The following is a 144,179-nucleotide window of genomic DNA, read 5'->3' on the forward strand; positions in this document are numbered from 1 at the left end:
TGTGTAGTGGACACGCAGCCTGATACAGACACACTTACATGTCCATTTATTCTGTTTTTTTAAAAAGTCTTTCTGCAGGCAAATTCAGACGGATGCTGCGTTTGATAGTGAGAAAAATTTAACATCAGAGCTCTTATTTTGAACATGGGGTGTGTTTTCTTGAGACTTGAAGTGTCCGCTAACAACCACCACACAAGAAACCGTAGCTTCCCTTACTTTTCATTTTGAAAACACCTTAAGGGTTTTTTTATTTACTCATTTAAAAATAGACTGAAAAGAAAATTCTGAATAATGTGGGACCTCTTAAAGGACGTCTGTCTTAAACCAATAGTCAGGTGCCCACATGAACACTGCTCATCCAGACATCCCCTCCAAGTGTCTTCTGCTGTAAGTGATGGAGCAGAAAAGCCCCCGAGTCCTCGTTCCGTGTGAAACTGTGTCCCAGCGTCTAAGCTGATGTGAGGCTTGGCCAGTCTTGAGTTGACGACAGCGAGGCGAGCTCCGTTTCATGGTTCACATGCGAATGTTGGGGACTTGAAAATCTATGAACCTGTCCTTTTTTAAGTTTAGTGAATCAGTTTCAATGGAAACACTGGTATACGTTGGTTTTCATGGTTTGTTTGTTTGTTTTTTTTGTTAAAATTTATTAAAACAAGTTTCACCGTAATAAATGTTTCATACTCTTGCAAAAGAAAAAGTGAAAATTAGGGCGACTGTATAGTTTTTTTTGTTTTTTTTAACTAAACTCCCATGAAGAGAGTTGAGAAAATAAAACCCTTAAGTTAAGCTTTAAATGTATCAATTGAATAATTATTGAATTTGCTTTTATTTAATTTCCAAACCTGGGTTCTGATGTTAGTTCCAGTTATCAGTTCAATGCTTTTTTTTTTTTTTTTAAAGGACTATTCTATTTTTTTTTTTAAATAATCACTCACTTTGCACACGGCAGTGCATTAAATTTCTAATCGCTGTAATGTCGGTGGATGATGCTGTGGTCTCCTACTGGGCCCCCCGGCGCCCTCGAAGCCACCCACGCAGATGTTTTCACTCTGCCGGATTGGACCTTTTTTTTTGTCTGTGTGGGTGTACAGATTGTTTGATTGACAGCTCCCTCACCCTTCTGTTAGGGCGGGACAACTTCACCCCCCCCCCCAACATTTCTTTGGGTGAGCAGGGACTCAGAATGGAGGTAAAAAGTTTTATTTTTAATTTTTTAATGTTTTCTCTTTATTTCTCAAGTGGTTTCGGGCTTTTTTTTTCCTGCCAAGTTTTAGTTCTTCCGTAAATTTAGGGAACGTAAAATGATTGGTCGCATTTCATTTATCACTGTTATCGTCATTTAATTAATGGATCCATGTTTATTGGACCCGGGGCCGAGTCACAAGACCGTCGCATTAAATTCCGAGATTGGACACGAGAACTTGTGAAAGTGGGTTTTCACACAGCATGTAAATCCTGTGGACCTCTGAAAACATTGTCCCGCCAAACCAAAAAGCGGGTTTGAGTCGTGTTTTAGGGACATAACAGTCTGCAGGCGAGGCTTCACCCGACCACACCCAGAACGGCCACCCAACTCCTCCCGTCGGCCCCTGAACAATGTCATCATTCCGCCCGCGACTGGCGCCGCGCTTCGGAGCCCCCCCCCGAGGTCTCGCCCCGAACCGGCAGCTGCGACCCGCACGGCGGTTTGAATGTTGGTGTATTGATACGGAGTTATGTGTGAAAGGGAAGGTGAGAGGTGCTCGGCTCCTAATCCTCTTAGCGGCATTACGCTGAGCCTCGTTCAAGCCCTGACATGCGGTGCGCCCTTGTAGCTCCCCAAAAAAACCGGAGTCAGCATCTCTGCGTGCGTTACGCGCGGCTCGAGGGACGGTGCGCGGCGGCGAAGGGGCCGAGCGGCCGGCGGTACAGGTAAGACCCGCACCCGCACTCGCTGCGCACGGCTGCTTTCGGGATTTTAGCGTCGCTTCGACTCGATTTTGTGGCCGGTGGAGGGACACAGATTAACAGTTTGCGCCGACCTTGGGTGATAATCTGGCCTCAGCCCCGCCACGGTTAAACCCAACACGTCGTTTTTGGGGGTTTTTAGGTTTTTTTGCAGTCACAGATTTAACGGTTTTGCTCAACGTGGACATCTCGATGCACCTGCCGCCGGGGTTGTTCAGTGTTTCGTTGGTAACCGCTGAGAGCGCGCGCATTTCATCACGCTCTCTCCCAGCGCGCGCCCACGCCTGTAACGCTAAATGGGATCGGAGGCAGTTCCGGAAGGAGTTGCTTCGTTTTGACTCGGGTCCGGCTTTTTCTCGCCGTCTCAACGTGTCTGATATGTCTCCAGTGGACTCCTGCTTTGTGAAAAGCCAAAAGCCCGTGTGATTATGTAGCCATAGTAACAGGTGGCTGTCTGCATCCCCCCAACACAGACACACACACACACACACACACACACCACACACCACACACACACTGGAGTAGATCTGCCTCTGCAACTATGCAAGCAGAAGCAGAGAGGACAGTGGAAAAAATACAGACACGTCCGTGATGATGTGATTTTTCAGCTGCGTGTATTTTCTGTTTCCAGTCCTTCAACAGGTCGAAGCTGCCAGCTGTAAAAGATGAAACACACTGTGTGCACATGTGTGTGTCTCCTCTCTGTCGGCGGTGTCCTCTCGCCACGCAACGGCGCTGGAGCCGTCAAGGAATAGCAATGCATCTGACATAGCTTCCCGTTGGGAGTCGAGACCACGAGGGCAATGAACGTGCGCTCGCCTCCGAGGAGGAGACTCAGGAGCAGTCGCGTCCTCCTCTTCATCTCAGGTGTGCTGCTGTGTTTCGTCTACACCCTGACTCTGAAAGCCAGGCTGTCGGAGCCGCGAGCCTCCGCGCAGACGGACGTCGTGGAGGTCGGCGTTCGGGAGGTGATGGCGTCCAATGAGACGGAGGAGGAGGAGGAGGAGGTCTCACCCGAGGGCAGCAAGCCCCCTCTGGTGATGATCGTCAACAGGACAGATATTGAACAGTGTGTCTACGTAGATCCCCAACCCCCCAAACCTCCTCCAACTCCACCGCCACCAACCACCACGGTTCCCACGCGTCCCCCGCTCCAGCCCCCTCACAGGAAGGGCGAGTACCCGGAGGACATTTTCTCAGTGGAGCAGCGACGACAAGGCTGGGTGGTCCTGCACATCATAGGCATGACCTACATGTTTGTCGCCCTGGCCATCGTCTGCGATGAGTTCTTCGTTCCTGCGCTGGAGGTCATCACCGTCAAGCTGGAGATTTCGGATGACGTGGCCGGGGCCACCTTCATGGCGGCTGGGGGCTCTGCCCCCGAGCTCTTCACCTCCCTGATCGGCGTCTTCATCTCCCACAGCAACGTGGGCATCGGCACCATCGTGGGCTCGGCCGTCTTCAACATCCTGTTCGTGATCGGCATGTGTGCCATTTTCTCCCACGAGATGCTGCACCTGACCTGGTGGCCCCTGTTCCGAGACGTGACCTTCTACATCCTGGACCTCATCATGCTCATCATCTTCTTCCTGGACAGCACGATCCTGTGGTGGGAGAGCATCTTGCTGCTGCTGGGCTACGTCAGCTACGTGAGCTTCATGAAGTTCAACAGTCAGATCGAGCAGGCGGTCAAGACCCAGATCAACAAGCACATGAGTATCGTCAAGGTGTGGACAGCCGAGGAGCCGGAGAAGGTCAGTCGCTGTCACATCCGGGGCCGTATCAGTGGTTCTAGCTTTTAAATGTGAATATTTGCTGGTTTTCTTATGAATATATCTGAATATCTTTGGGTTTCGGACTGGCGGTTGCACAAAACAAGCAATTTGACTGTGTAAATTTGTGCTCCGGGAAATTGTGACGGGCACTTTTTCTCCCTACATTTTATAGACCAAAAAATTTAATCAGTTAATCGGCAAATGAATTGATGAAAATATCATTGTGACTAATTTTCCAGCAGTACGCCAGGAAAGAAAGGACTCCTTACATGTTGAAAAATAAAAGTTAAATAACCAATCATCTTAGTTTATAAATGCGATTTGCAACAGAATTTTGTGGATTGATATCTGAATATGAACATCACAACACAAGTCTAGTCGATAAAGGGTCGGTTTCTAATTACTGAACGGCCCAAGGTTTAACTGTAAGTCTGGCGATATTGTATATTTCTGTTATCGTCACCAAATCCCATGAAACGCCCAAAACCAGCAGTGAATGTATCCTATTAACAACCATTGCCTGTGTGTCTGACACCTGACGTATCTTATTCCTCTTTGCGGCTGGGCTCCGTATTTGTCCAAAAAAAACCACTGCTGAAAACACATCAGTGAGCAACCCTGTTACACTGGGTGACATGGTTCCTTCATCACCGTGAACACACACGGTGGAGTTTATTTTTGACTCGTTCCCACACGCGCCGTCCTGCTGCCACAGATAATCGTTAGAGCCCTGGATGTGGATTAATCCTCCGCTGAAAATAGTCCCCAACGAATGCACTATCCGCCCCTGTTTGAACGACGTTACCTAAAAACCACACTGCCCAGCTGTTTCCGGGCAATTGTTTAAACTTTCTCAATGAACGACACCATAGATCCGTGAGCTGATTTTGAGGATTAACGCCGTCAGTAACGCGCGGTTGTCCTGGGGCTGGAGTCTCACAGACGGGGCAGGGAAGCCAGAAATGATTTGGAGACGCGTTAAGGCATCAGTGGTTCGAGTCTTTCTATGAGATTTATCATGGACAGTGGAAAAAGAGACAGAATAACACAAGCCTTATCCTGGGAAACTACCCGAAGTATGAATTAACTCCAGCAGGTGTCGATTTTAAACCTGTTTTGCATTCGTGCAACCCCCAGAAAAACAGAGAGGGGGGGCAAAAAACAAAACAAAAAAAAACACGGTAATCCGACATAAGAAACAATGGATACAGACAAAACAGATGTCTCTGCGGAGCGGTTGTTACCGGACCGACTTCCATTTGTACACAGCGTATTTTCTATCCTTTTATTTCCTCTGTTGCCTGCTCAGATACGGTGAAAGAAGGGGAGGGGGGCAATGATTTGTGGGTCTGAGCGGGTGACAAGCCCGTATTTGTGTAAAATCCTTTGATGGTGCTGAACAGAGAGGACGCCAGGTGTCACAGCGAGTGTGTCGCACCGATGGAGTGATGGAAATGTCACTCCGTGTCTGCGTCACGGGCCCTGAATTGTCAGTATCTGGACACCATTTCATTTAGAATAATCAAACCTCTAAACAAAGGAGTGTAATGTATTTTTTAAAAGGCTTATTTTTTTCAGACTGCCTGCAGACAAAACCGCTTTCTGCAGCTGTCGGAGCAGTAAATGTCTGAGCCTGTGATTAACATGCAGGGCTGTGTTTCAGTATTTCAAGTATCGGCAACACATTCTCCAATTAGCCTGAAGCACATCTGCAGTCGCTATGCGCCCCTCCGGTCACCACGCTGAGTGTAATGAGGCATGCTGCCACACGAATTGGTCAGAATTACTGGAATTCAAAATATGCCTTTTGTTAATACGTTCCGATGTACGCATTTTCGTTCATATTAATACACCCAGGATCGACGTTCCACCAGCGAACTCTTCTGTTTCTTGAGAATGTGTAGTGCTGTCTCTCCAACAGTGTGTTCAGAGACGATAACCCGCGGACACCCGCTGAATATGCGGTATCGCACTGGGGACACAAGGCACTGAGATATTCGCGTTGCAGAGACAAAGGGCTCATGCGGGAAGTCGCTCTGATGAACAGATTCGTTCTCACGCACCAGAGAGTGTAAGAGAACTCGTTGCATCGACCGGTTTTCTCGTACTTAGAATTTTCTCTCGGGCGGGAATGAAATTCGCGAATGGTCCAGACTTGTCACACCAGTCGTGTACAGATAGTCTGCCTCAGGGCTGCAGCTAATGATTATTTTGATCATCGATTAATCTGACAATCAATTAATCGTTTAGTCTTTAAAATGTCAGATAATGGTGGAAAATGCACAAGCGCAAGGTTTTGTTTTTTGTTTTTTCCGACCAGCAGTCCGAAAATCAAAGATACTCAGTTTACGATGATATAAAACAGAGAAAAGCATAAAAATCCTCACAAATTATAAACTGGAACCAGGGAACGTTGGGCGATATTTAAATTTCTTTTAATTAATTTATTTTTTTACGCTTGAAAAATGCCTTAAAATGATTAATAAGTTGTCAAAATGTTTGCCGATTATTTTTCTGTCGATCAACCGATTGATTAAACGACCAACTCTTGCAGCTCTAGTCTGCCTCTCTCCGCAGGGGAAGAAGCACGTGTTTGACATAAGAATTATAATGCCTGTAGCTGAAAGAGCAATGGAATAAACAAAAACAAAAATCCTAAATAAGGATTTCATTGATTATAATTATGCTAATGATCAGATCTCACGAACGTGCACCTACTCGTGAACGGGTGGTGTTCATCAGGTCTCGTGCAGAGCTTGGCGAACCTGACTTGGAGCCCTCGTACCAACAAGCGTCGCAGAAAAATAAGTAAGAGAGTTTCAGGATAAGAACAGGAGAACGTTTGTGCCAGTGTTGCTCGTAAGCACACACAAGTGCCACCTGTGAGTCTGTCTGTGTCTTGGCCACCAGTCTTACAACAGATGACCTGATCGGTTCATTTCAACAAGCGATTTCAACCCAAGTGGCAAAATTAACAACACAGTCTGAAGGTAAGTGACTGAGTGACGCCTGGATCTTCGTACAGCCACGGCCGGATTAACCCGCTGCGTGGGGCAAAAAAAAAAAAATTGAGTTGATGGACCCCGATTAACCCTGTGTTTACTACCCCTCTTTGTGCGGTGTGTGTCGTTTATATTGCGGAGCAATATTCTTATTCTCAATAAGAAGACACGAAACAACTGCAGCCACGCACAGCAGCCACAGAGACACATACAATGATTTCAAAGAGACAAAAAACGTTTACAAAGGGACGCTGAATGAGGGTTAGGACACGAAAACAAAAGGGGGCAAAACACCTGCAGAGAGATTTAAAACCACTACAAAGAACCAAAAAAAAAAAAAACTACAAACCATTTTGCATCTCTTTCACTGTGGGGGTCTTACCCTTATGTAGGGGTGGGGGGCCTTTTACATGTCCGTGCCCAGGGGCATTTTGTCTCATAATCCGTCCACCTACCCACCCGTCACCAACCCAGCAATTATGCCTTTGACAGTCAGGATCTGATCTTGGCTCAGACCGAGCTTCAGACAAATCTAACACATCTGGATTAAATCAAACGTTTTTGGTTTTTGGTGATGGAAATCTGAACACTCACTGAGCACTGACTTTACAGGAGAGTGAAGCTCCACCACCTCCACCTGCTGCTCCCTCTGCTGCTCCCGCTGCTCCTCCGTCTGCACCGAAAGCAGAGGAAAAATCCAAACCAGAGCCTGAACCGCCTCCGGGCAGCCCTCAACGCAACAAACCGCCGTCAGATCCACAAGAGGACAAAGCCAGACTCAGGGTACGGAAAATTATTTTATGGTTGGTGTTAACTGCAGGTAGACGGCTATATGAGCTTCCTCTCACCTGCAACCACAGCCAGTTTTCTATGTTCGTTCTGTTTATTCAGGTAATTGCCTAGTCATGTTGTTTGGAAATGAATTCCTCATGTAAAGGCAGAAATGAATCCCAGGGGTTCTTTCACCTTCGCACTTCCACCACAGTGGAGGGTTTTAATCAGCTTGTCTGCAAGTCGTGAAAAGGTTATTTTAAGCTTAAGGCTGTAAAATGTCCTGTATACGGGTAAGTGTAGCATTTTAGGTGTTAAATTCACTTTTCGAAATCTTGAAAAACATATGGCTTCTTGGTGTGTCTAACTAAGAGAGTCATAATGAAACCAATGTTTCTGGTTTCTGTTTCAGAAGGAAGAAAATCTCTTTCAAAATCCCACTGACATTTGTAACTACGCTAATAACAGAAAATCCAGCCTTGGAACAGACACTTTATCATAAGTAGGAAGGTAGCCATTGAAAAATCTGACCTAATCGTTTATTCAGTATTAATGTCTTTTAGCCGCCTTTAACAAACACCATCTCCCATAAGCCCCAGACGTTTCCGGGTTAATGCCGCGTTCACGTCATATCGTCTAAACTCGGACTTGTAAATCCGAGTCTGAGACATTTGGGAATTTCTGTCAGCCACGACATCTGGCTGTCGGACGGGGATGATGGGGATGTCACGATCCCACGGATAATGTTTTCTTCCCCGACATCTTAATTCTGCAGCTGTGCAGCTCTCAAAGCTGTCCCTCTCCTTTCCGTTCCTTCACGCCCCGCTTCTCCGCCAGTCGTGCTTTCTTGGAGAAGCTTGCTATTGCTGCAGTGTTACCAAAAAAAGGGAAATAAGAAAAATCTAGTTTATTTTTTAGCATTTAATTGTCAAGTTGTCAGGTTTTGATGGTGAGCTGAAAATGTTTTGCGATCACCAACTGAAAATATCGGTGTCACTGCTGGCCCCCCCCGAAAGGTCCGAATGATGCCTTGGAGTTGATGATGATACGTGCCCGCTGTCTTGCAGGTGCGTCCCGTCCTGCAGCGAGGCGGCAGCTCGGCCTCCCTCCACAACACGTCGCTGCGGAGCACCATCTTCCAGCTGATGATCCACACGCTGGACCCTCTGGGAGAAGGTAACGGCCAGAACCAGTAACGGCCTCTGCGGTCACAAGATAGAATCTGCAGCCTGGTGGTAGAGGTGTTTGGAGTAAAGCGATGTTGGAATTTATAAAATCCGTATGAAATTTAAGCTGTGGTGAAATGTGTTTCCCTGAAATGTTGTTTTGCATCACAGGACCACGTTACAGAACGACCAAATACTGCGTGTCTCTTTATACCATTTAATAATACAATAAAATGCCCTTAAAATGGAGAATAAGGAAGCAAACAAACAAAAAAATCCCTTTTTAAAGGAAAAAAACTTCTAATTCCTTCTGTATTTGTCTTCAGATTAATGTCCCTTTTCACTTTTGGAGAACATTTTGAGACTTTGGATATTATTTAATCACAACAATGGGTAAATGACTTTAAATTCGTAACATTAGACTTTTCTGTCTTTGCTATCTACTTGATACAGGAAACTTTCAGACCAGTTAGACCAGTCCTGTAATAGTACAATGTACTGGCATACACTGAGTCGTCTTGGAAAAAGGTTTTGACACTCTCGTCTTTTGGTTTTGCAGCGAGCGATCCGTTAGATCTCTGCAACAGCGGGCAGCTGAAATCTGGGTTGTGTTCAGGGCCCAGATGAAGTTAGAATCGGAAGGATAAGAATATACGAGCTGCATCTCGCGCCTCTTGATTTTTGTTTTTTTGTTTTTGAAAAGTTCAATCATTTGAAACGTAGCCAGAAACATTAACTGTATTGATCTTTCAGATGCAAACATTAGAAACTGTTGCCTTGTAACGAGCTTCACTTTTAAACACGTTTCCAGCTGCACCGTTAGTTAGTAACCAACAACATATCAGTAATGTTACTTTGGTTAGCTAACATGCGTTTGGTTAGGACGATATGTTTGCTAGCTTGTTTTGCCTGCATTTGTGTCACGTTTGTGTGTGTGTGTGTGCGTGCTAGCTGGAGCTTATTGAATAGGTGCCGTGTGTGTACAAGTCTGTGTGTTTGCGTGTGCTGCAAGTACGAGCATCTCCTCCTCATTTTTAGATTGGTGTAGTTTTTATAGTATTTATAGTGGCTTAAACGCCGAACCCACGATGTGTGAAGATGAACAGCATTCCCAGTGTAGCGTATGCATTGTTAGGCACTGCTATCTGCATCTCGCCACGTCCATCTCGGTTTGTCCGTCGATGCTGAAGTTTCACTCCGATTCACAGCTTCCCATTCGGCTGTTGAGGGGAAGCTGAAATGACGACACCCAGCGACCGATTCTCTGGTTTTTTTTTTTGAGAAAGGGTGTTAGACAACCTAGTTAAAGCTTCAATGCTGCTGAAACCCACTTTCAGATTGGTTAAACTTTTATTAATGAAAGCAAGTGCGATTTCATTGCATTTTCTCAATCTAGACAACAGTAGACCAGGTCTAGATCGAAGACCTGGTCATAAGTAGAACCGGAAGGGCACTCAGTGGAACGCAGACGTCTGCCAAGGCCAGTGTCAAACAATCCATACACCAGACCACCAGACGTTGTTTTAAACCGCCTTTAAACTCTCCCTGTTAATCTAGTCCAGATCTGAAAAGTCTAAGTATAGTGGTTTTTGATTCAGACACGGATGAAGGAAAAAAGTGGTGAAATCGCCCTTTTTCAGTGTTTTCACAAATAGAATAAAGCTTCACAAACCTGAGGCTGTTAGTGGAGTCTCCTTGTTAATCGAGTCCCGGTTTGAAAAGTTTCAATGCAGAGTTGTTTTTTTAACAGGACCTGGTCCATTTTGACCTGGATGCAGGAAACAAATTGAAATCGACATTTTTCACTTTCAATTAACATAATAAAAGTTTCTGGAATCTGAAATTGGGTTTTAAGCAGCTTCAAGGCTTTGACCTAAAAAGGGTCATAAAACCCTTTCACAGCATTAGGTACATTTTTTTTTAAAAAGGAGAATCGTTGCTGCAGTAATAGACTGGTCAATGTGATTCAAAAGAAAAAGGGGTTGACAGATGGTGACAAGGAACTTTTCTAATTTCTTGAAGAGAGTAGGACCCTTTTCTTATTCATATACGAGCACTGGTGCTGAGTATTTTCATTCTCAGCCGTTCTGCTTAATGTCAGTGAACCGGTAACACTTTATAACGGGTAATGTAGCCGTCAGCAGCTACGAGGACATTTCAAGTGTTCACTAATGCACTGCACTCGTCAGCGATTACAACTTCTCCCATGAAGACCATTACTTAATGTTACATTATTAGAACTGTGTTTTACTATTTTTATCATTACAGTACATTGATAAACACTTGCATCTGCATCCAACTACACTATAGTGCGTTATAAACATTTATTAGATGTTTAAACTGCTAATAAATCCTAAATACGATGACTTAAAGTGATATTAATCTATTTAATGTCATATATGACAAAAGAGTGGCTAATTTTCAGATCTGAGAAACCGGAGATTGTGAATTTTTGGTATTATTTTTGCTTGAAAAATTACTAATCAATCAACTTTCCAGCTCTAGGACGCAGTGAAGCTGTCAGCGGCCCAGCTCTGTGCCGCTTTGTCCGTCCCGTCCCCCTCCTGTATGTCAGGGTAGCGTGATGAACCGCGGCGACCTTCAGCACGTCCTCGGACTCGCAGGGGCCGATTGTTCCTCGCTCTCGCAGCGCTCGGCCACCGCTGATCCCTAATCAGCTTTTCAATACCGGCTAATAAAAGCTGGATAAGAGCCAGTGTGCCAGCAGACCAAGCTCTTTATCTCCACGGAAGTGGTGTAGCGGTGGGCCCGGGGCCCGAGACCGGCTCCATGCGGCTGGATTGAATGTCATGTCCGTGGCTTTAACTGTCCGAGTCTTAAGTGAAGCTTCCAGACACCTACACCTCTGCTTTTTTTTTTTCTTTCATAAATTCAGATGTGGAGCAACAGATTAGAGAGTAGTCAGTGTGCTGCAGTAGATATCTGAACTGTGACCCAGTGTTTAGACTGACAGGAAAGGAGAAGGCTCAGGCGCACCCAGATATCACTTCTTAACATCTATAATTACGAAAGACTTACTAGCAGATGACGTCCTGTTGGCTTATTAGAAAGTTAATTCGTGTTATAATGAATGATTCAACAGCCAGTGTGGGACTTTTCACAAGTAAAGGCTAAAAACTAAACTTTAAAGCATCAGTACTTGATTTATCAAACATTAAAAATTATTAACCAGTAGTAGGTTTAACTTATAAACCATATAAAAGGGGGCCTTATTAACAATTGCCTGACATTGTTTAGAAACAGAAGTGGAATGTAACTAAGTACATTTACCTAAGTACTTTTAGTGAAGTACAAATTTACAACAATTCAGAGAGAACCATTGTACTTTTTACTCCACCACATTTATTTGAAAGCTGTAGTCACTTGACACTTTTTTATATGATTATTCATACGAGACGAGAATACTATGCACTGTTAATAGAGAAGGGCTGCGACTATTGATTATTTTCATTATAGATTAATCTGCCAGTTGCTTTCTCAAGTAATCACTTAGTTGTTTAGTCTTGTTTAGTTGTTTTAGAAATGTAAAAAAAAGAAAATAATAATGAAAGAAATGATCTTTACACGTCTTCAAGCCCACTGCGATGTCTTTAACGTGCGTATTTTTTCTGACCAAATGTCCAAAACCTCAAGATATTCAGTTCACTCTGATATACTACAACTACAACTACTGCTACTACTACAACTACAACAACAACAAAATGCATTGAATCTATACATTTTGAGAAACTGAAACCGGAGAACTTGGGGCACTTTTGCTTTACAAATGACTGCGACGATTAATCGATTATCAAAACAGTTGCCCACTGATTTTCTGGCGGCCCACTAATCGTTGCAGCTAAACTACAGATTAAAATACGCAACAGCGTACGAAGCAGTTAAAGTTAGAAGTAACATCTAATTTAGTAGCTTTATGGGAATCCCCTTGAAATATCTATGTAATTCACTACAAATCATAGGGAAAGTACTGAAAACGTTCTGAGGAAGTCATTAGTGTTTGTTTAGTTGTGTTGGGTTCATAAAGACTCGTTGATCTGCGGAGAAATTTCCACGAGGGAACAAATAACAATTCACTGGAACTGCTTACTTGGAAGTGTTAGTATCGCTAGTTTTTCTTAAGAATTTGAATACTTCCTCCTCCACCGTATAGAACTATGATGGCAGTGTGACAGCTAAGCTACGACAGTTTAGTTATAGAGACCTGCAGGAGCCATTTTATACGTTTCTTTAAGCTCCTCTGTCACTGTGGGCTTTAAACTACTTTAACATTGTTAGAGAACATTTATTAGTGATGCCTCTGGTCTGGTGATGCATTTCTGGGTTTTCCTAGTTCTTTTTAATTTTTTTTTTTTTATTCCTGTATATAACCAGTCAGAGTCGCATCACGTCCAGATATTTTTACGACAGCTCCACTTTTCATCTGTATTTTAAAAGAAACAAAACAAAACGCATCTTTGTGAGTGCTAAACTCAGTCCGGGTGCATTCTCTAGTTTTGTTAAAAGGTGTTATGGGAAATGTAGGAAATCTCTAACTGAAGTTGAAGGTGGACAAGACCGGTTGAAGCAAAATGGGTACATCAGTGATCTTAATTCAACAATCTATCACACAAAATACTGGCAAACAGTTTTTTGAAGGTGCTAAACAGCACAGACTGATGATTTCCCTCAGTTTGACAGGACACGAGTCGATCTGACCCTCAAAACGTTAAACTCTGAAGGCTGGTTGCAGCACTAGCAAAACTAAAATGTAGTTGATGCAATGACATACATATTAAAGAAAACTCAGGTGGCCCAGAAGTTAAAATCATTGCTGTCGGTTTCCATCCTAGAGGCAGCCCTTAGAGGGGCCCTCAAAACCTCGGGCCTAAGGAAAGCCAGACGAGGTAAGAGCGGCAACAAGATGTTGCCTCGCTGTTGTTCCCTGTCGTGTCTTGGTTTCATTGTACATTCTTATGTTCATCTGATGCCAAACTGCGCTACATTCACGTGCAACCCTGTCAGTAACTCGAAGCAAACGAGAACAGAGAACGAACATTCCCACTGGTCAGTCTGGCAAATAACAAACCTAATTTTTTCTGTGGAATCTTCAGAAATTATTTTCAAATTTGTATTTTCAAACTAATTTCCTAGAAACTTTCCTCTGGTGTCCTAAAAATTAGCTGGTATGTAGCTGTTAATTACAAGGATATTTCCAAGAAATTTCCTTGTAATTTGGTTCTAATTATCAGAGAAATGGAGAAAGTTTTATTTTGTTTTTTTTTGGTTTTTTTAAATAGGAAATTATGTAGTAGATAACTGAAAAATAGTTCATAAACAAACTTCACTATCCATCAGAGTTTCCTAGAAAGACAAATAGAAAGTCTTAATTATGACTTTGAGCTGCCCCAGGTTATAGATCTGTTTGGTAAATGTTGATATAACTGATATTTAAGTTCGATTTATTGGTTGAGTTGTCTGCTCACCTGTAGTTTTCAGCTGCAATGGTAATTCCTTAGTTTTGATGATGATCAACAAATGAAACACACGCCGTGCTATGAAGTTTCACCGACTCAACAGTGTCACTTAGGAACAAATTTCTACTTAATTTCCACAGACCAGACCTGTAAAACGAATTGACTCAGTGGGGCACATTTTCTGTCTATGAACCTCCGATGGACACTAACATCTGTTTATGAACTTTTTAAAAAACTTACCTATGTAATTTCTTAATTTTTTTTATTTTTTGATTGGTACTTACAAAAGGTACTTAATAACTGTAGCAATTACAACACTTAAAACACTGTCTCCATTGCCCTTTTAAAATTAGTGCCAAGTTGTGTGGGCCTTTACAAGTAAAGTCAGGCTAATTTTTAGGAGGTTACAATAAAACTTTGCAGGAAAACTAGCTGGAAAACACGAGACCCTAAATCAAAGTGAGACTCTGACTTTCCAGCTTCATCGTCTAACCTTGAATACTGTTCAAAAATAGATTTCTGAATGAAAATTCTCGTTTCATACATACATATGTGTGTGTGTGTTTGTGTTTGTGTTTGTGTTTGTTTATTTATTTATTTATTATATGTCTAGTTGCCTGTAACTGCAGTGTCACATAACTGGAGGAGACCAGTAATGGTCGGTATTGACTCTGATGTGTATATCCATCAGAGACGTCCTTTAATGGTGATGTCAGAGGGGAGGGGTCAGTGCAGAGGAACGGTAGGACATTTCTGTGTCGTGTCTGTGCTTGTTGTGGTGCTCGGTCCGGTTTGCTTCTGTCCCTGATGTGTTTCTGAACTGATGTTGGACGGTTGGATGTTTTTATTTTGGACGGTGGTTTGTCTATATTGGATGGTTGCATGTTGGTGTGCTTGCATCCAGTTGCCGGTGACCTTTTCCACACACACCGGCTGTTTGGAAAAATTTTGGGCAGTAACCACAGGATTCTCACCGAATCTGTTTGCTCGTCTCTTTGGTTCTGATAAAACGTTTCCATGTGGTTGTTAATTAGGCTTCAAAATGAGTCTCAAGAAGGATTCTCAAGTGCGTCCTTTGCGTCCCTCCTTATGAATGTTTCCTTTGTTGTATTTATTAGCACAATCTAAAATACAGGGAAACTAGAGGGGAAATATGAACATTACCTTACATTTTCTTTCCATATTTATTAGTACAGACGAGCATTTTTAGAAAAGTCTTTTTACTAAAGTAAAACACAAGTTATGCTGTTGTCACATACCTATTTAAAGATAATAGTTTGTTTGTAAAGGCCAAGATAATTTTATTCTGTTGCTAATTTGACAGTCCAGACACGGAAATGTAAAAGTCAAGATAGTAAGGAGACACACCCTGGCACATAAAGGTCCACTGCTACAGCACAAAACAACTGGCATTTTGTAGATTCTCCTCCGAGGAGAAAATAGGAACACTGATCACAACAATGAGGAGGGATGTAGGTGCACATTTTAGCACGGGTGTGGGTAATTAGCTGACTTTTGCTCTCAATTCAAACAGTCCTCGGTGGGGTTTCACTATGTGCAGGCTGATTATTTTTGTGCCAGTCTCCTACGAAACGGCCGCTGTGTGGGTCTAAGGTCAAAGGCATGTCGACCTTATGTTGAAGGAAGTGTACCTGGCATGGTCTGGCATGTGATTTTTGTATGAGCCGTCCTTCTCTCAATTGCAGCAAAGAACAAAGTAAAGCCTCTGAACATCCCGGTCACGGGCAAATTACAGAGCAAGTCGCAGCAACGCCACTCAGAAGGTGAGTCATGTGTGAAACCTTCACACCTTTTACTGGAAGGTGCAATCTGACATTTCATTGAAAGCCCACACTCACAAAAGATCATTAACAACCCCATAAGTGTGTTAGTCTCTAACAGCCTTTAAAATCACAATGTCTACTTTAAATTTCTTTTTCTTCATTAAACAAGGTTAAAGTTTATTATAGACACAGCGGGAGTTGTTGAAAAGGTTTTTTTTTTTTCTTCTTTTTCATTTTTGACAGAAGTAAAAAATTAAAATCAAAAGAAGTCGTGTCGCCTCCAGTCTTTGTGCTAAGCTAGGCTATAAAGACATCTGTCCATACAAAAATTAAACTTATATTGATCTCTTTCATCTAAAAAAAAAAGTAAATAAGCATGTTTCTAATTGTGTTTAAAAAAGGACTGCTGGCCACTTTAGGAATGTGGTAACACTTTATTTTAAGTATGTGTGTGTGTGTATTTGGCTGCTGTATAAGCCTTTCGTTAAATGTTAGTATGCAGCTTATAAATATGAAATAGTGGACTTGAAGCAAAGTGTTACCATGAAACAAACAGGCCTGTTCTGTAGTTCTGTACCTTCATAACACTGTAGTGAGTTTTGTGTTCTCGAACTGATTGGCAGCATTTTTGGCTAATATCGTAGGATATTTTATTTTGAAATTTCTGTGCTGGAGGTGTAGCGCCCATAAGAGGCTGGGTGTGTATCTGCCGATGGCCAGAGGTGGTTTGGGGCTGAAGGAGGTTGTCCTCCGCAATCAGCGGAGCCTCTCGTTCCGCGTGTTTGTGCGTCACAGTGCGGAGTAATGAGGTGCTTCAGGGTCCGCAGCGCAGAGCAAAGTGGGGCCGCAGGGAGTCTGGAGAGGCTTCAATGAGCCCGAATCAATCAGCCCGAGGAGCAACATGCAGATGGGACTCTCTGTGTGTGTGTGTGTGTGTGTGTGTGTGTTTGAATCACTTTCCCTCGATGACTGGAGCGCGTGTTTATCTCCAAACACTCCAATCACTCCCACTGGCACTTCATACCGACCCACGCAGCATAAATATTTTGTCATCTCATCGTTTGAAATTTTTATTGATTTATTTTATTTTTTAAGTCTCAAAGTGTGAAATAAACAGCAGTTCTGCTAAAATGAATAAATTCGGCCAGTGTTAACACCTTCAGAGGATTGTGTGAGCAGAATTTTTCCAGGATCGTTTTACTAGAGGATCCTATTGTGTGGATATGTAAATTCACCATTTCTAATTGTCCCCGCTGCAAAGTAGATTTTCAGGTCGCTTTCGGGCGTCTAGCTGAGCCTCCGAAGCGCCATACAGTTTCTCAAAACTGGCCCAGCAGCACAATAAGCCTCGACTCTCAGGTCATCACAAACCGCCACATGGCAGAAGGTTAAAGTCCAAACGCGGAGAACCGAACCCGTTTTGTTAATAACAAGTTATCATGACCTACTGATAAACTAATGAAGAAGAAGAGAGAATAAGAAGAAAATCGAATCATTTGTTTTCATCTTTGACTTTTAACTCAGCAGCGTTTTATTAATGATAACTAAGAAAAATAACATCAGAGACAGAACGAGGAGGTTAAATGGCAGCCAACACAACGAAGAGGAGAGAGATTGTTAAAGTAAACGAGAGAAAGCATTAAAAGAAAATTGACAAATCATACAAATCAATAAAACCTTCAAATCAGTAAACGGTCGAATGGAGACAATGTCGTTCCTTCTGTTAGTTTAAGTCAGAAGCTGCTGTTCGAACTATGTTTGGTTAGTGAGTAGACAAAGTCTGCAGGTCTTTTTTTTCCCTCTGTACGCTGACATGAAACCAGATGACTTGAACAAGTTTAACTGGGTGCTGCTCAAGCTCCAACAGTCTCTCATCACTCCGTGTCTTTCTCCAGATGTTGAGCACAAGCCAAAGTCCGAGCCCGCCGCCGCCGCAGGTCCGCCAGGGGACGCCGCAGCCGAGCCGTCCACCTCACAGCCTCCGAAGGCAGAGGAGACGACTGAGAAGACGTCCGAGCAGCCGGACGGGTCGAAGGTACGCCGAGACGATTTCAGCTCACTCTGCCCCCTCGCCTGATTATGGACGTGTTGGAAACAGGGGGAGCGGCACAGAAATCTGGGCCCCAGACATATTGGGGCCCCGGTCGACCCTTTTGTCCTCTTACTACATCCATTGCCACAACTGTTCGAAATACCAGATCAACAAGTGCGATCGATAACGAAGCATTTTAAGAAATTCTGTGCAATCTTAAAGGTTTTGCACACGCTCCGTTTTTGCCGTGAGGTTTCACATTATCTCCATCGGTTTTTCAGGTCTTCGTTGAAACCAGAGGTGGAAAAGCCACCTCAGTCTGGCCCTTACATTGTATTAGTCTGCTTCATAATACGAAGAGCAGAAGTTACCGACCTAGAAATTAAGTCATAAAGATCTGTTTCATTTCAGAGGATCACAGAGTCAGACCGTATCTGACGTCATCCACGTGGTCACGGTCTGTACATCCAGAGCTACAGCAAACAGAAACCACCAGCAGCTAAATCAGCAGGACTCTCTGTGGTACAGATTCTCCAGGATCTAAAAAAACAGAACAGGCTACAAACCGGTTTAAGATCGATTTTTGAGGGAAAGAGAGGATTCTTCAGAAACTTTAACTAAGATCAGTAGGTTTCACCAGATTGTTTGTTTTTTTTTAACCTCATGATCGGACATTAAAGCCTGGCGCGTTGGCGACTTGACAGCAGGTGTAAAAATGACAAGCTGAAGTCGGGGAACGTCTAAGTGCTGCATGCAAAATGGCCAAGAGAGCTTTTTTTTTAAATATATTTTTCTCAAAATGTTTCAAATTTTTCTGTAATAGATATAACACATCAACTTTATTTTCACCGGGGCGTCCCCCCTTTACATGCGCAGCTGCCAGCTTTTAAAGAAAAACAAGGAAGCGTGGCTCAGTGCGATATTCTAGACCGACCAGGCTGGAGCGCTGCAGCCCTGGCGTCCGGGCAACGCTGTCAGTTACGCTGGTGTGTCCTCTCTCCCGCAGGCGGCGGCAGCGTCAGCGGGGGCAACAGAGGGCTCAGAGGGCAGGGCTGACGACGAGAGCGGGGACGACGAGAGCGGGGACGACGAGAGCGGTGACTCCAGTGAGAGTGAAGATGGCAACGACGACGACGGAAACGGGGAGGAGGAGGAAAAGGGGGAAGCGGAGGAGGAGAATGAGCCGTTGTCTTTAGAGTGGCCCGAGACCAGACGCAAGCAGGCCACCTATCTGTTCCTGCTGCCCATCGTGTTCCCGCTGTGGCTCACGGTGCCTGACGTCCGCAACCTGGTGAGCACAAACAACCCTTCAGAAACGCTCGTCAAACCTTCACTCCGATGTCATGGAAACAGCAACAGGTCATGTGACCGCCGCAGATTTTCACCCGGATCCGGTTGGTTCCAGTGGGTAAAACTTCAGCTGGGGTTCACTGGTCTCATGGCAAGCAGCCCTAAGCCTTGGGCAGTTGGTGGTTTCACCCGGTCCAGTGTAATCGGCTATTAAAGGCTCATTTTACCCAAATCAAAGGGACAATCTCAACTACGGCTGCAACTATTTGGTGATTTTCATTATCGATTGAATCCGCTGATTATTCTTCTCCATTAATCGTTTGGTCTAGAAAAGACTAATGAACGGTGAAAAGCGCCCATCACAGTTTCCTACACCCGAAGGTGTCGGTATTAATCATGTCTTTTCTTCTGTCTGACCAACAGTCTAAAACTAAGAGAGGTTCAATTTACTGTAACGTAAGACGGGTAAAGGCAGCAAACTGTCACATCTGAGAAGCTGAAACTATCAGACATTTGCCATTTTTTTTCTTTGAAACTGACAAATCATTATTCGATTATCAAAACGGATGCAGCTTAATTTTCTTAGTCAATTCATCTATTAACAAAATTAACCTGCAGCTCTTTTGACACTCAAATAATAATTTGAGTCCTTTTAACAAAAATGTCAACCATTTGTCAAATGTAAAACACTCAAATACGAGGCTGAAATTGTAACGGGCATTTTATAGACGAAACAATGAATAAAAACCAGGATGGCACTCGGCAGAGTGGATTCCTCCGCCGAGGCCAAACAATCCTACACGTCTGTGTGGCTCCTGTAATAGAAAATTAAAAGGATAAAGGAAATGGTCTGATAATATAAATGACTCATTTGTCGTAAAACGTAGTCAGTACAACTCTGTGTGTCCAGATTATTATCTGGATCTGCACCAAATTGAACAAACTCATGGATCTCAAGACCATAAATGTGTCCTTTTTTCAAAGGTTATTTCCTGAGAAACTGAAAAAAAATGTCAAAGGCTGCCGTCTCTCTCAATGTTAAGGAAAGTGGTACAAAATTCCTGGATCGAACCCTTTAACCGGATCCGCACCAGAATTTAACGGGACCAATTCCCAATCCCACCACCGCGTTTGGTGCAAATGGGTCCGGTAGTTTTCGCGTAATCCTGCTGACAAACCCAAACAAAGACGATACGCAGTCATGGCAGGACCTCCACAGGTGGATATCGCATAATGTCAGACCTCTTTTCCTCTTGACCAGACAGATAATAATAATGTAACTTAGGAGATATTTTCCTCCCTAAAAATGTAATCGCCTTTTAAAAACAACATCATGTTATTCGTCTTCTGAGGTAACTCGATTTGATTGCTCGTCCCAGTGACACCTGCAGTCCGAACAGGCACCTGGGCGCCGCGGCAGGTCGACGAAACGCATCACACCCGTAGGGGCCCGCTTACTCCCAGATACAGGTCGCGCGTGGGTGCGGGGACGGACGCGTGGTTTCGCTGTGATCGGCTGAGGTTTTGAGGCGTCCCGCCTCGGAGGCTTCTGCGGATTCGATGAGCCCCGCTGAATTTATTTTGAGGTGCAGCGTTGAGGACTGTAAAAAACGTCCTTTACAGCAGGATAATCGACAGACCTCACTGAGCAGTTTTCATCCGGATTGAATAGATAATTAGAGCCACACGTTGAAACTAACTTATCGTCTACAATAATCACTATTCCTATTTCGTGACACCAAACAAACTCACGGTGAACCTCTTCATTTAGACGCCCGCACACCGATGCATTGGTGGACGTGTTTTGGCCTCTGCTGAATGGCGTCGGGTTGCCAAAGGTCCAAACAATGTCCAAACATGAAAATCTGAAACGATACGACGCCTCTTGGTTAAGAGCATAACTGTCCACAGTGTGAATGAATGTCTCCAGCTTCGCCGCTCACTGCACAAGACCAGTTTAACGGGGTGCGCTAACCAAGCACTCGTTACGCATCTGGATCCAGATCTCTGTTTCCAGACGCTTACACGACAAGTCATGATGTTCTGTAGCAGTGTTTCTGAGCTGAATCTTCCTTTTTTGTATCTTCCAGGCGTCCAGGAGATATTTTGTCATGACGTTTATCGGCTCCATCCTGTGGATCGGAGTTTTCTCCTACATGATGGTGTGGTGGGCTCATCAGGTCGGTTGACGCTTCACACGTCACGTCTGCAGGCATTCACATTCGGCTTTAAAATCTCATTTTCATCCAGATTGATGCGTTTGATGGGGTTTTTTTGTTTTTTTTTAACTGATTTCACTCATTTATGAATAATCAGAATAAGCACCAATAAATTCACGACCTGTTTTTGTTTTTTTTTGTTTTTTTAAAGAAAGAAAATGCAGACACACTGTATATATAGGCTAAGAGTTAACATGCGGTTGGCAGCCAGACTCAGGGTATGGGGGCATGTGTTGCTGATATTAATATTTCTTAATTTCTGACACCGGTTCTCGTCCCCTTCCTGCGCGCAGGTGGGCGAGACCGTGGGCATCTCGGAGGAGATCATGGGCCTGACCATCCTGGCGGCCGGGACGTCCATCCCCGACCTGATCACCAGCGTGATCGTGGCCCGGAAAGGTCTGGGGGACATGGCCGTGTCCAGCTCAGTGGGCAGTAACATCTTTGACATCACTGTGGGGTGAGTGACCGCAGGCACCCCGTCTGCGCCGCCTGAAATGATTCTGGAAAAATATTCAGACGATGGCCGGGTAAATCGCCCGTGGCCTTCTACAACAGCCCACGTGGTAAATTCAGTGTAATGTCCATTAAGCTCTAACTCATCGGTACAACAGTCCCGTTATACTCTGCCCTCCCCCGCTCCGGGTTTCTCTCTTAACAATAACAATGTTTTCACACTTTTTTTTTTCTTTCTACCGGGCTCCTGATTGATATTATGCTACCTTCAGCAGAACTCAGCACTTGCTGATGTTTTCGGGGTTTCCGTTTCACATTAAAAGCCCTACCTATGGAGGAAAGGCCACGGGACTTTTAATGTAGAAATTCCTGAGGAAGTGTTGAGTTTTAATATCGTTTCAGGGAAAAAGGCCAAGTGGAGTCCCCCGGCGCGACTCTTGGTGTGCTGATGGAATTAGCGCTGCGGGAAATGGGCGTTGTACTGAATTTACCGGGACACCAGGAAAAGATGGAGGAAGTTTTCAACGACCGTCTAGTTGTATTCAAGGTTTTAAGCAAAATACTAGGAAACTATGCAGTAGGTAAGAGAAAAATAGTTCATAAACAGACGTCAAGGTCCATCGGAGTTTCTCAGAAAGACTAACGATTCTTAATGATCTGCCTTGATCAGTAAATATTTATTCAATTGCCGCTGATGCTACAAATTGGTTGAATTTTTTGCTCACCTGTAGTTTTCAGCTGCATTGGAAATTCCTTAGTTTTGTGTTTAAAACTGACACGAAACTCCAGTGGATGCTGACGTCAATTTTTGAACTATTTTTCACTTGCCTGCCACATAACTTACAATTTTTTCTTTTAAAAAATTCAAATATAACAAGCAGGTAATGACTAACTGTAGCAATTAACACTTCCTCCATTTCCCCTTAACATTTGTACCAATTTGCAAAGGAATTTCAAGGAAATATCCTGGTAGTTTTTAGTAAATTACTAGGAAAGTTTCTCAAAAAACTAGCTGGAACATGTAAAATCTTAATATGAAAATAAAACTACAATCTTTAGCCGTCAAATAAATGCAGTACAATATTCTCCTCTGAAATGTGGTGGAGGAGAAGTATAGAGGAAGCATGAAATAGACTGAAGTGAAGCAGAGGTGCCTCAGCATTGTATTTACAGTAAGTGCAACGTACAGCACTTGAGGCAGTGATTCCAGATTCACTATCCTAGGACGCACTTGTCACATAAAGTGTAAATGACCTGTAAACCAGACAGCAACACATCTGTCCTCTCTGGTTCTAGTCTGCCGGTCCCGTGGCTCATGTACACTCTGTTCCACGACGGCAAGCCGGTAACCGTCAGCTCCAACGGCCTGTTCTGCGCCATCGTGCTGCTCTTCCTCATGCTCCTCTTCGTCATCATCTCCATCGCCGCCTGTCGCTGGAAGATGAGCCGAATGTTGGGCCTCACCATGTTCGTACTGTACTTTGTGTTCCTCGTCCTCAGCGTCCTGCTGGAGGATCGCGTCCTCGTCTGCCCGATTTCGATCTGAGGCGGGGGGGTGGGGCGCGAACGGCGTCCGCTGCGCACGACGTGGTGCATCTGGACAGGATGGACGCTGTGCGTAGGGTGTGTTAGATGTTACCGGGCCTAAGGTCGGAAGGCCGACTGGCACGCAGTAGACACATAGTAGAAACACGTAACGAAACCAGCAGTGATGTTAAAGGAAAAATCCACCCTCAGCAACGCTTCACATAATGAGTCTGTGATCTTTTGCTGCAGCCACGTCGTGATAACGTTGTCCAGAATCACCCACCCATTTGCTATATAGCGTACCTTTTAGTTGACCTCCGCAATCCTGCAACGTGTCGCGTTTTACAGCTACGGGCATCACAGCTGTGCAACGTGACACCTGGGAACCGTTGTCTGGTGATTTTGGACACAGTCCCGGCGCGTGAAATTTTCCTCTACTCGCGTCCACTGCATTTCCAGAATGCATTTATGCAGGAGAGGGGGGGGCCTGAACTTTGCCCTGTGCACAGAGACCACCGGTCTGGATGAGAGAGCAAACTGCGCTGATTCTCGGTCACTTTATCAAGAAATTCCAAATATCCAGATGTTGGTGTCGTGGGTTTTCTTACTCTGGCCCAAATTCTAGTCACTTACAGGAGTTTAAAAAAAAAAAAAAAAAAAAAAAATTTTTTTAAAAAGGCAACCGTCAGTGTCTGACACGCATAGAAACACTCGTACCTACTGTTTCCCGTGTGAGCTGACGAGTATCGGCGCTCCAGAAAAGCGGCGGTTTCATCGTGTCCCGGCTGCCGTGCACCGACGGTTTCACCTCGTCAGCTTGCCGGATGCGACGCACCTGGCGCGTACCGCACTTTATGTTTTAGTGGTATGGACACTTCTAAAGAGCAACGTAGCAGCTAAAGCATCTGGTTCCTACCGACCTTCGGTGGTTCAGCTTCTCTTTCATAACGCTTTTCTGCAGTCACACAGAGGTTTGCTCGGGGGGGGGGAAATCAGGCCGTGACCTCACATTCATCTGTGACTGGTCAGTTATTTATGGCGAAAAACACAAATACACCAAACCATGGAACAGTATCACAAATGCAACACACAGTAGATCTCCGCTGACTGTTCACAGTGTGCAACCGCTGAGGTGGATTTTTCCTTCTAATGTTGTGAGCTAGACGCTTATGGAACATTCCTGAGGTGACTTTAATAGGTTGATTTAAATACATTACGTCCATTTCAGCAGTGACGGTAGAGAATGACTGCGCAGCTACTCAAAATCAGTGGATGCAACTTCAGTTTTGTATGTTCAGCGTTTTCTGAACCGTATCCCTAAAACTCTGTTCTGTATTCAACCATTCAAACTAGTGTTTGTTCATGTTCAGTGTGTAAAATAGAGTTTTTCTGTGAAACGATATTTCATCAAACCGTGGTGGAGAGAAAAACAGTGACTATATGTGTGTCAGGTAGATGTGTATCAGACGGGTGTCACATTGTCAGATGTTACTGTCTTGTTAAACGCTGTTGTTGGATTGAAGTGGATGCAAACGTGTATTATTGATGGGAAAACTGTCAATATTTCAAATTCCAATTCCATGCTGCAATAAATTATTTTTTTAACAGGAGCTGTAGCTGTGTGCAGTTTGACTGAAAAGCAAGACTGAAAGTGACTAATCGGTCATTTACATCAGAAACACACAACTGGATGGATGAAAAATGGAAACACACTTGCCGTTAGATCCAAAACATGTAGTTTGGCCTGATGGTGGCGCCAAAAACACAGGGCACACGTCTTTAATCTAAAGGGTTCATTAGTGGAGTCACATTGCTGTTTAAGAGGGTCCGTTTGAATGACCTACTGATTTGGTTTTCAACATCACGCGCATGGATGGAACAAGCCTACAGGGCACGGGCCCAGGGGCCCGAGAGGTTAGGGGGCCCCTGGGCCAAAGCCTCCATTTGTGACTGCAAATATCTGTTGTTTGAAAGTCACAAAGCTCGTTTCAAGCTAACAAAAAAAATCTACCAAAAAAGAGAAACTACCAAAGAGACAAAAAAAAAAAAAAGATTTAAAATGACTACACAGAAAACGCAAAACTACCACAAAGTCTCAAAAGAACCAAAAAGAAAAGAAAAAAAAAATCTTAAGGAAAAACAAAACTACAAACAATGATATACAGGAGGGCTGGGGGGCCTTTTACCTCTCCCTGCCCAGGGGCCCCTCTTTGTTGTCTATGACATCTGATTTCTAAACCGGTAAAATGCAAAAACAAAACTAGAAACCATCTCGCGATGGGATCACACCCGCCGCAACGCCGCAGCTTTGCGGCTGGTGTGATCCCGTCGACATGTTGGCGTTCCGAGCCACGACTTCTCAGTGGTCATTACTACATCATTACATGAGTACTCAGTACTCACGGGTCGGGCCACCCCGCCCATCTTCGAACTCGGCCTTCATTTTGATCTCAACTACACACCTGTTAAGTTTCGTGACTGTCTCTTGCACGGTTTTCACGCTATCGCGGCGGAGAGACAGACATCTGCCTTTGAAAAGCGATCGACGCGACGTCCATTCCTCTTGTCAGACAGTCGGCATTTTGAACTTATTCTGCACGTGTGCGCAGTACGAACACAAAACATTGCTCCATAGTGCTACTAGTTGTCACAAACTGACATGAATATTTATTTTCATCATGGCCATCCTTTCAATAGCTGGACCAACCAATCTTCATTGACTCTAGCTTTGCAAAGCAAACAAACCAAAGAAAATAAAAAAGCCAAAAATGAGATTGTAAGTGATTTTATTTACAGTTAAACAGTCCTGTAGATCTGGTCCCTGTACAGAACCTTCACCACATCCAACAGGACCTTAGCACGTGTGAATAAATTGTTATAAAATGTGACCTCTACAAAGGGCAAGTCAAAATTTACATGGCCCAGATTCTGCAAAATCATTCATTTGTACAACTTTTTTATTTTTCTTATTTTTTTAAAACAAAAATCCACCGGTGGATGGCAGCTTTTCCGAGCTGCTGACATCGTAGTCGATGTGACCTCTTCCTGGACCTGCCGGATCGACCAGCTCTTCGGGCTGAAAGCAAACGGTTCACTCTCTAGGGAGCAAAGTGCGGATTGCTGACTTTTCCGGCACCGGTTTCCTCACACGCAAGGTTGACATTCATGGGACCTTTATGAGTTTTTACATGAGGTCCTCCTTCAACCACTGTGTCAGTCTGTCAGTCATGTCTGATCAATATACACATGAAAACAAGAAGTAATGTTTGGTGACACTGACCTGTTTATATCCTGCCAAAATCCAGTTCCATCCAGAATCTATTCAGTCACATTAAAGTCCTGATTTACTTTCTGTACTTTTACAGATACTTTGCAAAGTGCATGTTAATAAAAACTGTTTATTCATTACATGGTTCCTATCAATGTCCATCCCCCTTAAGGCGCTTTTTAGACTTTTCAACAAGGATCACGTAAGACCCCTTTAAACTCTGTGATTTTCTGCTGCCTGTGACAAAAGATGACAATCGCGAGGGGAATGCGGTAAAATCTTTGGTTGTCGAACCAAAACGACGGTCCGAGAGACACATCCACACGTCTGAAGGCCGGTTTGCATCTTTGGCAACCAAAGACAGCCTGCAGCCGAATTCTGACAGTATCAGACATTGATTAATAAATTCTCCAATGACTAACATTTACAAACCATCCAATCAGAGTCTGATATGGAAGTACACAGAACACACTGACCGGTGCGCCTTTTAAAAAAACAAAAAACTTTCGTCTCAGACAGCTCAAACTCCAACGGCGTAAAGGGGCCTCAGAAGACATTTTAAGACATCATCCGACCTCTCCTAGTTTTCCGTGGCCCAACAAAAAAAAAAAAAATCTCAACACCAATGTGGTTTCAGTTCTTCCATTTCTGCATTTGTTACGCATGAGAGTAGAAGGTTATCTGTGTGGGAACAGCATCATGTGTTGAAACAGTTTTTAGAGGGATCCAGAAGTTCTGTTCAATGTGGCTCTAACACGTGTTGATATGTGCTGAAACAGCAAACGCTAACGGGAACAAATGCTATCCTACCATCTGTTGCTGCATTATTAGTATTTCCTGTGGCCACTGAAATGAAAATCCCTTTTTGGCTTTCTCTCGACCGTATCAAATTAGAGCTGCTGTATGACTGAGTTTTACCTCGGGCGATATTTAAAACATTTTACTAAAGCTGTGGCTTCTCTGCTGCACTGTGAGCTTCTTACAAAACTTCTAAATGTGTATGTGCAGATATTTTATATTTAAAAAAAGGAAAAGAAAAAAAAAATCAGCTCTAAAAATAATTAAATCTCAATAATGTGACTTAGAGCAGCCACATTCAGGTGCAAGACCTAACAAATGACTGCATAAACATTCAGGTACGTGGTTGTAGAACTACAGGCTGGTTTAACAATTTGTACCGCAAAAGCATAAACAGATATGTACATGTGTAACTTAACAACTAGTGACGGCCTGGGTAAAGCTATTTTGTCAGATATTCAAGGTTAAAAACACTTCCCTGTGCAACGATGGATTACTATCAACCAATCAGGTGTGCTCACTTCCAGTTTTACCTCCAAATAAAGTGGTTTAGCTATTCTGGATAAACTTGTTTGTTGTCCGACTGACTGTTCGGGTCTATGGCTCCGTCGCTTAGCTTCTGACAAGCTCAGCTGCAGCTTACAACGGGTCCAGCTAAGAGCTCAAGACGCGGCTGCACATAGACTGGACCTCATTGCTGTGTCAAAACAGGCACGGGTTCGGCTAAACTGCTGCTAAAGCGGCGGTCCGAACCGCCAACGCAGGCGTGTCCGAACCTGATCATCCTGTAGCACACTGGCGTAGGCTGTCTGACGGCCTACTATCCTGCACTGGTTGTAATGGAACGATTGTTGTTGTTGTTTTTTTATTGCTTTACCTGTGTTGTTACAGCTGTGGCTGGTGTTACGTGGATCTGCTCTGTGTTCTGAAAGGTTCCCACTGCCGTTTGACATTTCCACACTGCTGTGGATTCGTTGTGGCGTGCTGTGAACTTAGTCTGACCAAGGAATCAGGCTAAGAGAGAGGCCGTCTTCGCTGCAAAGTTTTTCCTCTCTGAAAACTTCATTTGGACAGGCCAAGTCTATTTGCACTTGTGATACCTGACTATCGCCACCACCTAGTTCTAAATATTTTTACCCCTTGTGTTTGCTGTCAGTCTGCTGCATGGTCAGTCTGTCAAATATAAAGTATTAAAGCTTACAGTGAATTCACTGCGAATGGTCTGACAGCACATACAGTATATGATTATTTGTTTCCATTACTTCTGCATTACTGGCAAACTGACCACTTGTCTTCCTTTCAGCCACTGTGGCCGTACATGAATTAATAACTAATTAACTGACAGAAAATTGTGGCCAAAACTTCGTAAAATAAAATCCAAGTTGCAGGGTGGCAGAATTTTCCTTTAGGAAATGCAACCGGCTTTGTGAAGAAGTGTAAACCTCCAATATGGCAGCCAGAAATCACCTGAACGTGTTGTCCGTCGGCGTTGACAGAGCACGTACAGAGGAGTGCCTGTGCTGTGCGGCAGCTGTGCACTCTGGACAAACTGTTCTACTGTAGCGGGCTCTCTCCCGCCTTCAAATTCATCTCTCAACTTAGGTAAAACCACAGAAATGAATGAAAAACTACATCTTATGATCACAGGTGTGTGTTTCTCTGCAAGCCCCCCTTCATCCTTACGGTCGGCACGTTTAGCACAAAGACGGTGAACGGTAATACTGACAAAAAAAAATTGTAAACAAACCAAAAATATACCGTTTTGGAACAAACTTTCCATTAAAATGACATTAAAGGTAGAGCACTATTGTACTGGTGGAGCAGCTCGGCGACATTTAACTTCAGACACGGGGCTAACATTAAAGGCAGCTTAAAAAGTGGTTTTACATATTTTAAATTAGGGCTGCCGCTGCTGATTACTTTCATTATTTGTAAAGCCGCTGATTATTTTTTCGATTAAACAATCATTCCATCTTTTTGTCTATGAAATGTTAATAGTGAAAAACTAAACTGAATTTTTTCATAGCTCACTGTGATGCGTTAAATTTGGCTGTTGTGTCCGACCAACAGTCCAAAACCCAAAGATGTTCAAATCCCAGAAAGCCGATTCATTTTCTGTGGATTCACTAACCTTTGCAGCTCTAATTTAAATGTTTTTGTTTTTTTAATGCCTGGACTCATAAATCAGACACTTAATTATTATTTACAACAGACACTAAATCCATACTGCAACGTCTTTTCCACGTGCTGGTGGAAATGAGCAGTGGATGTTCAGGTCGTCCTGGTCTAAACAACAACGCCCAGCAACTACAGGACACAATAAAACGCTACGCCCGACAAAAAGAAGACACTACAATAAATAAAGCTGACTTTGTATAAATAGACTTCAAGTTAAAATATTGCTAATATTAGTCTTAATATACTGTATGACTATACAATATAAATGCTGCATTTAAAAAAAGCCTCTACTGTTGTGTATTGACAGTTTGTATAACTTTTCACAGGATTTCCAAAGAAACCAGGCGAGTCTCGCTCAACAACACTGGATGAAGTGGTGTTTATGAACGGTGTGAGTGGTGTTTCCATCATCAGTTCATTGAGATAAAGTCTTTTAAGTTTTTTTTTCTTCTTTTTTTTTTTTTCTTCAGGCTACATAACGCTGTACATAACTGTACCTTTTTGATCACTTGCTGAGTTTTTCCTCAAAAACGTTACGGTAGTGCACATTCACAGTCTTCCAACAGGTTTCCTGAGCTCGTCTTAAAGCAATGACCTGGGTGGTGAGAGTCGGTCCCGGCGTGTGAAGGTGAGTGTTTACAGGTAAGGCTCTCCGAAGGTCCTGCGACACTCCATCACCCCCGTGCCGGGAGGACGGTCACAGTTGTGGGTCAGCTTCACCAGGCTCGGCACGAGGCGGTCGTACGCCAATTTGTACTCACGATCAAAGGCGTCTGAGGGAAGAAGGAAAGGACGTCGACATGATTACAATTTTTACACCTTATATCCTTTAAACCTGCCCCAATCAATATTTTTCCATTGTAAACAGATCAAATGACTGCACACACTAGTAGTGACAAACCCACAGAGATATCAACCGAGCTCCCTGGGGCGTTTTAATGTCTTTTAGCTCACTGTTTTGGTTTCGCTCTCGTTGGCGTCGTTTCCAGCTGCAACAGGAAGCTGTTTTTGAGAACCACTACTTGCCCGGCAGCAAGCAGCAGTCACACACAGTCACAGAGACCGGCTGGCGAACATAGTGGAGCAGTTAGCAGCTAATGAGCCAGATGTTTCCCTCAGGAGACCAAAAACAGAGCTAGAAGAAAGTGAATATTGGGCTTACACTAGCCGGGTGGCCAGAAACACGACTGTAAATTGGGTAACTATTTGCCAACATGTTCCCAATATCAACCTTTAAAAGGTAATAATATGTCAATATTTTGTTTAGAGCTTGTTTCTGCTGCCCCCAAATGGCCAAAAATCACTTGAGGCCGGTTTAAAGTTAAAATAATGCTACGTAGGGTATGTGCGAAAACTCCTCCCACACAGGAATACGTAACAAAATGTAATCCCTAAAACATAAAAGTAGCACTCACCAATATCGATGTTATCTTTTCCCAGAGCCACCAGGGAGAGGAAGAGGATGTCTCTGTACAAACTCCTGAAGAGAAAGGAGCAGAGGTCAACGAACGAGCCGACACAGAGCAGTTTTCAGACTTTTCTCTTGGTTAATGACAGTAACTGGGTGACTGAACGGAGTAGGGTTTGAAAATTAAATCACTTTCCTATCATTCCTTTAGTTATGTCTTTACTCTTACAATACCTACTCATATTGAAATTTGATAAACCTGTTAGCAAGAAAAATTAATTTAGGTTAATAACGTACACTTCTGTGTTCTGTCACTGGAGCGAGATGCAGTGTATTTGGTGAAGCGCATTAACATCATGATCACATACTGACAAACAATCAAGTTTGTTTACAAGACAAACTTAATTGGAAAACGCCGCCTTCATGCCAGCTACTCAAACAACACATTCGTGTTTTTAAAGAGTGGAGCTTTCTCCTTTATGCCTCGAGAGCCCCGTGTTATTGTGCTGTAAGTGAATGTTGTAAACTAATTGTGTGTCAGAAATGTGGCCAGAAAAACCGTGGTTTGACAAGTGCGAACTGATGTCTCGAAGCTTTTTTCCCCCCACACTTTTGGAAACATTTGTAATCGGCATTGATCATTTCCTGCGGAGAAGTAAACAAACGTTTTACAGCTTCCTTTCAAGCCTTTGAGCGTTTGATACTCCCCTGCTCTGCTCGACGCTCGATTCGCGTTGGTTTACACGCAGAAGAATCTCTATAACTGTTTCCAGTGGTGACGACTCTGGAGTTAAATTCCTAGGTAAATAAATTAAATAAATGAGCCTCATCCGACACGTCGCCGCCGACCTTTGCCTTTTGACCCCGAGCGTCTGGCCCAGCAGCTGCAGCAGCTGAGCCATCGGCCGGCTGACGTCGTTCCTCTGGATGCTCTTCACCACGCTCTGCAGTAACTCCTCGCTGAACGGCTTCTCCTCCTCCGGGACGGGCCGGGACAGAGGGTAACCCACGTCTAACAAAAACACACACACACACACACACACTCAGTTCAGCAGTGGACTCGTCACATTAGTGCTTAGTCATACAGTATAACAGTTATACAAAATGAGGATGGTTTGATTATTAACTGAGTGAGAACATGTTTGCACTTTACTGTACAGTACTTTGGGCTGGGTATCTGTACCAGTATAAAGCAGTACCTCTAGTACTATTTTACTAATCTAGTAAAAGAGTATTTGCAATGGTAAAAAAAAAACCAAACAGTAATTAATTCGATGTACAGCATGTGGAGAATAAAAGCTTGGTATATGTTTATTAACAATTATGATTTTTTTTTTTTAAATGATGAAATAAATGTTTTTTGTATTTTCATCCACTGAACAAAATCTTTATTTGGCAAGATTGAACTTTTATCATAAAAGAAAATGGTAACACTTTGAGCCCTAATGTTTAGCATTTATAATCAGAATATAAACATTTAGTAAGTTATTTATCAAACACTATAATGTTGTTGTAAGCAGATATATGTGTCTATTAATGTATTTCTTCAACAACTATAAGTAACTACGGTTCAACAGATAAAATTCTAGGTTAGTTCAAATTCAGATTAAGCTTAGATTTACAGCCAAATCAACATTTATCAGACTGAAATTAAAATGTTTATTGTCATGTTAAAACTTTTAAACCCAATCTAGTGTCATGAAAAATAATTAATTAGAGAGCATGATTTATTTATTTGTGAATTTCTTTTTCTCCATCAATGTTGTCGATCTTATTCTTCTCTTGGTTCAAGGTAACACTGTGTATATTTTGTGCTTCGTTGGGTTTGATGTTTTGCCGGTGTCAGTCAGTGGTTGCCAGACTTTGCGCAGATGAAGGACTCGTAACGCCTGGACGAGCTCGTCTCTCTGTGGTTGGTTAACAAGCCGCTCAGGTAGCCATCGGGTACCAGCTGCACCAGCCGTGTCAAACTTAACCTCGCCACAACATTAAAAGAGGTCATATGCTCAGTACATCTGACCCGACACAGTTTAATTATCATGTGAACTAAGAAGTTTTTACCTTCGGTTTCACAAAGTAAGACAACACACTCAAAATATCAAAATGTTAAGACAAACAACATTAGACTAAATGACCAAATAGGGCTGATTTGTCAATTAATTCACCAGTCGATTGACAAAAAATATACTTTAAATAATCAATTAGTTGTTGTTTTTGTCATTTTTTCAAACAAAAATAGTGAAACAAAGCCAAATATTCTCTGATTCAAGCCTCTCAAATGAGAGGAATTACTGCTCATATTTGTCACATGTCATTTTAAATTAATTATCTTTGGTTTGAATAAATCAAGACATTTGAGCACCTGACATTCGGCTCTGTGGTTGTGATGGGAATTTTAGACCATTTTTGATGCTTCATTAACCGATTTATCTATAAAGAAAATGATAGTTGGTTCCAGCCAAATAATGTCAGCTCATTTAGCCAAATCAGGCATGTCCCGCTCATTTTAATGTGTGAACTCTACGGACTCTGAAACACACATTTTTCCATACATGCAGTAGAAGTAAAACAAAGTCATACCGACTCTTACCAGAGGACTGACCGTTTAAGTTTAACATCTCATTCAACCCCCTAAAACTGTCATTTTTGGAAGTTCTGTTAAGTTGACTTCCTGTTTACGCATTTGATCGTTTTGATAGAACAGAATTACAGTTCTCTCGTTCCTGCTGGTGCAACCCAGAGCTGGTGAAAGATTAAGGAAATTTAACCGTTAAAAGGTTCAGGAGTCACGTGGATGGTGTTCAGTACCCAGCCCTTTAAGCACTACAGCAACATCATCTTTTAAAAGTTGCTACATTAAAAAAAAAATAAAATTAAATTTTAATGTCCATGTTAACAAGTGGAATAACACGGTGGACATTCACCAGAGATGCAAGCCCACATTCAAATACAGAGCAGGACTGTATTTGAGACAAACATGTCCACGTCAACAGTGTTTCACAAAACAGAAACAACCCGTCTCAAAATCATCGTAAGATTTCACACTGCACAGAGACTTTCATTCCAAACACGGTGAAACCACGAAAAGTGGAGGCTGACTTTTCCACAGACGACACTGCAATGCATCAGGCAAAGAGCGCACGACACACACAGAGAGAGAGAGAGAGAGAGACGGCAGGCCTCAGACAGGACAGTCAGAGCACAAACAACAGGACTCATCTGTGGGAGTCTGCAGCAGAGGTGAACACTCACTCTCTAGCAACAGAGTACAATTAAGCCCTGGAAGACAGAGAGCACACAGAGCCTGTTAGCGCAAGGATCAGCCGACTCCCTGGAGGAGCTGGCCGCCTCCACGCGTCCTTCTCCATTAAACACTGGATTACTACAGACTGGGCGAAGCAACAGACACGTTAGCACGAGTCCCTTCATCCACGGTGATCACAAATCCAGCTGCTGCGCAGTTGTTCTCATGATTAACTCAAATTCTAATATCCCATCGATAACTCTGCAGTAGACTGAATCCTACAAAGTGTACGTTTTTTTTTAAAGTGAGTCTTATTTGAATCCAACAATAACAAAAAAATTGACAATATGAACAACAACAGCAAAAGAAAATGCTAAGTGATGCAATTTCCATCCACTACTGTTGTGTGAATAAGATTATCAGATGGTGGAGCTATTTTTCTGGTTGGGCGCCATTAAAACACTGCAGAACAAGAGGGTTCAACAAGATTACAGTATTAAATTAGCACCAGTCGAAGCTCAAACGGTGGAAAACCATGTAGAAAACTTGACGGAAATAGGACATTTATACGTGTTACATGTTTTATTTTGAAGAACTCTACCGTCTCCTCATTGCTCTACACAGATCTGATGTTTTCGTCTGTTCAGTGGACATTTAAGTCTCCTCCTTCATGTACGTCACGACTTTTTTTCACTACGGCGGTTTCCATTGCACTGTCTCCTTTTGCCTTTATCACGACACCAACTTTTCAACCTCAAGCGTAAATACTTTTTTTCCCCTGGTGTTTCCACTCAGGTTTTTTTTTTTTACATGCAAATTGAAAATGCACATAAACACAGGTGGATGGAAACGCACTGACAGGTGATCTAGACAAGTGTTTTCTCAAACTTAAATCATGGCACAACTTCATAGGAAATTTTTTGGCATGTCATTCCCCAACCCTCCACAACAGTATGCATATATTGCATAGAACTTTTCATACGCAAAAATACATAAAGGTTTCACACATAAACATGTGATATATAATCTAAAATCAAAATGAAGTGAAATAACGTTGGCGTTCTCTCAGTCACTCACAATAAAAAGTTTTAGGCTACCTTGCTATGTGGATTTGCAAATACAAATACCACTTAAAATGAATGGGTAAAATTAAATACGCTGATTAGCAGGTTAATTATTATATTTTTTTTTTTTTGTTCTTCAGAAGTAAAATTTGCTTACACTTGAGGTGCACAAGGACAAACAATCCAAACAAAGCAAAATAAAAAAAGGTCACAGTCACTAGTGATCTGTCCCTGCCTTTGGTTTGGAGGATGCTGGGAAAGGCTCCAGCTTCCTCTCAACAGAAATGAGAAGGTACACAAAACTCACTTCTACATTTCACTTGACGTTTTTCATTCTTTTCCTTAATCTCAGTCTACTCCTGCCATACCCACACTGTTCACTCCGCTGTGTTGAGGCTGTTTTTGTTTTTATCCAATTTTTCTGTTTTTCTCTTGTTTTTCTCATGCTGCTTTGAGGATCTAAAAGTTTAATTGCGCTGTTTCTTGAGGGAAACATTTGAAAGAAAAAAAAAAAAAAAAAACCTTCCCTGTTTCAGATCCTGGATCCTGTTTCAGCAGCAGCCAGTGCTCGTGTGACAGCTGAGTAAATTACCTGAAGATATATTAACTACTCTATTCTGCAGACGAAGACAGTGAGAGCAGTGTAGGGCCATCAACGACTATTCTAAATTTGTAATAGTCAAGGGGGGGCAGCACTACTGCGTCCGTCTGCCTCGCGAGTTCTGGCGTGGGCCTGGCCTGGGCCGCTCCACTGAACGCACTGCATGGCGGACAGGAGTCACACAACCTCACTGTCATAGATTGCAAATGAAAGGTAGGTCAAGTTGAAACAAGCGAATAATTCAACAACAACCGATTGGTAATGATGGCAGAGAGTTGACAACACAACTCGGTCGCAGACATCGTGATCTGCACTCCAAGCGATCTAAAAAGCCAAGTTTGGTCAGTAGACGGAAAAAATTGTGGAACCTCGAGATAAAGTTGTATGCAGGCCATGTAAGCTACAGTTTGCCTACCATTCCATTCAAAAATATGTACCCTAGTAGACATGTCTCTTATTGTATTGGTTTGCCCTCTTATGGACATGATACGCAAACATAGAGGGAATAATCAAACGTCATTTCTGGCCTGTTTTGACAGCGCTAGAGCAGCGAGACTCACTGTACGTGTTCCAGAGGATGTAGAGGGGCTGGATGGGGTCCTGGTGCAGCTTGAGGTTGTCCCACAGGATCTGGATCAATACGTGTTTACTGTCCTCTGACATCCAGTGACGAGGAACCTGACAAAGGGCCAAGAGAGAGCGGGGGCGCTGTGAGAACTGTCTGACAGTCGTGTCCGTTAGTTTTGTTTCTTACCATAAAAAATAAATAAATTGAAAAAATATCCCATACTAATGAGTCCAAAGTCATCAGTATTAATTAAGCATTTCAAAAATTCAGGTTAAATCAGATTAGAACATACTATTTGCACTACAAGACTGTATTTTAGTCATCTGACATAATCAGAAGCTCATTTGCCCCATTTTCTCTTCACTTTCATGACACAGTAGGAATTTGTTTACTGTGAACTGTGGTGATTTATTAGATTTCCTGGGGGACGCACAGGAACATAAAAACCCAGTTAAAATAGGTGTAAACGATCTCTTTAAAAAAAAAAAAAAAAACTCTGAAGACAATGAGCCTCCACATACTGTAAAGCTGAGTTTGGCTTCCCTTTTAAAATCAATCTCAACCTTTCGTTAACAAAAGCGACTACTGTTGTGAAATCTGTATTTTAAAGTTCCACTTAAACCACTGGAAGTAACTTCTCAACTCTTTGCAGTGACGTAGACGTGTACTTTGGGGTGTGTCAGTACACTGTGACATCACTGTCGGGTGTGGTCACTGGTGCAACAGACCAGAGAGGCAGCGAAACGCAGCTTTTCAGCAAACAGCACTTTGTTTAGAAAAATATTATGAAATTAAAAATATCATAACGACCATAATAATTATCACAACGTTCTGTTTGTTTGTCTGTGTGTGTGTGTGTGTGTGTGTGTGTGTGTCTGACCTGGGAGTCCCTATTGCAGTGCTCGGAGGTGAGAATGAGACCGGGCAAGTTGCTGGGCAGATCCAGTCGTCTGAAGTACCAGACCAGGTTCCAGTAGATGATGGGATGATGGTCCACCATGTCGGCCTCTGTGATCACCGGGTCGCCCTCGTTCTCCAGCAGACTTTCCAGCTCCTTCCACAACACCAACGGGCTCAGGTAGGGAACCGTCACTGGCTCGGGGTTGTGGAGCCGCCACTCCATGCTCAGTGGCTCCTGGGTGGGACAAAAATGATGGAAGTTACATGTCTTACTGCCATAAGTAAAGCAGATGAGGCAGGAGGATGGGTGGACGGAGTCAGTTGAAGGATCTGCTGCTGAGCTCTACACAGTGTCTGCTAGGTTTGTGGAGGTCACGGGCTGTGAATAAAAGCAGACGGTAGACTGTGATTAAGTTCACTCCCAGCTTGTTCTTTTAATGTGGTCAGAGGAGTCAAAGTGAGGGAAAAACGTGGAGTCGTGTTTGGCTTGAATCATGAAACCTCATCTAAGCTTGCTGCAAAGACAACCTTGCAATCACTCGAAGCAGGAACGTAGCACCACCTGAGATGCAAAACGACTACCAAGACCAGAAAAAGTTTATTTTTATCCTCATACAACAATCAACATTCACTCTGTTTTATTCAGTATTTATTGCTTATTGTGAGGTTATCTCGGTAAAACTGTCACGTTATTATAATAATGCCATGTAAATTTGTTATGTAGTCCATAGTGTACTGAGACACTCTGATGATGCATTTTACGTCGACCTTGTTACTTAAAACTGCATTAACTGATTTTTTTGGCCATGTGTTGTGTATTTACACATCCAGTAGACACAGAACAACATTTTCTTTGGACTCGTGTTTCTGGCCACCTGATGAATGTAAGTCCAACGTTTTGGTTTTGGTAGCTCTGTTTTGGTTTCCAACTCCTGAGGGAAGTATTTGTCGATTGAGCTGCTAAACGTTAGATTCGCCGGCTAGTCACCAACTTTGTCTGCTGTGGGTTTTTAGACCCCTTTTAGCTGAAAACAGCTGCCTGTTGCGTTCCTGTTGTTGTTGAGAGCGCTGAGACTGAACCAAAACAATGAGCCAAGAGGTGCTGAAAGGCACTGTAGAGCAGAGGGGAAACTGCAGTCCGCAAATAATTCTCTGTGGTAAGTTACTATGAGCGAAACCTTTAACTTTAGACAGTTTGATTTGATCCATTTTTCATATGAAAATATTGATTATGGCAGCTGTAAATTTTGCAAATACCAAGGAACGTCTGGCAGCAGGTTAGACTGTGGTTTGGATTTCTTCTTTAACTTTCTCCACCCCCAACATTCATGTCAAAATCCACACAGGGTTTTGGCTTCTCGCTCGATATATCAAATTGTACTTTTATTTTATTGCATTTTTTTGTCAGGGTTCATAGCTCTTGTATGACACCTTTATGGGAATCCGCTGACCAACTTATACATGATCCTAGGCTTTAACAAGGACTGGAGTAAAACTCAGAGGGGAAAAAAACTACTGAACAGTACTAGAAGATCGAAATACTCTAACATTAGTGATTTGTGTTGAGACATACTGTGGTTTCATTGAGACGGCTGGGCAGGCTGCCTGACGTCGGCACGCAGCGGTTGGGTCGGGATGCTTTATCCAGAGGACCGAAGGCGCTGACGCTGCGGGCCATGGGCGCTCCGGGGGACAGTGCCCCCTGCCGGCGTTCTATGGGGATGTTGATACCTTGCGCCCCGGTTGATCGAGTCCTGAGAAGACACGGCGAGGACTGTCAGCTTGAAACACCAACGCACAACTCAGCTCACACAGTCACAACATTTAGCAAATCACGAGGAGCTGTGACGTTTTTTTTTTGAAAGGTGTTTTTAGTTTGCAAAACAGAGAATGAAGGTGTGGTGTTGTTTTCTTTCCTCATAAGAAAGATGAGACAGAGAGTGAGCCATGCCCAGGTCCATAGAACTCTGCAGATTCCAGACTAAAAGTGTGTGTATGCACAAAGGCAGAAATATGTACGTACGTTGGTTCTGTTTTATGAATCTCAATTATTGTGGAACTGGGTGCGCATGCATGAGCCCCGTTTCTGCTCCCACAATTCGCCATAAATGGATGTAGAAACGCCTCTTTTTGCATATCGTATACCGCACATACTCGAGCCTGCTCCATATCTCATTAGACCTGTCAATGAGAAGAACGGCAAACAAGGAGGGCAGGAACCACTGTGTTGCATCGGCCACGTTCTCCGACAGCACCACATCAGCTGCCATTACGGACGACCGTTACACACGGCTGTGGCTCTTACGGCCCCGTACCACTGATCTATCACCTGTATCTCTAAACCATCATCGCAGCGATATCTCAATGATGATTATTTAACATCAGAAAGATGATTAATGAGTGGGAAATAATGGCTCAAATGTAAATAAAAAGAATGATAAAGTTCATCATTCATGGATGAATGGAAACTGGCAAAAACACCTGAACAGTGTTTCAATGTCTCTCATCTTATATTTAATCTCCTCTCGTATGCAAGCTTCTTTTCTAAATACCAGTTTGTGTGTGGAACTCAGTATATGCACGGTTTGTGTCCATATGCATCGTTTACACATCTGGCTCCAGAGTGTTGCTCGCACATTTTTTAACCTTATGAAGTCATGACACACACAGACACACACAGACACACAGACACACACACACACACACACACACAGACACAGAGCTTTGTTAGGACCAGGTGCTGCCGATCACCCCACATCACTCTTTTACAATGCAGATGGGGAGCATGTGGATGCAACTAGAGTAGGTTCCTACATCAAAAGCACCGTGTAATCAGACCAACTGGTCGCTGCATGAAGATGAGCCACGGAAAAATCAGGATCTCCGTCATATTTCCTGCTTAAAGCTCTGGAATTGTGAGGATGACTGTGAGCGCTGTCTTTCACTGTGTTCGTCGCATTTACAAAATCTATATAAAATACAGTAAGAAACTGATAAAGCACAAACTACAAAATACATTGTTTTTATTTATGTATATATATATACATACATACATGCATGTGTATGTGTATACATACATATATACATATATATATGTACACGTATGTACACACATGTATATGTATATATGTATACATATATGTGTATATGTGTGAGAGAGATTTGTTTGGTGGACAAAGACATTTGGTTATTCTAGCAAAAAAAAAAAAAAAAAGACAGCTCATCCTGAATTCAAGATGTTGATTGGAGAACTAGTGTAAAAAGCAAAGGTTGGTTTAATATTTTAACAGTATTGTTGAAGATTTGATGATACAGTACTAGACCTTTAACCCCATCCTGTTGTACAGCAAGATTTTAATGAACATGTTTATGAATCTGAGTTTCAATAATCTTGCTTGTCTGATTAGTATTTCAATATGGTTTATCTCATATAAAGTATTTTCTATGATGCTGTCACCAAAGCTTGTTTTAAACTTCCATAAGAATGATGTTTTTTTCCATTGGTTACTACGTACTGCTCTGCATGAACAGCATGTAAATAAATGAGAGAATGTGGCGTGACACTGAAGGACAGTGAATACCTGCCGCCTCCCGAGCACTCCTGGACAGCAACCACATGGGACGGAGGGAACACAGCCGTTGTGGGACAGGGCGTGGACAAGGTAGACGTCCCTGTGTCCAAACCTGTCGAGGCGGAGTACGATGAGGTCATTGCCTCGTCCACCGATGGACTGCCCTTCAGGAAAAGCCTATGGGGAGGAGAAAAGAGGGAGGAATTACTTTTACACCAGAATGGTCTTAATAAGGTCGTTTATTTTATGACATGGACTGGTTTATCAGGGGTCAGTTAAGATGGAGTCAGATGCCTTTATATATATGTTTCTATTATGTTTACAAAATCCCTGTAGCATCTCATTCTGTTGACAATATTATTTTGTTTATGTGTTAAACATTAATAAATCAATTCATGGAAGTCTATGACCGGATACTCTCATTATGTCCTGTAAAGGAAAAACTATGTATTTTTTTCTATCCTTTTTAACCTTTATTTCACATCTTACTGAGTTTCAAAGCATAATTTTTAAGAAATAAGGCCAAGAACAGTGGATATTTTAAAGTAATAGTAAAATAGTGGTAAAAACTTAATTTCATAGGGGGAGGAAATCGAAATAGTTGAGGACAGAGAGGAGAAAAAGGCACCATGAAATATTTCCATGCTACAGGTCATGGAATAATTTTGTAATATACATTAAAGACTAATTATTCCATACAATATTTGTTCCTGAAAAGACCACAATAAATAAAAACAGATAAAATATGTAAAAAGTATTTTGAAAAATCAATCTGAAAAAAAAAAAAGGCCATTTATAAGCCTTATTTATAAGTTTATTCTACCTGCCGGGTCCTCGCATGTCCCGGATCTCCACATTGAGGAAGGGCAGGAAGGGGTTTCCACAGAAGGGGCAGGTGGTGTTCAGGTTGGAGTCGTCTGCTGTCCAGCCAGCCATGATCTCCTCGTCGTACACCAGACAGTCACACGTCTTACAGCGAGAACAGCTGGAGATCAGCAGCTGGAAACAAGACACACACACACACACACACACACACACACACACACACACACACACACACACACACACACACACACACACACACACACACACACACACACACACACACACAAAAAAGAGTTCAGGTTAGCGATTGTTTCCTGGCAAAGGAGTTTACACTCAGATTAAAGGTGCTCAAGATTTCAAATAACATCATCTTAACCACTAATTCTCAGCAATAATGTGCAACACTAAGCACCTCATCATCTTGATTTTTTTTTTTTTTACCTTAAAGTTTGTTTCATTTTTATCGTACTTTTTGACCACTGTCGGAAAAGCTTTTATACACTTTTTTACTTTACTAATATGATTTCATGTGAAGGCCTGGATAAATATTTCAGATTTGGTTAAAGGCTATGGATACATTTCTGGTTGCTACATGAGTTAATTAAACACACTGTTGTACCACCAAGATGCTGCCTGCTGCTACGCCCTCAGGGTCACTGTACCGTGAACTTGAACTGAATCTACCAATGAAAAGAAACATTCTGCCGGGGGAGGATCTTTATGATTAGCTTGCAAAGCAGTTTGCCATCCCTGAAACTTATGAATGCCGTTTCTAAACCTATTCACTGAGAGTGAAACACCTCTCAACATGCTAGATGTGACAAATGAACGCCAAGAAAATTGTTATTTTTAAAAGGTGCTCCCCATCTTAAAGTTACAAGCACAGCACAAATAGATATTTCTATAGAAAATTAATTCACAAAATACTTTATACCTTTATATATATTTATCAAAAAGCCAAAGTACAGGCAGTTCCAAACCACTGTGACCCAATTGCCGAATTCTACTTTCCCGCTTTTCATCTTGTACTTCGACTTACCTCCATGGCGTAGTTGTTGAAGACGCTGGTGTTGCTGGTGTAGCGTGACGAGCCGAGGTCCGACTTGTCTGGCAGAGGGAAGCCAGGGGGAGAGAGGATGCATCCTGCAGGAGTATGGAGAACGATGATGATACACAAGGGGTCACAATGTCACCTACAGTACATATTTCCCGACACATTTTTGAGACGTCATCATCACTGAAAACGTGATTAGAATTCTTTAATGGTGCTTTTGGGATTTCTCCTGGTGACAGCTGTGTGTTGTTAAGAAAATTGCTTTTATGTTAACTTTCTAATAACTTTAGAATTATTTCTTTTAACAGACTGTGGTTGACATTTTTTAACCTGCTGTCTCTCTCGTTGTTTGTCAGAAAACAAGAGGCAAATGTGTAAATAAAGAATTGAATAATTAATTGACAGTACCAACATTAATATAACCAAACTTTAGTAACTGTTGAAGAAATCCTCTTCAAAAAATGAAAAACTGGAAAAACGGACATTACATTACACACAAAACTCAAAATGGTGACATCGGAACAGAGCTGCAAATACATCCATCAGCAGGACTGTGTAAATTAATTTCCCAAACAGTTTTGTTTTTGTTACTCTCATCGTTTAATGTTGCAAATCTTTAGCAAATAAAACTTTGGCGGTAGAAAGAAAACAGCATAAATTCTTTGTTTTGAAAAATGGATCAGATGGGAAACCTTTGCTTGGAATTTGATCATATTAGAAACTAACAAGAAAAACTGAAAAAACTGATATAAAGTCTCTGCAGCTGTCATCAGTATTCCTGCATTTGACAAAGTGAAATAAGAATTTTTGTTGCATCTGAAACCTTTGCACCGTCACTCTCACTGGGATGAGAGTCATTCTTACCAGGGAGCAGAGATGCTGCAGTGGGGCTGTCCAGTCTGCTTCGGAGGGGGCTTCGTCTGGGGCTCCTGCGGGGCCCCACGGGGCCAACGGGGCCATTCCTCTGCGAAGAGACCATGGAGCTCTCTGAATCCCCACAGTCCTCCTCATCCAACAGGGAGGAGCAGTCTGGATCCCCGATACCGAGGGAGGACACACTCAGACGGTCACTGTGACCGTCCTGGATGAACGGAGCAGAGCCGAGCAGGTCAACAGGTTAACATCATCATGGACTGCACAGGTGCCTAATATTAAAACTATGATACTCACAGCAGCAGCAGATCAAGTTCAGCACTGACAACAACTAAGACTGTTCATGAGGTACAAATAAAAAGTCAATATATTTTAAAGGGAGCAAATAAGAAATTTCGTACCGACATCCCAACTAAGATGCGTCTTCCATTTAACCTTAATCACACGAATCTAGAAATATTATTTACGAACCCTGGACAGGTACAGCTCTTGGCTTTTTAAGCAGATCGATTTCAGCAAACTCTCGGAACTGTGCTGCTGATTGAGGTAACAGAAGCCATAGTGAAGAGTTTGCACACAGTCATGTTGCCAGATCTCCACACTACATTTTAGCACTGTCTGAGAAAAAAATAAAAGGTTTGGCGGGGGGTTGATATCATGGTACGTTTTGCACATGGCAGGAAGACAACTCTGGAACTGAGACCGAGTTTGTGACTGCAAAAAAACTGAAGATACATGCCGTCTGTGTGGTCTTGGTGGAGTTTGTTGTTGTTGTTGTTGGATTTGTGAAACACCCAGAGAACAAACTTGACCAACGTACAATGTTTGGTGAATAACACACTCAAAAGGCCACAAGATGGCAGCAGCACTCTAACTTTAGGCTCTTTGACTACTGCTTATATGAGCTTAATACTGTCTGCCACTGAAAGTGATTTGCTACAGTGCTAAAATACAATCATACTAGCGTTTATGCAGATTTTAGCCAATTTACTACAAATCATGTTTGCTTTGCATTACTGAAGACTAATAAACAGATGTGGCTGATGTGGCTCTTTTTTTAAATTAAAATATGCAATATCGGTTTAAAATTAGGTCACTGTTTCAACAGAACGTATTTCGTGCACTCTTGCTCTAAAAAAAACGAACATAACAGTAAGATTCACCTCTCCGACTCGTAAACAATTTGATTTAAGTAATCATCAGAATGCTGGGGCCTAAAAACAGGCCCAGAAGAGGTTAGGAAATTCTGTAATTCAGATTTTTGAGTGTTTCCAAGTCCAGGCAGCCATTGGTTTCCGTTAATTTTTTATACGTTACATCAAATCAATTTGAAGACTTAAAGCCTGCATGTGTTGGGGTAGTCAAATAATCTGTACATCATGTTTTAATTTTTTTAATAACAATAATGTTTTCATTATTGTTGCTTGGTAATGCAGTGCACGGATTTCAAATTGATCTCTACTTTAACCTGCACGACCAGACAACAGTAGGTTAAGTTTGACAACAGGACTCTGTACCTTGGTAGGTGTGGTGTAAGTGGCAAGACGGGAGTACCAGCGGCTTGCCTTCTCTGCCACACCCTTCCCAGCAGAGAACACGCTGGTCTTGAAGACATCCAGCGTTGGTGTGAGCAGAGTGTCCAGAGCAAAAGAGGAAGAGGAGGGTGAAGGCGACGCCAGGCTCATCCTGTCTGCCCTCTCTCTGTAGGGGCTGGGTCGAGGGCTGGGGCTGGGGGTGGTGCTTGAGCTGCGACAGGGGGGCGACGACCACAGACGTTGGCGTGAGATGGGTTGGGAGGGCGAGGGCGGGTGGTAGGTGCGGGAGCGTGGTACTCCAGCAGTCCTGAGTGGGGAGCTCTGGGGCAGGCTGGCTCTGCGGGGGGCTGAGAGTGAGGAGGGGTGGAGAAGGAGGGGGCTGGCTGGGTCCTGCAGGTCCAGACTGGGAGTGCGGCTGCTCAGTGGGCTGCCCATGTAGTTCATGTAGAGCTCTATCTCCCGGGCCAGGTTCCTACGGGCGCTCGGTGTGCTGGCCTCATCCCCTTCTGGGTACCGATCCTCACTTTGCTGCTCGGACTGTGACTCTGCTGCCAGCAGTGAGAGAGGGTCGTAGCCCATCTCAATGCCTGTGCGCTTGACACCTCCTCTGGATGTCACGTTGCTAATGGCGCTGTAGCTGGCGCTGCGTGCAACAAGTTTCTTATGAGGTTTGTTGGGTTTATGAGAGCTGATGCCAGGCCCTGTGGTGGGCTTGTCTAAATCCAGATCCTCCAAATCAAAAATGGCCTCGGTATTACTTCTGTCCTCATCACTGGAGTCCTGTCCCTCCATTTCCTCTTCCTCCTCCCTGTGAGCCAGACTTCTGGCAGCGCCCACCTTAGCAGCAGCCCCCGCTAACCCACCCAAAGCTAGCGAACGAGGCCTCTTACTCTTACTGAAGTTGGCCCCGGAGAGAATTTTGGCATCCGCGCCCAGGTGTCCCGCGATCTTCTCTGGGTCGGTTTCACCCTGGCTCATACCCAGGCCGAGGACAGTGGTGCCACTGCTGCCGCTGCCCACTGTATCTCCGCTCAGACGGCGGCCCCTCACGCCCTGCCAGTCGAGAGTCGAGCCACTGCTGGCGCTGCCCACCACCTCCTCCAGAGCACTCTTATGTCTCCTGAGCAGACTGTTGGTCTGGACCTCACCGATCTCATCCAGGGAGGAAGTGAAGAGGAGACCTGCAACATGGCCTGAGAGAGAGGGAGGGGCGGGTGTAAGAGCCCTTTTTTGGTATAATGACGTAATCAGACCCTGCCAAGAGTTCTGACTTGAAAAGCAGAGGTGTGTGGCGCCAGTAAGTTTGAAATGATGCAGAGGAGAAAATGTTTGCCTATGAAATTAGACTCTGAAACGTCTATTCCTAGGAGAATCCTGTGTTTCTATGTTGAGAAACAGTGGGCATTCCCAGGGAAGAAAAACATTTCAGTTCCTCACACTTTGCAAAACTATTAACTCTATTTAAATTTCTATTCTCTACCTGTGCTGGCTGAGCTCTTGGGTTTGCAGGATGCATCGTCGTATGGACAGCTGCTGCGAACAATGCCACGGGGTTTGAAGGAGGAGTGGACCTCCATGTCCAGCTGAGGAAGGCAGTCCTTACTTCCTTTGGCGCTCTCTGTCTCTGACACTACAAAACACAAAAATTACAATTTAAAATGGTCCTTTTTAACTATGTGCACAGCTTAAAATATTGTACTGTTCTTAAATGAAAACCCACTGAAGGAAAACGCATGACTGAAATGCTTTGATGTGCATGAGAAACCAAAAGAAAGAATAATCTCTGGAGGAGACAGGAAGATCAAGGCAGAGGAAGGGGAAATCCCGCGTGGCTACGAGGCTGCCAAGTTTTCACTTTTTAGAAGGTACAGTAGACAGAAATATCAGGTGATATCAGATTAGAGAGACTACTGACAAGAGCTGCAGTCGCTCTCCTTCTTGTCATCCTTGTCAGGAGCGGTGTCCTGGGCACTGGGGTCTCCTCTCCGAACCTCCTCTTTGGACAGCGAGTTATAACCCAAATCTGACTGATCTCCTAGAGAACAAGAGAAACAGAAAGAGAACCAGATTAAATTGAAGAAAGGGGACACAATAGATAGTGAAGTCTCTGATATTAAACCACAAAATCACAAAAGAAATACAACACAGCGGATGATAAGTAGGATTCAAGTAAAACATTTTCATAATTGGACCTAGTTTTTCAAAACAGTTGCACTTGAACACCACTGCATGTGAGTGGTTTGAGAGCCGAGTCGTTTATCGTCACAGTATCTACTGAACACAACCAAAAAAAAAAAAAAAGCTTTTTGGGATTAAAAAATGTGAATCTACTGGCTAGCTTTACACTGTGGTAGGAGAGGTAAACGAAACATAAGAGGAAAAACTAGGCATTTCTTCCCTTTCATCTCCTCAATTCTGGGAGAAACATCGCTTTTGCAGGGAGAGGAGAGAAAAAACAACTAAGCTGTGCTGGATAAAAGAATCGTCCTCAGGTCATGCAGCTCTCCAGTTACTGTATGGAAACAAACTGCAGTTTCACAGTTGATAATGGATTTGACTTTTAAGACTTGATGTTAGGGAAAAAAAAAAAAAAAAAAAAAACCTGCCGTCACTCCAGGCTGACTTTTCCATCTGCCTCTAGAATTTCCCTTGGTCTCCAGGCAACCAGCTGTCCTATGATTTGTTCTCCCCTTTCATCTTCCCCAAGAACCTCCCTGACCGTCATCTCTAAATAAAGCATGAGGCGGCGTGGCACGGCTGTAATACAGTATGAAGCCACTCACAACTGATGGCAAATGACAAAGCCCATTCCAGGACTGCTGTGCTGTGAGCTCTGGATCTCTTTGCACACAAGTCAAAGTCTCCCGCAGAGGTGCCATCGCCGTGATTAAAATTATTTCCGCAATCAAAAAGAATGCGCCTCTTGGTAATTACTCAACATAATTGACATTGAAAAGTCACTCGGTGGTGAAGCGAGGAGTGAGAGTAGGAGAGTGAGAGCCAAAGGGAGATGAGCAGTAGAGGAGCAGCAGACTGATGTGCCGGATAGAGAGACGACACAGTGGAGGAAAGACAGAGGGGAAGAGAGAAACAGAAACAGAGTGACAATGAGAGGGCCTAAGTAATCAGAAAATAAAAACACGGAGGAGCAAGTGCGTCGAGACAGAAACGCGACCAGAGAGAAAGACAGACAGGCAGATTGACAGAGAGATTTACCTGGGTGGTGGGTGGCTTCTCTGAGCTCAGAGCCCCCCCAGTTTGAGTGGGCCACCGGGGCCCTGGCGCCCACGCTGCCGCCCCCATGGCTGACTGCATGCAAGGGCAACACAGGCAGGGCCAGAGTGAAGGGCAGGGTTAGGGACAGAGCAGAGCAGAAACCACAGCCGCAAAAAACCAGGGAGAGACATGGATGGACAACAGGCACGAAAGGAAGGTGGAAAACCAGGCAGCGGAGGGAAGGAGGTTTAAGAGGGAGACGAGGAAGAGGCCGGTCGGTGAGTGGGACAAATGAGGAAGGAGGATAAAAAATGTCACTGAGAGAAAAGAAAAAGATGTAGAACAAAATGGCTGCCTGTGAAAGATGGAGTCAAGCAGCAGCCATTGGAAGTGTACCTGTGCTAGATCTATCATCAGTAGGGTCTACTTTGACGGAGTCAGTGGTGTAGGGGCTCTGCTCGGCCAGGTTAGTGTCGGCAGAGCTATCCAGGCTGCCGTGACTCACAGCATCCACGTCGCTGCCATCTGCCCAAAGACAACAGCGAGTTAAAGGAAGCTGAGCGCTATTTCTGCTCCACAAGGGGTCAACTCTTCTTCTTAATATTCTTTTAAGAATGTTTTTTTTAAATCTTTAACTGCTGATTAGCAGGTGACATGAACTGTCCCAATGGGTTTATGTTCTGTAGTGTTTTTAATGTCACAAAGTAAAAGTATATTGATGACGTCTGGCTTCTGTGATTTGATAGAAATCCAGCTGAACCACCATATATAGTAAGAATGATAACATGAGAAATGACTGTTTAAAAGATTAAAAATACTACATGACATATTTACTAAAGTAGATAATTTCCAACCACCAGGATAAAATGCTGTAACATTTTTATTTGTGGGTCCCATAGTTCCCATATAATTTCCTAGAATGGAACTGATGTGCATCTGTAAATATTTAGGAAGGTTCCTATGTAAATTAATTTCAACTAATGGCTAGTGTAGTCTAGATTATTTTAGTCAGTGCACAGCAGATCATCTGAACATGCACAAATGTGTAACTGGTCTACAAGAAAGCACATACATAATTTAAGTTATTTCGAGGCCATATAACTGTTGCAGAGTTTTCTCTATATGTTGCCTCTATTAAGAACCAAATTACAAAGTAGTTTCCAGGAAACTTCCTATGAATATATCAGAAAATAACATGACATGTAAAATTAAGTACTGGCCAGTTATTTTCACATCTTGTGTCACCTTGTAAGTATATATTATATATGATGTTTGGGGCAGGGTGGGGGGAGTTTTAAAAATCTACCATGTACTACGAATTATGTCATCAGTAGAAAAAAAAAAAGATGAGGAATCCAACTGTGGCTCGTGTCTTAGTGGTGTGTATAAATGAGTGTGTTTAACAGGAACCTTTGTCTCTTTCAAGCTGAATCACCACTGAACTACGGCGAGGAGTGCTGAAGAACACAGCGCTTACCACTGCTAACAGAGAGTATCTTAAAAAAGCAGGGATTAGCAGCAAGGGGATTAGCATGCACTGGGTGTGCAGTTGTTCACTGGCATGCAGGCGAGTTAAATCACACAAACTGAGATCCTTTCAACTCTGCTGGTCATTTATTACACCTGACAAATTTGATGATAGAAATGCTGGGTAGTCTGATTTTCTTTTCTGAACTTGGATGTATCCATTTGAGACAGCAGTTGGGTCATGTATTGTTTATAATGTTGTTATGCTTCGGTGTCCTTCCTGTAAGTCTTTGATCGTCATCTATTTAGATTATGTTTAATGATCAATTATCATTAGCTACTACCAAGTAAAGTTTTTCCAAGTGTCTGCATATTTGCTATCATTCCCTGTAATGCTATAGTTGACTAAAGATGTCTGTAGACACAATACATAACTACTAAAAACAGACGCTGACACGAGCAAGCTTTTCAAATGTAACACTATCAAAAACGTCTTGCCTTCTTGGATAAAGACTCTCTTCATTTGCTATTAGTTGTTTTTTATGTGATGGCTTTTGTTTATGTTTTCCCACACCATCGATGCAAAGACTGTTGTGAGCTGTTTGCAGTGTTTCTGCCTGTGATTCTCTCCGTTTTGGCAGCAGTGACTGATGCCACTCAAACTCAACACTGTCTTCAGTCATTATCCTGAGAGCAAAAAAGAAACCCAAATTCTGTTGATTGAGGTTATAATGATAGATGCTGGCATTTGATAGCCAGCAGTCCCTAAACAAAATAAAGTGAGCACAAACCACGATCTGTACTGTTGCCCATACGGAGCTTTTTAAAAAATGTTCTTAACGGGTGTGTACGTAAGAGAAGTTCAAGTCCTTCAGGTTTGTTTATACCGTCGTTCACATGCAGATAGGCAGTATAAAGTTTAACAAACCAAATGCATAAATGTAATAAAGTAAAATCCTAACCCAACACTAAATTCACCTTTTGAGTGAGTAAACTATGTGAAGCCCTTTTACTACAGTCTCAACTGATTGTGATCCCAGTCTGTAGTGTTCATAGTTGCTCTGGGTTTGAAGGCGTTTTTTTGAAAATGTGAAGGGGTTATGTTCAAGCTAAAGCAAGGTGTTAAAGTCCAACTCTAATCACATTTAGTCATCCTTTTTTACAGTCTTAACTAATGTCAATGTGCTTTTAAGTGTGCTGTTTCTTATGAAAAAGAATAAAAGAAAGGTCTTGGGGAAATATCAGAAATCCCCCTTTTCGTCTCAGCCGGCCGGAGAGGCCTGTCGCTGTCTGTGTTTGATTGTCAGCAGCTGGCGAGCTGTCAGAGTGCCAGTGTTGCATCGTGGGGAACGAGTGACAAAGTGCACAAACTTGTGCTGTAGCGGCGCGTCGTGGACGAACGTCGTTTTGTTAGTGGTACTGAAGACTAACAACAGTCAGTTACTACAGACCAGCGTCTCACCAGACCGAAGTGACATTTGCAAGTTGGCATACTGTTTAACGGGCTGCAGTTATGCACCGGTGAATGTATGTTTGGTGGCTCGTTCAACAAGCTAAGGTGCAGGACAAGACGTGTGCTCATGTTTGTGAGGAGACTTCAGCAGGAAAGCTAAAGCGGGTTGTTGGTCAGAGTCTTTGGTTCCTTTCTTGTGTAGCATCTGCTGTCTGGCTCAGCGTGACCGTCTGGTCTGCCTGTGTTACAGCACCGACATTACTGCTTTATGCAACATTTGATTGGCTGTATCCAAATAGCGTATCCATCTAGCTACCTAAAAGTAATTCATCAAAGTATTTTTTTCACAAAGGAGAACACAGGGCAAGCGATCCACAGAGCAGATGTGTGCGCTGTAAGCAGACAGAGACATGCAAATTAATATCAGTTGGACTTTAAGTTTCTGTAGGTTGGACTTCCGTAACTCCGGTTTAAACATAAACCATAGATTTGGAAATTTGTCAAGTGTGTAAGATCAACCCGAGTCTGTGCATCAGATTCTCTTAACTACCAGCAACAGAGACAATGACAGCACTCCTTTTCTCAGACATGCAGGACGTTATTGATCACAGTTACCTGACAAAGGGCTCTGGGTGAGGGGGGCATGCCGTCGTAGAGCCTGTTTGAACTGCGCCACGCCCAGAATGACATTTCTCAGCTTCATCCACAGGAAGTATCCTCCTCTGGTGCTGGAGGGCCAGGTGCTCTCCAACACCGCCTGGACACAAGGAGAAAAGAGCCAGAAGAGATGGAGGAGGAGGAGGAAAATTTCAGAGAGAGAGAGAGGAGACCGAGATAAGATGGCTGAAGGAAACATGTTGCTACCAAGTTACTTTGAAAAGTCTCACATTTTCTTTTAGCAGTGTCAGTCAGTTCATATTTAATTAAAATTTTGAAGTATCTTTTCTATTTCAGACTGTGAAATGTTCTTATATTCATCTACTATTAGTACTATATTCATGAACACAAAGAGTATGAATATTATATGAAATGCAGCACCGAATTCATTCTGTCAGTTCCAATTCGACATTTTGAAGTGAGTGAACCAAAACTGACCCAAACCCTGTTCCATATAAAATCATCTCGAATGAATTTTTCATCAAAAGGCATCAACTGCAGCGGTATTGGATTCACAGTCGCACTTGGCATCAGAAACGGAAAAGGAAAGCCACTGCAGCAACTGGCGGCCAAGTCACGTTCGACAGTTCTTGTCTGCTCCTAAAATGCGCTTCAGAAGCCCCCGGGGGGAAAAAAAAAAAGATTGGTATGCAACTGAACAGGACTGGGTTTATTACGCTGGCTGCTCCTGTATGGAGGCTCTGAGGATCTGGGCCAGGTGAAATGAGCCTGCCCTCCTGGAGACGCTGTCAGTGATTTTGTTAACAACTAAAACACAGCAATCTGGCCATGGACGCACCGAGCATTTAACGTGGTAGCTATTGTTAAGGCTCTTCATTCAATGTGCTCGTGTGTAATATAATAGTCCGATATTTGGTTGGTGTTTTCAGCAGCTTTATGTTCTCTTGTACGGTCTCTTGTTAACCTTTTATGTTGAGTAAATGTCCTTTTCAGTTCTTTTCCCCCATAAATCACCAAAACTTCCATCTTTCAGTGTTCTTCTTTACCATTTCTCAGGTGTACAGAGCGAAGAGCCCTAGCTGTGGTAGCTTTGGTGGAAGTGAACTTGAAATGAATCGCGCTATTACATAGTGCCTTGCCGCGAGTGCTGTTCTGCAGGGAACTGGTATATTTAAACTGCAAATGACACACTGTAGACAGGGATCACTACAGCAAACAGTGATGACTTTGGACTGGAGATCCCTTTACTGGGGAACGTCAAGGTTACTTTAGCTCCGCTTTCCTAAACAAGTTCTATACAATGTCAGGAGGAATCCTCTTTTCAGTTTAGTTTCAGGTGCGTGTTCTGGAGCTGCCGATCCCTTTTAATTTAGCTCAAGTTCCTTACTTGTTTCAGTGAGGTTTCTCACACACACACACACACACACACACACACACACACACACACACACACACACACACACACACACACACCTGCAGCGAATACAGCTTGTGTCTGTGGAGGAATCAGCCGCTGTGTGACTCCAAGCCTTCTATTTCTAAGATGAAATAAGATCCTCTGAGCTGTCAAAACACATCGGAATAACCTTTACTGCAGCCTTGTCTTCTGACAGTCTGCTCCCATATCACCCAATTTACTTTTATGCTCCCCGGGTTGCCAGATCAGGGGCAGGTTGCTCTGATAATAGAGCCACGATTCATCTTGACACCTCGGTGTGATCATCACACTACACCGTACAACCTTGGAGGGGGGAAGGGACTGCAACCGTCACCAGTGTTTCTTTCTGTCTGAAAGCCGGGTGTCTGCAGAGGCATTACTGTGATGAAGTGTCTCTGCTGCCTCCCAAGTATCAGCCAGAGAGGAATGAATTTTAGTGATGAGGCGACCGAGCACAGTGGTGTAGTCACTTGGATCGTTTATGTGGCTACTGTGATTCATGAATAAACAGTCAACATTCAGGATGCACTACTGCTCTAACACATATCAGTTTCCTAAGCTACATTCATCAAAGACATGGCTTTAATTTTTGAGAAACTGCATTTGTTCAGTAGTCAGTTATAGTACTTAGTTAATATCATAGTAATAATAATTTAGAATATTAAAGTAACTCCTGATGTGTCTCATCTCATTTTAATATTCATTTTATCATACTTTTAATTCTTTCTTTAATCACATCTGATAACAGCCACAGTGACACTTTCTGTTGTACTCAACTGTGAGTTTGGATATTTTCTCAATATGTCACTATAACGTGAGCATAAGGACAGTTTGAGTTGAACAGCAGCCAATGCTCCAGGCGTTTCGTATTTTGTTGCTCAACCTCAGTCCGTGTCCTCATCCACCAGAGCTGATGGAAAAGGGAATATCCCACTGGAAAGTCTTCCCAGAGATTGTTTTTTTGACGTTTGGCCAGCATGAGTGTTTTCACGCATCAGTCAAACTTGCAGTAGAATAAGTACAATATATATAACACGCCCAAATCGGGAACACCACACCCTGGGTGACAGTATGTTATAGTACTTTGGAGTCCCAGTGCTAATATATTTTATTAGTGAGTGTGTAAGATATTGCCAATGGATAGTTATTGGCCAGTTGAACCCATTACCCACACTTAAACCCAAGGCCTCTTTCTTGTAAAAGTGTAAAACGCATATCTGATGCCGTTAACTTGCCCAGAGAAATAATGTGCTCTCTCTGGTGTTGTAATTTTTGCACAACAATAAAAGCCCCAGCCGTTACTGACAGATTTGCATCACACGTGATGACTGGAGGTATTTACCTTGTTGTAGTAGCCATAAGTGATGGCATTGGGGTGGACTCCAGCCTTCTTCATCTCAAAGAGGACCCTGACGGCCAGGACAGGCTGACCATACTGTCCACAGAGCTGCATCAGCACCCGGTAGCAGACCTGTTTTTGTACATTTAGGACTGTTTTAGTAGAAGGATAACAACCTGTAAAAATGTACCTTGGTTGTTGATGAAAAAAGCAAAGTTAACACTCAAAAAAAAATGAAAATGAAAAAATCTAGGTACCCATTGGTTCAACTAAAGTGTGAATATTGTCAAAAATCAGTAAAAACTAACAATTTGTTTCTGGTTGAATAAATGTCATGCACTTGTTTTTGAGAATGGCTGATGTACCTCGTCAGGGGGCTGCAATTTCTTTGCCTGCATCTTCCTGAGGACGTCGTAGGCGGTGCGAAGTGCCCTCACCTTGGAGTGGCACACTTTTACGTATGCCGGCAGACAGATAAACCACAGACCATAGCAGTGACGTAGCAGGCACTTGGACCACAGCTGAGGGATGGAGGAGTACTTCTTAGCTATCTTCTGGGCCAATTTGATCTCCTGTGGGTGTAAAGAAGAGTACCAGAAAATACGTTTTTTAAAAGCACAATTCAGGCTCAAGGATATGTGGGCCTTTAAGTTTTACATAATCTGAGTGTGCAAGTCAAATCAGAGTCCTCAAAGTGGCCAGAACTCTAAATCTAGAGTGAAATCAAATCCTTTCGATACCTCCTTTCACTCTTACCCAAAGGAATATTATGCATTTCTTACAGCTATTACAAAGGGAATAAAACTTCTTTTTCCTTAGCAATTTTTTGAAATGTGTGGATTGCTTACAGAAGCTCTACACGTATGCTGAATTGTAAAAAAAAGGTTCATTTGGCTCTCATTTATTTTGAGATTAATATCTCTTAAAGTATCATCTGAAACTAGAAACTTTTGCTCTCTTTTTTAAACATCAGCTCAGTATCCAGACAAATACGTCAATAAATGAATGTGTGACAGCAGTGAGTTACTGTTGTGCTGACCTGCTTGGTGCGTCTAAACATAGGGGCGGGGCTGGTGGGACAGCTGTGCCTGGCAGTGAGTCGGGAGGAGGGGGTACGCAGGCCCTCCACAGGGTCAAACAGGTCAAGACTTAACACTGGGAAACCATCGTACCTGATGAAGAACATACATAAGCACAAAAACTCTTGAGGAATCAACCAGCATTCAGTGTCTGCAAAGAAAAAAAGAGGTGTATTTTGGCAACATCTAACATGAAATGATTCCTTCCAAGGTCTCATCGATCATAAATATGGTTTGTTTGTAATTATCTACAAAGAGAGCTGATAAAAAAAATCTGGAAAGCTGCTGGTCATTATGGTTTATTAGGGGAGCTTAACATAAGTGGTTCTGAAAAATCTCTTGGCATAAATTATTTAGAGCAAAACTTGACTGCAGGATACAAATGGCACATACAGTGCATTAAGAAAGTATTCAGACACTTTTTTCACATTATGTTATGTTATGTTCTTATGCTAAATTTAAAAAAAAATTATCACAAAGGAAAAACTGAAATATCACACTGACATAAGTATTCAGACCCTTTACTATGACACTTGGTGCCTCCCATTTCTCTTGATTATCTCAGATGTTTCTGCACCCTGATTGGATTCCACCTGAGGTAAATTCAATTGGTTGGACATGATTTGAAAAGGCACACACCTGTCTATATAAGGTCTCACTGCTGACAATGGATATCAGAGCAAAAACCAAGCCATGAGGTCGAAGGAGCTGCCTGCAGAGCTCAGAGACAGGACTGTGTTGAGGCACAGATCTGGAGAAGGCTCCGAAAAATTGTCTCTTGGTTTCATCTGGTCTGATGAAACCAAGACTGAACTGTTTGGCCTCAGTTCTTAGCATCACATCTGGAGGAAACCAGGCAGCACTCATCACCTGCACAATACCATCCCAGCGGTGAAGCATGGTGGTGGCAGCATCATGCTGTGGGGGCGTTTTTTTGGGGCGGGGACAGGGAGACTGGTCAGGGTTGAGGGAAAGCTGAACGTAGCAAAGTACACAGATATACACAGATACGAGAAGACTAAAGGCTGTGATCACTGCCAAAGGTGCTTCAACTAAGTACTGGGTAAAGGGTCTGAATACTTATGTCGATGTGATATTTCAGTTTTTCCTTTTTTAATAAATTTGCTAAATATTCTAAAATGAATTTAAACGGTTGTAGCATAATGCTGCAACATATCAAAATGTTGAAGGGGTCTGAATACTTCACGAATGCACTGTATTCAGATCCACACACTCCAGCAGTAGTGTTCGTTCTTTGGTCCCAGTAAGGGAGCTGGACTCCTGCTGAATGATTATGTATGAATTAACTTCAAAATCAATTTATTTTTCAGATTTTTCAATTTTCTTTCTGCCGTTAAGTGTCTGTCTTGGTGTTAGTCTCGGTTAGTCTCAAGGAAGATGTCAAAAGGGAAGATGGCATCTTTCAAATTTACAAACAATATTATTAAACTTGTTTGTTTACAAATTCCACATTCTGATTCAAAAGCTTAAGTAGCAGCCTGCTGAGGGATTAAATCGTTGACTTTGCATACGATTCAGGTTACTGGTCAATCTAACAAGGCTACACATTTAGTCATTTCTGGTGTGAAAGCTTGGTTAAAATCGATGTAGAATAAAACAGAAAAGCTAGAAATTCTAGAAAATCTATTCTCCCATTTGAGAGGAAAGGTCATTTTGTAACCTGTAGCAGAGTGGATATTCCTCCCCCTCAGGCAGAGGAGGCAGCTCTGGAGGTGTGATGAAGACTGTGTGCTCACTACGCTGGGATTCATCAATCTCTATCAGCCTGGACTCCTCCGGCCTTTCACTGTCCACCTGCAGAACACACAAACAGGAACAAGGAGATGTTTGGGTGGTGGTACCAAGGCCCCTCATATATCACAGCCGAGAGAAGTAGGGAGTACCCCATTGGACAGGTGAGAACTTCAACACAGATCTTGAAATTATGCCCTGTAATAAATATGTCAGTGTTTGGCCTGACATAGGCAGACTCACCTTAAAAAAAAACAAAAATCCAAAAAAAAAACCCAACACTTTTTTTTTTTTAACTGAAGCATAATTTCTATACAGCTTTGTAGCCGTCACTCTGATGGCAGGATTTCTACAAGATGAGTTTTCGGGAGAGCTGAGGGATTTTGACAGCCGGTGACCTATATTTCCCGAGTGAACATGCTTCCCTTTTTCCTTCGTCTGTCTTGTTTTTTTATACTTAACTCTCCCTCTCCGCAGCTCCTCTCTTACACCACACACACACACACACACACACACACACACACAAACACACAAACACAACCAAACACACACACACACACACACACACACACACACACACACACACACACACACACACACAGACACACACACACACACACACACACACACAAAGCTGAATCTAGCCTGTGCAATTCAGTTCTCCATCTTCCTCCATTTGTCTTCCACAGTGCAATATAATCTTTAATGCCAAGTCCTTCAAGTCAAAAATTTGAAAACTTAAATGACAGAACATAATACATACAGTATGGGCATAATTGATTTTAAAAAACTAATGTATTTATGCTAATTAAAACTTCAAGATTGAAATATAATAAAAAGAGGACAGGATCAAGCCACAATGGACAGCTAGGTCTGCAGAAAAGATCACTGGTGCCGACCTACACTACAGCTAGGTCTTGCACTCCTCCCGAGTCAGAAAACGGGCAGGAAAACTCACTGCAGACCCTCGACACCCCAGACATAAATGATCCAATGTCCTCCTACAGTTTCTTATATATATAGTATACAGCCAAAACCTTAAAACCACCTGCCCAATTTTGTGTAGGTCCCACTCGTGCTGCCAAACAGCTCTGCTCCGCCAAGACATTAGCATCAGATCCTTTAGGGTCCTGTAAGTTGAGAGGTGAGGCCTCCATGGATCAGACTTGTGTTTCCACCACATTCCACAGATGCAAGATCAGATTGAGATCTGGGGACTTGGGAGGCCAAGTCAACACCTTGAACTCTCTGTCATGTTCCTAAAACCGTGCTGAACCATTTTTGAAGTGTGGCAGGAAGCATTATCCTGCTGAGAGAGGCCACTGCATCAGGGAATAACGCTGCCACAAAGGGGTGCACTTGGTCTGCAACGACGTTTAGTTAGGTGGAACGTGTCAAAGTCACATCCACATGAATACCAGGACCCAAAGTTTCCCAGAAGAACATTGCTGCCTCCGCCAGCTTGACTTCGTCCCATAATGCATCCTGCTGCCATCTCTTCCCCAGGTAAACGATGCACATGCACCTGGCCATCCACATGATGTAAAAGAAAACCTGATTCATCAGACCAGGCCACGTTCTTTCATTGGTCCGTGGTCCAGTTCTGATGCTCACGTGCCCATTGTGGCCGCTTTTGGCAGATGGCAGGGGTCGGAACGGGCACTCTGTCCGGTCTGCGGCTACGCAGCCACGTACGCGGCAGGCTTCCGTGCACTGTGTGTTCTGACGGCTTCCTATCATAGCCAGCGTTGAGGTTTTCAGCAATTTGTGCTACAGTAGGTCTTCCGTAGGACTGGACCCCACGTGCATCAGTGGGCCTTGGACACCCGTGACCCTGTCGCCGGTTCACCGGTTGTCCTTCCTCGCGCCCACTTTTGGTGGGTAATGACCACTGCATACCACGATCGCTCCGCAAGAGATGCAGCAGAATAAACCCAGTCATCTACTTCAAGAACTGACTGTTCACTTGCTGCCTAATATATCCCACCCCCTTGACAGGTCCCATTGTAGGGAGATAATCAATGTTATTCAATTCACCTGTCAGTGGGTTTTAACGTTGTTGCAGATCGGTGTATGTACAAAGCATTATGACCAGTCACAAATGACGCAAATAACATGGATTACCTTCTAATATCGGCGCCTGTCAATGTCTGGGATAGATTAGACAGCAAGTAAAGAGTCAATTCCTGTAATCAACATGTTGGATGTGGGATAACTGGACAGGTGACCCTGTAAATTCGCTTTTGTGAATTAACTCGCCTGCAGTCAGTCCTGTGTGTTTGATACTTGGCAGATACAGGTCTGCAATCAACTCTGCAGGAGCATCAAATTACTGAAAATGAGAGTTTCTACCAGCATTTCTCCAGCCATAACCCCCTATCCAGAAGATAACAGGTTATGGCTCCTCAGTGGTGACTAAAATAGCTCTGATTTTTATTAAAAAGGAGCCGTGAAGAACACATCTAGGTGACCAAATGAAACGCGGTGAGGGCAGTAGATGTCACATATCATTTTCATCAGTGACATTTGGATTTACTGCACATATTTTACCACAGCCATGTTGGTGGAGCTGACAGATGAGACTTCCAGTTTTCTGAGCGAATCTTAAAACGGGAGATCCGAGCTTTATGGTGGATATAAAAAATTAAGGGTCACGGAGGGAAGCATCATAAATTGGGAAGTGCTTAATGACAGACTTTAGAGCTACATTCAATGATTCTATTCATGGTGGATGGAAGGGAAGTGAAGCACTTACTGAGAGTTCATAATTTAGTCTAGTTTGTCTGATAGTAATTAAAGTTTGATACCAACCTCAGTCCAAGCAGTAAAGTGTCTATTCTTCGGTGCAGTCTAAAGCCTTTTAAGCTAAGAAAACTTCCATTATTTCACTTGGGCCTAATACGGCACATCAAAGGCTAATATAATGTTCCGTCTTGTTTCTCTGAGCACAGATTAAACCTCAATGCTAAAAGCACAAAAAAATGCAAGCAGCATCGTGTAACACAGGGTTGTCTGGGATCAGCTTAGACCTAGTACGAGTAGCTCAAATACCTGGAGGGAGAGCAAGGGCCCGTCCCACTACCCACACTTGCGGTATTAGCTAGTCAAGTGCCTACTTCTTTGACATAATTCCAGATGATTTGCTGGAACAAATAAACAGGATTAACTTTACAGTATAATAGTTACAATCAGATGATAGTAAAAAAAATGCACATTCAGGAGATGAGAGCAGTAATACAATTAGTAAAGAGATTAAATTGAGTTATCTAAAAGCACATAAGCCTGCTGTACATAAAAGAGACATAATATTTTTAATGATTTCTGTCAAACCTTTTAAGGACAAAATATTTCTCAAAATCTTTGATAAAATGATATACAGTATTTAACATGAGGGGATCAGTTATTCAAAATTATTCCCATGAAGATCAGATTAACTGCTAATTTTGCGTGACGACCATCTGCGGAGTTTCTGCCATAACTTTTTAGTGTTTGGACATGAATAATAATACTGATGCTGAATCCAACATGTCATTAACTTGAAACTTCTTCATATTCTGCTGATTAACGTTGATCCTAAAACCATCTCATAGGTGCACTACCACCAACAACTCGACTGGTTTTTCGCAGTACACCATGGTGAGTTGTGGGATACACTTAGCTCTGAATACCACTTCGAGGGGGTACTAGGAGAAGTAATTTGTACCTGTGGATATTCAAAAAAGATGTGTTTTATTGTTTGTTTTTTGTTTTTTAGTTGGAGACAACCTGCACTAGTCCACAGAGACTGGGTACAGCTGTAATAATGAAGAGACAGTCTGTCTGACAAGCAGGTCTGCTGTCCGTTCAGACATTAAAAAAAAAAAACAAACAAAACAAAAAAAACAAAACAGACAGGTGAGATGAGAACGTCTATGTCTCTGAAAGAACATTCAGCTCATCTGGATCAGACAGGGAGATTTCCCAGAGACTGAGAGCATGAGAGAGAAAGAGACACCCAGTCTGCAGAATGGCTAGAGATTAACTTAGTAGTTATCCACAGTCGGCCCAATATATTCAGTCTTCTGATCCCAAAATGTTCTCCCAGTTCACATTTTAATATTTTAAAATTTAGCAGTGACTTGTGTCGAGTTTCAAAACAACAGTGAAGTGGGACGAAATTTAGGGTTTTGGAGACGCTATTGTGAACTAAAACAGAATCAGGGACTGCATATTTAAAGGTGTATTTCTACAATCGAACTGTAAACAGACCAGAGCCCCGCCACCAATTTCTGAAAACAGTTTCAAATTAAGTGACAACTCTATTCCAAGAGGGACTAGCAACAGACAACAAGTAAAGTTTGTAATGGCTTTGGATGCTGTTAAAGGTTTGTATTGTTTCTAAACAGCTGTAAAATTGACCTATATTTTCAACTATGATCAGTTGAGAAGCACAAAAAATATGATTTATCACAAATCTCACTCCTCAATAAGTATACCTGTAATGTTTGTTAGATTCCTGATTGTTCCTTTAAATTGTGGTATTGATGTACTTATAGAATCCCAAAATTGTTTACAATAAATTTTGCCCTTTACTGTTCATAAGTTTATAACTTGTAATTGATGTAATTATATTTCATTTGTATCATTAGTTTCTCTTTGGTCTTGTTCCCCTGCTGGATTTAATTCGTTTTGTTGTTGCAACGAACTACTTTCCCTCTGGGATCAATACATTTTAACCTTATCTATCTGTATGTGACTGCTGTGTGTGTGTTTGTGCGTAGTACAGAGTCTTTTCGGGCTGAGTGGCGCAGTGTGCTTTCTCTCTTAGCAGATAATGTAATCCAGCCACAGTGCTGAAAGACAGACGATTTAATTGGCCATGGAGCCGACAAACAGAGAGGACAAGGAGACCCGGGCACCACCGAAGGTCTGGGAGCACAGGAAAGGAAGGCTGTGGATGTTGGCCTCTGGATTCACTTCCACAATGTCTCAATTACAGTGTGCGCGCGTGAGTGCGTGCGTGCGCACACACTCTCTCACACACACTCTCACACACACAGACACACACACACACACACACACACACACAGTAATCCAAGGACAGCCAAGTCTATTTCAGAGTCTGTTACAAATGCCACCTGCAGAAACCACTGACCCACAGACGTGACTGCAGGACCGACTGGCTGCGTGGACTGTAAGACTGCAAACACAAGATTTAACCTTCAGCAAACACACCTGATAGAGGAACACGGCCCTATGAGCACACTGGGTCATACACTCCCAGTGGAGCCCAGAGGATACACTGACAGCCTCTTCGAGGCTCTTCATATTGTCACACTGAAGGATACGAGCCCAGGGGAAGCACAAAAATCTAACCTCAAGCTCTGTTAGTGCTTCAGAAGTCACTGAAGCGCTAAAAGCCCTTACTCACTGGATTCATGAAAAATTGAAGGCAGAAATCTTTGCAGAAAATCGTGCGTATGGATATTCTATGAAACTGCACTTTCACAAACTGCCGTCGCTGCAGCTTTGCTGTGGAAAGTTAAAATTCTTCTAAGAGGAATCCAGACTCACCTTGGATTATAAAGAACTAATTTAAACATTGATAAGTGGGTGGGAAAACTAACGTGAGAGCTCAGGCTAAAGCTGCACGGGTGGACGGTTGTCTGAGGGCATACTATCTGCTTCTAGGATTCTAGGAGCCAATTATTGTTTCCTGTACAACCTATTTCAATCTTATGTAATTTTGTCGTCTGCTGGGACCATGCACCTAGCACAGCTCCCCCATCTGAAGACCCAGCTGTACCCAGAGCAGGTGAGAACCGACCAAGTAATATTAGACTTACCTTGCCTCCTTTGTCTGCACTCCGCTCTGAATTGTAGAGCTGCTCGCAAACGGAGGCAGAAAGGGGAAGAGAAAGAAACACTCAAGAAATCAGAAAAGAAAAGGAGAGAAGCAGGTTTGGTTTGAAGACAGGTGAAGTAACACAGGAGAGAGTGGAAACTACTAATACTACTATGAGAAGAAAAAGAGAAGCCTGTTGAGAAAAACAGAAGCACTCCAAAAGAGGGCAGACTCAGATGAGCACAAAATGAACAGAAATGGCAGAAGAGGAAAAGGGAGAACTTTTTTTGGTAGATTTTTATGAGAAGCTTAATTCTGCTGAAAATGAATATATACACAGAGCATGCTTTATGGATAACAAGCTCACTTTGTCCACACAGTCGTCAAAGAAGGCCAGGCTGGCGTCTTTGTCGCTGACAAAAGAGCACTCCTCGATAAAGCGGATGAACATCTGGGTCTTGGTCATCAGTGAGTAGAACTTCTGATGTGAGCGATCGCGGCTCTTTAAGAACCCTGAGGACATAAATCATTTATGTTAGACTTCATAAAATGACCGTAATTTTACCTTGCTGAAACTATATTTACCTTATTAATGTGATAAATGATCTCAATTTATTTCATCTGCTGAAAAATGACAAGCACCGACAGAAACGATGCACTTCTTTCAAAGGTGTGTGATTTTGTGGTTAAAGAATCAATTATCCCGTAAAAGGTTCTATATAACTTCCATTTGTTTTGGTTTGGATAACCCAGCACAATGTTATTAGTGTAATGGCCAATTTAGGGTGTACAAGAAAATGGTGATTAGCTTCCTTTTTAGATGCAGAAAGCAGCTTGACTGAGTAATAGGCCAACGCTGTGGTGTGACTGAAAGCAGGATGGATGGCCACTGGCTCACAGCACAGAGGTGGAAGCCAAACACTGGCCCTGCTGAGAAACACTTCCTGCAGCTGATGAATATTTTAATCCTGACACTGGCTGCCTGCAACCTGGGTCATCAATTGATTCTGACCAAAACTCCTCTCATTAGCTTCACTATACAGCTTTTTGTGTCTTTTTTACATCAAGTACAGTCTAAAAAGGCCTCTGGACACCCCCTGTTCCTAGCTAGTGATTTAATGATTAGTTAATAGACTCACTGCTTATTTGACAACAAAAAATTAACAAATAAATTTTTTTTTTTTTTTTTTTTTTTTTTTTTTTTAACAGTTGCTGCTTTTCTTTGCTTAATATCACTGTGAACTAAAACAATAATGCTCAGGCAATTTGAAGATCAGATAATTATGTGATTAATTCATAAACTTGTGAATAAACAAAGGAAAAATGCGACCTTCCACTAGGCATCAGCCCAAAAGAACGCAATCCATGTTTTTTAAAACATTGACACCGTCTGTAATGAAGCTTGTATAAGCCAATGACAAGGTCATCATTTATAAATAATATGGTAAAAAGGTGTATAAAACTGTACAGGTTCAAAATGGCAATTAATGTATTAGATGAGCCTGTGCTGACAGGAGCAAGTTCCTGGAGCTTTTGATTATGTGACTGATGATCTGATCTTCCTCAGCAAAGGGAGTTTGCCCAGCTGTCATGGAGTGCCATCAATCCAGAACAGCTACTAAATGGACCTTGAGGTGAAATTGTTTTGTCAACTGCCTTTTTCATTGTCCAGAATAAATTCTGAAACTCAACTTTTAGGATAATATGGACTCAGAGTCCTTAAAGTGCTCAGTGTGTGTTTGTGTGTGGAAATTTGAGCATCTAAAATTCAATGATGAACTTTAAAACATCAACAACAGAGCCCAACAGACATATAAAAACACTTATATTTTCATTTAGGTATCAAATTCTCTGTATTATCAAACAACTCATAACCCCAGACAGTAGTGATAAAACACTGAAGACAAAAGAGGTCATCAAAGTATTAAGTTTATTGTGACTAGAGCTGCAACGCTTAGTCGATGAAACAATTAGTTAACTGACAGAAAATTAATCGGAAGCAATTTTGAGAAGCGATTAATCACTTTGAGTCATTTTTAAAGAAAAAAAATGCCCAAATTCTCTGGTTCCAGCTTCTCAAGTGGGAATATTTTCTGGTTTTTCTTGGTCTTTCATGATCACAAACTGAAGATCTTTGGGTTTTGGACTGCTGGTGAGACAAAAGAAGACCACTGAAGATGCCACCTTGGGCCTTCGGAAATTGCGATGGGCATTTTTAACAATGTCCTGACATTTTATAGACTGAATGATTATTTGACAAATCGAGAAAACAGTTAAACAATAATCGATAATGAAAATAATCACTAGATGCAGACCTAGCTGGGACCTTAGACAGTTACAAATGTAGAGTAGAAGGCACTTAGACACACACACACAAATCTCATTCAACAGTTAACAGTTCCACAGTCTCTGTAATGGTGTGTGTTTGTTTATCATCTGTCTGTGGGATTTGAGTTTCTAAGTAAAGGGAAATGAAGATCCAATTTACATGTAAAACTATTAAAGTAACAGATGTTGGACTGAAAGCACTGTTATCATGTAATGGAGGAAACTGCTATATTTAGGGGCCAGCAGGAAAAAAAGATTATACTCAAAAATGAACACATTCTGTAATTCTTTCTTCTTGTGGATATTAGGTCCGAAAATGGGACAGGGTTTTCATACACGTGGTGCACAAGCTGCTACATCTTTCCTCAAGTCATTAATGTAATGTACTGCAGCCATATCTGTTTACTATACCATGTAACTCACACTGGACACGACCTTGACCACAGCTATCCTCTGGCAGAGCAGCCATGATTTCATGGGCTCTTAGTCCAAAGGGCCAGACTCAAGCCTCTGGAGCATTTTGCAGCTGCGGTGCTAAATGACTAACTGACTCACCTTCAGTCTGCAAACAGCCTTTAACCTCCAACCCCAGCATCTCCTCAAACCCCAGCGTTCCCACACAAACGGTTTCTGCATGTATTTACTCAGAGGTGGGGTTGGCCACTTATGAATGTTCATGTATTAAACAACACCATCTGTTTTTTAGGCTGTCCAGGTGTAGAGAGGAAGGTGTAGAGTTTATCTATTCATAGACTCATTAGGGCAAATCATGCACTGTAACTGTACAACTGTGACTCAAACTGGCTTCACAGCCTGGCTGAAGACTGAATAATGATTAGCAAACTAAACTTGTTTTGATGAGTGTCTGACATCAGTCCTCTGCTGGTGAATGTGTTCCTCAAACCTGCACACTGGATCTGTCTAATCACAGGCCTCAAATACTTAGAATATTATAGGTTTTCTCCACTTAACTGCTTTCAAATCAAATCAGTCTCTCAGATCAGATCTCAGATTAATTAAATAAAAATTAGCACGGCTCTGCGTCACAAGAACCTTGATTGAGAACTGATTTGAGACCGTGACTGATCTGGGAAACTGACTGCAGATAAGACGTGGCCTCTACGACATGTTTGTAGATAAAAACTGACAATAGTGACATTTCTCGAAGAGCTTACTGCATGTGCTAATGTGAGCTTGATGGAATTAACTGAGCCATTTATTCCACTAAAAATCAGAAAGATAGCTCAGTCAGGGGAAGGAATGACCACCTAAAAAATCTCTGCAAGCATACAAATTGGCAGCGACCGCATCAGTGCAAACAGGTTCTCCCCAAAATAAATATCACGAAGATTAAAGACGTTTGGCTTAAATATTTAAAAATCCTTGAGCATGAAAGTTCATTCTTGAAATTGACAAAATAAGGTCGATCATCTGTTCATCACTAGGACACCTGTCGGACCGTGCCAAAGCTCTTTTTTCTGTTTACATGACAGTACACAAATGTTTCTATGTTGGGTGACCTTTTAACCCACCACAATAAACCAGTACTTCTACCAAGCACACAACGTGCTCCATCTTTCTCAGGAGTTAGTGGTGGACCAGCTGGTCATGCACATGTCAGATTACTGGTATTAAAACAGCAGATCTTACACCATCTGCAATCAGTAAACAGTTTGGTGGGAGTCGCCATGGAGATTCATTTCTTTCAGAGAGGAAAAAATTGGCTCATCACACTGCAGTCAATAGTGGACTTGGTTTGGTCCGTGTGTGAGGAGTTGAAGGAGAATGCTGGAGAAAAGGACAGCTGGGTTCATTCATTCACCCTGTTTGCTGTCTCTCTGACCTGACCGTCTCTAAAATACTGCACAGGGATAGATGGTTTCAGTGGTCTGACAACAAGTGGACAGAATGACATTATTCCAGATACCTTGTAAGTCAAAAAGCGAGCTAGCGTCCGTGGCTTTCTCAGACGGTGCCTGGGTGATAGGTCGTAAGAATGAACGGTAGCCTTTCAAAATGGCTGCCATGAAACGCAGGAAGGCTTCCTGGATCTCCAGCTCCAGCGTGTGAAGGCTCTTCCCACAGCTCAGCTCTGACGTATCGCTCATGCTCAGCTCCAGCAGCCCATCGGGTCTGTACTGACCTGAAAACAGATCAAAAATACTAGATAAGAATCTCTAGGTTCAAATTCAACATTCAAATTAAAGGTTGACTCATCACTTCAAACTGAGCTTGGTGCTCAAAATGTGCCATCATTTGCATTTTGATGAGGCCGTTATGATCAAAGTGTATGGATTGAAAGGTTTTATGCCTGTGCACTGCTTTAAGTATTTAAGTAAGTATTCGTACGGAAAACGAGGATTAGGATTACGTAACTAGAATAAATAGATTTGAGTTGATATCCGAGTTTCTGAAGGACCACGAGGCTTAAATGTCTCAAGTGAAACCTCTGGCAGGCATATTCAGCACTTCTGGCAGCAACTGGGTAGATTTTCAACTTCACTGAATAAGAAAATTGATTTATTCAATTTCTTCAGCTCAACAAGCAGCAGCGTGCTCCATGAATATCAGGAAAAGTTGACAATAATACCATGAGCACCACAACTGAGTGCAGACGGGTAATTAGGAAATTAAGCTATGATGGGATTATTGCTGGCTTTCAATTAGCTGATTGGACTGAAGAGAGAATAAATTGTAAAGACAACAGAATGCAAAACTAAAGATGATGAATGAAGCCGAACACATTCTGTGAGGCCCTTAATTACCCACAGGTTTTTTTTCTTTTATTGGTGATACCGAAGTAAGAAAAGTCAGATTCACCGCTACCACCCTTCATTCAACTAAACACAAAATAAACAGGACCACAAAATGGAAAGGTTTGCTCAAAGTGTATTTTACCATGCACGCAGTACTGACCATGAAATGAATACAACAAAATCAAACAACTGACACATTTGTACAATCGTTTTCCACCAGTTCATATATAAGCTCAGCACTCACCGTCAACCAGCTGCTGGTAGAGATTGCTCAGCACATTCATTAGGTTTTTACAGGCTTTCTTTGGCAGGATCTTCCATGTGAGGGCTCGCTTATCTTCATTGCTGGAAAAGCAGAGGCGTACACTGAGCTCGAGAGAGATGCTGAGAGACCAAAACCAACAGGGACAGTGGTCGAGCCGTGGGAGCTCAGACCACCCTAAAGCTGTCTGGCTAGTAATGAGGCCAAAAATCATCAGTATAGTTACTGGCCTTACCTGACATACCAGAAAATTGCATTTTCTTCGTATTAAATCAAGTCTGACACTACAAAAATAACCATTTCCACCAAGGCGCCAAGAAAATGGCCTGGTCTCTACACTTAGAACTCCTGACCTGGCAGTAATGTGGTCTGAAAAAAATATGTAGAAAAGGAAACCATGTTGAGCTTTTAGGTGGAAGTGCTGAACATTATTGTGCTTATTGGCTAACTGCGCTGTAGTTAACCCTTCACACATGACATACAATATTCATCGTGAGAAGTCAACAGAACAGTAAAGAGAGATTAAGTTCAGCCAAAAAGTACATTTTACAGATTTCATTCCTCACATCAATAGCTTGCCTAAATAACTACAGCTATGGGAGGATTTGGGGTATTGTGCTCACTGGAAGATGGTGTTTGTGTCCAGGTCCACACAGCTCACGTCCGGTGGAGGGTCATAAAGATCAAAGTAGCGAGAGTCCACTCCCACAATAAATGGACAGGGGGCGCTCAACACATCAGCCAATGCCAGGGGGCACAGGGGAATATACGGGCATGGCCAGTGGAACGGGAAGATCATCTGCGGAGCAGGATGAAGATGAGGAAGAGAACGTTAGATGGAAAAGAAGACACGGCTTCTTCTGCGACCCATCAGTGATTTTCGAAGTTGTAGCTTCCATGACCAAAAGATGTTATATGCTGCTGGTTTATTAGTGTAGTTTCAAAACAAACTCCATACAACTGATGGTATTAGATATCATCAGAAATGAACAAAACAATTATTAGCACTGTAGTTTACTAAAATTAAAGGTAAGAGAAAGGAAATTACATCTACAAAGCAACATTGAAAGTGTGAAGCCAGCATGGTGGAGGGGATACACACTCCTGGTTTAGGGGGATATGAAATCACTCTGTTCGGCCAAATGCAGTAACTTACAGACACCAGAGCTTCAGTGACGCTGGTCAGAACGGCCGGTCGTAACGAGTGCACCAGGATCTTGTGTTCGGTGACGGCGAACACCAGGAGGGTGACGGCGTTCTCTGGTCCGAGGTTTTGGAGCAGCGTGGAAAATCGACCACCACTACAAAAAACACAAATGTGCAAAATTCATATTCCTATAAGGAACTACAACAAGGTCTCAACCTTTTCTGGCCTTGTACATACTTTAGGTTCCAAAATACTCTACCAGCAATGTCACTGTTGTGTAAATTTGATATTGAATTCATGTTTTTTTTTCTCAAGAGTATGAAGAGAGCTCAAAATTGATTATATAAAAACGATTATATACAGTACCTAAGACCTATCTATCTCTTCTCAGTGAAATGGATCAAACTAATTTCAACAAACCAGCCTTGAAAATCTCCAGAAAACTCCAAGGTTGAGAGAAATATTGCATCTGAAAAATGTTCCTTGGCAAATACGCCACATCCTTGGGTCAATCAGAAGAACAAAATGTATTATCAATTTTAAGCACAAAATTAGTGGTGTCACATATCACCAGGAAAACATTTAGTGCGGCTGCTCTTACCTGAGCGGTAAAGGGGAAGACACTGGCTGGCTCAACATCAGGCTGTCATGAGGGGAAAGCTGGAGAAAAGCTGGAAAGTGAGATAAAACCAACCGAGCAAAAAAACACAAACAAAAAAAACAAAAAAATACCTGCACTGACGTATTTAAATATTCTTGCGTAATGCAGGACCTTAGCTACTGCACCCTAGAGTCAATCCCAGACACCTTCAGAAAACAACACTATTGCTGGCGAAATGATGGTTACCCAGTTCTAACATGCACACTATGCACCAAAAATCACAGTAAAAACTTTTGCAATCAACACTTACCTGCACCAGGATGCGAGGCCTCTGGGAGGAAGGGAACGGAACTTTGTGCATAAAATGAGAGATGTGCCTGGGAGGAAGAAGAATTAGGGGGACGTGAGGCCAAATATAACAGCAGTGGGCAGCCAAATAATCCATCAATGCACCCCTCTCAGACGGGTATGAATTATGAGCAGCAATAAAACATATAAAGCATGAATCTTCTGTCACACATTACCTGACCTGGATAATGTCAAATAAATATCCTCAAAGAACTTAACCCTGGTAGAAGGAACAGCTGCTGTTGATTCCTTTTTCAATTCATGGAACTATTTTGTAATGGCGTGTATTTTTCTTTTTCCTTTTTCTTGTGTTTGCCCAAATTCAGAGAAAAAGTTTAAAAGCCGAGATGTTTTCAGTTACAGATGGAAATATCAGGTTTTACCGTCAGTCCCTCAGATTATTGAGGATATCTCCTTTGATTTAGTAAAGGCGACCATATAGTAAATTCCTGTACAACACTGCTGCACTTCTGTCAACTTAAACTACTTGTCTGAAAGAAATCCTTAACAACTGTCAGGTAATGCAGTATTTTAAGAAAACAGAATATTCATGTACAGTGAAATAAAGAGACAAAACAGAGAGGACTCACTTCTCAATGGGCAGGGCATGAGGGCCAGAGATGGAGTAGCGATAGAGGAATGTGAGGAACTTGCGAAAAGCATCAAAGAAGGGCCAGTGGGAGAGCAGACAGATACACTTGTTGGTGTAGACCGAGCGGTAGCTGGTGGTACTGTCGGTGGCTGCAGCCGTAGTGTTGGAAGAGGAGGGTTTGTGCGGATCCAGGCCCAGGAGGCCCAGCTGGGAGAGCTGCTGATCGGTCAGACACTCCTGCGGGTAGGGCTCGTAGAACTGAATGGCAGCTCCGTACACCTGAAACAGGAGACGCGTTGGTTACACTGCTCACCACCTGCAGTTATATCATGTCTGTCGCAGCACAGAGATGTCACTGCAGTTTCAGTATGCACATACAGTAACTGCACAAACTAGTCCTATATAAAAAACAGTCTAAAGCCAAAGTTTATGATACGACAGTGCCAAACTTAGACGCTTCTCCATATTTGATTTTCTTTCAAAGGTTATACTGGCAAAGCATTTCTGTTGGCCTGCTGTAGAAATGTGCAGGTCAGAGGTCACCACACGTCAGCTTTTCTTGAACCCACCTCTCTCACTACATCCATTTTATCTCTGAGTTCATTAGCCTTAGGGCTGTTACTAACAGTGAGTATCATTATCAATTAATCTGCCAATTTCTTATTATAAACTACGTAATTGTTCAGATAATAAAATGTCAAGAAAAGTGCAAAAATTCCACAGATTTTCTAAAAGTGAAAGCTGATGTCTTAAAATTGCTGAATAACAGTCCAAAACCTAAAGATATTAAATTTACAGTGATATAAGAAAAAAAAAAGTAGAAAATATTCCCCACTGACAAGCTGGAACCAGTAAATGAGTATTCTTTACTTGAAAACTGAACTAAAACAGTTCATCAATTATCAAAACAGCAGCCAAGAATTTTTTCTGTTGATTGACCAATTGTTTCAAGCTTGAATTATCCAATTATCTACAGTAATGTTTGTATACACACACCCTCAAAAACACATTTACCTCTTAACAGCTTTTGTTTAACAATTATTACCAGAAGAAGCAGCTTCAAGTCCAACAGATGACCTGACCACATAATAACTGCAGGAAGCAGACAGTTTAGAAACCTCTATGCAGTCCTCTGAATAATCTCTGCACTCTTAAATAAATGGAAACATCAATAAGCACAGAAATAAAGTGAGTATAGTGCATTGCTGTTTAGCCTTTATTGAACATCACAGCCATGAGTGCCAACTGTGGCCAAACAAAAAGCAGTTAGCTGAGCCACTATCAGCATTAGGCCAAATAAATCCCCTCTGCTTCCTGGAAATATGAGACTTTCCCAATTCACACACAGATCAAAGCTAACTGGCTTATCCGCTGGCCAGCTGGGCCACCGGCGTTGGTCAGTTTTAAGTATGTTCCCCCAAAAAGGCATCGACAAGCCCCACACCTTTGAACTGGGGACGCCTTTGTGTTTGTGTGTGGATGTTTTGTTAATAAACCAGCCTTATTAGCTGAACAGCATTGTGTTTCTATTCTTTGAATATGCATGAATGACAGTCGGGCCTGCAACCCAACATGCAGAAACAAAAAAAATGACATGAAAATTTGTTTAGGCAGAGGTGGAAAGTAATTAAGTACATTTATTTTTTATACTTTACTTTACTCAAGTATCTATATTTTCTGCTACTTTATATACCTACTGTAAGTAAATTTCAGAGGGAAATGTTATACTTCTCACTACAATACATTTATCTGACAGCTATAGTTACTACTTTGCTAGACTGTTTTTTCTAAAACTGGATGCACTGTTATAAATTTAACTATCCAACAGAACACACAGTAGTTCAGATTTTTGCTCTACCCTGATCATCTGCGACAGTAAAATGCTGCTTACGTGTTATTGCATCAGTAATAGTAATCCAAAAGCATAATGTATAATTACGTAATCCTGGCGGGGGCCATCCTGCCTGAGTACTTTTACTTCTGACACTACGGGAATTTCATACTTCTTGCACCACTAGGTTTAGGGTTACCAGCAGTGAGTGAGTGGGCAAATAAAACTGTGGGTTTCCACACCCTTTAACTTGGAGTAAGTTATCTTATGCATGCAGAGGTGAGGGTTATGGTTATAAGGGGATTAATGTGGTCAACAGAGGGTTCCCATAAGTAGAGAAACACAGTGGTGGGTGGGTGTGTGTGTCTGTGTAACATTGGTCAACAGGTGACGCTTCAGTTAAACATCGAGTGTGCAGATTGCCAGAGTCCTGCTGACTCTCACACTGACCTTGGCCAGTAAAACACAAGTCAGCGCGCACACACTGTCCTCACCAAATATCCCCTGCATCTGCTACAGCAGGCTTTCCGAACTCTCATGCAAACACACACACACACACACACACCAGTAACATCAGTACACACACAAACTTCACTCAGCAGCAGCCCACGGAGGGTCCGACACCGGCGATTGCTCCTGACCCCTAACTGGCCGTGTTCAGCGGAGCAGCTGCTGTGTAAACATTAGCAGGTTTTGGATGTTATTTGTTTTCAATTGTGGTTCTGTTTCACCACATAATTCACTAATATGTGTCAACAAGAGCCTAATTCCAACTGGACCTCTTTCCAAACCCACAGATCGGCACAGCAAGAAGGGGTTTGTGCTTCGATTTGGAAACAAAGAATGTTTGTGTGTCTGTGCATGTTTGTATGTGGTGTCTTAAGCTGGAAGTAGGCGTCTCTGAGCTACACATACATTCACGTGCACGGCTGTCGTTCGGATACATTTGAGTGTGTGTTTGTTTTATGGATATGCAGATATATAATGCGGGTGTCCACTTGGAAGCAGTGCCACGTTTAGCAAGAAATCTGGAAACTGAAATCAACTGCAGTCCGTTGAGATTGTAAACAAACCACTACATCCATGGATTTGAATCGACATAAATGGACGGGACGATGACAAGATGGGCAAAAATGTGTGTAGTGACTTGTTTCCTGTGCTCTGCTAGAAGATCACTGGCACTATTATACTGAAATGTACAACCAAACACTGATGGAAGAAACAGAGAAAACTTCCTGTTAGGATGTTGGATCAACCACTCGCGTTGTTCAACTCTGAGGAATGTGCGCGTCAGCTTATGGTTATATATAACAACCTTGTCTGCAAAGACATTTAACTGTACATTCACAGAAGCATAATTCCAGCTTTAGAGGCTGTAGAGTCTAAAAAAAAAAAAAAAGGAGCTTCAGCAGAAGCGAGTCATTTATACCTACTGATTCCCATTGGCTGGAGTGTAGGGCTGCAAATAAAGTTTCTTTTCATTATCGATTAATCATTTGGTCTATAGAACATCAGAAAACTGTGAAAAATGCCCATAACAATTTCCAACAGCCCAAAGTGACGTCATTAAATGTCGTTTTGTCTGACTAACAGTCGAAAACCCCAAAATATTTGATTTACTAAAATGTAAGACAAATAGAAGCAGCAAATTGTCACATTTGAGAAATATGGAACTATATTTATGTATTTATTTGTTTGTTTGTTTGTTAAAAGGATTAATCAGTTATCAAAACAGTTGGCGACTTTTGATCAGGTCATCAGTTAATTGTCGCGGCTCTAACGGAGTACGTGAGATGGATGTTAGTAACGTGATTGCAGGACTACATTATAAACTGCTGAATAATCTCTGTTATGTAGGCAGAGTGTGTGATACTCTTGATTTTCATCAGAATCTCTTTTTTTTTGGACTATTTAAATGTATTTTCATAACTGTCCAGGATTTTAAGTCTTGGAGTGTTTTCACTTGGCACAGAAGTACAGCGCCTCAGTGTTTCTGGTGTAGGACTTTAACTCGAGTGTGTACATTATCATTACAACGTCTGGATCATATTTTTGTTTTACTGACTAAAAACCACATGACTTGAGTTAAAGACATAGCTGAACAGACAGCAGGCAATGATTTAAAAAAAAAAAAAAAAAAAACTGTTAGGCATTTACAGGCCAAAACATCCCGGTTTCTTTCTCAGAGTAACCCAGCCAGCGTTTCCTGGGTTTTTAAGACTGGGATAAAAGTTAATCCAAGCCTCTGAAACTGGGATATGACGTTTACATGAGAAGACACATGACTAAGACACTAAAATCACTGGGATAATACATGTGTGTATGTTTTCTGTGTGTCTCATAGCTCAACATCAACATTTCCAGAGCAAAAAAATTATAATGATGATATAACAGCCTTGTCATTAACGTGGTGTTAATAAAGTTTCATTATTTAGCTGTTTTTTCCTTTTCAGCCAATAAGCCCTGCATGTGGAGATACAAGGTTTCCAACAGACAATGGCAACATGCATGCCTGACCCACTTTCCCTTCTGGCATCCAGAGCACTGTGGTTTTTCTCGTTCCCCGCTGTGGTCATGTCAGCTGTATAGATGGCAGTTACAGTCTGTTGGTGAGGTCTAACGGACACCGCCAGCCTCTCATATCTGATGACTGCTACTGAGAGGTTTTGTTAGTCTCCTGGATGAGAGAAAAACAGATAAAGTAGAAAAGAGAAGCTAATCTAGCCGCTCTACCGTCTTACCTTCTCTCCAGAGGCTCCGGTGAGGACAAAGGTGGAAAAAACAGGGAGGGAGTATTTGGTGTTGGCTGGCCAACACTCGATTGTGGCCCCCATGGGAAGGCAGAAGAGAGGGACAGACTCTGGCAGCGGGAATGACTCATAGTCCTCCTCTGGATATCTGCTGAATAAACCTGACGGGGGGGAGAAAAAAAATAATAATAATAAACAAGCTCTGGGCTCAATTAAGAGAGCTGCAAAGTTCAACCTCCCCCCCCTGTGATTACCAATTAAGAGCTAATGTAGATGGAAGGCCACCTTTCAACTAAGCTTTAAATTAAACAAAGCAAGTTTAATTTATTGTGATCACAATGAGACTGTACGACTCTATTGAGTGAGTGTTTCACTGGCTTTGTAATAAGAAATCAGCGCTTGATAATCAGGCCTTTGGGTACACAGTCACTGTAATTGGACACTAACAAGAAAGAATGAAGTAGTGATTTTTGTGTGTGACATCTAACTTTGGCAAACTGTACAAAAAACAGCTTCAGGAAAATTGTTCGTATAGTTTAAAAACTTGATGCCTACCAAGTGACAGCACTTTAAATGGTCAAACCATTAACCACTTTCATCAAAGGTACATTCCTTAAATGTTGGAAAATTGTAAATGCACATTTTAAAGTGCACATTTACATACTTGAGGGGAATATCAAACTGCCATACGAAATTTGAATATACATTTCTTAAAATGCTGTGTCATTTAAACACTTCACTGAAACGATCACACTTTTATTCATCACATGAACACCTGCAAGTTCACAGCTACATCATAGCCTCGCTGAGGAAATAAACAAATAACTATAGCAAGAAGTAACTATCAAAGCACAACATTATAGAACTGCATTAAAGAATCCTAACCCTTATCAAAGCAGTTTTGGTAAATAGGCATCCAGTGTTCATTCTCCTTTTAAACTCGGGCTTGGTCTCCAACTCCTGGGAAAAATATCTGCCACTTTAGTTGCTGGATGTTTTACTTTCTTCGTCAGCTGGCTGTCAACCTTATCTGTCTGCAGGTAGCACACAGTTCCTCTGAGCTTGTTTTCTGAAAACAGGTGAGTGATGCAACTCGAAACTAAGTCCTGCGATAAATCCTCTTTCACGAAGGTCATAATGTTCAGTTTTTGTTAAAACTGTATTAGAGACATGTTGATTTAACTTTACGGTCATTTTGGAGGCTTTAGTAGGTGATGGTGTTGAACCATCTGCAATGTACAGAGAAGGTGTTTCTGTTATTTAACCCACCTTCAATAATATTAATAGGGTGGACAACATAACAGAAACACCTGTTAGTGTAATGCTATATAATTCAACAGCACACTACGAACTACATCCTCCAAACTGACAAAGTTGAAAAAACCCCGCTATTAAAAGGTTTCAACAAAAATTTAACATTACAACCCTCATGAAGGTAGGATTTATTGTAGAGGTTTTGTGTTAGACTGCATTAGTTTTTGCGAGTTGTACATAACATGGTAAACTGCCAACCGAGTCTTCATGTAATTTCAGTAGGTATCTGCCTGATCTCCACCCAAAAAATTAGGCCGCTACATCGTGCATACTGGGGAATGTCCTGTGTACGTGCTGCTCTACAGCTAAATATGCACATTTATGTTTGTCATTTCATCCCAAAATGAAAACCATGTATCTGCCAACAAAACAAACTCAGCATGTTTAGTTCTGGATCAAACTCCTGTATTTGTTTTGAAACAAAGTCAGATGTGACAAAACACGAATGTTTCCAGAGCTCAAAGCCTGATGCGTGCAGGATTTTTCCTGTGCTGAAATGTTGAAAATAAACTTCATTTCTTTGAGCTGACTCATCCAAAGCATTAGTGAGGAACAGATAGGATCGCTCCATTCACAGTCTGCTGCATATTCAAGAGATGTACAACAAAACATCAGCCAGCCAATCTGAAGCTGAGCCAAACACAGCCATGCTGAGCCAACAGTGTTATCTCAGAATGGCAATCTTCTGTCAGTGTTTTTTGCACTGAAAAGTCTGATGGCTTTAATGCAAAATAAGACTCATTGAGCCGTTAAATATATGGAAACCTTTTAAACCTTTTAAAGAGGGAGAATATTGGCGTGCAGAGGCTTATCTCATCACTCCAAATCTGAGGCATCTACATGCTTCAACAGGCCTGAACATGCAAGTACAGCAATTGCAGAACTCCCCCATGCAGCAAATCTACCCTGCAGCAGACCCTCCTCTCTGGAGACATTTCTGCAACACCGCAGTTGTAACACATACAGAAACAGGTCATATGTTTAATGCAATACATAGATATCACTTCACAATTAACTGTGAATCATTTTTAGTACAAGTCCTCCAATTTATTGTTGATACAACTGCAGGTAACTTTAGCCCCTTTCAAAAAGGAAAGGGCGCAATCGGCATTCATTCCCAGGTCGAATGACTGCAGCAGTCACGGGTAATAATTGGCTCCAGCTCCGATCGGCAGTGATGGAAACATGACGCCGGGGTTGACGAGCTAATTTTCGCCCCTTTTCCGACGCGATGCTTTGACACGCGTCGAAGGTCCAGATGTTGGCGTGTAAATAGCCAGGAACATTTATTGTTTTTTTTACAGTCTAAGGGAACAATGTGCAACAGGGATTTTGTTCTTTGTACGCAAAACTGAATGCGTTGAGTTTGAACAGATTGAATTTGTCTACTGAAAATAGAAAAGGAGTCAATTGCCTTTTTTTAAAAAAAAGAAAAGGGCATATATACACTAATTTTGGAGTAAAAGGGTATTTCTAAATATATCTATATCTATATATCTCTGACGATTCAGTTTTTCTCACACAAACAGCCGGTGATTAAAGGAAGCACGGAGGAAGGAGAGAAAGTATTTACAGACAACACATTATTTGATATCTTATATCACCAAGGACATGAGGCGCACATCAGTATTTGGATCTGCGTTCACCTGTAGTTATGGGATTAGGAAGGCTTACCTGCTTTGTAGGCTATTGTGTTGGTTTTTGCCACAGACTTCTTGTAACACAGGTAGACAGAGGAGCCCCACTAAAAACAAGAGCAAAACGGTTAAAGTCAGCGTGTTGTCCCTTTGGGCCGATGAGGAACAAAATGCATAATCCCAGGCTCCATCAAATTTGGATCAATAGTTCAGTTACTCCCTTTCAAAGTTGGAATAATGAGCTAATTACTTCAAATTATGACCCCCATCAAGCAAGTCGGAACAAAATTTTTTAAAAAAAAGGACCATTCAAGGTTTTTTTTCATTCTATTTTTAGCCCATTATGACTCAACACCTTCTGAAAATCCTGTTATTTTTCTGACCTCTGATGGCTAAAGTTCTCACATGCTGCAGTAATGCAGGGCACGGTGAGAGAAGCAACAGATCTTGGCGTTAACGTTACCGTTTTCAACTACATATTACGAATACTTCACTTTGCTCGCCATCTTCAAAAGGAAGTTTTTTGACTGATTTTCCCCCTTCGAGAAAACAAGTGGTTTTAAATCACATCAGTAAACTATGAAATGTGCGGAGGTTTAAAACTCGCTGCAGATACAGGACATCACAGTTGACTTTTTATTTTTGTATACGTAACATTATCAGCATGTGCCAGCAGGGTCTGTTTTCGAAACTCTCCTTAATGATGCATTCAAGGATGCACCAAAATGTAAGACATGAGACTAAGCTGCTGAATATAAAAACCTTTCAAATGCAATTACCAACACAATTCATTTCACCAAGTCCAAGTTTTTTGTTTGTCATCTCAGCTTTGGTCTGATTTATTTTTCTTTGAACGCAATGCTTTAGCAGCCAATTATGAAAACTTGATTGGGTGTGTTTTTATGCACCTCCAAGGACAAATTTAAAAATGGCTTCAAAATTGATTCCGGTTCCAGTCCAATGCCTTGTATGCCATCTCCACTGCCTTCTGTGTGTGTGTGTGTGTGTGTGTGTGTGTGTGTGTGTGTGTGTGTGTGTGTGTGTGTGTGTGTGTGTGTGTGTGTGAGAGAGTGGGAAAGAGAGAGAGAGAGAGAGAGAGAGAGGGAGGGAGAATGGGCGAATGATAGCTAAATTGTAAAGATCTTTGTCCACTAATGCAGAAATGCACTCCATAAGTGCAGCTTATTATAATTCACCATTTGGCCTCAACTAAAATATCCCCATTAAGCCAGCAGTGGAGGGTAATAACTATGTATATTTACTTAAGTACTGTACTCAAATACAGTTTTGTGGTACTTGTACTTTACTTGAGTAGAAATATCAGTTTTATGCTACTTTCTTCCCCTACTCCACTACCACATATCAGGGTGATATATTGTACTTTTGCATACACTACATTAAGAAAGATTTTACATATAAATTATATATTGATGATCTTACAAAAAACATGACATGGCCTGTTTTCGGCTTGTTACCCCTTACAAATAAGTCGTGTCTCGGGCCCTTTGTCATATGCCAGATGTGTATGATTAGGATTTATTAGCAGTTACGGTAAATAAACATTTAATCACTAAACTCCTCAGAGGGTTTCATTTAAAGAACTGTTTGAGGCCCAAAGAGGGAACATTATCTAGCATTTCACGAGAAAACAGAGATTCCAGTCCCAAAAATGAATACTATACTGTGTAGAGGAATGTTGTTTTTTCTTCCCTACTCCATTAATCATCTCACGACCCTTCACATTTATCTTGTGAGCTTTAGAGGGGGCCTGAACCCTGGGTTGGGAACCACTGCACTTAACTACCTGATGGTACTGGCTGAAAGTAGTTAAAAAAATAAAATAAAATGCTACCTACACATCGATGCGGTCTTAACAATCCAAGTACTTCTCCTTTCGATATTTGAAATACATTTTGCTGTTAATACTTCTGTACTTTTGCTTAATTAGACTTTTTAAAGCAGGACTTTTACTTTTGATGGGGTATTTTTACATTGTTGTTTTGGAGCCTTTTCTAAAATAATTGATCTGAATACTTCTTCCACCACATAAGCAAGTCAGTGTAATTTTTTATAGAATGGAAAATACAGTACAAAGATGTATTGTCCCTCCAACAGTTTAGATATACTCATCCCAAACAGAAGTCCAACTATATGGGGGATGCGCAACTAGTAACCGGCCTATTAACATGTAGAGAGAAAGTGATGATTCATCGGATAAACACACGTTTGTGATAATTAGTCACTGTGAGAGGAAGCAGGTCTTTGGCAACTAAAATTTGCATTAGCACTCTAACAACCAGAAGTATGCTAACGGGGCTGCACTGAAGTGTTAAAATGATCTTCACAGCTCCTACATTAGTCAGATTGAAAATTAGTGTAGCTTATTGTAGAATCCTCCTCTTCTCCTTCACGCACCACAAGTCTCTGTAGATTCAATCACCAGCTCAAAACATTTCCTGGGGAACTTACTCTCTGTTTTCAGAGATTTTAAGACGCAGCCACACACATAATTTCTCGGGGGGGGGGGGGTCTCAAATGTAGACCAAGATGACCCAGGAAAGACTTTTACAGTATTCTGCAAGTGTTTGTGTGTGTGTGTGTGTGTGTGTGTGTGTGTGTGTGTGTGTGTGTGTGTGTGTGTGTGTGTGTGTGTGTGTGTGTGTGTGTGTGTGTGTGTGTGTGTGTGTGTGTGGGTAGTTGGGTGGGTGGGTGGTTGGGAGAGAGAGAAGCAGATAGACATAAAGAGAATACGACAGGGTGCGGAGGAAACCAAATACAGGAGCAGATACCATAAAGCTCAAGTGACACCACTTCCCTCTCCAAAAAGAAACAAGACTGAAAAAAAATAATTACACATTATTAAAAAAACCTCCTGAGGCAATGTAGGATGGTTTTACACAGTTTTCGATAATTGGATGCACTAACCAGTTTAGGCATCTCACCTTGGGGTTGAAATCTCTCTCTTAACTAGTGAAAAAACACAATTTAATCAAAAGAAGAATTAACAGGTGAGCTGCAGTCTATTTTTCATCCACTGCCCTGCACAACTCCACAGGATGATTAAGCACATGGGACACAGAGAAGTTCTATTTAGCTCTAGGCTGAGATTTTTCCAACCCTACTCCATCATTTCAAAATTCTTTGACAGAAGAGAGTGTGTCAACGAAATCTGTCAGTGTTTGATAAGGCGTACTCATCATCCTTGCAATAAGGCTCAATGTCATCTTAAATTGCTGACTAGTGGAGTAACCTCAAAGATAAAACCTCCCCCCTCATACTGTATGTTATGACTTTGTTATGTTCAACACATTCTAGAAGTTTTTCTGTGATGAACAATTTGACATTTTTTGGTGCCCACTCTCCCTTAACCTTCACCCTCTACCTCAGCTAACTATTGCCTTCCTTTTCAAGAATTCCCTTTAGCAACAACAGTAATGTGCAATAGTTTTAGGCATTTTAGATGTTTATACTCTTATCCATCATGGAATTCCATTGGGGAGGCGTCTGATCGGTCCCGACTTCAAATTCTGCAGCATGAGATAAGAACTCCAAACGTACAGCCCGAGTCGTACAGAACTGACTTCAGAGACGAGAAGAACAAGGAGTCCTGCAGCAGATGGTCTGGCCCCCACAGAGCCCTGATCTCAGCATCATGGAGTCATTACAAGAAGAGACAGAATACACTGAGACGGGCTAAATCCACAGAAGAACTGGGGCAAGTTTTCCAAGATGCTTGGACCAACCTTCCTGCCAAATACCTGAAAAACTAAGTGTACAGAGAACTGGTGCTATTTTAAAGGCAAAGGGGGGTCGCAGCAAATATTGATTTGATCTTTTTCCATTTACTGCACTTTGTACTGAGTTAGGTGATAAATAAAAACTATTCATGGCGTTATTTTTGAAAGCAATCTCACTTTACAGCATTTTTTCACAAGCGCCTAAACTTTTGCAAAGTACTGAGTGTCAGAAGGAGCATAAGAAATTAAAGTTTGCTGTCACAAATATAGTCTGTTAATAAACAAGGTGTCTAAATGGTAAAAATGCCAAGAAAATAATATGTCAAAAAAAACAACTCCACTGCAGAAACTAGAAATACCTGGACTTGGCCTCCCCAGACAAAGTGTAAAAATAACACTCTGAAAAACGGTTTTGTAACAGTGATAAAGCACTGCAGGGGAGAGTTTTATATAACAAGTTCTCTCTACATCAGCGAGTCTCTCACCATGCTGCTGTTGAGATTCTTCTCCACCTTACAGAAGGTGTGGGGAGGTGTCTCTCCCTTGCTCGGGATGATGATGCAAACGTCAGTGACGGCCAGGGTGGCGTGTGGCTGACTCTCCGGCGCCCGGCGATAGGTGACATAGATGCGCTGGGAGGAATTGCCGCTGATGTTGGCTGGACGACCGGAGGGTGTGGTCTGGATGAGGTGGCAGCCCTGCTTCAGTCGCTCCTTCCACTCATACAGCACACTGGGGGGACGAGGCAGAACGCTATGGTCAGCCAAACTAAACTCCACACCATCGTGTAGTTATTGGTGCCATTACCGTGTAGAATTAATCAACACAATATGCAGTCACGATTTCACTGGGCCAATTAGGTGGACTTCCACATTTCATTGTAACTTTCGGCATTTTTCCAAATTGTTCAGTGGCTGACAGAATGGAGCTGATTAAGCCAAATGACTGCTTTGTACCTCACGACCTGCAAAGCAACATTTGACGCAATGCTGTATTTAGAAGCAGCACAAATGTTACCAAAACAGGAATATTCTCATTGCCTATTAAGATTTCTTTAATGACAATTTAATTTTGAACAAATCTGTGATTCGCTGTAACTGACAGTGCTCATACAGTAAATGCCTGTAGGTTTATGTACAGTACACACATATAAACTCAGTGCAGCATTACAATTAGGCACCAGAGGACACTCACACAAAGCACTTAGAGGACAAGTACTAAGAGGTACATTATCGTAGCAGTAATTTTAAACATCCCCTCTTTGTGCTTACATTATGCACTTATCATTCATCACTATTTCAAGTGGTACTCAACAGGCATTTTGTGGCACTATCTGAAAGCTGGAAAGTGAAGAGAATTTCAAGTGGTCAGCTGTGGGATTTTTTAGTTTGTCTCTTTTTCCATTTCAGCGCTAATTGCTGTGACGATTCTGCTCTGATCGCAGCAGGGCCAAACACTGTGCGCGCATCTTTCTCTGCTGTTCTACCAGACCGGTGTTCTGGCGATTCAGTTTCCGCCATAAGAGCAGTGCAGCTGACATTATGCCTTTAAATGGTGACAAAGCCAGTTCTGTAGAATTTTAAATTGGCCTTTGTGTTGGCTCAATTAGACCTTAACACATCTTCAAACAGCTGCAGTTATCAAGGCAGGGGTTTTTTTTTTTTTTTTTTTTTTTTTTTTTTTTTTTTTAAGGTCTTTATCTTTGCTGGTGGCCTACCTCCAAAAAAAGTAAAAAAAAAAAAAAATATAAAAACGTTAAACGTGATAAAAAATTATTTTTCAGGTCAAAACATCAGAGAAGCAATTTCACACAGAAAAAGTCTATATTCAATGAGTTTGGCTATTGTTTAGGCCATCAGCTATTAACAAAGTGATCAAAAGACACAGTGCATCAGTGTTTGGGTGGAAAACCTTCTCTGCTTAACAATTTACTGATGTAAACCCTGGAGATGCCAGTGCTCCTCTTATTCCGGTCTAGTTGTCGGTGTTGAATGAAGCCGAATTTATATCAACATGAATACTGGACATAGATAATGCTAATTATTCCATCTGCAGTCTGAGCAACAAATGAGTAGAAATGGACATAAACAATGGTTACACCTGCACAAGGACAGACAGACAAACAAACAAACAAACAAACAAACACACACACACACACACACACACAAACACACACACAGACACACACAGACAGACAGACACACACACACACACACACACACACACACACCTCAGCTTCCCATTAGTCCTACCAGTGTCTGGGAAGTGTGGCCCCTCTGGACTATCAGCACACAAAAGCTGCTGCTATTTTCTGAGCAGAGCCTCTGTGTCAGTGCCTGATAAGCTCTGCACTCTATAGTATCAGAGGCCAGTATTAACCTCCTTACCATTGTCACCACCTGTCTCAGCCAGACAGAGGTGTGAAAAGATTGAGCAAACAGTATTGAATTGATACAGTTCAAAAGATGTTTCTGAGGACGACACCTGTAACAGCGTTTCACGCTATTCCCCTTTTTAAAATCACAATGGGGAAGTGCTGCGAGGCAGACACTACGTTCCTGCTGTGGAAAACTGTTGCACAGGAGGAACTGTACTCCTCACTCACGTTAGCAAGCAACAGCAGGGCAGTGTTTCACAGTAAGTAGAAAGCTGACAGTTATAGGAACAGCAGCAAACATTGTGTTTGCTGCTGTTCCTATATCAGCAGCTGGGAATCACCTGGGATGGAAAAAAATAATGGTTATGGCAACATGTTGCAATGCTTGCAATACATGTGTCTGTGTATGTAGAGCAGGCACAGACTCTGTGTGCTTCATTGCAGTGTTTCATTTAGAACTGAAACCATCAGTCGATTAATCACTTACTAGTTAAGTCATCATCATCTGCAACTATTTTAATGATTAAAATCACTTTTCAAAGAAAAACACATTTTATTTTTTAGTTGCCACATCTCATTTGTGAGAAGTTTCGGCTTTTCCGTCTCCGATTTGAAAATTACCTGAAAATCTTAAGTTTTGGACCGTTGGTCGGACAAAAATGGCGTTTATGGATGTTACCGTGGGCCTTCCAAAACTGTGATAGGCATATTTAAACAATTTTGTAACATTTCAATGGCCAAATGATGAATCAGTTAATTGAATAAATAAATAATAGATTAACTGATAATGGAAATAATTAGTTAGCTGCAGCCTCTGTTGAATTTCAGTTTTCTAGAAAATTTGGTGCAACTGAACACTTCATAATGGTTAAGAAGCTTCCATAAAAATTTTGCACCAGTTTTAAACAAATTTCAGAAATTTCAGCAAAATACAATGGGAGTCAGTGTTGTATGTTTACAGCAACCATCTTGGTGTGAGTATATTCTATAGAAGAAGAAGCAGAGGCAGATATGGCAACACCAAGGTGGAAAGCCCTGTCTTTCAGATTCAGCCGTTATCGCAGCTTTATCACAACCAAGCAGATAAACTATTTGGACAGCGTATCATGAATATGGAGATAAAAAACTGCATTTGTAATTATTAGCTCTAATGGATCTTTCATTCTAGATTTTGTGGTCATCATACAAGGCCACTGGAACAGTTGATAACAGTATCAATGCTTTTCTACACGGAGGCCTGTCCAGAACTGGTTCTTCAATGTGAATGCGAAGATTCAGGGACAGGAAAGAATGTACCTGTGTGACATTATCCAACCATGAGCAATTTTCTTGCATGGAGCTCACACAACAACCTTACGCTTCATGTAGAATGAACAGAATTCTAGAGAGATTGGAAATAAAATTTTTGCTTTTCCAAAAGCTCCATGGCAAATTGTTTCCATGGAGACATGGTGGGACGCCATACACAGTTTTACACTAGCCAGCGAGAGCTATACTAAGCAGAGATGCTGGCCAACGATCAAGCCACAAATGATAGCTGAAATTTGCATTACAGTGAAATGTGCTTTATACTGAGAAATTGAAACGGAAACATTTTTTAATACAAACAATGCTTTGTGTTGCCACCTTTGAACAGAAAAGACACTTTGGCACCACATAACTATTTTAACTAGTCTTGTCTCAAACTAGAAAAGAGAAATTAAGATGAGGATTCCTTTAGTGCTTACCCCAGGTCAGTGAGTGGTGGCTTGTCACGACCTCGTCTGTAGCACAGGAAGATCTGGGGAGCCATGAGGCCACCATTGTTAAGATCAGCTGAATGGCCGGTCGGTGTTGTCTCGATGCAAGTGAACCCTGGTGGCACCTCCTCACCCATCGAGCGGATCACTAAAGCCACATCAGTGATGGGCGCTTTAGGCTTGGCCGTCTTGTGGCAGACATCATCAAAGTGGATCTCCTGATCCAACGGCTTGAACGGATCCGTCAGACCGGCCACCACAAAGTAGTCGGCTACACGAGGGCCTTTGTCCTCCATCATCTCCCATCCCCGCCAACTCCCTGCACAGTTACAGAGGAAAGGAGGAAGAGAGACATAGAAACAGAGAGAGGGAGAGAGAGAAAGGGAGAGGAGATTAATTTTCATCGTGGTAGCAGGTACAGACGGTTCTTGCGTCCTTGCTATGGCAGTAAAATAAAAATTCTGTCAGTCATAAATCTTACTTAGGGGAGGCCAGTAGAAGGGCAAATGAAAGGAGTGGGGTAAAAATGTGAGGATGAGAGGGGCTATGATTAGTTACCAGGCAGCCATTTATAGTTTGGGTCTTTCTTTTTGTAAGTCTTCCACCAAATTGACTTTTGTTCACATGACCAGCTAAAGGTTCAATGCCCCGGCTCAAGGACACTTTGACAAAGCACATAGCTCTGAAGAGGACAGAACATTGTTGGTGTTGAGGATCTGAACTTTTCTCTAATTCCAAAAAGGTGAGACAGCACAGTTAAAGCCTGGCTGGCTACACAGACCTGAGTGCGCATTTTAAAAAGGGAGCGGTGAGGTGTTTCTTCACACTAGACATTCTGCCTCAATTACAGGCTGGTCCCACATAAAACCTGCTGATTAGAAGCCTTGTGATATCATGGAGCCCATTAAGCACAGTGATGAAAGCCAAACAGTAGTTTCCTTAAGTCCTAAGAAGGACATGTCCTGACTGCACATCATCATCTACAATTTCTGAAGAAGCACAGGCTGAAAGGTATACAAACATGGGCTGGGTAAACAAGTTAATACCACATAAACACCCGAGATGTCACCTTCGAGTAGAAAAATAATGAAAACAGGACATTTTCGATGATTGAGTTACCCTCTGTACAATCTGCAACTAATCAAAAGATGCTTTGAGTGAGTGAATGTTTTTTTTCTGCCAGGACATAATCACAAAAGCTCAGTCTTCATTATCACAATTATGTTCAGAAATCCCCCCTAAAAACAGCAGTGACATGATACACAGCTGTGATCATTTCCTCCAAGCAAAGGTTCATCAGTTGAATCTCATACAACAAAACTGCATTTCCTGTTTCAGAAACACAGGAGGGACTAATCAAACACATTCACCACCCTCTGAGGATAGCCAGTGAATCTTAAAGTTCAGTGTTACTTTGATCCAGCACAACACCTAACCACTGATTGTTTGCTGTGTCATGATCACAATGCCATTTCAAGAAAACAGAGGAGTTAGGACCGCTCAAGTCAGAGCCTGAGACAAAACCACTAAAAAGCTTTTGGGCCAAAGACACGACAGAGAACAAAATTAATTGTGTGCAGACAAACTATGGTGTTATTTAAAAAGATCTGCTGCTGGAGGCTTTGCCAAACTGTCATGTTAAATTTGTGCTGTCTTTTCTTTTTAAGGTACTTTTTTGCCTCTTTGAATTGATTTTTTAAAGGGGATTTGGTTCCACTGTGAGGCAATTCGATTTAAGTGTGAAATGATGAAACACATTTGCATTACATAATAACTACCAAAACTCTCCATCTGGACCAATAAATCTTATCTCAAGTTTTAATATACTATGTGTCACATAAAGAGAGCAACACCAGTCTTTTGCACTGAGCACTGTGCTCAGTCTCTCACTGATCAAAGAAATGCTCAATTCTTTTGTCCAGGGAACAAAAACACAAAATAATAAAACTAAAATTAAAATTTAGTTCCCCTACAGAGACCTGTAAGGATACAAATGTATATGTGACAGCTCAAAGAAAAATATCAATTATCTCTTCTTGACAAAGCAGGTCTACATTTTGCATAGAACACTTCTCAAGTGCTGATAAGCAAAGAAATACTGTTTTTTTTTTTTTTTTTGTTTGACAGCCGCTGGGCGTGGTGGTGTAAAGTCTCAGTGCCTCAGTGACCAGATTCATCACTCAACCTCTTGACACTTGTGCCTGCGGGACACGAGTGTGTCTCTGTGGGTTAAAATGAAACTTTACCCCTCAAAGTACTCTCACTCTTCTCAGTCAGTCAGTCATACAAAAACACAAGAACACACTGGGTTCATGGCAGCTGAAATCAGGAGGTGCAAGAAATGCGTACCTGCACAGCATGTACACAGATTGGATGTAAGAAACAGAACACAATTCAAACATGGCTTAAGGTTTTATTATAAAAACAGAATTTTGCATAGACGGCAAATAGAGGATGTGAAAGCCATTTTCTTTCTTTAAAAACATTCCCAAGTTGGTGTAACAGTCAGTGACCATTTCTCACCCAGATAGCCATTTCATTGCAACCCAATTTGTAATCCAAGAGTTTCTGCCCAGTGTAATTCTGAATAATTCAACTGGACAAGGTCTGTGATTCCAACCATATGCAGTAAGAGGGTGGGGGAGGAGAGGTTTAATTAGCAGGGTGTGTTAGCTAGTCTAAATGTGTTGGCTCAGGGGAAAGGTGAAAAAGCTGCCAACTCCAGTCTGTGTGATGTTATGCGAGCAAGACTCCAGCTGCCACCACAGCTACAGAAACCAATGTTAGTACCTCCTTTTATTTGCCTCCTCATCAGAGACTAGCATAAATCAAGAAGGAGATCAAAGTGTCAGAGGATTAGACCTCTATCAGTGAATATCCTGCTCCCCGTGAAAGCATTTTACATGTTGCTGTATAACTGACTGTCAAGAAGAACAAATATAAAAACAGCACAGTTAACTTTGACAAATCATGCAGATGTCACTGTGGTTATCCAGGCAGCAGGTAGCAGCAAATGGAACAGAATCTCATCTTTTTCTTTATTTTCTCAAATAACAGTGTCATTTTCTTTTTTAGTCTACTGAGTGATTCATCATGAGCTGTTTCAGACACAATATATGGTTGAGAAAAGGGTTTGTTTACACAAATCTAACTATAGCTGGGTGTTCATAGGTACAATGAAATGATCTTTGCAGGGTCAACGAGCAACGCTTATATCCAAACAAAGAGCAATTTGCATTTCTCTCTTTAGTTGTCACATCCAGCTATTGACAGATGATCACAAAACGCTGGTTCGCTGGCTCTTACACTTAGATTACAAATGCATCTCACCTCATCACTTCCTCAATGTGAGAAACTGATGAGAAGACAGTCACAGCGCACTGAGCTGATTTTCTGTGCCAAGTGATGTCTGGTCAGCTGTGATAAGGCAGAACAAGAGTGGAATCCAGGCCTCCGGCCCATCCATTCCCCGTCCCGCATCGAGACTTTCAGACCTAATTCCACATTTTAAAATCTACCTTGTTACTGTGTTTGTCAGCTGGAGAATAATTGGTCGAACTAAGAGTGACCACAGGACCTTTAAGGCCCGCACATCTGTGCAGCATCCTGAGTCCATGACCACAATCTGCGTTCGACATCCTGTCCAACACACAGAGCACTCATAAATGTCCCTAGGAAACTCACATTACAACACATTAGAGTGGTGTTCACTTCTCTTTCTGACATGTTTACTTGGGAATTGAGTGCAATACAAAATATACACAAAATGCGTCTCATCAAAAAGAGTCTCATTTTCAATTTCAAAAAGAAAACAAGTCCACTGCAACACTGATGCAATAGTTACACTTTACGTCTTCTAATTTAAACTCGTCATCATACTGATCCAGGATATAGATTTTTTTTATAACAACCCTGATTAAAGCATCGATCAGTGACTTCCCTGCTGCTCATGGATTGATAGAACAGCTAAAGCACGAGGAAAACAACAGCATAAGTGAAATAAGAAATAATACCTGGGGGAGGCTCATATTGGAGGAACAAACACACACATTCCTATACCACCTTCACGTACGCTCACAACACTCTCAGCCATAAAAAGCCTTCATGTGAGCATGAATCTGGAGAGGCTGACAGACAGCCTGAAGACAAGGTGGGACGTTTGTGTGTGTGTGCGAGCACAAGGTCCTGGGGTCACATTCTTCTATTTCACAGACATAATGAAAGGCAGAGACCAACGTGGTCAACACGTGAGGTTTTGTCAACACAAAAAAAAAAAAAAAAAACTACAAAGCCAATCAAAGTTCAACTGTTCCTCATTTTAAAACATATTCAAAGCCTGGCAATATAAAAAACTAAATCTAACATCATATGCAGTGCGTAATGAAAGGAAAAGTGGAATTGCACAGGGTGTCGGCCAGTCGGCGGCTATCTCGTTTCGTGCAAATGACTGCTGCTTTATTGACCCAGAGGGATTTTGCATGAGACTCAACTGACAAAAAACAGACTTGGGTATTGTTTCAGGGAACACACAGTAAGCATAGTTAACTCCTCGCTTAGTACAACACTGTAACAAAATATAATGTTGACCTTTTTTATTGCCGTTCCATGGATGCAAAACAGTCGAAAGCTCTGCAGTGTCCAGTCACACTGACTACAGAGCCCCACGACGAGCCAAAGAATGACACTAATCCTTGCCATGTTATCATCCTGCTAAAAATACAATGCAAACCAACGCAGCTGTACTGTGGCACACATTACATAAGGATTAAATATTATATTATATATACACATACACACACACACACACACACACACACACACACGTGGGACAATCCTAGACTCCCATGAAACCACTTCTACTGTCTCCAACCTGCTCTCTCTGCCTGCCCTTTATTTCAAGAATAGAAGAAATCACGATGGAAACACAGGTGACAATGAAAAATTAATTCTAGATTTCACAGTTCCTGCTTTCAGTGAATTTACTTGTAAAGGTGATTGCAAGGACTTATGGGTTACGCAACAAAAACTGATCCAGTGAGAGACATTCTTCGACTAATTTGCACTGACATGATAATGGAACCTGGAAAGCAAAACAATGCTTTAAAATTTCAGTCTGCAGAGAAACAGTTACCTTAAATATTCATATATTTAGCCAAAAGCCTTGAATTTTGGTGCATGAAAGTGCTGAGAAGTCATAACAGCGGTAAACACCCATCTATTGCATATTCAGCCCATGGAATTTCATGCACAGAGCATCGCTGGATTCCCTCCCTGGAACTGCATCCAACAGAGGGAGAACTGTGACTCCATGAAACTGTGCCTGACACATGAGAATAAAAATCTGCATCACATCTTAAGTGGTCTAATCCAAATATCTTAATTTCCTGGCAGACTGATCTGGAAGGGAAAGCTTAACTTGGTCTTAAGGTACACGCCCAGAGAGAAGTCACGACTGATTCCCCCCCAGCATAAAAAGCTGTGAACTTTTAAGAGGGGATGTGCTCAAGCTGCAAGCCTCTTTAAAGGTTACTGGGGCCCTTCACAGTGGTCCTGAAGCATTGCAGACTATATTTATGCATTTCTGAATCATTTATGACATGGGACCATTTATTACAAATGCCTTAAGACATGGTTTTCCCCAAGACTTTACTGACTGTTTGTCTTTGTAAAGCTGAAATCAGCATTTTCATCTAGAGTAGCTTAAATCTTGTGGTTGACGTGCTTTAAAAGGTACTTTATGCTGTGACTCATCTGAATGCACAGATTATCTGGGTCCCGTCTGATTCTCTACAGTAATCACACAGGATAGAGACCAGTGTGGGAGCCAGAGAAACAAGAGAAACAGACTTGGTGGAAAAGCACCACGGGCCCACAAAGTTTAAACTCGGCCACATGAAGGGCCTGGTGCCAGAGCCATAGACAAAGCTTCCCAGCCCAAACTCGCAGACTTATAACCACAGCAGGAGTTCAGGGAGGAGTTCGATAAGATGTCCTTACCCAACAGACATTCAGTTGCTTCCACAAGGATTTTGTTTAGGCCTATGTGATAGGGGAACGATTTCCAGCTGTCTCGAGTTCACGAGAACCGGGGCCAATGAAACTCACCAAAGGGACTCTCGTTTTGAGGCTCCAACGGGCCAGTCGCTGCTCTCGAGTCCAGCTGTGTAGACAACCAGCGCAGAGACAGCCACAGCAGGGCAGACACATGGAGGAGGTGAAAAGGAATGTGCTCAAGAACATAAACACAAGCCAGTAGGAAGCCTCACTAGCCAAGCATCTGCTTCTAGTTAGCCAAGAGGGGTGGGTGTTTGGCTCTTGTGCCTTTTCACTGCATCAGGTCATGTAACATCTTGGAGAAAGGTGACCTTTGTGAAAAAGAGGTTGTGTGTAATGTAAAATTGTAATCTCTCCACCTGACTTGTTAATTAACCTAATGAACTAAGATGAAATGTAATTAACTTTGCTGCATCTTATACACTCTCAGTTCCCAAAACAATAATCAAAAGAACACAAACATAAACAACAGCTATATATCTGGAAATGTATCTCCATACCAGCCTGTTAGGCAGATAACCATGTTTATTCCTGGTTTAATTCCCAGTTTAATTACAAACAACTAGCACTAAATATGTACTTTATTTGCTCTTAGATGGAATGAATATGTGTGTTTGTGTGAACCCAGGAGACATTATGCAGAAGGGATAGTTATGATGCATTAACCTTTGTCAACAGATACTGTATGTTTTAATTAGATGTGTGACTATTTGTAGCTATCAGCTTGTTTTTGTGTGTGTGCATTCTTTAGCAGCAGTGTTGTTTTTTTTCACAGTCTGAAACAAGTTTCCCCTCAGGGACTAATAAAGTCAACTTTATCTTACAACCACCCGTCATTTACTTGGCTTTTCATTTTCTAACAATAAACATGGTGTTCCCCATAAATGATTCGTTTCTCCGCTGAGCCAGTCAGTCACAAGTATTCAGTGTTTTCACCCACAACAGCAGCCAAAATTGGACCGATAGCTGTATAGTTTAATTTTTCAGCATGACCCAGCCAGTGGTCCAAAGGTGCAATGTGTAAAATATTTACTCTCATGTTATGTCAAAATTCAGTCAACTCTAGCAAAGATGCCATGTACAAAAGACAGATGGATGAAAAAAATGGATAAAACCAAAGACAGATGTTGGTACTTGGTAAAATAGTGGAGGTAGCTGGTGAATTTTAGACTCTTCTGGTTATTATGTATGAAAAATGTAGTGGCCCGCCCCTAACCAAAACTAGATTTACACCTCATCTGAAAAAGACGACAGACCTCAGTTTTACCATAATTCAATCAAGTATGACAGATCCAGGATCAGTTTTCAGTAACAAATTGTTGACACAGACAAGTTAATGTACAATGGATAGTCCAAATCAGCCCCATAACCTTTCATTAATAATAGAAAAAAACTATTTTCATATAAATGTAATTTACCCTTTTGTCATAGTATCAGTTATTTTTATATAAATGTAATAATTATCATAGACCTGGCATCATTGACAGAACAGGACGCTGTCACTTGCAAACCACATGATGAAATAAAAGACATTTTAAGCAGCAGCCATCAGGATCAGTTTGAATATAGGCGTCATGATTCCTCAGACCCATTTTCTTTCGGTTTGCAGTAGGTCAATAGACTTGCTGTGACCAGTTTACTTCAAAATTATTTCAAGATTCTTTTTGGGGATGTTTACAGCAGCTCAAATGATTTTAGGTAAGTTTTGCTTAAATATTACTGGAAAACTGAGGCTGTGAGATGAAGTTTTTACTTCAGAAATTCAAGATAGTACTAATTATTAACAATATCTCTGTGGGTCTTGACACTTACTACATTTACAGCTATATTTAGTTAAGAAATACCTTTGGGAAGCAACTACCTTAAACCACAGCAGCTATAAATTGTATTATTTCTCTAATATTTTATTTTTTTTGCTTAATTTCCACTTTCGCCTCCTGAATAATCAAAACAGAAACCCTCTGAAGTGTCTCAGCTTTGTGAAATGTACAACAAAAATACTTTCAAGTAAGCATCAAGGTTAAAGAATGAGAAAACCTGCTGCTTTATTCAATGAAGTTAGCAAAGGTTTAGCTACAGCTATAGCTCTCATTTGCCTACAGAATAACTCTCCTTGACTTTAAATTACATCTTCATAGTTAGGCCATTGTCAAAGCAGGAGGAGGGGGCTCAGGGCTTGGCACTGAGTTTTTTCCCATTAATACTCACTTCTTGCTCATAAGCAATGTGACTAATGTAACAGATCATAATGCAGAGGAGAATCAGAGGGTAAAAATGTTAAATAACATTGTCAGGGTTAGCAATTTATGCCCTGCTGGGACTAACTTATACCAAGCATGAATATGCTAATTGTGCTTTAAGGTGCTTCAGTATAAAAGTATCGATGGGCATACAAAGTACCTTCAAAAACTCTGTGCAAGGTCTTGAACTTAAATTTCAAGAGAAATTTTGAAAAGCAACTCAAGTTTAAGGCACTCTTTCCTTCTCGGTATGAGTAGGAGACTGTGATGTGTTTGTTACGGATAATTAGGCACAAACCATAATGGATGGGGATTCAGCAGCGTGAGACACAGCCATGACAGATTTTACCTGCCAGCAACTGATCCCATTACCATCACTTTCTGATCACATCTAGAAAAAATAAATAAAATGAATCAAAACACTTATAGGCCTCGAATGAGCTGCAGTGTAGCCTCAAGGGGCAATCATCACCACCAGAACTTTTGATGTATCTCTATAGTGTTTAAGACATCCATCACTTGTCTGTGTCACTGAACAGATACACCTCTATTCCTGCAAGTGTATCAGTTGTATCAATCAACTTCACATGCGTCAATACGCAAAGCCCTGCACCGTTTTACACTCCAAATCTATTGTCTTTTCTGTTGTGTGCCTAGTGAAGATAAATCTCAGTAGAGAGCCAAAGTGAAACCAGGACATCCTGATTCCTTTTCAAGAAAGAAAGAAAACCTCATTCGAAATCACACTGATATTTGTAATAAAGCAAATTACTAAAACTCAGAACATAACCCTACTCAACAGTATGGTGTATGGTTAATTATTATGGTTAATTCATATTTCTTTAGTCACCCATCCAAATCACATTAATCTCCTAATGTCTACATGTTATGAATATGTTACCCACCTATGATGATTAAAATCCCCAGTTTCACTACGTTCTGTGCAGTTTCATTTGGGCAAATAAGTAAAGTTACGGTGGGTGGGGAAAGTAAAATGTAGGAGTCATTTGATAAAAACAGCACTTTTATTCCTGAATAATTCTCTTGGAATCTATTCTTTTCCATTGAATTTCTTACACAAATCAGTTTGGTAAAGACAGTATATCCAATAGCAGTCCTTTCAGCAAATTAGGAACATAGCTCAATTGATATTGATATTTCCGAGTTAAAAAAAAATCTGATCACGATATATATCGGCCGATAATAATTTTCTTTACACAATCCCATGAAATATCATTTTTAATAAGGTTCCCTTAAACTGCTTTCTGGCAGACAAAATACAGAACAGTGACACTGTTCCAAAACAAATCTTTGGATCTAATCAGGAGCTGTGCTGGCGAAAGAGCCGGTCGTCGTGGCAGTAACGAAGGTTTGAGTTAGTGACTGAATTGATAGATGCATCAGCAGTGCTTAAACAACACCGACATGACATGTCTTGTGCGAATTTGGGATAATTCATGAGAATCAGTGCAATGTGGAATTCAGTCCTGTTGTGTCATTGATCAAGTGTAGAGGACCGTTTTCTTCTTGCATCACAACTTCTGCCTGCACTTGATGTTCCAGCTGCAGTCTGAATTTAGCAGTAGAGGCTTGTAAATCAAACAAAGCTGCTTGTTGAGGCCCCCTGCATACCTTGTTTTTTCACTGACATTTATATTAACAACTACGAGCCACTATTCAGGCATGAAAAGTAACTGACAGCTGCAAAGTAAAAAAAAAAAAATATTATCACCTTAGATGCATTTCAAGGTAATTTTAGAGTATACAGATATCAAGTTAAATTCTGGGATCACAATACGCAGGCTTCAACCCTATATAAGACGATGCATTACTGGCTCTGTGTACAGAATTAGCACAGGGAAGTGCTAATGCAGAGCCCGGTGGGAATTAATACCATGTCACCAGGAAACCCAATCTCACCAACCGGCCGACTCTCCCTGACTGATCTTTTAATTCCCTTGTTGGCAGAAAACTGTTGTTAAGGCTGGCGTTTTGCCAGTTTGTTTTCCAGTGTGACCTCTTTTTATTTGCAGCTTGTTAACTTTGGAGTCTGAAAATTTTGTTTTAGTGACGTCTTTAGTCTCCTTAATGATAAGTGCCCATTTCTGTCTGAACGATTAGAAGAGAGAGGACAGTGGGGAACAATCCTTTACCCTTGTGAACCCAGTAGACCACACAGCATCAGCAGCCGCAGGCAGGATAATGTGAGAATCAGAAAATTACAGCCTTCACCAGTGGAGCCTTGTCAGTGGCAAGCCTACATCCAAGAAAGTTTTAGTTAAATCTAGTGCACTAGAGGTTTCCTCAAGTGGAACAGAGCGGAAAATCCGACTTTAATGTAAATTAAAAGTGTATATTTATATATATATATATATATATATATATATATATATGTATATATATATACACGTTATGGTAATGTAATCACTTTTTTCTGTAGCAAGTACTGTAGGGGATTACAATTGAAATTCATTATCCATGTACTTACATTACAGTTACTACTCTAACACTCTGCTGCTTTAACATTTGGGGGTCGGCTTGTTTCGCGGTCTTAGTTGGACTTTGATGGAGGGTTGACATCAGTTTGGTCTCTCCGTGTTCAGTGGGCAGACTAGTCCGGGATATGGTTGAGGGGCAGGGTAGACGACAGCCTCAACCAAAAGAGGAGAAATGTGATTCGAGGTATTTCACAACTTGTCTTATTTTAATTTTATGTGTTCTTGGCTGGCTGTTGTAGCAAACGTTAGCCACGCGTGCCTTCAGGACTCACCTCTTTTTTGGAAGATGGAAGGTATGTAACAACGCTTCTGAGGTCAGGAACTCTGGAGGGCTGCGTGCAGTCACAGAGGCTCAGCTAGCTGCTGGGTTGCCAGTAAATCCCTCCAAATTGTAGGGCTGCCTGCTCGTTAAACTGCAGTGTCTTGTTTTCTATTTCATCATGTGTTAGTACAAAAGATGTGACGTGTGGGCGTGGAGGATCTGGAGTTGTTTAAAGGCTCCTTTGATGGAGCTGACGGCTGAGTAATGAAAGTAAAGTAACTAGTGATGTAACACGTTACTTTTGCTGCTCGGTAATTAGTAAAGTAATGTAAAGTAATGCCCAACACTGTTTCTGGAACTGAAACAATTATGCCAGTGCACCTATACTTGCAACCTCCAAATCTATCCCTTCAGTCTCGGCACCTGTACAGCTCTTCGAGGGGTAGATCAATCCTTACAACTATTCCACTACCCCTGACTGAACCAAACTTTATTTATGCAATTCAAACACCCTGCAGACTGCTGCATCATTTTCCACTGAGAAAAAGCACTAACAGCAGAACCGAGTGAAATGTGTTTTCATGTTCCGAAAGATTACTTTGCTAGGAACTACGAATCTCACTTTAGATGATGGGATCTTTACCCAGCGCCCAAATTCATCTTGTCAAACACCAGATGCCACCCACCAACTGAGGATACATCCTGTCTTTCTCCCTGCAGACAATACTTCGAGCTTACAGCTAATTAGTGTTTGTGGATGGTATTCCCCGGGAACATGTAATCCTGTTCTCAGTTCTTCATGCAAATCAATAGCAGCTTTTCCTTTCTAGTACAGTGTCTCCTTTTGGCTACATTTTGCATTAAAAACCATTCTGTGCTGTGACCTTGAAGCTAAAGCAAAATCCTGCTTTTAGAATTCTTCATCTCACTTAAACATGAGTTCTGCTTGAACAAGTAGTATTAGTATTATTATCTAGCCGCAGTACTTTTCGAGTACACACAAATTAATTTGTGCATTTTTCAATATATCAGATCACTTACTTTCATGATTTTGGTAAATTATTCAATGTTTCACTTAAGCAGAGTTTCCCGTATCAGTATAAAGGACAACACTGTTTTGGCTTATTTTGTTATTTTGAGTGTTTCAGTGAGGGATGTGCCGAGCGAGTTTTTTTGGCCCTGATCTGATCCAAATCCTTTAATATTGGGTATCTGCTGATACCGAGTCCAATCCAGTATCTATATTCGCTACTTTATACGTTACTTAAATGTTGATTAAATAACCTATGTTACTGACACATCGAAACAACACAGCTGTAAACTACCTAATCTCACACACACACCTTATTTTTATGAGCTTCTTGATCCAAATACTGAAGTTCATGGTTCAAAATATAGAGTTTATAAGCTTAAATTATGGATATGATATGAATGTTGGGACAATGCCACCCCCGACAGTGACTTGACAAACTGAAGAAAGACTCAGCTCACTGGTAGTTGTTCAGTAGTGTTATAGAGTGGAGGTTCTTCCCTCACAAGCTATCTTTTACAAGTACTGACAACGGCGTGCAGAGGCCACACAAACCGACAACTGCTAAGTTTAATTTAGGCCTGTCGTCAAGTTACTCATAGAATTAACATTAATTAGTTACAGCTGATATGATCTACAGCCGGCGAGAGTTGTCAACTGGCAGAAGTGACGCTTAGCGCCAGCTAAAAGGACGCTAATTTTCACTTGCTTGTGCAGTGATATGCTGCACTGTAGAGCCCGGCTGTCTTAAAGTAGAGGAGCTGCAACACTACGAGGCTGAGGTGGACAACAGAACAGTGTACAGTAATGAAAGGATCGGATTTTAATTGGCTTTATTTTAACCCAGATTGGCCCCAATACCAATCCTTAGGATCGGCTCAGGACATCTCTAGTCTCAACTTATATTAAGCAAAGAATAAAGGGCAGTCAGTTTTTTTTACCTGTACTGAAACAAAGGTATTCGGGTATGATAGTAACACAATTATTGGAAGAGAAAAAAAAGAATGCCCAGGTCTACTCAAAACACTTTGAAGAAAAAACAACTGTCAACTGGATCCAAATATGGGATTTTAGTGGACTTTAACCCTTCATTATATATATTTCCACGTGAACAAATCTGAACCACAGTTTGAAACAAAACAGCCTAGTTGTTTATCCATTTCCCCATCCTTAAAAGGAAGCCTAAAAAGAGCTGCTAGTGTTGTACGGGTCGTACTTTGTTGTATACTGTCGCCACATAAACAGCATCATGCACAGTATCCATCCCTCAGAACCAATGAGCAAGAGCTTCTTAATAGACACAACATGCTGCATCAGTCAACAATCATGCAGAAATCAGACAGAGAGAGAAATTTTAACATTCACAGGAGCAGAAAAATAGACCCGAACGCAAAAAAACGTGACTGTCACACATTTTCAGAAGTTACACCTCTTGCTCTGTTGCTCTTCTATGCTGTCACCATCTCCGTAACTCCCTCCAACGGTAAGTATAAACCGCTGAATACAACAAGGTTGCTGTTTAATGGCATTAAGCGAAAATTTAGGGGCTTTGTCAATAGCCACTTTTTATTTGAGCGGGGTAGGAACCGAGTCAAGCATCAGTGTAAAACTGTTGCCCAACATCCTTAAAACTAACTTAAATTAGGTGATAGCGTTCCTACCGCCTAAGGGCCGACGGTAAATCTCCGGGGACATTCATAGTTTCTGCTACAGAAACCGCAGGAATACTTGGGAGTTTAACAAAGCTTCTAACTTCCACTGACTGCCTAAGGAACAGTCTTGATACTTCGCTTCAGACATGAAGCATACTGCTTGCTGTTTTGAGGAACAGGTTAAAGCGCGTGCTAGTGGAGTAAATGAACATCCCTCAAGCATGACAGGGGTGAGCAGCCATATTCTTTAACTGACAACTCTATGAAGTGTGACTCTTTTTTCCCCCCCCACTTTGTTTTCGTTCACTGAATTATGCAAGATGATGGGAATAACATGCACCCTATGCCTCGGATATTAAAACCATCACTGCCACGGGAGGGGACATTAGGTGTCAGTTGTAGGTGGACTGCAGGCAGTAACCCCGAGGGTGGTGTCAGGGTTACTGAGTTTACCTAAAGTCCTCAATTATTTAAGCAGACACCGTCTAGCGGTCTCTCTCTTTGATCTTTTACTCGCTGCCGTAAGTCCTCGTCTCGGACCTGCACCAGACTACGCAGCCCAGTCGGGCGCACTGTAAAACCAGCCCAAGCCATTTGGCTCACGTGCCAGACGACGGTATCCTCATTTCAAGTGTGACTCTTTTACCCCTCTGGCATTCCAATAGGGCTCCCTTCTGCCCTCTGAACATGAACAGACAGGGCAATAAGACAGAACACAAACATCCCGTCCATCATTTGCGACAACAACAAAATCCGGCCATGAAAAAAATGAGATTTCTGGGGGAAGCAAACCTCCAGAATGTCAAGCCTCAATGGCAGCCGTCACCACTGCTCCTGTCGGATCTCTTGTGTCAGACTCCGATGGGTGTAGGGGACTATTTGTGCTGGCCTCCTTCTGCAGCACAGAAGGAGTCCTGCAAAAGTTTTAGCCTCTTTAGACAGTCAGGTTCTTATTCATGCAGTATCATCATCATCAGGCAGGTGTCTCAGCTGCCCCAAATTCACTCTGCAGCAGGACAACGAACCCCAAACACACATCCAGAGCCATGAAGAACTATCTTCAGAGACGAGAAGAAACAAGGAGTCCTGCAACAAGTGGTCTGGCCCGCCCAGACTGACTCCATCCCAGGCTGGAGTCAGTCTGGGATCCGAGACTGACTCCAGCATCATGGAGTCAGTCTTGGATCACACGAAGAGACAGACGACACTGAGACAGCCTAAACCAACAGAAGAACTGGGGCAAGTTCTCCAAGATGCTTTGAAGAAACTACCTGCCAAGTTCCTTGAAAAACTGTGCAGAAAACTGCATGAAAACTGTAAAAAAACAACCAAAAATTGAAGTTTACTGATAAATGAAAACTATTCATTGCGTTATTAATGAAAGACTCCTTACTTGAGTTTTAGAGCCTAAAACCTTTGCACAACACTGCATTTTCAGCTTTTGCACAATATCAGAGAACACATTCGCAAGACTTACACAATGCACTTGAAAGGCTGCATTAGCATACAGTCGCCGACCTCTCTCATTGGGAAACTACGTACGTTTTGTCTTACACCACCAGACAAGGACTGCAACTAGCAATTATTTCGATTATCGACTAACCTGCATGTTACTTTCTCAATCGATAAATTTGTCATTTAGTCGATAAAGTGTCGGAAAATTGTGAAAAAAAAACAAACCCCACAGATAGTCAGATGAATATGAAACAGAAAAGTGAGAAACTTTCATAAGTAAGATGATCAATGCAGCATTTTCTTGCATGAAAATTACTTTAACGATTATTCAATTATGGAAGTAGCCTCGATTATTTTTCCATCAGTCGATTAATCTATTAATCGTTCCAGCTCTGCATTAGACCATGGTTGTTGTTTTTTTTTTTTAACCCTCTGAAAACACTCATGCCTTCACAACAAACGACACACGAAACGACTCGGCTTGCACCTTTTGTGCCACTGCGTTAGACGAGGATTGAATGAGAGGCGTTTTCTGAGCGCAAACCGAGCAACCCAAAATATCCTCAGGCGCGGGGATGTGCGCGGAGAGGGCAGCGTTTCGGGTTATTTTTAGCTCGAAAAACGACCGCACGCTAGCCGTTAAGAACGGACACATCCCACCGGGTGACCCGGGGTTAAACGCGGCGCGACCGGCCGGTGTTTCCGTTCGCGCAGGTGACCGCAAAAAAATATTCACGAAGTGGCGTTGATTGCAAAACAACCTGTGGCACACAGTTAGCTTCAGGACCAACCCGGGGACGGGGGGACGGACGGACGGAGGGAGGGGGGAGCATGGGAGGCATAGGGTTAAATGCCCCGGGGGCAGAATTGTCGTTTAGCGACAGATAATTCAACATAAAACACCAAACAAATGTCAACGTGTGCACAACGCGAGCGTGGCGACAGCGCTAGCATAAGGGATTTCTAGCTCGCCCTAGCAGCAGTTAGCGGCGGGCAGCTGTTCGGCAAATCCCCCGCCAGTCAGTCACTGTGACGGTCCATCATTTCGTACTTACCCCGTTTGCGAGCGTCAAAATTAGTCCCGACACGCAACTTCGGCCGGTGTCGTCTACCGGTGCTGTTTCATTGCGGCGCTGTCGGTGCCGGGAAGGTGAGCGGTGACCGTTGCGGCTGCGTGTTTTTTTTTAATCGATTTATTTTATTCGTATTTTTTTCCCACCCTTCTCTCTCAGAGTCTGACCGTTAGCTGTCCGACCGAGCGAGGCTTCCTCTGTCAGTCACCGAGCCGGGCCGGCTGTCCGCTCCGCCGCCATCTTGGTTGTGATGGGAATCCGCCGTCTCTCTCTCTCTCTCTCTCTCTCTCTCTCTCACACACACACACACACACACACACACACACACACACACACACACACACACACGTCTGGGTGGCACCACAGCCAGCCTCTCCCAGCAGGATGAATCTCATATAATCTACCTGATACTGACAGCACTTGCAATTACTTTACCTCAGTATTATCCTCTCACTTATACTTTTTACTGGATACATAATTTTTAGATTATTTATGCTTTTAATACAGTTTTTTTTTTTTAATGAAACTGGTCCTTGATTAATTAAGTAAACCCTCAACATTGCATAATATAGAAATAAATTAACAAGATGAAGACACTTTTTACCACCAATAATGTTTTCTAGTGGTGGAAATTTCCAGTCCATGGCTGGAAGAAGTACTAACGTTACTGCACGGGCCAACTGGGCACAGGCCGAGGGGCCCGAGAGAGTGGTCCAGAGAGACAGTGGCCATTAACATTACAGGCTGAGAAGTCAATCAAACGACTACGAAGAGACTCGAACTGACCACAAAGAGTCACGAGATGGCCACAAAGATGCTAAATTAACACAAACGCACACAAATTGACCACAGACATGTAAAAAAAACCCACTGGGAGATGCAAAATGACCAAAAAGAAGCCGAATTACCACAAAGAGACACAAAACAACCAAAATGAGACAGAAAACATTACAAAGAGATGCAAATCAACCAAAAAGAGACACAAAGGGACCAGGAAAAAGACACAGAACAATCACGAAAAGATGCAAAACAACCAAAAAGAGACACAAAAGAAGCAAAGAGAGAGACAAAATAACTACAAAGAGACGGAAAAACAAACACAAACACACAAACTTTCAGTCTGGGCATGAGGGGCCTTTTACCTCTCTGTGCCCAAGGGCCCATTTTCTCATTGAAATGCTTTAATTAAACCCAGTGATGCCACAAAGTCTACATATCACCGTATCAAATAAAAACAACGATAAAACTTATCGAAGAAATTAAAATAGTGCCCATTATTTTTCCCAAGATACTAAACTAATTTTGCAAAGGATAGAAAAAAAAGAAAAAACACTGGAAACAAGAAAAGCGAGGGTATGAAATCCAATTTCTGGTCGAGAACCCAATGGAGCTTTTTAAAATCTTCAAGATAAAGTAAAACCATCAAAATGACAAAACAACAAAGAAATACCAGAGCCCACACAGACAGGAGTGGAACAAAAAAAGACAGAATAGAAATTAAATTAATCTTGATGGTGGTAATAATAATATCATACCGTGAGCAAAGTGGGGGTGTTAGTGGGGAGTTAAGTCTTTTCAGCGGTTTTCTCCTCAGATTTGAGACAGCACTCAGAGAGTTTATATGGGAGCATGAAAACACTGATTTCATAGCTGAGCTCCTTCTACCGGAAAACTGTCAGACTCCCGAGGAATCTAATAGACTGTGGGTCAATATACATGGATTTATTTTTGTACTTCTAATGAGAAGAGGTACGCTCTCCTGCACAATCCCCAGCCCCGCCGTAACATCTATTACAAAGTGCATAATGTTCAGTTTTTATCGACAGAGTCAGAAATGTATAAAATCAATTATATGTTTATTATTGCGGTCATAGTTAAAGGTGGTGTTTTACTGTTTGACTGAATTACACTGAGAGGTGTTTCTGTTTTTTGGTCTTTCCCATTTACATGCATGTGGGGGATCAGAATATTAGAAACACTTCTCAGTACGACGCTGCCCAGTACAGCAACACCACTGACCACGTCCTCAGTGCTAAACATAGAGTGTAATATAATCAATGCTTCTATGACAGTGTCAACAAAAACCGGACGTTATAGGCATGATAAACTTCATAGACGTTATAGCAGCTCTGATGCGTTGGACTGTGTCGGACTGATGTCCAAATATTCGTTCTCTATTTAGCTCTAATGTGGTCTTCATCGACCCCTGAGGAAAAACACCTGTTTGCTCCTGGACAGGTAGAGTACAGTGGGTTCGCCAGAGCTATGTTGTTGCCTGCTAGAAGAGGCCGAAAAAGCCGAAGGGGTTGCTGGTAATTCTCTGCAGGTCCATCACTGCGTGTGATCCCTCTCACTTTACATGTAGTCATTTGATTCATTGTTGATATAAAAAGAAAAGAAAATGCTGATATGTGGAGCTTTAAATGTCCAGGCAAAGAAGTAATACAGCAGTCGCTGACTTTGTCCTGTAGTACTTGATGTGATTTTTGTTTTGTTTTTTTTCACGCAGTGCAGGTGGACTGGAGACTGTAAAGATGTTTGCCCCTGTCCCAAACTGGTCAGAGAGTTTTCTCCGCCTTGCCCCTGGTGCATGCTGGGATTGGCTCGCGCTCCTTGCGTGTGTTCAAATGAAAACGAACGAACGAATGAATGAATGAATGAAGCAAGCTGACCCATTCTCCCAAACTGCCCAAGTCCTGACCGATGCCGAATTATTATGTTGACTGTAAGTGACACCTAACTTGTAGGCTGTTTGCCAGCACCTGATTTTTCAGGATGAATAAATCCAGTTTTCGATCTAGCTTTGTGTTGAAGAGAGGAATATATGATGAAACCGGTTGAAACAGCTTGGCTGTGAGTAGGTGTCAGGTTTGTTCTGTGTCCGTGGGGGTGGGAGAGCTGGCAAAGTTTTCCCGCACAGTCGTGTAGACTCATAAATCCTTCAAATGTACATTTTCCCTTTTGTTCTCAGAAGTCACAGGCGCCGAAACTGGCAAACACTTCTCGCGAGTACCGTTTTTTTTTCACAAGTTGTAGATGCGTAGAGAGCGCAGCAGTCAAACTGGCCAAAAAGTGCATGTGTGAGGTGCACGTGTGAGGGCGGTTTACCCACACATGCTAGTCATGCCTCCCTCCAGACTCTCACTAGCTGAAATATACATTTGAAGCTGTTCTGGATTGTTTTGCAAAGACAGAACAAGCTTAGTGTCTTCAAAGCAGCTGGCTGCAGTCTGAGGCAGCTGAAGCTTACACACACGAACACACGTCTTCCTAACTGAAACGTGTTCAAATTAAAACTAACCCATATACGAGTGGATGTGGTGCGTTTATGTAAAAAATAAATCAACAAAAATCGGTGTATTTTGTCCATAATCTTCCCTGCTCCAGTTTGCTGAAAGTGCAAGCACATTACGAATTTTAGTGTTTTAAAAGTGTTGTTTACAGCTTTCAGTAATTTATTAATGTTAATGAATGATTCATTGAAAATATCATAATCTATTGCCCTCTCTTTAATTTGAGAGATTTGGGGACAGGTTCCTTTAATGAAAATTGGGATACGTGACTTAATCCTTAAAGTAAGAACAGACTGATGAGCATAAACAACATTTACCGTTTTACTTTGGCCATGTAAGGACTAAATTCTTTTTTTTTTTTTTGAATATCTTAAAGTATCTTATTTTATGCCCTCTTAACATTAATCCTAATATGAAAAGGGTGTTTTTAAGATTTAAAATTAAAAAACTTTAGTTCCCCAGTAAATGTAGATCAAAATTTCCTTTCATCCTGTGATTATTTACTATCACACATTATATATTAATATAAAATCATTTTTAATGTGGATATTATTATGTTAGATTTTTTTTGGAGCATTTTTTGAAGCATTTTCTCATCTTTCTGTGTTCCTGCAGTTTTGATTTAAACCATGCATAAGCAAATCTTCACTTACAAGTGATTAATAAATAAAATAAAAGCAATGGCAGTTTGAAAAACTCAATTAGACATACAGGCAGAGCTAATCACAAATCTACATCTGTCGGCATTTAAAACATTTGACGTCATTGTTTTTCAACCGTTTCACTGTCCCGGTCGCGTCTCACTGCTGTCACCTGCTGTCTGCTGCTGCCAAACACACTTCCTCCAATAAACTGCATGCAATGGTTCGGTGTGAAGTAACACTGTGTGTTCAGTACTGGCTTGCTGATTATGAGGTAGGTGCAGATACACACGCCGGCAGTCCGGTTTTGGGTAACTTCTCAGGGGCAAAAGTTGCTCTTTTCGAATCTGTGAAATCATTTTTTTTCTACGCTTGCATGCCTCAGCGAATGTTCCTGCTTCCCAGATTGCACCAATAGCTGTTTTCTGAGCAGATGGTGACTATTTTGTTCACCGAGACATTTGGACAGCTCACCTTACTGATAGAAAGTCACCATCATGGGTAATTCCCCCTTACTTTCCATTTTTAAATAGTACTTGGTAAGGTGAAAACAATACACCCGGGGACAGTAATCATCATCTCTGCTCCTCTATAGCTTTACAACCTCAACTTGCAGATGATGTCTGGCCTGCAGATAACAGATGGGAGATAACCGCCTGCTGCCACAATACAGCATAGTTAATGGTTTTAGCGGTGATTAACAGCTTGTGGCCTCCGTTCATAGACATGCTGATGGCCGCAGGGTCTCGGTGGCACGGCAGGGTTTCGGGTTCCAGCCTGTGTCCATCCTCAGGGACAGGGAAACAGTGTGACACTAAAGGCTGCCAATGTGCAGGTTTTCATTACACGCAAATACTGTAATATACGACTTTTTTTTTTTTTTTTTTTTTGCAACAGTCTCCAAGGCGTTCAACGATAAGTCCTTCATTCGGAGGAAATAATGTGATGAATAATTGATGCTGGAGAAAACTGGAGTCATTTTGCTGATGTACACTTTGTATGATCACGAGGAGGTGCTCTATATTTGATTTACAGGTTCTGATAGGTTGACGCAACTTTCTAAGTCACCTTTGAAGTTGTAACTATGGGATTAGTCAATGCTTGACAAATCATTTATTAAAGCTTTTCTAGATCATAAACAGGACGTAAGAACAACTTCTGGTGGCCTGGTTGTGAAAAATCACTTTGGATCGTGTTTTGTCTTTTTAGTGCCGGAGTTCATCAGGAACCGTTCAACCCCCTCATTTCTGGGGGGAAAAAAGCTGCAGAACACCCAAACCAATTACTGTAAAGACTCTTTATCAATCACTTATTCATTTTTAATTAATTATTATTAATGCTGTAGAACAGATGACCCCAGGTAAAGACTCATGAGTGTTTATCAATGCATTACAAGCATCTACTGTATTATTCCATTATTACCTACTAAACATCAAAGGGGATTTTTCACAACAGATCTCAGAGCTGTGGAAGCTCATTTTGACCAATATGATGGAGAAAAAAACCATCCTGTAAGTCATTATAATGACAAACTTTCTCAAAATAAAGTTTCTCATTATTCTGAGATACTGAGATCTTTATTTCGAGATAAGGACGTCATTATTTTGACCAAGTTTCTCATTATAATGACTTACAGGATGTTTGTTTTTTTCATGACATTGGCAGAAATTGGCCTCCATACAGAAGTGATCTATAAAGCACTTGGAATCATTTATTAACTATTAATACAAACATTGGTTACAACTTATAAAGCGTGCCCTATTACAAAGCGGAACTGACATTTTTACAAGCTATTTCAGGGTTCACTTTTAATCAAGTTTCGGTAAAGTATTCCTACATCATTTTCTTGGTGTGGTTGGTAGCACTGGAAACGGATGGATACGATCAAAAGAACCAGGGCCCTGTTTCCCACCACCCTCTTCAGACTAAAATGATCTTAGCCCATAGACTTAGAATTAGATAAACATGATCTTCGCCTTAACAAGCTTTTGAGGAACCAGGCCCCGGGTCTTTTTGTTCATTACGTGACTGATCCTTGACTTTTCTAGGCATCCGCAAAAAAAGAGAGAGGAAAAATTTAAAGCTTTGTTGAAATCTGGTTTCAGCAAAGAATAAAATGCTTTGCTAGTGTCTGTGTCAAGCAACAAAGCCGGTTTGAGCAGACATTAGCTCCAGCATTAGTGATGGTGAAGACGCTGCCGTGCCAACAGACGCTGAGAGCCGAGGGTTACTCAAGATTGGAAACAGTGATGGTAAAATAGTTTTCTGATCCCCTCAAACAAATGAGAGGAACTGCTCCATGTTTGCTCTACATCCAGACTTGCAGTGCTCAATACCCGGACATTCTTCATCCTGTCTTTTAGACCACTTTTCTTCCTGACAGCAGTTGATGTTAACAGTCTTTAACAATGTGACGAATACTTCTTAAAGGCCCTATATCAAGAACATTCATTCATGCCTTCTCTCAAATTATTTTGATAGCATGAGCGTTTGTTTATAGAAACCACCAGGGGCCTCCAAAGTCAGAACTCTTCAAGTCACATGCAGGTTTTTTCCCTGTAACACGCTGGTGCCAAAGGCGGTCATGCCATGGCGTGGTATCAGACCAAGCTTGAGGCAAGGGAGAACATTATCACACTCGCCTCGTAATTTGCCACTTTTTCAAAATCACATGACTCTCCAACCCTCAGGATTTAAGTCCAAGGCCGATGTTCAACGCCGACGTAGGATGTGTCCTCTGGAAACAGATAAGGGTGTGAAGGTCTAGATGATGGATCGGCACTTAACACTGCTGACTTCGGTGCGGGAGCGTGGAGATCACGTCCCCATTCACAGATGTGCACAGATTTTTTTATCAACTGTAACTGAAATTAAAACAGCTTTAACCGATATTTTACACTAAAAATCTGTAAAATTACAATTTTAAAAGAATGTGACGATGTGAAAGGGGTCGCTCGTAGCGATGAACCTACAGAAAATTATCACCCAAATCTGCAGCTGCGCTCGGCTCATTGTTTACCTGTCTGTTCCCTAAGTGCACTGTTCTGGTTTCACTCTCACTGCTCTCACGGCAGCAGCAGGCACTGTTTTCAGGTGAAAACCTCTAAACAGAAGCAGTTAGTGACTAGCTGGGGAACATAGTTGAGAATCTAGCAGCTAAAGAGCATGAACGCATGTCGCGTATCAACGTAAAAGGTGATGATATGTCGATGTTAACCCTAATTTGACACATCTACAAGCTTTGCCTAATCTTAACCATACCATAACCATCCGCAGTTTTTGTAAAACTTTGTAACTGAATTTAATTCTTTCGTAGATTCATCCATTACTGATGCTGTTGTCTTGTACAAGGGTTGGCCTTCCTCAGCCAGGTGAAAAATCAGCAACTCTTCATACTGCAAGTTCAAATTTATCAAGTCAAACATTTTTAGTGGGTAAGGATTCTTGCGTCCTTGCATTTGCCTAAAAATCCCAAATCATTCAAGCTGGTTTAATTCATTTTGGCCACTGGTGGGCAGAAAAACTCCAAGACAAGCCGACAGACACATAGCCCTGATATATTATGGCCTTAAAAAATTGTTATGACTAACGTGCATGAAACACTGAAACAAACTGTTTACACATCCAGCGGACACAGAACAACCGTATTATTAATTTTGAGTCATGTTTCCGGCCATCAAATAAATTTAAGTCCAGTATTTACTTTCCTATATAGCTAGCAGGACGCTGAGACTTAAGTTAGTCTCTAACTTTGTCTGTCTGCTGTTTTTGGCGCTGCGTGGGTGGTGTACAGTTGGTATATCAGAGCTTATTTGCTGAAATCAGCTGCCTGCTGCTGCTGGCAACAGAGTTAATGGTGGCGCAGAGACCACATGAAACAGTAGCGTACCGTAAGACCAAAACTATGATCTATGAAACTATGAAAAGAGGCTAAAAGGTCATTACAAGTGACTCCTTTCAAATTGCACAAAGTCATTTGATTCACTGGTAAAAGAAAAAATTAGGGGAGCTTTAAGAGTGCTACTGAAATAATGCTAACCCAATTTTTAAACCGAATTTCATCTAATGAAAAAGCTAAAATTAAAGATGGCAACTGGTCAAACCCCAGTGTACATCCAGACCATGTTTCATGGCTCTTTATGCTGATGTGTTTGTGTCACCGGGGCCAGTGCTTCCGTTGTAAGACAAGCTGGGCGCGCAGATACAGAGTTACTGGAATTTCTCCTCTCTGCTATTGATTTTCGGTTGAGTTTGCAAATGTTGACATGACTAGTGAGAGGCAGACAAGCCTTTTCAAATGATCCCTTCCCCTGCTCTCTCTCTTCCGTGCATTAGAGGTCAGCAGACAGGCAGGATGTGAGCCGGCCGATAAGCTGCAGAGACAGAAAGGTTGTCGGGGATTCTCCGGTGGTCAGTCCATCAAAGTCTAATAACCTGCGTGGAGGAAAAACTGCCGGAGTTTCTCTTCTGTGCTGTCGGACCAGGTCGAGTTTAATCTGGTGCAACCCGAAATCACTTTGTCGTCTATCATTAATGGGCATAGTAGGATATGATGTCATGCCTCAAGTGGGAACTCCCAAAAGCGCACAATTAAATCCACGGTTAATCAATACTCAGCCTGCGGTTTCCAACACAACAGCAGATCACGCAGCTGCCCTTTTTTGGTTTGTACCTTTCTAACGGAAATTGGCTGAAGTATAATCATGAAAGACCTGGTCAGACCGCCACTCCTCCATGAAGCCCACTGTTCTTCATGTGGGCTTAAGTCGCACAGATTTGCTGGTCAGTGTGGTGGCTGGTGACGCCGATGGATGTCAGGAGAGAGTTTGCATCTTTTATCGGGCAATGGGTGTGTTTGTCGGCTCATTTGACTCACACGGTTTTCACTCAGGGAAAATTTATGTATTGAATTGATATTTTATAAAAGAAACATTGTCAATACAAAAAATAAAATTACTTATCAAATAAAATTGGTGTGGTCTATCCATCTACTGTTCTAAAAAGTTCTAAAAAGCCAAGCTTTTAACGTGTGTAAAAATATGAGACTGTCCTTCCATAGAAAAAAAAAACGGCCCCATAGGTCGTCTGTGCGAGCAGCTTATTATGACCCATAGTAACGGTTTATTGTTAGCTGACCTCCAGCGGCCGTGGTAATTATGACAAGTGCAAAGGAGGAAGTCAGGTGACGTAGTACACAGAGCAACAAAGTCCGCGTGAGGAGGAGGTTGGGGTGGATGGATGGGTCGGTGAAACGTTGGACTTCAACACAGGAGATCGCTGTTCGTTTCCTGTCTGAAACCAACTGTTGACATTGTTTCCTTTATCCATGACCGTTCCACAACAATCCACCGCACATTCATCACTGTAACCACGACGATGAAGGACCTCGGACCTTAACGAAGTGTTTTCGCCGCGAACCTTCGCTAAACCTAGTCAAATTGTTTTCGTGCCTAAACCTAAGCAAGTGTTTTTTTGTTTGTTTTTTTTTCTCTGTTTTTTTTGGAGGACTTGTTGAGAAATATCTGAGGAATACCTGAAGGACTACTTTCATCCTCATGTCTGCATAGTCAGAATGGGACAAGGGACGGCACAGCTGAAAATACACAACATTCAGTAGCAGAGCATGAAAATTCAGCTCGCCAGCACCCGCAACAAGGACAAAATTAATATCGTTCTGATCTGCAAGTGCACTCAGTTACTTGCAATTACATTCATCATCTGTTGAATCTATTCCAGCACAAAGCAGCGTCGGCAGCCAAAAGGGAAAGATCTGTGTGTTTTTTTTAAATGTCAGGAATCACAGCCATCAACGCTGAATCCTGACCAGCTACATTATGTTTCTCAGCTAAACTTGACCTCTGACCTCTGAACCCCCCCAGGGAGGGATAACAGGATAAAACACTTCCTTTTCTAGGATCAATACAGTGTCACATTATTAGGCTGTCGAAATACACCGGAACCCCACTGCACAGGTCCAAATTATAGGATTTACACTTACGAGGATGGTAGATCAGCCCCACTCCACTACCTTCACACACACACACACACACACTAACACACACGCACAGACACGCAGAAAAGACATATCAGTACATATGAGACTCAACGTACAGTATGAGACACAGAAACATGATAGCAGTGAAGGCAATGAGATGAAGGTCGGCGACTAAACACCCAAAAGGTTAAACCGACAGTAGATTACATCATGGTTCACATCATGAAGCATCATAAAGAGTCAGGTTCCTCACGTGTCAGATCGAGACTTAAAAAATGTTGTACTCGAGGGAGGTGTGGAGGGTTTTTTTTCTGTCTGACTGCAGTTTTTTTCTTCTGCCTCAGCAGCTTCAGTTTTCAGATCACCTCGCCCTCTGCCAGATGTACTGCCGCGTGCCTGTACCGCGCCCATACGCTTTTTTAGATTATCAGACCGACACCACCTGTCTGTACAGTAAATATGCTGCAATGGCTGCATTCTATGACCTGGATTCGTGGATTGTACAGCTATCACGTCGCCTGTCCCGTCTGTCTTTAACTCTTTGTGCTGCCGCCATCATCACGTTTTCCTTAAAATAAGGTTTTTGCGCACGCCCCTTTAAAACATCGTTAAATCTCACCGTCCTGCAAGGAGCCAGACAAACAGCCAAACATTGTTCAAACCCAGGCATTTGCGGTTAAAATTCCAGTGTGAAAAACCCAAAGTTTCCAAAGAATGGTAAATATATAAAAGACACCTATGGTCTGAATATTTTAGTCAGTATACGCACGACAAATCTTCGGGAAAGAGACAGAGCAACCTGATCAAGAATATATGTGAGCAGGATAAGATGTTTTTTATAACTTTCAAGCTACAAGAGCACAAAGAGGCAAAACCTGTACGTTAAGAGGTCAAGTAAACTAATTTATCTCAACCATCAGGAAATAAAATAAAGTGTGAAGCAAAGATTGAAACTTATGGTTGGCGAGGTTGAATACTTCATATGAAGGGAGCGTGATGCTAACGAGGTATAAGTGGATTTCTGCTGTCTTGTGCACATTGTGATTCAATGACATGCAGCACTAATAAGAAGTAATTATGTTATCTTGTTGACGTCCCATCCTCCTCATCCTCTTAATATTGATTCAGATGCACTGCTGTGATGTCCTGTCAGGGCGTCTTTGCATGATGAGCTGATGGAGTGTAGAACAGTGTTGACTCACATCCTGCTGTCTCACCCGGAGGGGGGAAAAAAAAAGTGAAACAGAACTGAAAGGAAAAAAAAAAAAAGAGCCTGCTGCTGCTCCCAGTCTCAGTTTATCACTTCACAGTGACAAACAGAGCAACGAGGCCAGGAACGCGTGGAACTACAGCACTTTGCGGGCGTCCGTGCGCTTCCATCTGTGTGGGTGCAGAAACACTTTCCAAAAGGCTGAACTCGTTGGAAAAATCCATGCGTAAAAATAAATGTGTTTTTTTTTTTTGTTTTTTTTTCCCCAGCAGTAAATGAGTAAATGAACACAGAATTGTGGACCATGTGGTTTTTATATTAAATTGACAGTCCAAATGCAATTTCATAGGTGAGTGACCAACCTTTTTTTTTTGTGTCAAAAATAGAAATCATTGTTCTGTAAAGAAAAATTCACTTTTTGTAGGATATGATACCTCAATTTTGTGCTTTTTGAAGAATATATAAAAAAACTAGAATAAACTGAGAATACTTTCTGTTGACAAGCATCTGTGTGTTAAGTAAAAGGTGGAGTGTTTGACTACTGTAGTTGCGTTTTTGGAGCAATGTTTGGATGAACGGGTCCCCGTCTGGTTTGTGTTCTCACGGTCGGATATGCGCGCGCACACAAGCACGCAGGTGCAGGCACACGGCTGCAGACGGTTTTGCGCTGTAACACTGACCAATACACGGCGCGCACCTGCAAGAGGTGGGGAAGAACAAGACGTAAACATGGATGCGGGAAAGCAGATATAAATTATTCAAGAAATCAAGTTTTATGAGAAAGGAAATTCATTATCTTATACTACATACATTTATCCAGTGAAAACCATTTCCGTTAAAAACAAAAAACTCCCTTACAAAGGCCATGACAAGGTGATGCTTTGATTTTATTTTTGCCTTGTGAAATAAAGGCATTTCAACTAGTTGAACCCTTAAGTTCCCAAGGTGCCCTGATGTGAAGTTTCTTTTTATTTTCAGGGTTTCTTACCAAAATGCACTGTGTGCATAGGCCTAACAAACTTGTCAAATGCATTTCCTTCCTCAGAAAACCTTTGCAAAGTCACGTTTTTAAAAACTTGCATTTTGCCTAATTCTACTAATTCTAAACTAATTGTTTACATCCACGTTTACCAGCTAGCGGTCTTCTTCTCTCGCCTTTCCTTGTTAGTTGCTGCGCTTCTTCGCGCATGTCCGCCACGTGTTCAGTAGAATAATGTAAAACCACGGGCAGGAATCTGCATCACGTCACAGAGCCAAACAAACCACCGACATGAAAAAGCAATGCTCCGTAGCACCAGTGAGGGTCAAAAACTCTGATCTGCATCCGCATTTATCTGCATGATCCAAGGCAGCATGGTCTGTGGCTGTACCATTACATCAAAAAAACAAAAAATAACTTCTATACTCACCCTACCCTACACTTTTCCCACAAATCCAGCCTGACATATTAAGCATATTTAAAAACTTTGCGTCTTCACTGGAATTTAAAATGTGGCTTTGAACCATGCTCGTCCCCACAACAGAAGTTTGAAGATGGGCTCATAGGGCCTCAGCCCTCGAACTGTTTTTTTTTTCTTTGTTTTTTTTCTGCAGTTTCAGATGAACAGGTCAGCATTTACGATACACCTGTCTGAACAACAATAAAGCAAAGCTCAAAACACAGCCATTGGAACGTGACGACAGTTCCCTTCTCTGCCGTTGCAGGAAAACGTGTTCAAATACAGGGGATGCACTTGTGTAAAAATATCCATGTACCAACGCATATACCGTATATGTGTGTGTGTGTGTGTGTGTGCTGAGTCCAGTGGCCAGCCTGGCTTGGTTTACGCTCCCTCCGATATGACGAAGAGGACAGGCCTCTCTGGATGCACCTTGGTTGCGGGAAGCAGAGCAGCTGCAGGCATAAATAAATCTCCCCTGAGGAAAGATGATACAGAAGCTCACATGTCGTCGGCAGATGAATATCCAGGCCCGCCTGCATCTTAATGTCTACAAAACACTGTGTGTATGATACACATGAACACGGGTCGTCTTATTATGTGGAAGAGGTATGCTAAAAAAGAGTAAAAGCAATACCGCAGAAGATGAAGTAATGAAGCACTTCATTTCAAAAGTTTTGCACACAAAATTGTACTTAAAAGTAAAGGAGGAAGACAGAAGACAAGAAAGAAGGAACAAAATAAGAATGGAGAAGTAAAATGAAATACAGATAAATGATAACATCATCCTCTTTAACACCCACAAGTATAAGAATAGCACACTACCAGTAAAGGTTGAAGACTGCCGCTGGGCTTTGAGGTTTTTACTGGAGCCAGTTTTATATCAGAGTTAGACCAAAAGTATAGACAAAAGTATAAGCTGTAAAACGTTAGTGACATTCTCCCTCATGCCAGGAAGAAGCTAAATATTACAGGTGAAAGATCAACGCTACACCTCCATAAGACGTACAACGTGCTATTAAAGGAATAATAATGAAATACACCTATTCGCTTTCTTGCCAAGAGTTAGGAAAACAGAAAAACAGTCTGGCACATAACCTCCTGTTAAACGGTGATTTGGCGTTTTTACACTTCCGTTTTCGTACGTCTGTTCTGTTAGCAACACATTAGCCTCAGACAGCTAGCTTGGGCGGCTAAATGAACCAGCTAACGAATGTTATCTTCACAAAACTGTTGAAAAACTCATCTCTTCCGAGAGCACCTGCTCTCCTAACGCCTCTAAGACCCCAACATGCCTAACTAGCACTTACGGCGCGCTTTCGACGCACTTCTTTACCTGATCTCCGTGCACTTTGTCCTCTGAATAGATCGAGCACTCAGCACTTACTTCGAGCTCTCCTACTTTACTGACGCTTTAGTGTTGTCCCTCTCTCGAAAGTCGCCTTGAATAAAGGCGTCTGCCAAATCAGTGAATGTAAACGTAAATGTAAACTGACTGCAGTAGAACAACACACTCTAACAAGGGCATTTGTGAAGTAAGATGCCCGTCCATACTTCGCTGAGTCACAAATGTGACAAAATGGTGGGTGAAACAAGTTCAGTCAAACCGCCATGGAACTCTGCCAGCAGCGCTTGCTATAGCAACAGACCGTTTAACTAAAACTAACAACCGTAAGCAATCAGAAAATGGGCGGTTGCTATGGCAACAGACCGTTTAACTAAAACTAACAACCGTAAACAATCAGAAAATGGGCGGTTGCTATGGCAACAGACCGTTTAACTGAAACTAACAACCGTACGCAATCAGAAAATGGGCGGTTGCTCTGGCAACAGACCGTTTAACTAAAGCTAACAACCGTAAGAAAATCAGAAAATGGGCGGTTGCTATGGCAACAGACCGTTTAACTGAAACTAACAACCTTAGGCTATCAGAAAATGGGCGGTTGCTATGGCAACAGACCGTTTAACTGAAACCAACAACTGTAAGCAATCAGAAGACAGTAAATGATTGCGTCAAAGAGCAGCCCTGTCTCCTAGAAATTACATTGGTATGCCACTAAACTGCAACAGCAAATACATCTTGTAATGCCGAGGAATGCCAGGAAATGTAATGCCGAGCGGATTAGGATTTCCACTAGCATGATGAGGAAATGTTGTTAATTAATGTATCTGGCAAGTCAAAAAAGTGTGAAAGCAACGTATTTGTTTCCCACAATTCTCCCCCTGTCTTGCAGCACAGTAGTGACCACATCATCATTAAACTTTTTAATGGTTATGTTTAGGCTCTCACAGCTCTCGGTTACGGTTAGAGACTGATCCTGGTCTGGTTTAAAATAGAAAAAAGATCCCAGTGGCTCCAGACACAACGAGTTATTAGCATGTAACCGAAACCACAATCTTTCCCCAACCCTAACCAAGCTGCTTTCGTTGCCTAAACCACAGACGGGTGTCAGGATGTGATCCCCCGGTCTCTGATGCCACAGTCTAGTGCCCCGCAAACCTGCCATCCACACCAACCACCTCCTAGTCCCTCCGGTGCGGTTCATAACTCTAGCACTTCATTCATTCATTCATTCAAAAAAAAAGGCCTCAGAATGAAATTCAACCAGCGATTATGTTCACCACAATGTAAATGGGAATGCAATTTAGTAATATATAAATGTAATTTCTAGGAAACAGGGTTGCACAGGGAGGTATAAATAGTTTAGTGATTTACCAGCTGCAGAAAACTGTCTTAAAGTAGTAATAATAACATACATTTATTAAGAATAAAAATTCACAAAGACCCAATCCGAGCAAACATACTCCACAGAAGGGCATTTTTAAGTCAACATCCACTTTGCTTTGAGGCAAACGTCTGACAGCTCAGGCTGCTGCATGGACAAAGAGAAAAATGGTGGAATATTTCTTTAATTGAGATGTAATGAGATCCGGTTGTATCTAAAGAGAGAGGTGCAGCGCTGCCGTTGGTCAGAGGAGTCTTCTGATACAGATCAATGGAAACAACTGAGACCAGTGGAGCCAGAGACTCCCTGCTGATTCAATTTACCATCTCTGTAATTCACATGATCGTGCTGCGTCTCGGCCGACACACACACACACACACACACACGCACACACACACACACGTGCACACACACACACACACACACACACACACACACACACACACACACACATACACACGCATGTGCACACATACACTCACACACACACCATCGTTGGAGCAGAGGCTATGGTGGGATGATTCAAGGACAAATGCATGCAAAAAGAATGGTTAACAAAAGTGATATTTCTGTCATTTGGATCACATTAAGACATAAATAGAAATGAAATACAAGTAAAAGAGAATATAATCATTAATAAATAAAGAAGCTTTTTGCATTTCAGCATTTTGTTCCATCGCATCAAGTGAAGACATGAACATCCTGCAAACAGGGGTCTGAAGACAGGGGGTGTGACCCATTTCCATTAAAATGTCTCCTCCTTCATTTCCCTGCAACTTCTTTCCTTAAATCTTCAAGAAAGCCTAGGAAACACAAAAGTATCCCGTCTGGATATATTTCTTTTTCTTGTTTTCTCCCAGTTTGGAGTGCCCGTTGGCCTTGTTCCTGCTAACTCTGAACGGACTCGTTGGGAAGAGGAGCCCCCCCCCCATCCAGAATCCCCTGAAGCGGACATTAGCATGGTGGAGGACCATGGTGGTCCCGAGCCGTATCAATTCAAGCCCTTCAAGGCTCCAGCCCCAGTAATGCCGGAAAAACGTGAAGTTCCTCTTTAATACCTTCCTCTTTCCGCTCCCCACATACAAAAGGAACAAAATGAAAGCAGCAAGTCAACTTTTAAAGTTAACTACATTTAAAAAAGCACTAGACACTTGACACAAAACCCCCTTTTCTGTAGCAGGGCCCAGGTGAGGGAATTACCACCGCTCATGGCGTCAGTCCATTTTTTAACGCTGGAGGTCTGCGGAACGGTAACTCAACACAAAGAAAAATATTCATGCAACTTAAAGAATAACAGAACTTCGGTGCTGACAACATTAACTGCGAATGCTTGATTTGAGAGTGATGTATATTAAAAATAAAAACCAATAAACCTAAAAGCTGTTTAGTTTTACGAAACTCTTCTCTACATTTTCAAGCTGACGTAAATGGATGAAGGTTAAATTAGGGTGAAAGTGAGGGTGAAGGGAAATTATACCTACTACTGCTACTACTATTACAACACTTTTGGCTGCTGCTGTGGCTGAGACCATCACACACCCAGATTGAGCAGGATAAAAAAAAAAACTAGCCAATATGATATGACGTGATCTCACAGAAGATTTCTTAAGTGCGTACGTGCATCCAGCGCTGAGTGTAAACAAACTGCCTCAGAAACCGTAACACAAGCATCTTGTTGTTTGTCTCCTTGTGACTGCGTCAATGTCAATGAAAACCGTAACAGCCTTCATATAAAAATACAAACAGCAGGGTAGAGTCTCCATTCATTCAGAGCAGCATCAATTATTCATAAGCGCGCTTGTCGGCCGTGCTGCTCCAGGGATCGATGCCTCTGTAATGTGGACTGATACGAGCCCCTGGTCGAGTCCTGCCTGCAGCGGGTTAATGGGCTGACCGGATTTCACCCGTTGCTTGAGGGACTTCCTGGAGTCCACGTGTGAGACCACGGTAAGATGCGTACATGTGGGTAAAGCAGATATGGGAAAGGCCGCGAACGTGTTTAAACTGCAGAAAAATATGGACGCTGCATCTTTGAGGTCCATGGGATTCTGAAGGACAGCTTGGAAGCCTGGAGTTTAGCTTCGCTGCTCCTCACCATCTGAGGAGGGGGTTCAAAGGGACATTGGTCCCCTCCATTTTACGTCCCTGTCCCACATTCTCTGTCCCCGTCCCTGTTTCAATCATTCCCGTCCACTCTAAGACATTAGGTAAAATAAAGCAGGCAGGCATAAAACGGGAAGAATATTTAAATTTTATTCCAATCAAAGAGGACACTGTGCAACGAGGGGGGCCGACAGCGGCCTGTTGATCAAACCTCTTGCAACATGAGCTTGAGAAAGTCCCTCAGTGTCAAAACCTACGTGCTGCTCCACATCAGTACCTTTGTTTTGGACGTCTGTCAGTGGTTTCACTGATGTCTCCACACGCCAGTTCCTCATCCTGGGATTACAGCTGGTTTTAACCACACATTTAACAAGAGTTTCGACTGAAATCTGGGTGATACGATACCAGCAAGAGCCTTGAATAAAACGTTTGTCATGACATAAAGAGCCTGACTCGATGCTTTAGCCCTCTGATAACATAATCCGTCTGTTTTGCAAGCTGCTGGCGGTGATGTCATATACTTTGCAGACATTGTAATTTACCGCAGCATGCTCAAGCGCAGGCTTGGAGAGAACCTAAAACCGTCTCTGCGCCTCTCTCTCGTTCAGCCGAGCATCCTCCGGAGAACGCGTGCAGCAACGCGTCGCCTGTCAGATTCACAGCCAGCGACGGCCCGCATGAGCTCCACACATCCAAAAAAATAATGATGATAAAACAATGGATTACGCTATTGATAATTACTGCTCAACACGAGTAGCACAGAGGTCTGGAGCATATGTGCATGTAAAGGTTGTTTTCACTGTCGTCTGCTGAAGGGGGGAAAGTTTTTTATGTGCTCACCTTAAATCTGAGATTAACACGTGGAGATACCAGGAGGATTTTGTGACGCCACAAGTTTCGGAAGCCAATCCTGGTCCAGTATGCAACCATGTTGCACTAGTGAGCCGCTAGTGCAGACACACACACACACACACACACGCACACACACACACACACACACACACACACACACACACACACACACACACACAAACACAACCACCGAGGATGGACTTTTCCGTGAAGTGGGAGACATCGTTTGACCGACAGTAAAACATTTTAAATGAAAAATATTTGCATATTCATAGACGCTGTTTTTTTTCAATGAGGGAAAACTAGTTAATCAAACTTTTTGTTATTAGACGCACGTTATTATTGCAAGCAGAGTATTTTTTTATCATCTCTGGAAGGGATCTTTAATTATTTTTACAGATTCTTAAAGATTATCGTAATTTTGTTATATTTCCTTCTTTTCTGCAGCCTCTGGAGAGACTGCAAACTAAAAATCACAGGGATTTAAAATTGTCCAAGTTTGCATCAGTATGAGACCGACACAGTACTGGGTTAACTCACAATACTAGTTAAAAAATAGAATAGATAAATAGAATCTATTGCACTTTACCCATGTGTAAAATTACAACTAAACATCAGCACGTCAGCATAGTCACCGTGAGCATGTTAGCATTGCCGATGCTAGCATTTAGCACAAAGCACTGCTGTGCCTCAGTGCGGCCTCAACGAGCTGCTAACACGGCTGTAGACCCTCAAGTCTCGTTGTAGTTCAAACATCACATTTTAGAGTTTTGGGACCACATCCAAATGGATCATTCATATGAGATTTTGAGGCATTCACATGACAGAAAGGGGCCAGTTTTATCACTCGAACCAGCATTCGCTTGTGCTTTCCGATTCGCACAACAGAAACCCTTTCAGCCGAAGTTCAGACAGGTTAGTTTCAAGCTCGTTACTACTTTGTTTGCAGGCAGATAAATTGATCTGGTCGTTTGCCAGAACGTGTGGCATTATTATCCTGTTGGCCGGGGTCATAATGTGAAGAGCATTAAATATTCAGGTAAGAGGAAGTTGAGTGTCACTACATTATCTGAGATGTCAGGCATGTATTGATGACTATCCTTTATCTGTTAGAGATGAAAGGGCACACACACACACACACACACACACACACACACACACACACACACACACACACACACACACACACACACACACACACACACACACACACACAAGGACATGAACTAAAACCAGTGGGAGTAATATTATTTGTTTGATAGATGTAGTCTGTTTGTTTCATGAATTATAGATCTAACAAAATGTCATCCAGAGCGATGAGTCCTCTCAGCAGCACTTGCTGGAAGTTTTAACTGGGAACCTCAACGGTTCCTCAATCAATAAGTGGAGCTTTTTAAAACGCTCGGTTGTTTCCTCGACTGGGCCGAATCGTTACTTGGACAGAGTCTGCTACGCGGAAGCAGCTAACTTCTAAGTCCGCACAGCAAACCCGTTTCTGTTCGCAGTTTGGCGTCCTCCACAGCAAGGACTTAAACAGATTGAAAGCTCCGCGTGAAACGCGCTTTGATGCTTTAAGTTAAGCTATGGGCCTGTAATGAAATTAAAACGACTCGAATACGCAGAAATAGAATTACAAGCAGAAATAATTCACTTTGTGAACGAAAAAGCACTCTCCTGCTACTCTGGTTATCTTTTATCTTTTTATTTTTTTAAGGAGATCGAATTCGTCAATGAATATGTAAAGGAGATGTGAGAGAGAGAGGAGGGTGTTTCACTGCCATTAACCTGAGACCACCCTCCCCTCACAACCCACCCAACCCCGGCCCGACCCCAATCCACCTCCCCTCATTCATTCAGACCCGGCCCTGGTGGAGAGGAAACTGCTGCCCCCTCTGGGATTTGGCATCATAATTATATAGGAAGCAGAACAGTCTGCTGTCTGTTAGAGCTGGAGAGGCTGCAGGCTGGTCACACGTGTCGGCTAATGTGCAGTGAACAACTGCTCATAGCATGGATTTGGATCCGTCTTTCTGACATTGTTTGGAAGGTAAGTTAATCTCCTGTGTTAATCTTCAGAGAGTTAATAACAGCAGAGAGTGATTACCAGCCTGTGATTTTAAACCTCCTGTTGCTCCCAATCTGTTCTGTTAGATTAGATTGTTATTTTGTATTGTCAGTGTCCATCTTCTGCAAACTGCTGCCAAGTACAAGTATCACTATAAAAGACTATAACTGAAGTGTTACAACAATAGCTTTGGAAGCAGCTTAACAAAACTTTCCCCTTGAACCATCTCTGAAGAATGAGGCACTAAAAGTCTGTCGCCAGATGTTAAATCAATTTCTGTGGTTTTTACGGAAACTGATCCATTTTCCTCTGCAGGCTGTTTCTGAACTCCGCAGTCTTAATTTGATTTATTGCCACTGGAGATGATCAGAAAAAAAATCAGTAGGACTCCACATCTGCCTATTAGTCTTGTACCATATGAGTCGATAGTGGTCTTGCACACGCAGATGAAAGAAAGTTCATGAATTGAAAAAGCCATTAGAATCAGAATAAAGAATTCAGAGTGGTTCTAAAAAAACATTTTGAACCTCATTGATTTGATGAGTTGGATCAACCGCAAAGGGTCCTTTATGGCACGATTAAGGTCCCAAATAATGGTTCTGAAAATGGATCTTTGCCAAAAAAAAGGAAAAAAGGTGTTCCTTTACATTTGTGAGACAGTTTGACAATGTTGTGTCTGTTTCTCTTACCTCCCTTTGCCTTATGCACAACTCCAATCTAAAGCAGCCTTTCACGACAGACTACATATTAAATTTCTCATATTCATATAGTTTCATAAATGTGTTAATGATATGAGGCACGGTGCTATAATCGCCTTATGAGTCTGACATCTGTTTTCGCAGAGTAAGAAGAGGAAGCAGCCATGTCAGAGAAGAAGCCACTAACCTCAGACACACGTCCCAAATGTGGCCTCCGCAGTTGGAGTGCAGACAGTTATGTTTGGCGGGGGAAGAAACGCTCCAGGAGCTCTCGCAGTGGGTTGAGTCCCGGAGGTCTGGAGGCAGCGGGGATGGAGGAGCTTGGAGTGCAGTCAACATCCTGTCCGAGGCGGCGCAGGGAGAGAAAGTGTAGCTGCAGCGCTCTCGACGATGCGTTGACGTCTGCAGACGTTGATGTAGTGTGTCGGAAGGCCTTGTCCCGACGCTCTCTGAGGCAGAAGTTTCAGGATGCTGTGGGACAGTGTTTTCCTCTGCGCTCTCATCATCACCACCATCACCATCACCATCATCCACCGGGCTCCTCACGACCCTTCTCAGTGCTCTTCTGGTCCAAACGCAAGATCCACGTCTCAGAGCTCATGCAGGACAAGTGTCCCTTCTCGCCAAAATCTGAACTGGCCCGATGCTGGCACCTTATAAAAAATCAAGCCACCCTCCCAAGTGCCCTCAAGGACATGGAGGCTCCCCTCAAACCCAGCGTCTCATCTTCTTCTGCCTCCCCACCACAGACACCTCTCTCCTGGGAGGACATCTGCTGCTCCCCTGGGCCTGGAAGCACCAGTCTGGAGGACTGGGACCCTTCTTGTCCACATGGGGGGGCAGAGGGCAGCTGCGGTCACACTGACTACATCCTGGTCCCAGATCTCCTCCAGATCAACAACAGCCCCTGTTACTGGGGTGTGTTGAACCGCTTTGAAGCAGAGGAGCTACTGGACGGCCAACCAGAGGGAACGTTTCTGCTCCGAGACTCTGCCCAGGATGAGTTCCTCTTCTCAGTCAGCTTTCGTCGCTACAGTCGCTCCCTGCATGCACGCATTGAGCAGAACGGCAAGCGTTTCAGCTTTGATGTGCGTGACCCGTGTATGTACCGGGATCCCAGCGTGACAGGATTACTGAGACACTACAGTGACCCAACCACCTGCCTCTTCTTTGAGCCCCTCCTTTCCCGGCCGCTACTGAGGACCTTCCCTTTCTCCCTCCAGCACCTGTGCAGGGCTGTGATATGTAGCAGCACCACCTACCAGGGCATAAACAGCCTGCCGCTGCCACCTCAGCTCAGGGACTACCTCCGACAGTACCACATCAAGTGTGAGGGGGGCTGCGCTGTGTGATGGACAAAACAGGCCTCATACCATGGAAGGCAAAAGACAGGACAAACAAAGGCAGGTGCTTCCGGCAAAGAATTCGGCAATTCCAAGTAGCTTTGCTGTTGCAAATCTTTCAAGAGACGGAACAATCAAACCTACAAAGGATCGTCAGCCTTGTCTATAGGTCTGCATCCATATACTTTATGAAAACATGGACGTAATGTCTCCTACGTCATCCTTCAGGACTCAGGGCTGGTTTGGACCCTGGATTTGGGGGTTGTGTCCTTGACAGTTACCGGAGCCAGGGTCAAGCTGTGAGCTGGGATACACTGGGACATCTGTAATTAAGCAAACACAGCGCAAAACATTAGCCTCACTACCCTAAATGGAGTAGGTATGAAAGTAGGTATTCAATTTTAACCCCCACTTTCTGTGGAATATTTACTCTTGAAGTTGGAGCACTTTCCCTTTGACATCAATTCAATCAGAGTTGTCTTGTATGGGCGACTAGGATCTCTAGTGGCCACTTGAGGAACTGCACCTTTAATGGTCCCTGGCTGGGACCAAACCTTCTTTCATGTACCTTAATATCATAAAATGTGATGCTTTGCTATGGCCTTGTCCTGCACACACACCAGTGCTGTCATCTAGTTCTATCCAGACATTATTATCTCTGACCTCTGCCCGTGTTACGGGTGAAGTGGTACGGAGCGGTCCTTTCCAACATGGCCATATAGCTGAAAATCTGTGGTAGTCTAACTAATCCATCCATCCATCCATTAGCTTTACCCGCTTAACCTCAAGAAGTCCAGTTAATTACAAATATCAAACCACATCTCTCTCCAAAGACTTAGTGTGAGTTTTTATCTGGTTTGCAAAATGGGTTCAGGGAATATGGGTGAGAGAAAGGGACGTTGTTGATAACTTGATTCAAATTCCCCAAACGACACCAATGTCCCCTCTTTTAAAACCTTTCAGCAGCGTCTCGTAACAAACACAGATGTCAGCTTTCTGTTGAAGAAGACTTGAACTCATTCAATCGGACTGCCTTCTCCTCTGCAGCCACAAGATGGAAGCACAGCTGCACTGATCAGAGGTTTGGGAAGGCTCCATCTGCCTGGCGTGTCTGTCTTCACACTACTGGGCTGCTTCTGTACCGTCGGGTCTTAGCCGAAAGCCCCTCTGTAAATCGGCATTTTAACATCAGTTATGCCTCTGCAGCTTTCACAGGTATGGTTGTTGAAAAACTGTGTTATTGGTGGAGTGGAGTACGGTACACATATAGGACTAAGCACTATCCTCTAAGTATCTGAATCACTGTGATGCCCCATTCAAAGTTATGTTGTATTCACCTCACTGATACACTAACCAATAAATGCCATTTACACTGCCACTGAGTGTTTCTCAGGTTTTTTGACAACCCCGGGCCAATTTAACGGTGCAGCGTAAGTCATGCTTCTCCGCGCCCGTTCCTGCTGCAGCTGTGGCATGCGTCACAATCAGACGGGCTAACGGTATGAAAAATGCTGCTTTTGAAGTATCAGACTGAAACAATTCATCCCGCCCTCTGCAAAGGACACCTCTAAATGCCAGCGCTTCACCAGAGCAAATGGAGAGATAAGGACATGAAAAAGACTATTCCCCCTCATAACTTGAGGTTGTTCGATCGATTCGTGTGTCGTTCGGCCTCCCTCTCTCCATAACTAGGAGTGTTAAAAAAAAATCTGCCCACACGCGGCTTGTGTGAAGACAAAACGGTGCGTGAAATTGTCACCATACAGCTGTTAGGTTTTCAGGTGCAAACAATATTTTCCTCTTCAGTACTTGTCATAAAGATATCATAGCATTTTACTTAAACACGCTTGAGTGAATTGGCTGGTCTGTTGTGTTCTTTTTTTTCCATGAATGCTCTCCTACTCTTTCAGTTTAGACATGGGGACTTAAAGCTTCTTTGGTCTACAGAGTTAGGATGTTAGCCCCTTTGCTTTTAGTGTGCTGTTGGACAGCTGAACAAAACTGAGGCTCAGTCAAGCCTTAAGTAAATTCGTTTTAAACCTAAATGCTTAGCCACAGTACCCTCAGACCATCTCACAACTAAGAGCTGTTGTTCCAACTAAAGGCTCAATATGGAAGACATTTTCACATGTCACAAATAAAAATAACATAGTTAATGGTGACCAAATACCATTTGGCTGCTTCGCTTTGAGGGTACTGGTGTTGAAGTTGCTGGCTTAGCGTTACACTGCCATGGTTTACTGGGATGCTTGAACAGAACGGCGCTATTGTTAAAGTTATTAGTAACAACTGTGCTTTTCCTACTATGACGGACCAAAACGTCTGCTGTGAAGAAGCAAAATTCTGTGGCTTTCTACCAGTGTTGGACCAGGAGGGGGAAAGAGCTCGGAGGGAAAAGACACGGCAGAAACGCTTGGAAAAATAAATCCGCTTTTGTTTGACTCATCACTCACTCGGTTTTTCCCTGTAAAATCCCTTTAGCTGTTAAATTCTTCCATAATATAAAGGCTCTCTGCTGGCGAGGACAGAGGATTCAGGTCAAATAAACAGGTTTTTTGTCTCAAAGAGATTTAATTTACCTTGAATACAGTAACTTAGTCCTACTATAAGGGGAACTCCACTGACTTCACACACACACACACACACACACACACACACACACACACACACACACACACACACACACACACACACACACACACACACACACACTCTAAGTCCTCAGTATTGGTTGAAAGCCTTTGTCACTTATTTATGGCTTTTCATTATATTCAGGACTCGGGGTGACTTGGATTTCTTCTTTTGCAGTTGTCATGGCCTTTCGCTCCAAAGAGCGCCTTTGTTCATGCTTTTTCTGCTTCTTGTTACCTCTGCCAAGGAGGTTATGTTTTCCCCTGTGTCTGTTTGTTGGTTTGTTTGTTGGTTTGAACCTATTTGCGTCAAACTGGGTGGAGGGGTGGGGCATGTGCCAGGGAAGAACCCATAACACTCGGGGGAAGATCTGGATCATTTACCATGAATTTGAATTTTTTTCTCTTAAGTGTGGTGTACGTTGTTTGACATTGGACTTGGCGGAGGTCTGCGCTCTACTGAGCGCCATTATAGTTTACTAAGCAAAGATGCACTTTTTTCGCTATTTGAGTACCACTCAGCTTGTGAAAACAGCTGTTAGGCTAGTTGTTGCATTATGGGACATGTACGATCCGGCATTTTTTGAGCTCGGGATATTTCAGCCCGTGCAGCTTCACCTTGACCATTAAACACATTGTCTCGTGTGAGTCCCTCAGCCGTGTGGGAGTGCAATAACTGGTGGAGGTAATCAAGAACTAGACGACTTTCTGCAGCCGATGAACTTAGACCTCTATCTCACACCCCCTTTGTCAGTGTCTTTGTCTGCATACAAGTCAACGCTCAGTCAGTGGACAGAGGCAAGAGCCACATCTATTGATTTTCCGGGACCACATACATGAAATATTAATGTAATCTTGTATGATCCGGTTAGCGAGCATCATTTTTCAGCAGCTCACAGCCGCGTAACATTTGGCATCCAAAGCTGAGGAATGAAACATTGGTTGTAATTTTTTGAGTTCGTCCGGGACTGCTTTAATCATCCACGTGCAGCCTAAACCACACGTATAGGGCCTCAGGCCAGTTGTACACGTCCACACTTTGAGCCTCGCTGATCCTTGTACTCTATCAGAGTTTTCAGTGATGTAATAGTTAGACCCCCAGTTGTCTGGCAGCAGACTGCTTCCTGTTGCACTAATCAAATCCTCCCCTGAGATGCTGCTCAAACGGGCGAGTGGAGGTTGTCTTTGGAAGACTGCAAGAGCCAAGAGGTACATAGTATACTGTATATTAATAGCTGCTCAAATGACTAAATAATTAAATGAAAAGCATTAGTGAGTGAATATTTGTTTCTGGGTGGGTTTGTTTGACCTCTCACCCTCACATCTGGTGCCTTTAGGCGCTACTGCAGTGTGAAAAAGAGGCGTGAGATACAAAATGTTAAGCTGACTCTGACGTGCTGTGAGGAGTCTTTTGTATCTGTGGAATGAGAGAGTGATCGCGAATGAAAAAAGGCTCCTCACTTCCCAGCATGAAACAGACTCAATTATAAATCAAATCTCGATTTGGTTGATTTCAATACGAATAGACTGTAAAGAAACTAAACAAGTCTGACACAGTATTTTTTTTTTTTTAAATTTATCAATTAAAAAAAACAAAAAAATCAAACAATACGAAAACAAAAGTGTAATAATTGAACACAACAACTTCCAATACTTCACCAGATTTAAATTTGATACGATCTGGCTTCGGAGTAGATGTTCGTGACACTCTGCAAATTGTTCCTTATTTGTAGGGAAAAACAGGTACCAACCTAAATTGTGAGTAATAATGGGGTATTTGTTGCTCGGTATTTGATGATTTAAGAGGTGTACCCATCAGCAACATAGCTTTAGTGTCTGCTGTCCTTCTCTAGCTGGGTGCTTATTCAAGACTTCTGTCGTTCTTTATAAAGAAAGGAGCCCCCTTTTCGGCAGCTTTCAATTTGTCGAGTTTGGAAGAGGAGACAAAGTAGACTACGTAATATTACACATTGACATCTTGTAGACTCAGCTTTGGGGGAATAATGACGGGCCAAATAACTGTCAGACTCACCGATCGTGACGGGACTCTTGTGATGGAATGATACGACCTTGCCCAAGGTTTTTTTTTTTCTTTGTGTTAACTACTTGACACACTGAAAAAAATAATAAAATTTAATTAAAAAATAAATAAATTAAAAAGAACACCTTGACAACAAACGAGCTCAATATTAACTGCAACGAGCTGGATTTTGACCCAGAGTTCCTCTTCAAGACCGGGACCACAGGATGGAAGCGGGAGAGTTGATAATAAAACTCCAGTAGTGCAAATTTGTTTTTTTTGTGTGTTTTTCTAATACATTAGTGATTAAATAAATTATTTTGACTGAAATCGAGTACACTTGAGGCTCCTGGGGCCCCTGAGGGTCCCGGTTTCTCAACTCTGCCCTCACGTCAACATTTAGATAATAAATATTAAGTTACCGAATTGAATCTTGTCATTTTCGACAGCATTTGCCTCAATGATCCCAGAAAAAAAAGAAATAAAAATAACGACTGAATCCGGCTCACGCTGTGCGTCTCGGGCGTAGGAGGCGGGGTTTGGAGAGTTGCGTCATGACGCGGTGGCGGGAGTCGTGACGCCGCGTTTCCTTGTTTTCAACGCAGCGCGGGAGATCGAGGAGGCGAAGGATCGAGTCCGCGGAGTCGCCCCGGGAAAAGCTGTGAGTCGCCCTACCGCCTCGATCCCAGACCGTGACCCGGTCTGGTCTGAATTCTCCGTCCGGCCCGAGGCAGACGTCTCGGGCCGCGCGCGAGTTCGAATTAGCGCCGTCTTGCTAGCCTCCGCGCGACCCCTGGGCGAGCGGGTCGACCGTCGCACAGATGGGTCACGACTGCGGCGTTGTTGTCGTGTGTCAGACCTGCCCCGACCCCGCTCGCTGACTTCTGCTCTTTCTCCCTCTGCCCGCCAGTCTGCCGGTTCGTGAAAATGCCGTGTGAGAGGAAGCCGATGCGCTACGGTCACTCCGAGGGGCACACCGAGGTCTGCTTCGATGACCTGGGGAGGTAAGTCGGGCGTTCCCGCAGAGCAGCGGCGGACTGAGTGTTCAGATGCCGCGGTTCCACTACCCCGGGGCCAGGTCAGAGACCCGCGGTCCGAATTTGACCAAAGAAAAAGTTCATCAGCGAAATGTACTCAAAGTATCAGAAGTAGAAGCAGCTGTTCTCTTTTGGTAGGTCAGTGTAGTCGCTCAGCTGCCAGTTTATTAGGAACACCTAGTCAAGACTGATGCAGCCTAATACGGCAGTCCTGCAATATGTCCTCCTCCACGGGGGTAGAAATATTCGGCTTTGGATCTGTTCTGGTGTGTGTGTGTGTGTGTGTGTGTGTGTGTGTGTGTGTGTGTGTGTGTGTGTGTGTGTGCGTGTGCATGTGCGTGCATGTGCCTAAATGTAAATGTGTTCAGTACAAAAGTCAGTTTGTGGCATTTTGTCCCGTCGATGAAATGCCTGCCAAATCCACGCATTTGATGAAATGAATGCAGGAATCCACGAAGCGGACCTGCCCATTGATTTGCAGCTTTTCCAACATTTTACTGAATGCCATCAGAAGCGCTCCGTGCGGGAGAGCGACCTCCCTGCGTGGCCTCGGGGCGTGCGTTGTCGCGCTTCCCACCTCTAGCTGTGCGGAGTGATGGAAGGAATTCACCGGCCCAACCTCTAAACCATTGTGCCGCACAGTGCGCTTTGACTAGACGGTGCATTCAGCAGCTAGAGAAGTGTTACTACTTTCTAAAAAAGACTAAACAATCCCTGTTTGTTTTGTTTTTTCTTCTTGCCCAAATCTGACCTTGATCAATTTTTCCTCAGGTTCATTGTAACCTGTGGGAATGATGGAGATGTTCGGATATGGGAGAGTCTGGATGACGACGACCCGAAGTTCATCACTGTCGGTGAAAAGGCTTACTCTCTGGCGCTCAAGGTCGGTCATCCGCCGCCCTCTGGCGGGTTTAGGTTGTCTTGGGATCCGCGATCCGCGACCCGCCATGTGCGATTGATTTCTACTTTGCAATGAATGAGCGGTGGACCGAGACGTGTTCTTTCCTCCACAGAACGGCAAGCTGGTGACGGCGAGCTCCAACAACACAGTGCAGATCCACACGTTTCCCGACGGGGATCCGGATGGCATCTTGACCCGGTTCACCACCAACGCCACGCACGTCACCTTCAACAGCAGCGGCTCGAGAGTCGCTGCTGGATCCAGGTACGCAGGATAGTGGACTGACCTGAAAAAAAACTGTGGGAAGTGTTTCGAATTAAACGATAACAGCATACGTGGAGGCAGGTGAAGAGTGCAAGCCAGGCTCTGTCCAAATGTGGTAAAATTCACCTGCCACCGCCTCTAAAGCCCCTAGTTAATGAACCATATCTCCTTAGTTTAAACCGTACTACAGAAACGTGCGGTTTTATGTGGAGTTATGCGCCGTAACTATTTGAGTCGCCACTGGTTGCCTGACACCAGGACAACAGGTACATCACATGACGCCGCAGCAAAGAACAAACTGCTGTTTTTACATCTCTGTTTTCGCACGGTGATGGCAGGCCTTCCCTTTTTTACCCTTGGACAGAGCCAGCTGTTTTCCCCCCCGTTTCCACTCTCCCAGCTAAGCTGAGCTAACCAGCTGCTGGCCGATTGTTCACATTTGGGGTCCAGACATGAGAGTGGTAGCGGTTTCCTCACCCAACTCCCAGCAGGAAAGCGAATAAGCGTGTTTCCCAAAACATCACACTTGTCCCTTTTGATAGTAATAGATGTTCTGTGCTGAACATCTGTACCAACTCAGCCTCTGGACACCTGATTTACGCCTAATTTCTATTTTGAAAATCAGATTTACAGAACTGCGCAAAGGTTTTGGGCAATAAAAGTAAAGTGCTAACGCTTTCAAAAATAATGCCATGAAATGTTTTTATTTATCAATTAACTTCAGACAGTGTGCAGGTCCTAGTCCCAGGTACACAGTTTTTTCAAAGGGCTTGGCAGGTGGGTTTTTCCAAGCATCTCGGAGAACTTGCCCCAGTTCTTCTGTGGATCTAGGCTGTCTCAGTGTCTCCTGTCTCTTCAGACTGAGTCCGTGATGCCGAAGATCAGGGCTCTGGGAAAGGCCAGACCACCTGTTGCAGGGCTCTTTGTTCTTCTTGTCTCTGAAGACAGCTCTTCATGACTCCGGCTGTGTGTTTGAGGTTGTTGTCTCGTGCTGCAGAGTGAATTTGGGACCATTCAGACGCCTCCCTGATGGTATAAGAATCTAAAACATCTAAAGAGCCTGAAACTATTATTGCACATCTGCCCAAACCTCGGCCCAATATAGAAAAAAACTGCAGTTCTGTCAAAAAAGTAGGTTGGTGTCATCACTGGCAGACTCTTATCAGTCATTGATATTTGCACAAACTGCTTCAAACTTGTTCAGAGCCACACCTACAATCACACACCGACTGGTCCATAACTGTGTGAAATCTCCAATCATAAACAAGCCTCTGCCAAAAGAAAAAGACGTGGTACTGGAATTGTAAAGATATATCCAGTGATTTGGATGTCCAAAGATATAAATGAGATATTTTCCACCGTTGATGTGATCTCAGTGCTGAAAGACGTGGCGGGTGTCACCTTTAGTTGGTCAAGCCGCGCACGTCCACTCCGCTCCGGCTTCTCCCGTTGCGGCTGATGAAGCTGTCGCGCGTCGTGCGAACTATGACTGACCCAGCCTATGATCTTATTAGGTTCGGTATTGTTGTTCCAGCACAGGATGGGCTGCACACACACACACACACACACACACACACACACACACACACACACACACACACACACACACACACCGGTGTACCTGAATGATATTTCCACCGCACAGACAGAGCGGCGCTTTTGATTGGTTTATGATTAGTCTTGATCGGAGGTAAACGTCTGTTCGCTGGCAGAATTGATTTGCCCTAAACAGGTCTATCACGGCAATAGAAGCACAGAGCATGGCAGCCGTATTGATGCGGCTATTTTCACACTGGTAATTTCTGTTGTGATATTGATTGTAGAAATTCAGGCATCTGAGGCTGTTAGGCCGGATTTGGCATTTGCATTCTGGCAGACGCAGGAGGAAATCAGGATTATTTGGCTTCTCTTGTTCATTGACGTGACGATTAGCGCTCGTGCCGGTTCAAGCTGACGCGCCCTTTCCCCTCGATTCCGCCGCTGCTCGCTGGCATTCGCCTGCGTGTTAACACAGATTTACGGTTTGCACGTATTTATTCTCAATTTCTCTCTTCTCCTCAGTGACTTCATGGTTAAGGTGGTGGAGTTGTCGGACAGCAGCCAACAGAAAACGCTCCGGGGTCACGAAGCACCTGTCCTCGGTGTCGCCTTTGACCCCAAAGATGACTTCCTGGTGGGTAAACCTTCTCTCTGATGGCAGTAATGTAACGCTGAGGGTGTTTTCTGTTTGCGTGCTTTTTGTTATGCAGACCTTGATGTCCGATGTGCACTCATGTAAATCCTGAATGCAGGTGAAACTCTGTGAGATGGTACATTGAGTTCTGCTGGACTTTTGTGGTGAATTACAATTAAATTGGCACAGACTCTCTGATTCTGTCCATAAAGCAACACCGGGAGAAAAAGCCTTTATGTGAAAAATCGACAAACACAACGCGTGAACTAGAAAAGTGTTGTTTGTTAATTTACCTCCTCCTGGAAGGTTATAATGTTCAGTTTGTGTTGAAGCTGTTTCAGAGAGGTGTCGATTCAACGGATTGTTTTGGAGGCTGCAGTTTGTGGGGCTGTTGAACTGCGTCGCGTTGTACGAAGAGGTGCTTCTATTATTTTGTCCAGCCCATTTATATCCATCAGGGCAGGCTAAATAACAGAAACACCTCTGTTGTGATGTTTTTTGTTTTTATTTTTTTTAACGGCGGAGCCGAACTGGCGGCAGAAAGTGACCGTGAGCAGCGTCAGGTGCCAGTTCACGACACAGGAAGATGGATTTACCGGACGCCTTCTCCAATTATTTTACTGATTTAGCCTGAACACAGGTTAAATAAGTACATATACTGGATCCACAGATTCCCCATTCATTCACTAAATGCTTGCGTAAATACTGAGTGACGTTATAGCTATGGTCTGTGGTTGCTGCTGTTACTAATTTATCATTATTAACTACATCGTGATTTCGCCGTGTGTGTGATAAACAGTGGAGATTTCATCAGTCCAGTCTGTCCGTTGAACGGCTTCCAACCATAAACGCCTGCCTGTAGCGTCTTCGAAGACGTTGTTCTATAATCCTCCAACTGCACAAAGGGTTATTTTTTTTGTTTGTTTTTGTTTTGTTTTTTTCCCTCTTATTCTGGGATTCTCTTATTCGTATGTTAGTCGATGAATCAATTAGTCAGGAGACAAAATTAATCGGCAACTATTTTGAGAGTCGATGAATTAGCTTAATCGATGAATCGGAGTAATTTGTGAAGCTGAAATGCCAAACATTTACATGTTCCCACCCTTTTCAATGTAAGGATTTTCAGTTTTTCTGTGAACCGAATATTTTGGGCTTTTGGATTGTTGATCAGACAAAAAAACCGACCCCCCCCCCCCCCCCAAATTTTCTGACATTTTATAGACCAAGCAACTAATTGATTAATAGAGAAAATCATTGTCACATTAATCTATAATGGAAAAACCTGGCTAGTTGCAGTCCTACTGTCTGTGTTGTTCTTGTTGAAAGGTGCGATACAAATATTCAATTACTCAATTCAATTACTGGAGCTGCCAAGAAGCTTTGAAATTGCTACTGTGGCTCAGATCGACAGATACTGTACGTTGTTGTTGAATGCTGCCAAAAAAAACCCCCCAAAAAACAGCAACATAACAACAGAGAATGATTTTTGGACGGAAAACCTCAGAATCATGTTTCAGCTTTTGAGAAAGATCGATGAGAAAATGGATTTGACGCACATTTTCAGTCTGTTTAACCTTCAGTCTTCTAAAAGCCGCACTGTTATCAGGCGGCTAACATCACATCAGTATATCACCACGGCATAATTCCACTCAAAGACTTATGGGGGATGAATTAGCTCTGTTTGTAAAGGTGCAAATGCATCATGTTTGTGTGGATAACATTTGACCCTAAGTTGACGTGAACTGTTTTGACCTAAAAACAACATAAACGAAACTTGGTCTGCTTTTTTTCCCCAGGCATCCTCCAGCTGCGACGGCTCTGTCGTGGTGTGGAATATCGAGGAGCAGGTATGTCGGTGTTTTTCGCGCACCTCGCTTTTTTTATTTTTTATATTTTTACATGCTCTCCATCTGGCCAGTCTGTCGGATGCCGATTTTCTCTGTGTCCCCTCAGACTCAGGTGATCAGTTGGCCTCTGCTGCAGAAGACCAATGACGTCAGTAATGCGAAGTCCCTGTGTCGGCTGGCCTGGCAGCCCAGGATGGCAAAGGTCAGTGACGCGACTCTTTGACTCACCCTTTAGTTCCCGCTCCGGTTTATTGGCAGAGCGCGGCGTCTACTGCTACGTGTCAGTCTCTCCAGCATTTATTCTTCCTCAGTGCAAACCACATCAGTGATTAATCAATGTAAAAAAACTGATGATGATCTAAGAGGCCGAACAGAACACTAATCTTGAAGTAACAGAAAAATTGTCTGTGTGTACACCCAGTTTCTAGCGGTTCCTGTGGACACGAAGGTGCACCTGTACGAGCGAGGGTCCTGGGATCATGCGAGCACTCTGTCTGACGATCTGCTCACACGGGTGAGATCCAGTCAATTACACACTCCTGTTCAGGGTTAAGTCACCGTCAGTAAATGGCCCCCGTTACACTGCGCTTTGGGCTGAAAGCTTCGGTCGTCAGCGAAAAACGGCGGTCTTGCATCGCACAGTGCGGCACGTCCACAGACGGCTGTTCCGGTGCTTTCAGCGTCATTTCTGAGAAATCATGTTTTATCTGTCATTTAGGCATGTCAAGTGGGCGTGAGTCTGGATGGTAGGGAATTCAAAATACTTTGTTTGTTGCAGTTGTTAACAAAAAGGTGGCGCCATGGCTGCTGAATTCCATCACAATTGAGTCAGATTTTAAAAGTGAACTGATTTAAGCTACGTATTGCATTTCTGTTTAATCTGCCCCTTCATTTTCCTTAATCTGATGTTCAAACACTGGATGTGATTAATTTGCTCCCTTAGCCTCTCGCTTGCTGAAGCGTGACGTAATTTTTCTGATCAAATATCTGATTTTAATACAATGTGAAGGCACCGAAAAGATGACCTCAGTCGGTCAGTGCTCTGTAGGAAATGTCTGTTCTTTCTTCTCATTTCGAATTTTCTTTTCTCTTTTTTTTTCTCCCCGTCGTGTTTTCTCTGCAGCCCATCAACGTGGTGGCCTGGTCTCCGTGTGGGCAGTTCCTGGCAGCTGGTAGCGTGGGGGGTTTACTGACAATATGGGACGTAAACAGCAAGCTGTGTGTGGAAAAGTATGTAACAAAGATGTGTCCAGAGGTTAAGAATTGTGTGTTGCACAAATTCAAATGTGAATATATATATATATAATGCTGTTTTTTAGAATGGGACTTGATGAATTAGAGGTTAAATCTAAACTGGATTGTGATATTTTAGACACATCTTCATCCTATCGTGCTGAAACATTAAGGAGTGAGGCTTGTTGATGTTCAAAGATAAGCCTTCAGAGGCAGTGACTGCCACGTCACTTGTTTAATACAAAGCATCGAGTCAATAACTGGTCAAAGGGCGTGTCGGCATTGTTCATTGGGGAGGTCACTTCTCGAATAAAGCTAAAACAAGACTTGAGGAAAGTCTCAAGAGGAAAGACCATGGGTTCATTTGCATCAAAAGGGTTTATCCTGCGGGGAGCATGAATGTCCACAAAAAGCATCATGGCGGTCTTTGTTTTTAGCCATGCTATAGTGGCGTAGCACTAGGGAGGGAAGTGTTGGTTAGTCGGTCCGCCACTTTGGTCTAGTCTGAAAATTATTCAACTATTGTTGACTGTGTTGTCACAAACTGTGGTCAACAGTCATGGTCTGCAGAGGATGAATCCTAATGTCTTTGGTGATCCCCTGACTTTTCCTCTGCCGCCACCATGAGGTTGACGTCTTTGGTTCAGAGTGAAACTCCTGTTGGACTGAATTGTAATCACCTTGGTGATTCTCTGACTTTTCATCCAGCGTCATCACGGCACCGCTGCTGTAGACTCTTAGTCCTGTTTTAAAATAAACACACAACTTAAACATTTTTGATAAGGGACATCTCTTAAATTTGGTTGTTGAAGAATTATGACCCAACACATGTACTGAGCAGGGGATCTTACAGTTGAAAAAATAAACTTGATGGGCAATGAAAGCTTCCATCAAATATCTGGTTAGATTTATAATGTTTTTTATTTATTCTTTGATCACATAGGTACTGATTTCCATCAAAATTTAACCACTTTCAGACTTGTATCTTGTTTAGGCAATAAGTGGCAAAGTTAAGTCAACATTTAAGAAGTTTTTCATCTTTTTTCAAGTGGAAAGGAGTTCTGTAGTTTTGAAAAAAGTATTGTTTTATTATCCGTGCCAAACCTGAGATATTACATCAGCACATTTATCAAAAACATAAAGGTAACCTAAAGGCTCGTGCCTTCGTTATCGGAATAATTGAACAGTTGCTGCCACCAGTGGAAGAGTCAGGCACATAACCCCCTCTGAAACACCAACAACCACAGCAATTTGGTTTTTGTACAGATTATACAAAAAAGATATAACGTGCTTACTAAACAGCTTTAAAGCTGCTGGTAGGTGGGTTGTTTATTAGATAGATGGACTTTTTAGATAGATTATTATTATTTATTTATTTTTTTTACCTGTTTCCGTTGAGCTAAGCTAAACTAACCGGCTGCTGGCTTCAGCTTCTTATTTAATGGACAGATATGAGAGCACTATCAATCTTCTCATGACACTCTTTGCAAGAAAGAGAATAGTTGTATTAAGGCTGCAACGTACGATTCTTTCATTATCAGTTCATCTGCGGAAAATGTTCTCTACCGGTCGGTTAATTGTTTGGCCATTAAAACACCAGAACAGTGGGGAAATGACCGTTGAGCATGAGGTCATCCAATGTCACGTTTTGTCCGACTGTCAGTGCACAACCCAAGAATATACAGCGTATTTTTAAGGGTAAAGATAGTTTTAGGGACAGTAGACCACTACAGTTGAAGTCTTCTTATCTCCGCTGCAGGCAGAAGCACGAGAAAGGCTTCACGGTGTGCGGTTTGGCCTGGCATCCCTCAGGCGGTCAGATCGCGTACACAGACACAGAGGGCTGCCTGGGCCTGCTGGACGGACTCAGCACCTCCGCGTCCGACACCGACGCCGCCAAGGTAACGCGGGATTTAAATGTTTCCTCCAACTCAATGGCCATGGGCTAGAAAATAAAATAAATAGGCAACAAGTAAGGCGATGACATTTTTCAGCCTCTCTTGAATCAAACCACACAGATATCTTATTATCTTATATATTTTTCGTCCCGACTATTAACTTCTTCATCAATTCTTGACCTTCACTGGACTTTCGGCAGGCACCAGCAAAAAAGCCAGCAAAAGACTATGATGACCTGTTTGATGAAGATGATGATGATAGACTCATGGATGAAGGCCGGAGCGACACCAACTCTCCAGTTAAGAATCAGGTCGCCGGGGACGACGACGATGACGATGATTTCCTCATGCCTGCGACGGGGCGGGCGAGGAACAGAGGGGCGATCCTGGACGATGAGAACTCACTGGGTGAGTGAAAGAAGGGTTCAGTCTCGGAGTGGGTGAGGGGAGGGATGGGAAGCGGTTGGACACAAAAAAACAACCCGTTGTTATTAAGGTGTTGGGGGCCAACACAAGCTCTGCCTGGGGCCTGCTCCAGAAAGCAGGTTCAACAGACTCTGAACCTGACCCTGATCCTGACTAACCCAGAGCTTTGGTTCCATAACAGCTGTTAGTTAGCTAGCTAGCTAGCTAGCTAGTTGGTTCACCAAACTTTTATGGAGAGAAATTAGTCTCTATAACGGCGACAAATTTGTGTTACATGAGCTTCAAGTGAAAACAAGACTTACTGAAGTGTATGACCATTTGTAGGTTTTATTTATAGTGTTTGCAAATGCATTTTTCTAATCCACAAACAAATGCCAAACATTTTGGACAAATGTAAAACAATTTTACAAATAAATACATTGCAACTTGAATATCAGTATTTTACATGTATATATGTCCAACTTCAAGCTCACTGATCTGATCAGATTTGCTTTTGATAAAAGCTTCCTGTGCATATAAGGGTTTAAAAGTATTGTGATGTTCTTTTGCATGGACGTAAGGATTGTTAAATGTGTGTGCACGGGTCGCCGGACATGTTGTTGATCAGGTCACATTTGCGTTTGGAGTGTCGAGACTTTTCACGGCCTCCGATCCACAAACGTGTGCTGGTGGAATACTCGAACATCCAGGTCTTCAGTGCATTGGTGCGTAATTTCCCAATGGGAAAGGTGTTTTCCCAGATAGGTTGAATAGCCTGTCATCCTATGATTAGCCAATAATTAACAAGGTATTTTTGCATGCAATATTCTGATGCCAGGGGGCTTTATCTTTGGCAACTTCAAATTGACTGACTCTACAGTTTTTGCCTTGAGTAATAAACTAATATTATCCATCCAGGATTCTGATCTTCTTCTATCGACATGAAATTGTGCAAATTTAAGCTCTTTGATTTCGACTTGTATGAATGAGGAAATGAGACGGTTTGTCAGTCAGCTTCTTCAGGCTTTAGGGGAGGAGAGTGAGCAGTTTAGGTTCACAGAGTAAGTTACCACAGCAGGTGACTCAGAGGTAAAGTGATCTCTGCTTTTGAACTGAGAATTGGGTACATAAAAAGAGTAGAAAAACATCAGCGTTTTCACTAAACATGCTTTCTGGAATATTCCTCAGGAAAAACTTCAGTGCTCCTTGTTATGGATTATCTGTGGAAGTCCACTGGAGAGATGAACGCCGTTACTCCAAAAGATATTCTCTTTTTTGGTGTTTTTGATGATGGCGATGGAGAACGCTGTTTAACCCGCCGCTCCAAATTTTCCCATAGCTGCTCAGCTGGGTTTAGATCTGATGTCTCTAATGTCTGTCTGATACAGCACGAGATTCACCTTCATCAGACCATTCAGTGAGCCAATGTGCCCTGTATTCAGGTTTTTAATTTAATTTTTCACCAGTGTAAAGATGAATCGTTTGGTCTTTAAAATGGGAGAAAATAATGAAATATCAAAATACACAATACTCCAGAAACCCAGTGGGACATCCTCAGACGTCTTTCGTCCAACCAACAGTTCAAAACCCAGAGATATTCATGTTACGTGATATAAAACCAAGAAAAATCAGAAAATCCACGGAGGCTTTATCTTACGGGCTCGTAAATTCCAGTTGCCTTCCAAACAATGTCCTAAAAAGTTTCCTGGAAAAAACCATAAAATTTGGTACAAATCGCGGGTAAAACAGAGAGCGAGCCGTTGGTCCACTTCCAGTTATTTCTCCAAAACAAACACACGGTTCAGCATGAACGAAGAATAATAAATGAATGAGTGATAAATATTCAGTGGGGTTCAAAAAGAGGCCGTTTCTTTCCTGGAAATTCATTTGGGAGTCAATAATAATCTCAACACAAATAATATAACTAACTAAAGAAACAGAACTTCATTATTCCTGTAATCAGCATCAAACTAGACTCTTCTTTCCAGTAAAATGACTTCACGGTCAACCACCTACTATAATGGTGGATGCAGCAGTGCTCTTAACACAACATTTGAGATCAAATTTGTTGAAAATGCATAGAGAAGTTTGAGTGACTGTAATCCATTACTTGCCCAAGTGAGCAAGATAATCTATTCATCCATTAATCGTTAAATCAGAAAAATATCAGAAAACAGTGAAATGTGCCAAAAGATTCAATAATACAGAGCAGAGAAAAGCAGCAATTCCTAAAAATTTTAGAAGCTCAAACTAGGTAATATTTGCTATTTTTGCTTGATAGATGTTTTAAATGATTAGTAGATTATCAAAGTTGTCAATTTTCTGTCGATCAGTTTATCGTTTCATCACCACTTTTGTCCACGACGTCAGTAGTAGACAAGCTTGTTAATTATCCACACAGCAGTTTCTCAGAGTTTCTCCGCTCCGTAGGAAATAGACATGAACTTCCGCTGCCTTGCTGAGTGTGTTACCGTCTGAATGTGTGGTTTGGGTTTAATGGCTTTAAGATTTCAAAGTTTCCTGTGAATCCCCGTGTGTCTCCGCTCAGACACGGGATCGCTGAGGCTCGGTCGGGACAAGTTCGGGGACGATGATGACGCCGGCAGTGCTGTGGTGCCTGCGGCTGCCCCTCTGGTGCCCTTGCGTCCCGTGTATGAGGGACCCCTGCCAACGCCTCCCCAGAAGGCCTTCCAGCCGGGCTCCACCCCTGCACACCTGACACACCGCTTCATGGTAGGACACACTGACGGATGGATCGAATGCTAGACTGAATCGCATCCAGTGGAGATCTGGACGTCCATTCTGTTTCTGTTTGAACAACCCAGAAAAATAACTGCTTGCAGTTTCTCCTATAAAATATTCATCTTTGCACATAAACCTGAAGATAAAATGACATTTTTTTGAATGTTGAATGATCTTTAAGACTGTGTTTGTAAGTAAACCTTCATTTTAAAACTTAATCACATGTGTAGTTGTTATAGTAACAGTCAAATTGTGCCTCAGATGTGGAACTCGGTGGGAATAGTGCGAGATTACAATGACGAGCAGGACAACGCCATCGACGTGGAGTTTCACGACACGGCCGTGCACCACGCCATGCACCTCACCAACTCGCTGGGTCACACCATGGCAGATCTTTCCCAGGAGGCCGTGCTGCTGGCCTGCCCCAGCACGGACGAGCTTGCCAGGTAAACTCCTAACCTCTTCGTATTTTTTTTTTTTTTTTTTTTTAAATTATTTTAGCTCATCTTTGAACCCGCTCCTCCGTCTTCCCAGTAAGCTGCAGTGCCTCCACTTCTCGTCATGGGACACCAATAAGGAGTGGATGGTGGACCTGCCGAAGGGCGAGGACGCGAGGGCGCTGTGTCTGGGTCAGGGCTGGGCGGCGGTCGCCACCAGCACGCTGATGCTCAGACTCTTCTCCGTCGGAGGCGTTCAGAGAGAGATCTTCAGCCTGCCAGGACCTGTGGTCTGCTTGGCCGGACACGGAGAGCAGCTGCTCATAGTCTATCACCGGGGTTAGACGCACACACACACACACACCATGGTAATATATGCCCTATGTTGAGGTTTTTGTTGATAAGCAGGTTCTCCAGCTTTCTTACATCCACCCGCTATCAACAAACAATTATAACGAAACACAACAAAAGCTCTAATTGGTTACATGTTACAAGTTCCTGGATGCACCCAGAGGAGAGACACCTGTGGAAGCGCCCATCGGTTCGAGCCGCACAAATTCCCACCTCAGTTATTTCAAACTTAAACTCAATTTTTCAGCTGGTTGAAAGAAAAAAAAAAAAGCCTCTTAATTATGAGAATTTTCCACTTTTGTTTGACTTAATAATAAAAATCAGACTAATAAACAGAACAGTTTCAGGTTTTGAATTGTGATTTGAGGAAAACAAGCAGTTCAATAAAATAACTTTGGGCGTTAGGATATTGATCTGGGGGTCCTAGTGGGAGTGTTTTTTCCAAGTCATGCCACAGTATTTTATTTAATGTGGTTTCCAATCATTTAAGGACTCTATGAAGACCTAACATACGTCGGAGTTGAATAATCCATCACAGTGATCAGTGGACCCCCCCCCACATGCGCTTCCTATGGAATGTACTGTATTTATATAGACTCTGCGGATTATATTGAAGCAGCGCTCACGCCTGGACGAGGCCTTACGTTGGTGCATGTGTACGTCATCAGCTACAGGT

The 144,179-nt window shown here is 42.5% G+C and overlaps 4 protein-coding genes and 1 long non-coding RNA gene across 15 annotated transcripts in view; 3 read left to right on the top strand and 2 right to left on the bottom strand.

The window, feature by feature from the left end:
• Positions 1-1,152: 1,152 nt before the first annotated feature.
• On the top strand, positions 1,153-23,470 carry LOC120791487 (sodium/potassium/calcium exchanger 1-like). Of its 6 annotated transcripts, none has more exons than XM_040129907.1 (10): positions 1,153-1,189; positions 2,579-3,701; positions 7,337-7,507; positions 8,563-8,671; positions 15,842-15,919; positions 17,815-17,954; positions 18,958-19,242; positions 21,332-21,421; positions 21,754-21,920; positions 23,213-23,470. In XM_040129907.1, the coding sequence occupies exons 2-10, from the start codon at positions 2,751-2,753 to the stop codon at positions 23,460-23,462; spliced, it is 2,241 nt and encodes a 746-aa protein (XP_039985841.1). In that variant the 5' UTR covers positions 1,153-1,189; positions 2,579-2,750; the 3' UTR covers positions 23,463-23,470. The 6 variants fall into 6 exon arrangements, with proteins under 6 accessions (XP_039985841.1, XP_039985833.1, XP_039985850.1 ...); XM_040129899.1 differs by lacking the exon at positions 1,153-1,189 and adding an exon at positions 1,327-1,429; XM_040129916.1 differs by lacking the exon at positions 1,153-1,189 and adding an exon at positions 1,646-1,731.
• Positions 23,471-26,231: 2,761 nt separating this feature from the next.
• LOC120788419 (C-myc promoter-binding protein-like) lies at positions 26,232-103,449 on the bottom strand. Of its 4 annotated transcripts, none has more exons than XM_040124234.1 (32): positions 103,183-103,449; positions 86,925-87,255; positions 83,306-83,552; positions 79,121-79,190; positions 76,124-76,293; positions 71,550-71,830; positions 70,922-70,988; positions 70,612-70,670; positions 70,020-70,164; positions 69,487-69,662; positions 68,846-68,946; positions 67,773-67,988; positions 63,885-64,030; positions 57,623-57,756; positions 55,902-56,034; positions 55,228-55,434; positions 54,866-54,994; positions 52,083-52,224; positions 48,944-49,072; positions 47,247-47,366; positions 46,812-46,961; positions 45,314-46,524; positions 43,788-44,004; positions 42,909-43,012; positions 41,868-42,043; positions 41,054-41,221; positions 39,046-39,226; positions 37,453-37,707; positions 36,565-36,682; positions 31,945-32,107; positions 31,103-31,167; positions 26,232-30,460 (listed from the first exon to the last, which is right to left on the bottom strand). In XM_040124234.1, exons 2-32 carry the CDS (start codon positions 87,233-87,235, stop codon positions 30,324-30,326), a joined length of 5,928 nt encoding a protein of 1,975 aa, XP_039980168.1. In that variant the 5' UTR covers positions 87,236-87,255; positions 103,183-103,449; the 3' UTR covers positions 26,232-30,323. The 4 variants fall into 4 exon arrangements, with proteins under 4 accessions (XP_039980168.1, XP_039980177.1, XP_039980187.1 ...); XM_040124243.1 differs by lacking the exon at positions 103,183-103,449 and adding an exon at positions 102,889-102,926; XM_040124253.1 differs by lacking the exon at positions 48,944-49,072.
• A 19,977-nt stretch (positions 103,450-123,426) lies between these two features.
• Positions 123,427-125,574, top strand: socs4 (suppressor of cytokine signaling 4). Its single transcript, XM_040135545.1, has 2 exons — positions 123,427-123,506; positions 124,367-125,574. Exon 2 carries the CDS (start codon positions 124,387-124,389, stop codon positions 125,572-125,574), a length of 1,188 nt encoding a protein of 395 aa, XP_039991479.1. The 5' UTR covers positions 123,427-123,506; positions 124,367-124,386.
• A 5,179-nt stretch (positions 125,575-130,753) lies between these two features.
• Positions 130,754-144,179, top strand: part of wdhd1 (WD repeat and HMG-box DNA binding protein 1) — a 24,308-nt gene continuing 10,882 nt past the window's right edge. Inside the window, exons 1-15 of one of the 2 annotated variants that reach the window (XM_040126195.1) lie at positions 130,754-130,876; positions 131,126-131,219; positions 132,024-132,135; positions 132,266-132,417; positions 134,479-134,590; positions 136,387-136,437; positions 136,544-136,639; positions 136,859-136,951; positions 137,561-137,667; positions 139,430-139,571; positions 139,766-139,976; positions 142,522-142,706; positions 142,977-143,161; positions 143,250-143,491; positions 144,172-144,179. The exon at positions 144,172-144,179 is cut by the window's right edge and continues 130 nt beyond it. In XM_040126195.1, coding sequence (XP_039982129.1) covers positions 131,143-131,219; positions 132,024-132,135; positions 132,266-132,417; positions 134,479-134,590; positions 136,387-136,437; positions 136,544-136,639; positions 136,859-136,951; positions 137,561-137,667; positions 139,430-139,571; positions 139,766-139,976; positions 142,522-142,706; positions 142,977-143,161; positions 143,250-143,491; positions 144,172-144,179 — 1,773 coding nt within the window. In that variant the 5' untranslated portion in view covers positions 130,754-130,876; positions 131,126-131,142. The remainder of the gene's footprint in view (positions 130,877-131,125; positions 131,220-132,023; positions 132,136-132,265; positions 132,418-134,478; positions 134,591-136,386; positions 136,438-136,543; positions 136,640-136,858; positions 136,952-137,560; positions 137,668-139,429; positions 139,572-139,765; positions 139,977-142,521; positions 142,707-142,976; positions 143,162-143,249; positions 143,492-144,171) is intronic. The other variant, XM_040126203.1, reaches the window with a different exon arrangement.
• The window catches only part of LOC120789480, a 16,134-nt gene continuing 12,323 nt past the window's right edge, over positions 140,369-144,179 (bottom strand). The window contains exon 4 of one of the 2 annotated variants that reach the window (XR_005707395.1): positions 140,369-142,781. This is a non-coding gene — a long non-coding RNA (uncharacterized LOC120789480). Of the gene's footprint in view, positions 142,782-143,362; positions 143,481-144,179 lie in introns of those variants that run through there. The other variant, XR_005707393.1, reaches the window with a different exon arrangement.

Source organism: Xiphias gladius, chromosome 1, assembly GCF_016859285.1.
Source record: "Xiphias gladius isolate SHS-SW01 ecotype Sanya breed wild chromosome 1, ASM1685928v1, whole genome shotgun sequence".
Lineage (NCBI taxonomy): Eukaryota > Metazoa > Chordata > Actinopteri > Istiophoriformes > Xiphiidae > Xiphias > Xiphias gladius.

Coding starts and splice junctions, on each gene's coding strand:
- LOC120791487 (XM_040129907.1), top strand. CDS start 2,751: ATGAACGTGCGCTCGCCTCCGAGGAGGAGACTCAGGAGCAGTCGCGTC. Junction 8,672..15,841: donor GCTGGACCCTCTGGGAGAAG/GTAACGGCCAGA, acceptor TCTCAATTGCAG/CAAAGAACAAAGTAAAGCCT. Junction 15,920..17,814: donor GCAGCAACGCCACTCAGAAG/GTGAGTCATGTG, acceptor GTCTTTCTCCAG/ATGTTGAGCACAAGCCAAAG.
- LOC120788419 (XM_040124234.1), bottom strand. CDS start 87,235: ATGATGGAGGACAAAGGCCCTCGTGTAGCCGACTACTTTGTGGTGGCC. Junction 79,191..83,305: donor AGAATCTCAACAGCAGCATG/GTGAGAGACTCG, acceptor TCTTGTTTTTAG/TGGGGCTCCTCTGTCTACCT. Junction 42,044..42,908: donor TCAACAACTACGCCATGGAG/GTAAGTCGAAGT, acceptor TCTTGTTTCCAG/CTGCTGATCTCCAGCTGTTC.
- socs4 (XM_040135545.1), top strand. CDS start 124,387: ATGTCAGAGAAGAAGCCACTAACCTCAGACACACGTCCCAAATGTGGC.